Consider the following 143,672-nt stretch of genomic DNA (forward strand, 5'->3'; position numbering starts at 1 on the left):
ACTGTTTAGACTTACTCTTTCTTATTTTAATGGCAAACTGTAGAAATATCAGAAAGGCAGAGCAGGTCAAGGACAATAAGAGCTTGGACTCATGGCTGTTTTCTGCAGCCAAGGCCCTAAAAGCCATTTTTAAACCAATTCATCATGATAAAAAATATAGTAAATAAATGAAGTTGTTTATTGCTGTACATGCATAAAAATATTAGCATATTGTTTATGGATTAATCAAGTCAGTGGACAAAAGTCACATCCTGCATTTTTGTGTTTGAAAAGGCAAAGGTCACAACGAAGCTCAGGTAAGAAAAAAACCCTCTCTGCTGCTTCATCAAATCCAACTTGACATGAGTCAGCTCTAACCACAGAATGACCTACTATGTTAGACATTCAGTCAATGTAAAAGTGTTAAAACTCCTATCAGGGTCGTTTTCCTGCCCATGCTCACTTTAGCACTCTCGTCCAGATTTACAGTTAGGGGGTCAGAAGACTTGTTATTCTCAGTCTGCACAGATTTATGGACTTTGGGTGAGTCTCTCTGGTCAGCCAGTGCTGAGATAATTAACACATTACTGAGAATACACACACGGACACACACACACACACACACACACACACACACACACACACACACACACACACACACACACACACACACACACACACACACACACACACACACACGCACACACATTGACAGTTATCACAATAAATTATACTTATGTTTATAATAGGAATAAAGCCCTCAACTTTACTGTCTTGGCTCACTCTCACTGCTCACATAGCGACACTTTCGGCTGCAGCAGACAGCTGTTTTTAATGAAAAAGTTGAAAAATCCCCCTGTTCACTAGCTGCTGAGCACCAAATGACAGTCAGACACATAGTGGAGCATTTATTAGCTAAAAGAGCCAAACACTAGTTCCCTCAGGAGTTGGAAGAGACAAAGCAGAGTGAATAATGGACAGGAATACGTTTCAAATTTGAATCCCTTACACTACTTGTTACTGAAAAAAATAAACACCCTATTGTGAATTACTAAGTAGTTTGTATTACATCCCAATATGATTCAACAATACACAGGTTTGTTGATCAAACTGTGTGGCCAATCCCACTCATTTTTTATTTGGATTGTATTTTATCTCTGCATTTACCAATCGTTCTTTCAAAGTCTGAATAGTTAAAATATATCATTATATTTGACATTCCACAATCCAGTGGGCATGGATAACATTTTCTGAATGCTTCATACCATCATTGGCTAAAAGATGCTAAACTGTGAACCCACCTTGTTCACCCCATAATGTCCAGTTGTCTCTCCATAATAGCCATGATATAGTTTGATTGGTGGATTAAACACTTATCCCTCCCCTCAGTCCGCCTTATTGATTTTCCCCCGTCCCTCTTTCCCCCCGGCCCCCTTTCTCAACCCCCCCTCTTAAAGGTGAGGTGGATGCATGGCCTGATAAATGGCAGAGGATTGATTCGTATTTAATTAACAATTTGCTGGAGACTCTCTCTCCCTCCTCGCTCCATACCCCGGTCCCCACCCCTCTCCTCTCCTCTCTATAAGGTCTCAGACGGCTTGTGAGACACGCAATGAGGAGAGGAGAGGAGAGGTGATGCATGGGTAATTTATAGTCTGATCGATAAGTCCCGGCCTAACATCTACACTGCCTGGATATGAGGGCCGGGAGGAGTGTCAGGGTCCACAAACGGTGAAGAAGGTGACTAAAAAACATAATGAAAATGACAAGACGCGACGTGTTCAGATGCTGAAATAAAAGAGAGAAAAGTATGGAAGTGGAGTTTGAGACTGAAGAATGACGGTCAAGAGCATTAAGAGAACTAAAGGATGAACGAAACCATGAATAAGTGAGTGAAGGTACGACAGAGGTGAGATTAGTTTTGCCCTAATCTTGATGCATTTACTGCAGAAAGTCAGTCTTTGAACAACTCTGATTCTCTTTACTTGATATAAAACTATTGAAGTAAAAACATGAATAGGAAATATGATTAATTCCTGTAGTGTAGCAGCTTTTGTCCTGGTCAATTTGAACGAATGCATTTAAAGCAAACTGCTATGTTAAAACAATGTCTTTTCTTTTCTTTTTTGTACAAATAACAACTAATCTCTTTCAATTTATTGATTAGTTAATTGATAGATCTTTTTTTTTTTACAATCATATAATTAATTAATTAATCATTCAAGTTCTTTTTGAAGCAAAAAACAAAACTAATAGTATCTTGTTCCAGCTCCTTAGTTGTGAAGATTTGCTGCTATTCTTTTTATGCGACTGTAAAACGAATGTCTGCCATTTTATGGACCAAGCAATTAATATCCTAATAAAGAACATGATAAGAAGATTATGAGTATGAAATTATAAAATAATGCAAATAATGATTATTGTTACCCTGTTTTAGTAATCTAACACACAAACACATACACACACAAATATATATATATATATACTGTTATTTATATCTGCTGTTATTCAATGATCTATCCATCAGGGGGCAATGCTGAGTGTGAGTCCATAGTCTCTGAGCTCCTCGATCAGCCCACACACACAGAGCAGAAAATAAAAACATGAAAAACACCTCTTCAAACCAACTTGAGAAACCCGATATATGCTCCATCTCTCTATGCAGCGAAATTAAGCCCAATTTTTTGTGTTTGCATGACTTTCCAGAGGCAAACAAATGAATTTACCCAGAATGAACCTGGACCAAGGTGAGAACAAAGACAATTAGTCAGTGCTCCCCCCCACCTCCCTACCTCCCTTTAGGATCACTGGATCTGGACACTGGACACCAACACCCCCACACACACCCCACACACACACACACACACACACACACACACACACACACACACACACACACACACACACACACACACACAAAGACAAAATGGGCCGCTTAGTGGGCACAATGTGGGATGAGACCGCAGCATTTACAGCCCTCCCCATAAAAGTGTTTTATCACGTATCTTGTAATGCAACACATTAAGGGTTGCTGTTATTATTTCCAGCAAGGTCATTTTTACCCCCTTCCCCTGCATCTTACGGTCTACATCACTGTCTCACTCCCTCTCTCTCTCTCTCCATCTCAGCCTCTCCTCGTTGCTGTTCTTAACACGCCATGACACCGAGGCATGATGGTATTATTATGCCCATAAAGGTGTGAACACTGGGAAAATATACACATGCAGGAGGACTGCATCGTGACAAGGTTATCTGTAGCATCGAGGCATCTGCCCCACATTCCCAAGCAGTGGTTTATCTGCGTGTCTGTGTTTGTGTGCTGTCTGTGAATACTTTTTTTTTTTTTCTTTGGTTCAGCCGCTATGCACATTTCTTTGTTAGGGAGCTTATGTGAGATGTGTGCGCACTAAGTTTCCGCTCCCTGTGTGTAATCAAGTGTGTTTGCACAATCTTCTGTGTCACTGTTGAACTGGTTTTGAGCTTATCGTTGGATTATTATTCAGTCAGACCTACTTTTACCTTTTATCTGTATTTTTTTTTTTGCCCTTCTTTTATTCAGATTTTTCATCCGGTCATCATCTTAATGAACACATAAATGTATTTTTTTTTTATTATTCTTCTTCCCTTCACATTTAAGTCCACAGGCTTTTCTGTTAATCCTATCAGTTCGGCCTTACCCCCCTAACCCCACAACTCTCCTCCAGATCCAGCAGTAATAAAAGAAAAGCATAATCCAGTGTTTAGAAATATCAGATGTGCTTGTTGGAATCCAGCAAGCCATGTTGGATTAAGGGTGGCCTAGGCTGGCCCACAAGCGGTGTCTCTGAGCCCCCTGGTGATCATGGCTCTGGATGGATGGAGAGACAGGGAGGGAAGTGTGAAAAGCACAAGTTTGGATAGTGTATGAAAAAAAAATGAAAAGGTGTCTTAATCTTTAACGCTGACTACAATCCTGGCAAAAATAAATGCATTAATTAACAAAATAACACTTATTCAAGCAGTTTGGTTCAGAAATAAAAATATATATTTCTGTATTGCATGTAAAAAATTTGACAATTACCATTTGCACACAGTATGTGTCTTTGATTTTGTGTTTGTGTTTGTGTGTGATCAAGAGAGAACATACGTGTGTGTTCATGTTATTTATGGCTGCCAGGATTTGAGATGATAGAACAGGAATTGGCCCGCTTTTTCATTTTTTCCCCTTCCTATTTTACTGCACCCCACTCATTTCTTTAATACCCTCTAAAATCTAAATCCGTATGCACACATGCATCCTGGACAATGCCCCCGATGTGAATTTTATGTAAAACGCACCCATAACTCTAGTCGACGGAGTAACATATGACTCTATGTAATTTCATTACGTAAAAGGGTCTTGTGTTTGTTAGAGAGCGGGAGGTATGTGTGTGTGTGTGTGTGTGTGTTTGTGTGTGTGTGTGTATGTGTGTTAGTGTGGGCATGTGTACTGTTTGTGGTTGGGGGTTTAAGAAGATAGAAGAAGTGATTATAAGTAAAGCTTTATGTTTGTGTCATGCCTGTGCGTATTGTGTAGGGTCGAGGGTGAGTGTGTGTCAGCATCAAGATCACAGAAATGCAAAGTGGGCCGAGGCATTAAATAAAGAGGAGAGCCTTTCATTGACATTAGAATAATCCAAGCAGTTTTTGTTTGGAGATTTGACCATACACTTATGGAGGTAGGCAATCTACATATGGGACTAAATCGAAAAGGTCATATACCAATAATTTGTAATATTCTAAGTAATGTTAAACTGAGGCTGATCTCAACCTCAATAAACCTCAGGAGAAATATAAATGAAGATTAGAAATATTCTTTTTTTTGGTTAAGTATATTTTATTATGTTGTTTGAAAACACCACTTACATATACCAGTAATCCCATACAATCATGGATATTATAACTGTGCCATTTTATGAATGCGTTTTTTAAAACCATGTGTTTTATATGTTAGTTTCTTATGACATTTCCTGTACTGTATGTCATAGCAAAACAAACATGCTACGTATATTTACATGGTACTAAAACAGCAAAAATAAATGCTATAAAAAAACCTGGTTTTAAGTCAAAATTAGGCCATGATTATGTCAGACAAAATGAAATCATATCATTAATGTAATTTAATTAAATTAATTCAAGTTCATTCCCAACCTTCCATCAATTAAGATCAAAAACAAAAAACAACAGAATATTATTCATTCATTTTTATTTGTGATGCATAATGTATTTTGATCATTTTCTCTGTTTCTACTTTTTCAAATAAATACAAAATATACAAAAAAATGATTTACTTCTAAATATATAAATGCATGGCTTGCATGTGTGTATATATAATTATATAAATATATAATCCATGCATTTGTGTATAAACCTCTCAGTGTGTTGTTATCACTCTGCATGTCTGGGTTGGTGCATGCAGGTTAATATCTCTTCATGCTGCTCTGCTTATGCCATAATTCTTAAATGTGTCCTTGTGTGGATTTCATTCAATTAGTGTAATTAGAGGTTGAGTTGGATTTAGTATTGCATCATTTCCTGCATTGTTTTTTACCCATAACCTTTTTCTATCTATCTGTGTTTGGGTGTTACACTGAACAGTTTCAGGATTGTGAGAACAGATTGTTTTTTTTCCTTTTGCAAATCTTTTTAACTCAGTATCTATTATATTATCTCTCTACATAAACAAGTATACACTGCACACACACACACACTGCACACACATGTTAACAACAACGCACATACACAGATGCACACCTTTTCTTTTATTAAGGAACTGTCAATCTCTAAATGTGGAAATCATGCTCTGCTGATATTGATTGGGTTGGTGTGCTGTTCAGGAGCAATGGCAGCGAGACCATGAGTGTATTTGTACAAATATCTTTGTGTGGTGGGTCGGTGTGTTTTATGTGTGTGTGTGTGTGTGTGTGTATGTGTTTAAGCTGTACCAGACACTCCAGTCTATTGGATTGAGATTCATTCGCTATTTAAGGGTCAGGGTTCGGGCCACGTGTGCGCTGCATGCCTCACTGATCAATACCTCCGCCACACACCCTGCCTGACCCCAGCATTTTGTCACCGTAAATCCCCGAGCTCCCCTTTCTCCCGTTCAGCCAACCCCTCGTCCTCCTTTTTCCTTGCTTCTTAAGTCATTGAAAAAAAGTGATGGATTCAATGGGGAGCACTTTGTAAGATCTAAATACATTTAATGTAGCCGGGGATGGCTCTTTGATAGCTAATGCTCAGAGATTCAAGAGATGGTCTTGTCTCAGGAGGGATGTGTTGAGGGAGGTTGACTCAGTTTGTGGGAGGAGGAAGTTGGAAAAGGGTTTTGATGTTGAAATGAGTGTGAAAAGAGACTATTCTCAGTGGGAATTGTACTTGATCGTGCAAAAGGAAGTCCCATTTTTTCAGCTTATATATACAAAAATGTCAGCTTTTACACTAAACCATTACCCAAGTCACACTGTATAAGTTTGTTGCTAAGGGTAAGTAAGCTAAGGGTTATATGCTGCATTCTTAACCAGTAAAATTGCCCCAAATCCCAAAAACTGTAGCCTGTTAAGCCCCCCAGAAATTAACCAATAACTCCGTACAGATTTTTTTTCTTATGTAACAAACATTAGGACAGTATTATGTTTATAGGATATAGGATATGTCCTTTGTATGCGCCTGACATAAAGTTAATGGCAATTAGTCGACACATAGAATTTCAAGGCATCTTTTTATTGTATCTTGTAAAACCATCAATTGCATACACACACACACACACACACACACACACACACACACACACACACACACACACACACACACACACACACACACACACACACACACACACACACACACACACACACGCAGACACAAACAAACACGAACAGACACATTCATCCACATGCACAGGTACACACGCACATGCAAAAATAAAAACACACACACATTTGCCCTTCCTAAGTGTCCTTCACACACGCTCCTCATTCCATACAAAATGCAAACACGGTGCCCCTTCACCTCCCATCACTTCTGCTCTACATACCTCCCTCCCTCCACCTCTCCGTCCTTCCTTCCTTCCATTCTTCCCTCCATCTCTGGGCCGTCGGTGGCAGCCGTCACATCGCGCAGACTTGTCTGCCTGTCTGCTTTGATATAGTGGCATAAGGTTTGCCTGATCACCAAGGTCAGGGACGAACAATCTATTCAATCCACTCATTATTATTAGGGTTATAAATAAATTTGGATGGGGGACTGCACCTTGAACCTTGAACCTTTACCCCGAGCTGAAATTTATCTTTTTACCATTTTTTCCCCTGTTGCTTGGTGACATAAGGTGTCTCTTTCTCAACCTCTCTACAGCTCCCTCTCTTGTGGTCTGTGGTCCAAGTGTGCAACAAATCCATTAACTGAATGAGATGAATGATGCCACTCTACATATGCAATATTAGATGCATATCTAGAGATGCAGCGTCCACATAGAAAAATACCTTGTTCCACTGTAGAGTTAGACGGATGTATAAGTTTATTAATGTATGGCAGTAATATTGTTTTATTTGTATTATTGAAGCTGATGAATAATAATCTACATTTAAATGTATTCATTCTTGGTCAAATTTAAGAATTTTGACATGAAATGCTATGCCTGAAAATATTTATATAAATCTTTAAACTCCTTATACCTGCCCCTCAACATGAGGATGTTTCAGATAAAGACTTTTAATAATTATTTGTTGTCAGTTACGATTTACGGTAAAGCTTTTGTAAAATTATCAATTTATTTGTTTGGGTGGATGAAAATACTGTTAAATCCACAATCTGTGAAGTTGGTTTGTGTAACAGTACAAACACCGGATGTAAGGTGAGAGCATGATGCTGTCTTGCACGTTTAAGGTTTGGTTACAACTTCTTAAATAAGTAGCTGCTTTGATTTAATTAGAATTTGGGAGAGATTCCCTTCATTGCTGCTGAAACATGCAGTCTTTTGTATAGACTATACTACGGTGAGAAGAGATCAGCTCTGTGTGAATGTGTATCAACTGTGGATCTCCAAGTCGCATCATATAAAGTACATAAACCTTTTTCATATACAATATCTAATCTTTAAATCACCAGCACTGTACAGTATTCTGCTCCTGCGTTAACAATAGTTTGCCGTCTCCCTCCTGCTTTTGTCCCTGATTCCTCCCCCCCCCCCACCCCCTCCTACCCCCAAAAACCAAATTATAAAATCATCGAGCATGATGAGATTGCTGCTCAGTTATTAATCTTCAATAAATACATCTTGACCCGGGGATTAAGTGTGTGCCCTCTCCACCCCCTTGTCCTCTCCACCCCCTTGTCCTCTCCACCCCCTCCCTCCTACCCCAACACACCACCCTCACTCATCTCTCCGGAGATGCTTTGACATGAATTATGAAAAAAAAAAAAAAAAAAAATAGGAAAGAAAACAACAGCCAAGGGTTCAGGAGAGAGAGAGAGAGAGAGAGAGGGGCTGGAACAAATGTTCCAACCTGGATTGACTGTTGGCGACTGATGGCGGCGACCTTGGGGGGGCGCTCGGGCTGAAGCAGGATTACTTCTTCTCCCTGGGAAAGACAAATAGCAGAGCTGGAAATGGTCAAATGGAAACTTGGGCACTCATGTTCAAGATAGGCGCAATGAATTTATTTACAGACGTGCTATTTTTCAGAAGGTAACAACACGCTCGCCACTCAGGAATGTAGACAAATCATATAAACCTTTAAATTACAGCATCAGAACATCTCATTATACCATCACCATATTCAAAATAAAACAATACTCTATATAAAGCTATATATCATAAATAATTCATTGGATATAATGTGGAAAGCATTCTGAATTTGTGTGTGATCACAAAAAGGAACTCACTATAGACTTAAAAACGGTTAAAACCAGGACAAACAGACAGATAAATCCATAAGCTCTAGTCGGTATAACAGCACAGGTAAACTGTGGTCCTGTTGTTGCTTTATATTGTGACAGATGTCTTCCTGTTGTGTCAGGCCTAATGAGAGAAGACCTGGCTCCTGCCACATGTTTTCTGGCCTCATTGATTTTCCTTTGCAGACGCTGCACCCAACAAGAATAAGCAGGGGAAGGGATAAGGTGAGCGCCAATTGGTGGAGACAGTTGGAAAATGTAAAAAGAAAAGCCCAAATTGACTTTCTAATTTGGAAAATGTCAATAAACATGCCCTTGGTTTACTCTGCCGGTGTAAACATTAAGAAAATGATACACAATATGGGATGCATATTTCATCAGATGGAGTGCATTATTGCTAATTTAACATAGCTTCATTATTACACTTTTAGGTCGTTTTTGAGAAAGCTATGACACAAAAGGCTTAAAGGAATGCTTTAGGACATTTTGGGAAATGATTGGCTTTTTTGCAGAGATAGATGTGAAGATCGACACAACTCTCATTTATATCTGTTAGATATGAAGCTACAGCTTATTTTACAGTTTTTTTTTTTTAAATGATTAAACATTAGACATTAGGCTCAACTAATGTTCAAGATATTTTTGATCAGTTTCCAGTCATAATCTCTCTTTTTCTCCAATGAGTAACTAGGAAGGGCTCTGAATAGCTGTTGCCTTGTTGTAGAAGAACTGGCTCGACATTATTCCCATTAAGTTAACTCTCTGATGACAGGTTGCTAGATTACAGGTATGAAAAAGAAAATATGGTGAAGAGATACATATTGCGATCCAATATACGTGAGTCTGTCTGAAAACAGACACCTGGAACCAACATTCAAAACCCTCAATATCCTGTTCTCTTTTCCCCACTATGAAGCGATATTCAAATGAGAACTAGCAAACATTCAGGGCTTGCCCTCCTCGTCTCCCTTTCCTCCATTTCATGCAGCCAACAAAAGTGAGCCATGTGTCCCTCAGCTACCTTCTCCTTTGTTTGCCACTTCAACTGCTGGCTTCAAAAACAACAATTATACTAAGTGATTTATCACCTCCTTCAGCCCAGAGATCAGAGCAGACCCTGTACCAGTAAGACCCTCTTTGATGATCACCGTCAAGCAGTGCATTGCTAGTTGGATTTCGGTTTGAAGCAATGATCATGTGCGTTCCCTAAAAATACTTATCTGTTCTTTGGGGTTTTCCAACTTTTGGATGCAGGAATTCTCAATCTCCCATGTCTCCCTGGCTCCTCCCCGACCCGCTGTGGCTCTGAGCGGTGACAGCTGAGCAATGGCCTTTTCCCGGGCGTAGCGATAATTGAAAAGCACGATGGCTGCTTGTATAGCGGCCATCTGTGAGTCTGAGTGGTTTGGTGAGTGTTGCATTGGTGGGCGGGGAGGTCGAGGGTTATGTGAGAGCCAGACAGCCTCCCATGGGGAGCTGTTAACACCTCATAGATGCCGAAAGGCCCCAAGATGGCCCTTTGCTGAGCCAAGGCTCCTAATGAGAAAACGGGTGATTATCCCACTGTGAGGCAAATATAAACAAGGTCCGTTATGAATCCTGACAACAGTAATAAGAAGGCAAAATCCAGCAGAAATATGGTTAAAGAAACAGCATTTACATTTCTTTAATAAAATGGCTGCCAGTGCCTGCAAAAGCACACGTTTGTCCACAGCAAGTGGCTGAATCTTTTTGTTTTGTTAGAATTTGTTTGCGATAAATCAACAGAATTGTAGAAGGAAGATTTATCACCTATAAAAAAACAATTAATGCTGAAATGATTACTCAATTATTCAGCTGATCCACGGAAAATTAATTAAATCCAGATTGGATAATCATTTGTTTTAGTCATTTATCAAAACAGCGTCAAAATGCAAAGGAGCAGCTTTCTTTGCTTTTTTTTTTATAATAAAAATTGCCTTTTTATTTTCATTTTTATGTTTGTCATAGAAAGTAAAAAATGGCGTCATTAGAAACAAAAAAAAATGTCATTGTTTTTATTTCATCCATTCCATACTGTAATTGATGATATAGATTCACTTAAAAAAAATGAAAGTGAAATGCAATTTTGGTAAATATCACTTGGTTCACATACAGATCAAATGAAACTGTAAAGCAGCTGTTAATGATGATACTTGAACAAACAGGCTATCTGAAATCAGTATGCTTCTCATAGCCACCTCCAGGTAAATGCCCGGATAAAGTGCTATGAAGATTGCAAAAAAAAATGACAAACATCTAAATGCCAGCAGGGAGAAGAAGCACTTAGTGATACATTAGCCGATACATTTCTAATATGAATGTCCCTGGATGCATTTCAGTCAACCATTGCAGACAGATTACCAGATATTGCATTCCCGTCTAAGATTGAAATGAAGAGATAATTATGCGGCCGGCGGGTAATGGAGATGTGGAGCCGTGATAGATTTGATTAAAGTTGTCAGTAAAAACACACGCTAATGACCGTGTTGATTAGTTCGATTGCTTTAATGCTGCTGCTGCTGCTGCTGCCATTAATCCACAGCATAAACAAAAGTATCCCATTGGTCTGTGCTATTTTTGCAGTTTGTTGCTGTGTGCACCGTCATGGAGACACTCCGTTGTGTATTTTCAGTCTTTAACTCCACAGTCATTTATATTACAGACCATGTACCAGTAAGTAATGTAATGTAATGTAATGTAATATTAAGTTTAAAGCAGCTTTTAAGCTAAGTTTTTTTTGTGTTGTTATTCAGAAAATTCAACTTTTTTCTGATCCTTTCTTGGAAAAATAAAAACCCAAATCATATCTTCTATTGACGATCTCTCTTCGGTTTCCCAGCACCTTTCCCTTTCCCATATCTGCCTCCATATACAAACGCAAAGCCCCAACCACTGCAGGATCTTATTCATTAACACGTTGCCTAAACTGATTGATATCTGTACCGCAGATAATCCACTGGGCTCCTCGTCTTCTCTTCCCCCACATCCTTCCCCTCCTCCAGAGATCCAAAAATGAAACGCTGCTTCCGTGCATCCGTGCATACATTTGCACACACACACACACACATTCTTACAAATGCACGCACCAAGCGGCCTCCCCTCCTTTGCCGCTCCATTAGGTCTGAATTGTAGCTGTGATGTGTGGGACCCAAGGGAGGTGTTATTGTCAGCCCTGATTTACTCAGCACCATCTGACATGGACCTGGGGGGCCTGTGTGTGTGTGTGTGTGTGTGTGTGTGTGTGTGTGTGTGTGTGTGTGTGTGTGTGTGTGTGTGTGTGTGTGTGTGTGTGTGTGTGTGTGTGTGTGTGTGTGTGTGTGTGTGTGTAAGTGTGTGTGCATATGAGAGACACCAGGCGTGCTGCCAGGCTAAGAGTCCTTTACAGAAAGGACAGTCAAAAGCAACAGTTTAACAGTAGCTGCAAAGCAATAGGCAACTTTAACAGTCACTGGGTTTTGCATTCATATCTCATGATTTACACCTTGGCGTTTATATTGTGTAATTGTTACACTGTCAGCACTGGTGATTTTATGAGGAATCTGTTGTCATTTTTGTCTTGTAATTTAGAAACTTAAAAACAAGCCAACAACACTCGACCATGAAGCACTGTACTAAAATATGAGGAGAACGTTAAGGGGAGACCCTAAAGTTGATGAGATAAAAAATTATTTAAGTAATAGCCATGAAACGTCCACAGTTGGTTTCTTATATTAAGAGAATTATTATATATTTTTTTATTTATAGTTTTCTTAAATCTCATATTGAATATGCAAATTAGGCATTCTTTTATAAATGATGTGCCACGTTACAAAGATTTTCGGAACAAAAATATGACCATTGTATAAAGCCAGTTTCAAAATTCTTGCTTCATTTTGTTGACATCTTAGAGACAAAGGTTTTTATAGAGGGACCTTTTGATATCTCCAACTGCATTAATCCAAGAATATTGTCAATAGCCATAATCTCGCCATGTTTTTAGGAATAAACTGTTATATAAATCAGGCTGTGAATGATATATTAATAAACCACTCAGCAAAAACCCCTAGAATATAGATTGGAATTGGTAAATGTGAGGGCTACGGAAGTGGAGATTTCTGGCTCAGAAAAACCTAAACCAAAACCTAATTTAGAGAAATGGCCTTTAATAAATGCATTGTCACTAAATGTGAAGAGTGTGGACAATTTGACTAATAGATATCATGGAAGACCCCCAGTTGATAATTTACATTATGACAAATGTTTGTTTTGTATTACAAGTTTTCTGGAATTGTCTATTAACTTTTGACGGAATTAGGAGAAATCTGCAGACAAAACTGTAATAAAATAAACTGTTAATAAAAAAAAAATAATTCACTGTCTTAAAGAATACATGTTAAACAAAACAAAATAGCCCAAACTCTCAAAATTGACCAGTGCTTGGAAAAATGCTTTTGCCTGCAGGTCTCGCCTCAAGGACAAGGCTCCTATTCTTCTAATGACATGATGCACAGTGTAAATGTGAATATGATAGTAGTTTGTTTTGATATTCACAAATGCTACCTTTACTGTAATTCAATTCATATGTGCTCTAAAACTGCTTTAATAAGTTTACCATTAAATCTCATTTATTGTCTCCCACTGAAATGGAGGTTATGTCATTGTAAATAAAGGTAACACCTGAAAGGATCAGATGTGGATTAGTTATTTCATTCAGAGATATTCAGATAAACCTGTCCCTTTTTATTCCCTATTTATTAGCAAATTATAAATGTAGGATGTGAAGAAGTGAATGCTCAGTATCTCAAAGCTGTTGTGCTCCTCGTGGAGATCATGCCATACTTGAAGTCAGGAAGAATTTGTCCTTCAAATGTTTTTTAATTTAGACCACTTATCACATCCAGAACCAGGTACAGTTTTTGTTAACAGCATTTAGTTTTGTTTTTGTCTGTGCACATGTTATTTCTTTCAATAACCTTCGTCCATGCCATTATATTAGAGATATGATCACTCTTGTATTGTGTGTCTCTCAGCATCCTTATCTTCAGCAGCTTTACTCTTCACCACTATGAAGGAGAGCTTTTTTTTCTCACATAGTTTTCCCACCATTTACGTAATTATTGTGAAGCTCCCTACATTCATGTTGTCCTTTTCTCACCTTCTTCTTACACAACCCATCTGGCAAATTGCATACCCAACTTAATCTAATTATTTACTCAGAAAACGGTGGATTTCCAACTCAATCTGAAAGAGTGAGGCGGGTTAATCCCAGATGTTTGCTTAGAAGAGTTCATCCATTGGTCACCAAAATCTCACACCTGCTGTGTGACAGAGCTGTTTTTCAATTCCATGTGTTTAACAAATTCAAAGACTTCTAAAAAGCTCTATAAGTGCATGTAGCTTTGGCGTATATGTGCGCTGAGCCTGCAACAAATCAGCCTGTCTAACCCCAAATACAAACAGTTTTGTATACTGAACAAGGTGGGGTATCTAGGAGATTAACACAGCCTTTGACACTTCACTCTCACCCCCATGCTGTCTTTGCCAAACTCTCCTTGGGTCAAGTTACACACCTGTCGCTTTTGCGAGGCAACAATGATACCTGCCACTCAGCTGGGAGGATTCAGCTGGATATCCTGTCTGGTGTTCCTTTTCTTGTTCTGGGAACCTGAGGAGCAGAGCGGGCAGCCATTAACGGAGGAGGAAGTAGGAGGTTGCACTCCAAAACAAAAGGTTTGAGGACAGCTGGGTGTCATCTTCATGCATTTCATACTTTATAGAGCAGCACAAAAAAGCTGCACAATCATGCTGATGGACATTCATGCATAACGGAACACAATAAGCATGCAACAGTATATATTTGCTGGAAGCCTTGTCTAAAACTGTCAGAACATAAAGACATCAATTATTTTGTCCGCAATTGTCTGATTTTGCACTATTGTTATTTTGGGGTTTTATATTTCCTACATAAGTAAAAGTACAGAACAGGAATATTAGCAAATTTACTCAGACTAAACTATCAAAAGTATAAATTCTCATAATGAAAGAAATCCCCTTCAGAGTGATTATGATAGTTGATGCATTGATATGTAAACAGGATGTTGATGTTGCTGGACAATGCATTTTACATTTTTTTAATGCAATAGAGTAACATGAAAAATACTTACGGTGAGTAAAGTACTAGTACTTCAAAAGTGAACGTAAGTACAGTACTTGGGTAAATGTTCTCAGTTACTTTCCACTTTTGGTTGATCAAATAAATTCATTCGAAATTGATATTAATGATAATTCAGTTAAAATTGTAGTTCCACAAACAGTCTTTAGTGCTAGCTTAAGAGACACTCAATAAATGAGTAAATAAATAAATAAATAAATAAATAAATAAATAAATAAATAAATAAATACATTTTAAGGAAAGTAAAAGGTTTAAAATATATCGCTTAAAAATAACCTACAATCAGGCAAGGCATTCATAACACAAACCATTATAGACGCAAATAAATAAACATGCAATTGCACACACACACACACACACACACACACACACACACACACACACACACACACACACACACACACACACACACACACACACACACACACACACACACACACATTCACGCACTTACCTTCACGTATACTGTTTAATCTACTTAATTGAACCTGACTTTGAATAACTAAACAAATGAGGAAATTCACAAGGGGCACTTGATCCCTTCTCGGCTAATGGATTGGAGATTCCTTTCCCATAGGGGCATTTGGGCAAACAAGACCCAGTAATCTCTGAATTGATGAGTTGACTCTCTGTCTGCATCACATTTCTCCACTAAAGAGCTGTTGAACCCCTGATACAGTGTTGGTAGTTAGCCAGATACTCAATTTGCAGACACAGCAAGAACTGTTGGGCTGCTCTGGTTTCACTCTCAGGGCTGTGATATGCTATAGATTTGCAAGACAGATAAATGCCGTATGTAAGTTATAAGATAAATGTCAAGCATGACCTGGCTTAAGTTTCTTGACTTTGACAAACATTTTCTAATTGTATAAATGACTTTGAAACATATCATTCTTTAACCACTGTCCACAATTATATTTTAGACCACCAGTCCAACCAAAAAGGATAGAACTCCATTGTTGATTTGGGTGACAAATTTATTAAAGTCCTGTCATTTAATCAGGAATCATCATCATCGTCATCATTACCAGAGGGAATAAATAAGACATAAAACATTTTCCACAGAAACAAACACATACATAAGACCCCGGGTGCTACGGCAAGTTCATCCTTGGGGGTTGTTTTTCGATAGAACGAAACGAACAAGATACATCTGAGAACACACAAATGCATAGAAGTAATTGGACCCCTAGGTATCATTTAAGACAACATCTACATTTTCGCCTATATCCCTGTTTAAGAATGTACAAAGTCCTCATATCCAGGTTCTTATTTGTGTCCAGGAAGGGGTTTGTATAAAAATAAAGTCTCCACAATGATAAACCATTATATATATATATATATGTATATATATATATAGACATTTGGCAACAACCAGACATTTAAAGACTCTGAATGTAATTCTGCACCTGAACACAGTGTAAAAAAACAAAGAGATGAGAATAAAGAGGGGGAGTTGGTGAAAATCCAATTGATTGAGTGAGTTTCAATGTTTTAAAAAGCTTATAGTGGTATTTGGAAATTGAACATTTCTTGCTTTACATGTTTTTTACAACTGAAGGACAATTAAGCCAAGTGCTTTCAATGAAGGACCTTTTCCTCCCTCCTTCCATCCAGATCCCAGAAATGTTCAGTATATTTGCGAGATCCAAGGACAGCAGTCTATTCCTTTGCACAAACATTGTCATGTGTGACTAATTTCAAATTCCTAAAATCCAACAGGAGACACAGAACTCCCCCTCCCACCTAAAAAAAGAATGTCAAATGTCTTGTCAGTGACCAATCAGAACTGCCCGTGATCCACTTCATCTAACCAGGAAGCAGGACTGGCAGGAAAGTCTGGGTATCCTCCGCTGCTGCCAGTCGAGAGGTCCGAGCTGGGGCCGTTGGTGGCCCCCATGGAGCCCCTCACAGCAGGGTTGATCCCAGGCCCGCTGCCCTGGGTCATGATAGAAAGGCCGGAGTCGGGGTAGACCAAGCTGGAGATGAGAGGCTGGTGCCTGGGTAACGCCTGAAGCGACCCCGGCGACTGAGGAAGGCCGTAGGGACTGCTGGAGCGGATGTCGTGGAACTGGTCTTGAGAAGGAAGAACGCCGTGCTCCAGGGGGAAGGAGCTGTGGTTGTTGCCCCCTTGGCGGCCCCCCATGACTGGAGAGGACTCACTCAGGCTGCTGTAGATGCCATTAGTGAGGCCAAGCTCTGACATGGGTGGTTCATCTGTTCAACAAGGACAGGATGGACAAAGGGGATATTTGTTATTTAGATTGGACAGCATTCACTAAAACTGTAAAAGTCCACAATGGAAACATTCATTTATTGTACATTATTTTCTCTTCTCTATCAAATAATGCATTGTCTCTTTAGCGACTGAGCTAACATGCTTGCTTTGTTAGTTTGTATAGCTTTAGCCCCTCCTAAACATACCTTTTATTGAATGAAATAATAAATAAAGCCAGATACCGATAATAGTCATGGCTTACTGGGTCATTTGAATCGAACCTATGTTTCTGTTATTAAGTCCAATGTCTCCTGTGAAAAGTGCCCACTCTATTCATTCTGTGCTGTTGACCTTTACCTGTAAAAGACACCTCAGCATCACTGTCCATGCCCTCCTCCTGAATGCTGTCTTTGTCTGATTTGGAGCTTCCTCGTGACCTCTTCATGTTGCGGAAATACTGCCCCCACCTCTGACGCCCGGCATCCTTCTTCAGCCTTTTCTCTTTAGCTCGCCTGTTCTGAAACCAAACCTAGAGGGTAAAAAGACAAGATGGTTTTAGTCAATTATTAGAAATATATATTTGTAACCACAATGAGAAATATTAGGCTTGAATATCAATAAAAAAAACAACAACTGATAAATACACTTTTGAGACAGTTGCAGCAAAATTAAAGAAAGTGTTTTCTACATATTTCTCTCAGTTTTGAGGCCCGTAGCATACAGTGTTCTTTAGACATCATGCCTAAGTCTGCTCTTTTCTTGATGCACATATTATGCTTTAATTAAAGCATTAAAACAAAATGAATGTTCAAGGACTGTCTGGACGCGGCTTCCCACCTTGGTGACTCCAAGTGGAAGACTGAACCTGTGACACTGACCAGTAATCCTGGGAGCAGCATCCCCTACACTAGATTTATCAGACATTTAATTAACTTCACGCCAGCTACAAGTTGCCCTCACCCTGGGGGAGCAGACAGGTTGGAGTGTCACTGGTTTGAATTATTCAAAGTTTTCTATTTCAACTTGTATCTGATTTATACATTTAATATTGAAAAAACATAAACAGGAAGTCATAAACTTCCACTAAATATAACCTCAATGCTTGAAATCGGATACAAAATGAACAAATGCCCCATTTCTTATGAATCTTCATCTTATGCACAAAATTAATACATTTCAGTCAGAAGCACAAAAAGCGGTTTTACATTCTCCTTAATGATATTCCGCCCTGAGTGAGCCCTCTTCACCCCTTTCCCTTCCACTGAATAATGAGCAGCATTTTAGTGGCTTCCGTCCCTACTTTTGTCCTTGCAAATAAAACAATATATATGACCACCACCTAGCAACCGGCGTGAGGCTCCTCAGCAGCAGACAATATGCGAGGGGCCCTCTTAGCATTGTTAACGAGCCTGCACTTAAGCCATGCTGACTTTCACGTGGACTTCATTTCACTCCATCTAGCCGTAAATCCCCCCCCCAACACACACACTTATTCGTACAGTGGGCTTGTGCCAGTTCAGCCACAATTGTCCCTCGATAATGAAGTCAGGACACTAATGGAATGGCCCTTAATGGATAATAATACACTTTACCTGCACAACCCGCATATCCAGACCCGTCTCTGATGATAGCTGCTCCCGGACGTGGCGGGCAGGTTTGGGAGAGTTATTGTAAGCGTTCTTCAGTGTTTCTAGCTGTTTAGCAGTGATGGTGGTTCGTGGCCTTTTTGCAGTAGAGTCTGCTTCTGAAAAATGAATTAACATCACACAATGTAAGCCAGTGCTAGACAGTTATTCTTCATCAGAGCTGGTTGTTTTTTAAGGGTGCAGGTCTGAGGTCTAAAGAAAAATGGATACATTTTGCAATTCCTAAATTAACAATAAGACAAATTAGGGGATGAACCTTAAATGTAATAGTCAAACAATTTCATCTGGCTGCTGTTATACGTGTAGAGTTTTTCAATTCATTGCTGTCTCTAACACTATAACACAATAAAATATTTATGATGATGAAAATATTACTATCAACAAATTCTTTATGTGGATATATTTTGGGTCAGTATCATAAAAATCTTTGATAGAAACATATATCGTAAAATATACAACTTTCTAATTTACCATAAATGGATAAGATCTCCTCTGCCTATAAACCAAAACCTGGCATCCTGTGCATAATTGCATCATGTCTGCACATCTGTTGGCCAGCACAGCAAAATACAAAACCATCATCCAAATGGATGCTGCCCAAGTAATTGCGCCCTCTCATTAGTAAAATAAACGTGTGTGTTTTTAGTTAAAACTTGCGTTAAGTCCCTGTGTAAATCAACACTTGGTGTGGGGCAGTAAATTCAAACAAACAGATGGGGAGATAAAACTTGACCGTACCAGTTTGCCCTATCAGGAGCAGAGCATGCTGGGAAGTTAATGTGGCATTGGTTGATATGATTAGGGTATCTAAAGAAAACGTTTTGTGCATAAAACAGTATTGGAGGAAACTATATAAACTATCCCAACAACAACAACACATGTTAAAGTATCAAAAGTAAAGTAACTAAATATTACTATACTGTAGGTAGATCTATGAATTATGGGGTTTTTGTTAATAGTAATGATAATATGGCTTGATTTAACTTTTTTTTTCTTGTTAAAACATTATGGGTTATTTTTGGGTAAGTATAGGTAAAATATGATGTAAAGCATTACTGCTCTGATGCATTTTCAAAGATGTGACTTGAAATTGCTATAATGCTAATTTGTTTTTGAGCCATACATGACAATTCTCGTTTTTTCCAGACTTTGTTGCCGCTTTAGTACACATGAATACCAGCAGGAAACTAAAGACTGTAAATTTACTGCAAATTTAGAATTTAATGAAAATACAACATAAAACATACCTTTATGTATGCATTTAAACGTGTTAAGATATTTAAACAAGTTATAATGCCTGATCAGTGCTTGCAACTGTAAAATAATTACACATAATAACTAATTGGTTTTCTATTATATTTCTCTCTTACACCCACATACAGGGCCTCACACACACACACACACACACACACACACACACACACACACACACACACACACACACACACACACACACACACACACACACACACACACACACACACACACACACACACACACACACACACACACACACACACACACACACACACACACACTCACACACACACACACACACACACACACACACACACACACACACACACACACACACACACACACACACACACACACACACTTCTGTCTCTACTCAGGAAGGCACAGACGATAATAAGAGTTATGGAAAGCTGATTCATTCAAGCCGCAGAGTGCAAGTGGAAGCATCCAGGCCTCCTCCACTTTACGCAGTTTGCTATCGATTGGGTTGCGGGCAACGACGCAATTAGCACAGGTGGGTCAGAGTTTATGGGTGACCTCATTGTCACGTCAAAGGCACAACTCAAAGCAGGCCCTTAAAAAAACGTATCCGAGACCAACGTCTCACAGAACATCCACAGTTAGGTCCATTTTTTTTTTGGGCCAATAATAGAAATGTTGGAGGCAGTCCTTGCGCAGCTGCTCACCTCTCTGTTTGGCGGTCTCGTAGTCGGCCTTGCACACCAGCCTGCTGTCCTCCATCAGATAGTACTCGTCACCTGTGGCCAGTTGCCTTTTGCACACGATGCAGGCGAAACAGTGCAGGTGGTAGACGAAGTCCTGCGCTCTCCTCACCACCTGTGTGGGCGGGATGCCCTGCTGACAGGCTGCGCATTTGGTCCCGAATCTCCTTTTGGGAAATCAGACGGTTTCCATCAATGCATAATAACTTTATAAACACCATTAAAGTATATGAATCCACAGTACCAGTCAAAAGTTTGGACACACCTTCTCATTCAATGGTTTTTCTTTATTTTATTTTTTCAGTATATCTTTGCAGTATATCTACTACCATTAAAACGTTTCATTAGTCCCAGTCATTGGACCTCACATACATTGCAGGGTACTTTGGCTTTTACTTTCATATTTCAAGTAAACTCTTTAAACATATACAGTATCAGTCAAAAGTTTGGACACACCTTCTCATTCAATGGTTTTTCTTTATTTTATTTATTTTATTTTTTTCTACATTGTAGATTAATATTGAAGACATCCAAACTATGAAGGAACACATATGGAATTATGTGGTAAACAAACAAATGCTCAATAATAATAATCTATAATTTAGGTATAACTAAATATTGTTTTTAGAGCAGCAACAATAATGTTTTTGACAACAAAGTCACTATATAAAGTCATTAATATCTCACTGGAAACAATTCTACATTCCTGATTGAAGTTTATCAACATACAGTAGCAGTCAAAAGTTTGGACACACCTTCTCCTTCAATGGTTTTTCTACATTGTAGATTAATATTGAAGACATCCAAACTATGAAGGAACACATATGGAATGATGTGGTAAACAAACAAATGCTCAACAAACCAGAATATGTTTTATATTTTATATTCTTCAAAGTAGTTGAATAAGAAGGTGTGTCCAAACTTTTGACTGCTACTGTATGTTGATAAACTTCAATCAGGAATGTAGAATTGTTTCCAGTGAGATATTAATGACTTTATATAGTGACTTTGTTGTCAAAAACATTATTGTTGCTGCTCTAAAAACAATATTTAGTTATACCTAAATTATAGATAACATCTAATCCTGTTCTCAATTGATTTGTTTTAAAAAATCTATATATAGTACCAGTCAAAAGTTTGGACACACCTTCTCCTTCAATGGTTTTTCTACAGTGTAGATTAATATTGAAGACATCCAAACTATGAAGGAACACATATGGAATGATGTGGTAAACAAACAAATGCTCAACAAACCAGAATATGTTTTTATATTTTAGATTCTTCAAAGTAGTTGAATGAGAAGGTGTGTCCAAACTTGTGACTGGTACTGTATATTTATAATTAAAGAAATTACAAAGGAAAATATTTGAAATATATATATATTTTTTTAAAGCTACTCACTTGAAGAAATCCTCTTTGCAGTAGACGCTGTCGCCTCTGCTGAAGCACTTCTCCGACAGTTGCGCCTGACAGTCGCTGCATTTCAGGCACTTGCTGTGCCAGTGGCGATCCAGCACTTTGAGGATGAAGCGGTCCACGATGTGTTGATTGCAGCCGGCACACACTGGGATTTCTGCAGGAGACACGATGGAAACAGCAAAACATTTTAGTCAACCAGCTCTGAGAAATGGCGTGAGGGAAAGAGACACGCAGAGTGACGACTGTGCCACGCTTTACGTTAATGTGGGTACGTTCAATTCACTCAAAGAGACGCCACACTATAGCTGAAATAAAGATCAGCAGCGTGAATACATAATTATTCCCTTTTTTCTTTGTCTACATCCCTTGTTTCTTTTTTTCTTCTTTTTTTCTTTTAAATAGTTGACTTTTTGGTCGTATTTTCAATGATTTTAAATTAGCATATCATTTGTATTAGGATATCAAATTATATTGACTTGTGTTTCATAAATACAGAAATGTAAGACCTTTTCTACCTTTGTCATCTTTGCTCTTTTTGTTTCACAAACCTCAAAATACATTTATTTCCCCAAATGCAGTAAAATAACTAAAAACACTTTAAACATAATTGCATTGCAAAGTATAAACACACACACAACAAATAAAGAAATAGTAAAGAAATGACAATGGTGCATGAAAACGTGCACCTCCATGGGCCTGTTAAGGATAATCCCCCTCAAGTGTTTGTGCAGGGACTAAATATACCAATTAGGTTATCCATTTCTTTCTATTCTGCCAAAAAACACGAGGCCAATATCCAAACTCAGCCACCCAATCACCACATGCATGAAATATATAGATATTAAATAAATAGATTGTTTTTATATTACATTTTGTAGGCAGTCCTTCGTGGAAAAGAAGGTTAAATGTGCTCGAAGTCAGACTCGAATAGATGCTCTCTCATTAAGCCAATAAAACTTGACTGGAAACCACGAGTGCATTTAGCCTTAAATATATATCACTGATAAACAGATTATAAATAACACACATTTTAAAATGTAATTGCTGAATTGATAGATAAATTAGAATTATTTGAAATGAATTATGATATCAGAGCACACTGTATCGATAAACAGACAACCAAACTACATTTTAGATTACAATGAATGGTAATAGATTATACTGAATAAATTAAATGCCATTAAATCCTTAAATCCAATTGTGCAGACCGAAGTTTGCAGAATTCTTAAAATAAAATTAAAAAAATGGACCATAAATGACTTGTTAGCCAATGCATCATCTTGGTAATTAATAGCTCCTCAATCGAATAGTGGCTTCTTATTATTTTGTCACGTGTAATCACATTTAACAAGCAGCAGCCACTTTTATGCAAGGTCAATTTCAGACAGACAGGCCTACAGCACGTAATATCCCCAAACCTCATTTCACTTATGTTAACAACGTTCCCTCAAAGCAACAGCTACTGGAAGAAAAAAACAACAACAACGTTCTGAGACATTTAAAAACAAAAAGTATAAATAAGGACAACTGAAATGCCAAGTAAGACGTCATCAGGTCACTTTTATTATTACTTATTAATAGAGGTTCAACCACTTCATATTTCAACCGTGCAAGGAATCGCATTCCTATTGTTCTGTCGTGGACAATTCATGAAACATTAATGAACCATTTCTCCTGGCTTCACCAGAGAAGCCCTGCACAAGTGGTGGTGGTGGTGGAGGTGGAGGTGGTGGTGGTGGTGGTGGAGGTGGGAGCCACGTCAAGAACAGGTGTATCCAGGTCATCACTAATTCAATGTGCTCTGTAAAACTAGAAAGCTGCGGCCTACAGTCTCACGGTGCAAACCAATAAGGTGTCCGAGCAAATTGCTTGGAGTATTGAAAAACAAATGCAAATCCCAAATGGAAACCTCCTGCGTAAATGCACAACTTTGGAGCAGGTGAAGTTCAACGCATCAGTCCAACACCCTCCTCACAACTGTTCAAAATTGTTATATATATATATATATAATATAATTTAATATAATATATATACTAGTGAATAAAAAAACATGCAACCATTCAACAAAAGTTTAAATAAAAACATTTGTTTATATAGTTTACGCCTTAGCACGTGATTGAAACTGTCCAACCTTCCGAATCTTATAACAAAAGGTTATGTCAGACTCCAAAATACATAAAAACTCTTACCAAATTAAAACACTGCCAGACCTAGTTGCGTCTGATTTACCCTCCAAAATAATGCACTAAATATGAAACATAAGATATCTAGATTTGAACGACCATTCAGATAAATCAGCGGTGAAAAGCCTGATGCGTAAAGCAGCGGAAATGGAAAATTAAAACGTAGCATCCATCATCCATGTACCACTTATCATACACACCTATTCGACATGGAAACATTATCTACAGGCCCGTTTAAAGACACTCAGTCAAGCAGGCTGTGTGTGATCACATGATGCACAAATATGGTAATTATCATCAGTGCAAAAAAAAAAAGGAATAACTGTATTATATTTGGGCTCCCGATTACCTTTCCTTAGCTCCTCACTGTGCGACAGCAGAGCAAGGAGCATCTCCGTGTTATTTGCTGCCTCTTTTGGAGAGTTGCGCTCACCACGTCCATCCATCTCTCGTGAGATACATTTATGCAAATCTCGTTTGTGATCTAATCCACAATCATAAGCAACCAGGCAGGTGTTGTCAAAATGTGTGTATCGGGAGCGCCAATGGTGAAGTGTCCGGTGGAGTTGGCTTTTGTGCTCCACTGTGTTGAAGCCTGTGCGGGATTACTCTGCGCCGTTTCCTGGGCTACAGGGAGATAGATCAACATCACCCACCGAGAGTGAGTACACAGGAGGTTCAGTGTTGGGTGGTAACGTTACTCAGATACGCGTTACTATTAGCCTGTAACACCAAAACCATGTCAAAAAAGATGTATTTTTTCTTCACATCCTTAAAAGAATTTCTCTGAGTCTTCTCAAGATTATATTGAATGATATTTGCCATGTTGGGATGGATTTTTTTAAATTTAGTTTTTTTGCTGAATTATACACAAAAGGAAAAGGAAAAAGAGAGCATGTTTATGCTTTTAGTTTGGAAACAGGCAAACGAATTTCACTTTCGAAAACAAGTTATTGTAAACTATTCTGCAACTAATTCTGATAACACTTTTAATATTGCTTTGGGGAGTTAGTGCGTGATATTCTCTCAAGTGTTTTGAGTAAGAGGCCCCAGCATTTAGACAGAACATTGCTACATAAAATGTTAATGATTGCAGGGTGTACATTGGACTGATGCAATTCGTGCTTGAGAACAACAGAACGAACTAGATCTTCAGCCTCTAAAAATAAATATTAAAAAAAAAAAATCCAGAAAACTGGACACCATCATGCTGTTGATGTACCAAAGTGGTTTCTATCAAGGATTCGGATCCATTTTGAATTCAGATTCCAGTAGTGCCATGCGTAAAGGAGAATTTGGGCCCCGAGGGAACACAGTCTTGTTTAGACCCTTGCCTTGGTCTGCTTTTTAATTAATTAATTATTTTATTTTCTTTGGTGCCAAAAAATTAAATAGCAGTGGCCCTGAATTATTTTACTCACAAATATTGTAATTGCTCTACTTTACAGACACCTGCAAGTATGTTTACACTTTGAATAAGATACATTTCACTAGTATTATCAATCAGCATTTTTGTGGACAAAAGTTATTGTTTTACGAATCTACTATTCTTGCTTATGGATACATGTGTACAATATTGATTCTGATCAAAAGTACTTTTAAATATCTTACACACACATACACACACACACACACGCTCACACACATACAATCTCCATCTCGTGTGTGTTGAGTGCTCAAAGACAAGTGTTTATTTAGAGGAGAGATTGGCTGTTCAATAACATGTTGATCGGGCCAACACCCCAATGAATTTTATTGACACTGATCTTTGGCACAAAAGAGCGCCTGGGGAAATCACGGGTAGTGCCACAGCCCACCGGGCCGCTGATGAATCCAAAATCAATGTCCCATTTTGCCTGTATTTTAGAAGTATATGAAAGGCGTTTTGGAGAAAGGTGTGTGATTCCTGGATGTCCCTCTTACTTTTCGGCTTTGTAATATTTTTTTTTATGTCATATTGATCGCTGACTTTTGAGGGGTCGAGCCCGACAGTAATGTGACAACAAAGCGATAAAATGACCATCAGAACAATAGTCAGACAGATAGAGAAAGTTGCAAGGACGATCAAGCAAAAATCATTTATTTATTTTTGCTCTAATTAGAATTTGTAAATTCGGTTTAAATGAATTATACGACTTGATTCAAAACCATATTTTGTGAGTTTTATTCTTCATAATTCCATTTATTTAAAATAAAACGAAAATCTAGTGTTCTCTTGCCTTTGTCAAAATGCATAAAGCCTTAACAATAACACGAAACAGGCTCAACAAAACATGTTTTTTCCCCACATCTTTAGATGCCTCTCAATATTGATTAAAAACCCACTAATAATTGAGCTATAATGGGGGAGTCTTTGTAATCCCACCGTTATTACATCATCCACCTCCACTGGCGACCTCAGGTGTCCCACCTGTCGTGGTGGGAATGTCACCTGTTGAGCATTTCGTGTCGGTTGTCTGCGGGCTGGCAGTCTGTCCTCCGGCCGCAGAGGGGCTGCTGTCTCGCGGTGGTTGTCTCGCGGTGGTTGTCCGGCCTCTCCGTGTCCGCGTGGTGAGCCCGTGCGCTCTCGTTACAGCCGCAGGCGGCGGTGTGAGATGACAGCACGCGCATAACATCTGCTGGTGCGATGCTCCAACAATGAAAGGCTCATTACAGATTCATAACGTCTCCCACACGCAGTGCAGAAAAGAAAACCCAGCCTGTATACATCAACATGGTTCGATGAATAACAGGAGTTTTTCTGCAACTGTCACAGCTTTGTATGGCTTATTAGTGTCTGCAATGTGTCCCATTTGGGTGCATCGAACATTCCAATGACGAAAACATTCAATAGTAGGTAAAGTCAGTGTCCTTGCTTTTTTTTTTTCTTCTCCACATTAAAAGAAAAAGCAGGTTACAAGGCCCATTTCACGCTTGTCAGAGTTCACTCAGCCAAACAACAGCCTCATTCACTCCCGCTGTGCCGATTTTGCTCTATTATCCTCTATTTCACGCGTAATTGTTACTCATTCACTGACCCCAGGACGTCAATTAAAACTCATATGCACAGGGTAAAATTAGTTCAAATGGTTCTCTTACCTTGGCCTGAACTGTACCGGGAGAAATTCCCGGTGTTTTGACAGCTTGACCCCGGGTGCTCAAGCAACATTTTGAAGATGCTCCGATGTTCCAACGGATGAAAGCAGCGCCGAAACGCGTGTTAAAAAAAGAAATACTGAGTATAGACGATGGATTCCGAGATGTTTATCCTCTCGAGAGTGAGTCGAGCTCTCTCCGATGGCAGCTTGATATCTGGCAATTGTTAAAAAGGACGCCCGTCGATAGTTCTCCTTTCGTCAGCCACCGAGGACGTACACTTTGAATATTCATCAAGTTGCTCTTTGATTCCGCGTTGATAAGCTCGAGATGAGGTGTGGGTGGCGATGGAAAGGTGTCTGACCATCAGAGGCGTCAGCTGACCGGCAGCCTGCGACTTATCTCAAGGACTAAAGTGATCGGTCAGCGCTGCCTCTGTCCAGGGTGCTGAAAGGGGAGTTCCTATAAACAGACTGGAGGCGTGTGTGCTACCCCTATCCCCCGAGCCCGTCTTTAAGCACTCACACACACACACACACACACACACACACACACTCACACACACACACACACACACACACACACACACACACACACACACACACACACACACACACACACACACACACACACACACACACACACACACACACACACACACACTCACACACACACACACACACACACACACACACACACACACACACACACACACACACACACACACACACACACACACACACACACACACACACACACACACACACACACACACACACACACACACACACACACACACACACACACACACACACACACACACACACACACACACACACACACTCACTCACACACACACACACACACACACACACACACACACACACACACACACACACACACACACACACACACACTCACACACTCACACACACACACACACACACACACACACACACACACACACACACACACACACTCACACACACACACACACACACACACACACACACACACACACACACACACACACTCACTCACACACACACACACTCACACACACACACACACACTCACACACACACACACACACACACACACACACACACACACACACGCACACACACTTGCCCTCCCATCTTTCTCTTTAGCTATGTTGTGGTGCACGTGTCTGCCATTCAAGGCGCACAATGGGACACTGCTCGGGACATTGTTGTCATGCTTTTCAATCGCTGCGTCTCTCTTTTGTTGGTTAAAAATAGACCGCATCTCATTCATGATCCAAGTGGACGGATAGTACATACCGTTATGTTAGCTCATAGTGTTATGGTTGGGCTGTACGGAAATAAGACACGTTAATGTGCACACCTTTACTGCTGGGATTAGTTTTAAATGATTGACACGTTTTTAGTTTTAAACGCTGCTTTGTTTTAAAAATATTTTCGATTGAGAAATATGATCACAGTGCAGCAAGAGGTTAACGTATAGTTCATTAGAAACGCTTTTCTTTCTTTCTTTCTTTCTTTCTTGCTTACAAATATATTGTCCCTAATTTATGCTTTTTTGTAAGATTTCAATTCAAGCGCTTGCACAAAGCTGCGCGTCGATTTGGCTCGTTGCCATGCTTCCTGCCTTTGACACTGTGCCAATTACAACCACAACGCACGAAACTACTCTGACGTAGTCATACAGCTTTGATTCAATTTTGCTCGCCCAGCACGCCAGCCCACAAGTGCTGTAAGCCAATTAGACCTACGCTGTTCATTAGTCCATTCAGGGCAATTAGCCTCCCAAACAACCACCTTTTTTTCCCTTTCCTATTCCAACTCACCTACTTAACACCCTTTATCCATCCACCCATCAATCCAGCAATCCAGCAATTCCACTACATTCATATTATGTAGAGATTAAAAAAACAAAACAATAACTAGTGGATGTTTGTTTTGATGGATGAGGAGGACATTTTGGGATGTTTTCAAAGGGCAGTAATCTGTGGTCAACAGGTCAGTGTGGATCTTTATGCAGATTAAGGGAGAAGTGTTTGTAAATCTGGAAGGAGCTGTACACAGTAGCATAAAGCCAATGCAGCATCAAAGGAGCTTAGACCTCAAGCACAACAACAGGACTGCTTTGCTTTTCCTTTCATCCACAGTGAGAAGAGAGTCTCTGCTTTTTAATTTGTAACAAAGTGCATGATGGACATGCTTGATTTATGCACGTTTACTACCTTTTGAATTAGGATCTCAAATATGCAAGATAAATTGATAATCTACGATATGAATAATTTCCCTCTATTTATTGTTTTGGTAAACTTTAACGATATAATAATGATTGCTTACATCACGAGTTATGTTAAAGAAGGAATCTGAGGAATAAACTGAGCAAAAAACTATTTTTAAAGCAAACACAAACATTTAGTTTTCTGGCATAATCTGCTCACTCGCATGAATATCATGAAGAGCCAAACCCGAAAACATGCCAAGGCTTTTATCCTGTTTTGCTTGTCCTCTGTGAAACCCAAAGCATCATCACAGGAAATTGGTAAGAGTGTTAACACACCTGGGTCCTACTTGAGATAGCAGCTGCAATCAGCCATTAAGGGTCCTCCATAAAGACTCTGCCTTTTGCTCCTATTGAACTTGATTTCAACGTTGAATATGAGCAGGTTCAACAGGCTCACAAGTGGATTAGACAAGCCTCGGCCCTTAAGGATTACTTGAAAAGAACAAACGGTGTGCTACACATGGAATATCTGTTTTCAAAGGGGGACACTTAACCGAAAAGAGAATGGAATAGTTTATGGATACAAATCTTTTTTAAGATCTGTTGTGTTGCATATAATACAAAATGATCTTAACTTATATTTTATTTTTGCACAGAAAATATTTCAACTGGAGCAAAGAGGCCCCCTTCTCTCCACCCACCCCATTTTTTGTCTTGCAGGTGTAAACAAAAACAAGACCTTAGAGTTAACTTCATATGCACTGTACTGGCCGAAAAATTATAATTTAAAAAGAAAAAACATGATAACAATAAACACGAGGGGCAAAGCTTAGTCTTAAAAAATCTTTAACATACGTCTTGGCAAATTCTTTCTTCTAATAGCCATGCATTGGACAATTTTTAAATGCAGTATTTTTGGTAAATCATAAAAACATAAAACATGAGACGTTTTCTAGAATGGAAAGTGTTACCATTAGAGGCCTTAAATTAAAGACAGAACTATGGGAAGAACAATTAAACATTTTTAGAATAATCTCTAAATCTACTGTCTCAAGGGAGATTTTATCAGAACTGTTTTGAATTGATGTAGCCCTTCAATTTGCTGTCTTTTTTTTACATATACATGCATACACATAATGCACATGATCTTGCTTTGTTTGTACCTGTCATTTTACAGTACATGCCTTCATATGTCCACAATGCCCCTGTGTGCTGTGCTGTCCCAAACTGTCAACATATATGTTCATACATGCCGTGTATGTTTATAACTGATTTTGCACAGCTGAGCTGGGTGACTGAGTGTTACCGCGGGGGGTCCATGTGCACCCATGCCACCCCTCTGACACCAGTCTGCCATTGTGCTGCCGTCATGATCAATCATGTCCTCCAAAGACTGGCCTTGTTCAAGAGGGAGGGGACCAATCACACGCCTCATTACCCAGGCTTGGTTACTCCTAAGCGGAGTGGTCCCAGGACACCTCAGCCTGTTGCTGTCTGGAGAGAAGGAGCAAGAGAGCAAGTGTGTGTGAAAGAGTGAGAGAGAGAGGGAAAATGAGCTAAAGAAAGAAATAGTTCGCAAGAGGGCAGGAGAATGACTTCTGAATCGGAAAACCAAGCCTTGACAGTGAACGTGCAAAATAGAGAGAAAGATCTGATTCAGTGGCTGCAAGAGGGATAAGTCAACAAAGGTATAAGAACTGAAAAACGTTAAGGGAATAAGTTGCTGACCCAAAGAATATTTTTAGATATTGCAAACCCGACCGCCGGTTGTAGATACTGTAGATAAAGGCCCTCCCTCTGCGTCCCCTGAGCAACCAGCCTCTAGTTTTTCAACCATAGGAGCTCTCATTGTTATGAAATGGCTCCATCTGGCAAGGTTTCACTGACCAGGCCGGCCGTGGCTCGCTCCCCCAGCAGCTGGCTAAACTGCCCAACCGCTTTTCCGCTTGGCCCTCGGAGTAACCGACACTCTCTGGTGGCTTTGCCCCTCCAACACACTCAAACACACACAATAACACACAAGGTTAACTGTCCCCCCGGCCTGCCAGTCTTGGGGGTCAGCTGGCTTGAGTCGAGGAAGGGGGAGGGGGCATGGTGGGGTGGAGTGGGTGACACTATTTGGCCCTTTGTTATTCACCCAAGAGAACTGGACAAATGGTTCAAAAATGTTTCATGTGTATTGCAAGACATTTTGAAATGGACAAAATGGTCTCAGAATTTATTCAAAATCAGCTCCATAATTCATCACACTTCTTATCATTATAGGCTTAACTCAACAGCTGGCCTTTAAGAGTCAAATGCAGGTTTCATTATTTGTGCAGGAGGGTCTACTCTAGGCTAAAAAGGCTGCCACCTCTGCCCGGCATCAGCCCCTTTGAATATTGATATGCTAATGATGAACAACCCAGGACACAAAGCCTGACTGCTACCACTGGAAACCAATACAATGGCCCTTCAGTCAGGCCTTGACACTTTTACCACCCAACATGTGTCCCTGGTTTCATGCTCAGACAATAAAGGCCAACAACTGCCCATCCATTTATAGGGGGGATGCTGTTACTCAGTCCCGATGCACTGTCTGGGGACCCGACTGGTTACGCTGTGTTTTCACCATCTTTGTCCAGGCTGGGAAATATCAGCTTTTTAAAACAATGATAAGCCACCCCAGAGGCAGACATAATGCCTGGGAGGTCAGAGTTCAAACCTTTCAGGCAGAGCCAAGGCTTGACTTAGCTTGTCATTACAGATGTTGGCCTACTGTGGGGTCTATCTGGATTGCAGGTGGTATATTTTGGTTTGAATGCTTAATACAGAAAATAAATCTTTCTGAATAGCTTACCATTGATATGAGCTTTACCTCTATGGATTGGTTTAAAGGAAGTTATGTAGACCTCATCAGCTTTAAAAGGCTTGATGGGATATTTGTTGTTTTGTTGCAGAGGGGCATGTTTAGATCAAAAAGAGGCGACCACGCGGTCAAGAATGCTTGGCAAAGGGTTTGTGGTGGACAATTTAACAGAAACAAATTTAACACAAATTAATATTTCCACAAACTTACCTAGTTGTCTTAAAGCTAGGTGATTGTGCCATAGCTGCAATCAAAGACAATGAGGCTACATCCTCTGTATTTTATCTATGGATTTGGGTTTTTATTCTACAAAAGAAACTAAATAAGAATTTTTTATTGAGTATTTTCCTTAATGAATTGTTTTCCTGTCCAGTATGGATAAGTCAAGGAGTCTTTGAAAACAGATTTTGGGAAATATGATTTCAATAAATTGCAACAGGTAACTAAATGAATAAAATATGACTAAACTAAATAATTAAAACACATTACTTGTTTTATTATTAAAATTGTAGTTACAGCTCTAATGTCTGAATCTTAACCAGAATGTTTTATTTTACAGAAGAATTGTGCTGTCAGAACTAAGACATCCTGACAGTTGGTGTGCTCTTAATCCTAAAATAATTTTATGACATCATTTTATGTTCTTACAGCATCTTGGAAGAAGTTATTAGTCCACAGCTTAGGAGACCTTTCTTTGTCACATAATTGGAAAAGCACAGGTGTGAGTAGTAACACTGATGATGACCACTTAGCCAGCATGGACAGAACCAGGGATCTGCCATTCAAACACTTACATGGAATGAAGCTTATTAATGACATAAATATGTTTCACTGCTCAAAAAGCTAATTTGATGTTGATGTTTTCAGAAAGAATTGTCCTATACTATGAGAAATTTAAAGCAGGATACGTTTTTATATAAAATAGAAACACTTAACAGAAATATCTAAATTCTGAGCTTCATTATAACTGTTTTGCGCTGTGTAAAACCACTGATAGATTTAATAAGAGACAAGGAATTATTTAAGAAAAGCATTATTTTGTCAAACATATGTATATCATCTTGTACTATCCAGAGGGCCCTGGGATCATTTAATCCAAATGCCAGACAGAGAAAAAAGACAAAATATAAAATAAATTACTAACAAAATAATCTCTCTTTTAATAACTGTGTGGTAGCATGTCATGATGTATTTTGAAAAAATATATATTTTATTTATTTATGTTGACACCAATATAAGGCCTAACTAAAAACTGCTAATATTACTAAAAAATACTTGTTCATTTGAATGAGACACCATGGCTCAATTTAATGTAGTGTTTGGATTTTGAAGGAGGTCTTTGTTGCATTGAATGCTTATAATTGAGCTCTAATTGAAGTCTCTGTCCCGCCCCTGTCTCTCTCTCCCTCTAATTAACCCTCGGAGAGAGAGCTAGACCCCCAAGAGGAGCAGATGAATTGTAGTATCTTCTCTGCGACATGAAACAGTTAAAATCCCAACACAAAAAGTTATTGTTTTGTGTTACTCTTATCCTTTTTACTTTATTCTAAAACCCTCTCATTTACCAATACCTAAACCCCATCTCTCTTCTAAATCTTGCATTGTATCCACCATTTGAAGTCTCCTCAGGCCCTCATTGACTTTTTCTTTCGCAATCAGTAGGTGGAAAGTCGAGAGACGGACACTGATTAGCGACTGTACAAGGAAACAGTCACTTCGAATGACGGATGTAATCATACTGCTGCAAAATGAATGTATTTATTATTAGTAATTTATTTGCTGATTAATCATACTCCATGTCAGAGCACAGCAGACACCCAGCCTGCCATTAGTATCACAGGTTCCGCTGTTTAAAAGCTAGTATTTATCATGGTGTCGCTATTAGTTGTCATTATTGCTGAGCTGGTTGAAATCTGGTAAATTAGAAAACAGTTTATTGGGAACACTGTGCAGATCACCCCATCATCCTGGGGTGACACGCCAATGTTTTTTTTCTATTTGTTTACATTTTCAAGTACAAGTTACAAGTAACTAGCATGTTGTTATTGTCGTGAATGTGTTTTTCCATGACTTTTACGTAGTTTAGCAGTTGCAACACAATGCACCTTCCTATAGTACTCCATTAGTGATGGCCATGCTGCATCGGGAGTCATGTCAATTGTCTTGGGCTAACAGGCTTATGCCTAAAGATGAATGTTTGTGTATCAGCGGCTGGTGGAGGACATGTGTTTTTTTTTTTGCCTTTCTTTTCCACCAAACCGAGGGGGTGTGGGTGGGGGTCTAAACATTACGGATAAGAGGCGGCCCGGCACACGCCTGCCTGACTGTCGGTAATCCCACAGTCTCAGACTCATGACCCACTTTCTTGGAGGAGCATGATGGAGCAGCGGCTTCTTACCCAGGAGTAGCCTCCAGACGCAGGGTGGAGGGGTCGAGGGACCCCCCCTTACCCTGTCAAGACAAAGGAAAAGACAGACTCTTGTGAAGACTCCTGAAAGCCAAATAAGAGGTTCAGGAACACTAATACCTCAACCTGATGCTCTTATCATTCTAATAAATAATTCAGAGGGCGTGCCACTTTGCTCTCAGTGAAAATTATCTGTTAGTTGGAGGCTTCTTTTACTCCTTACTGCACCTGTTGTTATTGAAATTATTTAAAGATACTACACTATTTCAGTATTTGACTAACAAAGATGTCATTTTATGCAGATGATGTTAAATTTTACAAGAATATTCAAAATTAAGTCGGTGGAACAAATTGGTAAATAGGCCTACTTTGAAAGCTTGACCTTCATGTCAGATGGACTCTGATTCTTCTTGGGATGTTTCCTAACATTGGATACTCTCTCAAATGCAAGGACTCTGCTTTTGTTTCCTGAATCAGGGAAGTGGGAAACCAACAATATTAAGCAAAGACCCGAGCCATTTCCTAATTAAAGCGCTGAATTAAGCAGAGATCATCCACTAATACAAAGGATATGAAAAGAACAGCTTCTTCATTATTGTGTCTTATCCCTTAAAAACATACTGACCGACATCATGGCACGAGCCACAGGCATATAGGTCAACAAATGATGCCTTGATGTATTAGATCATATCAAGACCATACATCTTATTATTTTATTAATCGCCACCTGCCCCTCCTCTTCCATTTTTTGTTGTTGAAAACATCTCCCCAAGCACACCACAATGCACGCCGCTCTTACTTCTCTCTTTATCTTAATCCCTGGCAGACTTTAAGTGTCTGGCATCGGGGCAAAATCCCAAACTGGAGAGAAGCGTGTTTGGAGACCTAATCCCCTTACCCATAGACTCGAGTTGCCCTAAATTCACCTCTCCCAAAGTAGGCCAAGAACAAGGAGCCACAACAGAGAGGCAAGCGGCTTCACGAGGGCTCAGCGTTGTCACGCTGCCAGACAGACGGACAAGAGTGACACGCGTTGGCACACAGACATACAGAAGCATGGACAGATGACATATAAGCTGGTCTACCAGTACAGTATACACAAGCTGACACACAGAGACACCCATATGCTAACCTTAAAATAAGACACACTTCCATGCTTTTTCTCTTGCAACCCTTACATATTGCTGAATAACACACAGACTGTCCCCTGCAGTACTTGTCTTCAGCCACAGCCTCCTTTCCTATTCTTCAGCAGTCACCTTTCAGTGTTTGACTCGGCCACTGGAAGTGATAACAGATCAGCTCCCCTCCTGTATGTGTATATTCTCTGTTTCTCCTGGTTAGATGATAACTTTCTTTGAGTATACAGCGGCTTAATAGGAGATAATGCCCTGTTTTCAGCATGACAAGAGCAGCTGCTGAGTATAAGCTGTGAACACAAATCAATAATTTTCGAAATCACAACCCTATATGCTGTTTTCATCAACCTGTAAGCTTCTGCAGAAAATACCCTTGCTCAAAAATCTGTGGAGAAAAAACAAGAAACACGAAACTTTAAAAGGCGAAGGTGGAGAGTGTTGAAACACATTTATCGACAGGGACTGTCTCCTTGGGAACAGCGGTTGCCATGATGACAGGTGTAACTAAAGACATGCCTCAGTCATTCGTGATCTAAACATGTGTATTGTGGTTCCCTCAATTACAGAAATGCCCCATTGAAAGTTATCCTTCCCCTTGAAATCGAGTGGTCAATCAGTCGGACATGAACAAGAAGGCTGACAACTTTCTAAACATTCTAAGTTTCTTTGTCAATCAATCTATGAGACATAAAGACTTATACATTGACACATACGGCAATGGTTTAGCATGCAAAGCCCGTCAACTGAAAAGGTTTTCAAACCTGTCATAAAACAACACTCAAATGGTCATATGTAAACTTGTCCATACTGTCCCCTGAAGTTATCGTAACCAGATATGATTCCTTTGTACTGTAAGTCATGGGGGCCAACATTTACATCACATGTTCAGTGTAAAATTGCATTCCTTAGTTCAGAAATAGCTAATATGAGGTTTTAGCACTGAGCCCGACAAATAGTTGGTATTATCCAAAGTTACAGCCTTCTTAAGAGAACATTTTCTCTTTGTTTTTTTCCCTCCACAGTCAAAGAAACAAATTTCACATTACAGAGAATGTGGATTATGTCCCTCATCAATTACATTGTAATCATATTAGGTTTCTTGGGCCATTAAAAACAGGAAGAACATCTTTTTTAATGTACATACATGTAAGCATTGTTTTAAGATTTAATGATTAACAATTCAATTTCTACCATTTTCTTACTGTGTGTGCTTTTTATGTACTTCATAATCTTCAACTTAACAATTGTCCATCTTGAGTAAACCCATGACAGAGAGGAGTAAACAACACTGCCACCCTTTGGTCACTATAAGAACATCTACCCATACGTGTTGGGTTTACAGTAGGTGCTACAGGATTTGCTGAAAATCACACATGTCTGCATAACATTATGGAAAAACTGAGACAAACCTGAAAGCTGTGCTTCTATACTAAGGGGATTGTGGGAGGCCAAAGCATTGTCTTGGGGATTTCTGGAAGATAACGGGCATTCAAAGAGGTTTAAGGATTGAGCTGAGAGACTTGAGCTCCAGTTGGATTCTCAGATTTAAAGGCTCATCCACTGCTTTTCCTCCTTCCTGCCCTCCCTCCCTTCATCGTCTCTCCAAGCTCTCATGCAGTAGTTCTGGAGTAGATTAGGTCTGATTTTTCCATTATGCAAATTGTTTTTGCCCTCCCAGCCCCCCTCTCCTCACTTAGTTTTGTTGAGAGATTGCTTTATCATTAGTACCAGAACTGCACATAAAATAGCCAGGTTTTAGTGAAGTGAAGTGTATCATAATGAGTCAAACAGGCCTGTTGTCCTGCTTTCAGAAATAAAAAAGCTCAGATGTTGGATATTGTACTGCCAAGAGAAACAACACTGTAAGAAAACTGATGCTATATCAGGTGCTCACCTGGTAATATTGCGGTTACAGTTCATGAATTTGTGTTGCATATCTGAATGTTTTGACCACAAGGAATATGAACCATAAGCTCCACCAAAAAGTCATGGATTTCCATGAAATTTGATAAATGTGAATTAAGCGGATAATCCTTAAATAAACAGTAATTCAAACGCTCAAAGTAAATCTAAAGTACTATTTTATTTAATCCGCCATATTCACCAGAAATCGACTACATTGGTACATGGTATTAAATGTGTAGATCGCAAAACAAATACATCTATAATAACAAAAAATATTTATATAAAGTTAAAAGGTTCATATGTATGTCTTGAGAAGACTGTGAATCCCACCGATTAAATCAGTGAGGGCACAGATTGAAAGTAATCTTCAGACTGCCTCACATGAGAGGTCAAGTGGTTTTAAACAGGCTTAATCTATATATTTAAATACCATATGATAAACCAGAGTTTTAAATATTTTGCAGTCTGCAGAAGGTCAAACTTAACACCTTCTGTAAAATAAGCTGTATTTGGAACTCACTGGGGCAGAGACAAAAGCTATAAGTATGTATTGTTTTTTTCAGCAGGCATTCATAAATGCCTTATTCCTTGTTTACAACTTTAATCTTTTATCTTTATCTGTTTAACCCAGTCTTTATGTGGAAAACTTGTTTTCCGTTCATCTCAACATGTTTAAGACTTTCTTTTGTCTACAATAATTGCAGCCCCATTGTTTGATTCATATGTTTGTTGTCTTAAAAATGAAAAATCCTTTTCTGACTGGTCTGCCTCTCTTTATCTATTTAACATTTATGTTTACCTTAATTCAATTTAAAAATAAACTTTTTCAAAGTATGCTAATATTCGCATTTGACTCACTTCATGTTTGGACCTTGAATTCATTCTGGCATAAACATACTGTTGGCCTGTAATCCTCCTTATTTTTTTAAACACATTTGTTTTACTAGATACATTCTATGTCTCCTTTAGGGCCAATAATATAAGCATTGTAAATAGGCAGGGGACATTTCCCCACTGATGGTGCAACTGTTTCCGGTAAAAGCTATCTTTAATATCTTTTTCATTGGCAAAGGGTGTTCCGGCCATGATCAACAACAGCAGCATCTAAAACACAATAGTTTGTCCTCCTGGTTGTGTTGTTGCAGTGTTACTGGTATAACTACTGCTTGTGCAGTTGGAGCTGTGATAAGGATGGTTCCACATCCGGATTATCAGCACCACCACAGTGAGGATTGACTGGTCGCTCAAGGACACCAGCAAAAAAGTAGGCGAGAATCAGATGAGAATATGGCACAAACTAATCCCCAGCTTTTGAAGACCACCTATGGATCCTAATGGTAACAATCACACAACCATTCAGAAATGAGAAAAATATGTATTACTAATCTTTGATGTTTGTTAAAGGTGGGACTCTGGATCCAAGCCCAACTCTCAACCTGGGCAGGTTTGAAAACAACAGCAATTGTCTTAATGTGATGCTAAAAGAAGCCAATGCTTTAATCACTTTTTAAGGTGCTTTAGAAATAACCTATGTTTTGTTTTTCTCAAGATCGAAGTGTGTCAAAATGGTTCATCACAGAGAATAAAAATGTGACCATTGTAACACATGGTCAATTATGTACTTAAACCCCCTTGTGTCTGGTGTTTAGGGACATTGATGAAACAGTACTATGATGGAATTTGGAGTAATGAATAGATGGAGTAAGGAAAAGGAAGGTCCCTTTCATACGTACTGCCTGAAGTTACTATAACCCAGTGAAAAAGCAATACAACATTATCAAGAGTACCTAATAGATGCAGGCAGATGGTTTTGTTTTCGTAAAATGGCCCGCCTCACAAATGAGAAACAAATTTTGAGTTGCTCAGTTTAAATCTGAAATCAGCTTACCTCAATCTCATTTTGCTTTTGTTGCTCCTTGTTGTCTGTAATGAGCTGCTGCCACACACAAGATCCAAAAGAGCTATACAGCAGGAGGATTAAGGCAAAAACACAACAATACCTAGAGCAAGAGACCGAAAAACACTTTTTTTGGGGAGAAAACAACAGCATATAAGAGTAGGAAGTAGCTGATTTGAGGAGCTTATTATGTCAAACGTACAAGTGGGTTTTCATTAAAATAAGTGGTTTCCATTGCAATATTGTAAAAGCACACAACAACAAATACAGTATAAACATACAGTACTCTGAAGATTAGTGGCTGGGCGTTTATGCTCCAGGAAAAATTTTAATATAATCCTTGGTTTGTCAAAGCAGAAGCTCTGAATAATAAAGATATTTGATAAAACATGAAATTGACATTACAGTCATTTAGTAAATATACATACAAAATGATGAGTATCATTATACCATATTATCTATATTTTCTATATATAATCATAGATATAGCTTATGCCAGTAATATGATGGGAAGGATGGAAAAAATAAAATGATGGAAAAAAGGATAATAGAAAATCTATTCAGAACAGAGTTATACAAATTGTATAAAGACTTTTAGATTTAGGAGAATTACAGCTGTTATGTTTTCATACAGTTTCATACATTTTCTTGAAAACCTGCATTTATTGACAGGCGATGACCCTATGAGCATATTAAACATATTTAATATGTATTCTGTATTGTCGTCTATTTAGTGGCGTGAAGGAGGCTGGGAGGTGCATGGATGTGGGCCTCTACACATTAATATATGGATGTATAGAACCATGAATATCTATGAATCTCATTATACACATTTCCATGTTGCTACCAGAATATTGATGACATAGAATATATATATAAACACTGAAATAAGTCCAGTCATTAGCAAAAAGAGGAATACTTTGCACTGCAATTAAACAGCAAAAAAGACCAATGACAATGAACTTTCAAAGCTGATAACTAAGTGCCAAACATTAGGGAAAAGAATACAATAAAAGCAAAACTAAATATTTAAAAAAATGACAATTTGGCAGATGTTATATCTTATTTAAAAATGCCACATAAAGAGCTTTAACAAAATTGAGACTCAACACAAGCTTAACATTATAAGGATTGCAAATATTGCATTTTTGCTTAGCCATCAAATGATTTGCTATTTTACTGTTAAGTGTCCATGTTATTGTGTCCATCCGGTGTAGTTCCATTTATGAACTCCTGTGTCTCTGAGATGCTACACCATGGACAACTGATGTTGCTCTTTCAGTCTTGTTGTTCACTAGTGCAATGCTGCTCTCTTATGGTGGACCTCAGATACTGCAGAGACCTCTTCATTAGAAGATAATGATCCTTTATGGAAACTGGAACAGTCTACTTGATGTTCTGTAATATGTATATTTAGCATTTAATGTGCGAGTAAATAACACCACATGGTTATGTTATTAGGAAATATCTGAATAAATGGATGGATGAATAACCCTGTATTAATATTAAAGTAACTATGAGTTAATAAAATGTATTTAAGAAATAAAAATATTTATGAAATCAGTATATGCATTGATGCACGTCTAAGAGTTATAAACAAATGTATGAAACAGGACCATTCAATTGATTTTACTATATCAAGCTTCATATAGCAACATATATCTTGTGTCACAGGTGGCCATTTTCAGAAGGATCATTTTACGTGGGCAGCCATTGTTCAAAAAAGGTAGTGAGAGCCCCAGTGAACAGGCTTTATGTCAGCCTGGCACAAGTTGAATATACAGTACGATTTAACAACAGAAAAGCAACAAACTTTTTATTTCTGTTAAAGCACAGGTATAACTAATGGGACAGAAGGATGGACCTAAATGGAACGGATTCTAAACCTAGAGTAGGGGTCCCCAACCTTCGGGTCCAGAACCCGTATAGCTGACATTGTAGATGTCATAGATCTAGTAGTGTGGTGTGACACATGAAGCAACTCGATGAGATACAGTAGGAAGTTCAGCATCTTTTCTCATGGCTTTCCTCAATGGAAACAAGTTTTATGGACACAGCCTTATGTTGCTATCAGTCAATCCAATCTGATCAAACCACATATACACAGCCTTCAATAAGAAACATAAGCTGTGTTTTAAAAATATTGATTAAAGATATCAATTTCATAACTATTAGTGTTGCTTTTTCAGTCAGGAGTATTAATTGTCAGAGAAATAATTAAGAATTGAAAATAGGTCTTTCGGTGCTTTTGAAAGATGAGTCATGTCACAGGTACTCTGAAGGTTGTGGTAGAGAACAGACTTCAAACCGACACACATAGACAGTCAGAATTACAAAACAGCAGAGGTCAAAACCCAGGAGATCAATTGGGAAGGGCGAAGAATCACCAATCTGAGGAACAGGCAGGGGTTTAGGCAGGCAGGTTCAGACAAGGTAAATCAATAAATCAAGGATGGAGAGCCAGGGCGGATACAGACAACACAATTTGGAGGAGGTCTTATGGAAATGAACCTATACTGGGCTGATTAGGGGAAATGGGAAGACGGTGAGTAATTGGGTGGGGAACATCAGGTGGCAAAAAACATCAAGATAGGGGTCACTGAAGGACAGGAGTGGCAGAATCTGTAATCACATGACAGTAGGAGCACTGCAACAGAATAAATGTTATGATCCAACTGTTTTGACAGGTATTTTCTTCTGAAGAACCAAGGGTTTTTGGCAATCTATGGAGCTATTATTTCATGGACTCAATTTTAAGACTCAATATTTTAGACATTTCTGGTTTTTTCATGAGAAAATAATTGAATGGCAGTATGGAAAAAAAGCTTTGAACCAGCATTTAGATCTTCATGTTGGGATATAAAATGAACAGATATATATATACAGTACCAGTCAAAAGTTTGGACACACCTTCTCATTCAACTACTTTGAAGAATCTAAAATATAAAACATATTCTGGTTTGTTGAACATTTGTTTGTTTACCACATCATCCCATATGTGTTCCTTCATAGTTTGGATGTCTTCAATATTAATCTACAATGTAGAAAAAAATAAAAATAAAAATAAAGAAAAACCATTGAATGAGAAGGTGTGTCCAAACTTTTGACTGATACTGTATATGTTTAAAGAGTTTACTTGAAATATGAAAGTAAAAGCCAAAGTACCCTGCAATGTATGTGAGGTCGAATGACTGGGACTAATGAAACGTTTTAATGGTAGTAGATATACTGCATGAATGCCTGTAAATAAAGCCCTGAAATCCTCGTTTTTGCTGACCTTTGGTGGATTAAACTCCCACTTTACTGTGATGCTGAGACATAAACAACGGGCCCCAATGACGTCACTGCTCATGGTGGCCCCAGGTGAAACTTGTGATCACACCCCTCAACACCCATCTACTCTGTGGTGTTGTCATAGGAAAAAAAAAACAACAACAACAAAACATCTAAATACAATTACGTTCTTTGAATGTGTCTGTGCATGAAAATGTGTTTTCAAATGTGAAACACACACACACACACACACACACAGTTTGCTCCTTGCTCACCAGCCAGCACATTGTTTAAGGCTCTCACGCATAAGCCACGCCCCCAAACCTGTGACGCAATTTCGGTGGGGTGGGGGGCGGGGCCTTGTGTTTTTATGGTTTTATTTGCACAATGGGCTCACTTCCTCGGCAGCTGCCATTACTGTGGTGAGTGAGGGGGAGAGAGGAGAGAGAGAGAGAGAGAGAGAGAGAGGGGAGGGAGGAAGAAAGAAAGAAACGAAGAGGAGGGGGTGAGGAGGAGGAGGAGGGAGTGACAGAGAAGCGGAACGACAGAGAGCAGAGAAAAAAAAAAAGGGTTGCTGTCTCTGGAGGAAGTAATTGTGAGGGGGCCCTCATAGCGGGAGGAAGCGAGCGAGGAGGCGGGCAGGCAGGCAGGCAGGCAGGCAGGCAGCGGTTCTATGGCTCAGTCGGCTGCTAACGGTGTGGACCAGGACCTGGCCAGCAAGAGGCTGCACTCAAGGTAGGACCCCCGGGGGTAAACCTGCAAAACACCGGGGGGAGGGAGGGGGGGATCAGCTGTGTAGTCCTGTCCTTGCAGGAGAAAGAAGGAGGGAGCGGCTGAAGGGAGAGAGAGCTGGAAGAATAATAGGGGGCTGCCAGCTCAGGGCTTTGCTTGCTGAGGAGGAGTCAGGCAGGAAGGAACTTGACCAGCCAGCTTCCACTGATTTAAAGCCCCAAGACCCAGCCACAGCTCCCAACCCAGAGCCCCGGATCAGAGCCTCATTCCTGGCTCGGGTCATTGAGCTGCTTGTGGCTGGAATGTGCAGACTGAGGGGAGCCTCGATCAGATGTGTGTGTGTGTGTGTGTGTGTGTGTGTGTGTGTGTGTGTGTGTGTGTGTGTGTGTGTGTGTGTGTGTGTGTGTGTGTCCAGGTTGGCCACATATACGTGCCATGTGGATGCAGAACCATACCATATGTTCTACAGTCAGGAGATCACATGGAAGAAACCCTGGACACAGATGCGGGTAGAGGTATTGTGTGGGGAGATGGATTTGTGTAGCAGAATCTGTCAAAGTGTCACGTTACCCCCCCCTTATTTGCATATTTGGTGCATATGTCATAACCATGTTCCCACTAATTTGCAAAGTTTCTCTCTTTTTTTCTCGCCTCACTATTGTCTGTATTGTCTTAGAACAGCTTTAACTCTTTTAACTGTCTTTCGACGGCAGTCTCGATTTAAGGAGTATCAATAGTTCATTTTCATCATCATGTTTTTTTGATGAATTGATAGCTCGTCAGATAATGGTGAAAAATGTCCATTACCACATATTCAAAAGCATTAAATCCTCACTTTTGATAAGTTGAAAGCAAATGTATTTGGCATTTTTGCTCCAAAAATTGACCACCTGTCACAAAATTTGCAAATGATTAATTGCTAGATTGTTTCAGCCCTACTTATGACTGTTTTTTGACAGTTGCACCAACTAGCCCACGGGGCAGTTTATCTGTTTGCCTTTCTGGCAGATCTAAGACACCGCTGATCAGATTTGTTAAAACTTGTCAGAATGACGCATCTCTGTTTAATATTTTGAAAATTACTAATCACCACAACACTGGTGTGCCTCCACATCTTTATTAGTTAGTCAGTCAAGTAGGATAAATCAGATATAACACCCACGTATAAAGCCAAAATTGTAGGGAAATTATCCAATGTAATAATAACTGGATGGTAACATTTTCCAAAGGAATGGTTGGAGGGGAGTGCTGCGAGTCAAATAAAGGTAATATAGTAAGTGTGTAACTGTGTTACATACTTTGAGCAAGCACATATTTTCTGCAAAACTTTCTTACTAAAGTAACCAACATATCAAAGAGCAGATTTTCACTCATTACATCCCCTTTTATCTAAAGCCCAGTGTCTGAGACACAGGGTGTACTGGTGGAAACGTAAATAAAGGTTGAAAGTTTTGAAGTGACTTTCATACAACCTTAAAGGTCATCCATGTCCCAAACACACACATGCACACACACACAAGAGAAATACACAGTATGAGTCACAGTGCTGGTCATGTCCTACCGGCCGGTCTACCCTCAGTGTCTGCATACTCTCTGTTTTACAAACAGATAAAGTCAATAGATGATCCTACTGCAATGAGGGTTGGTTGTGGATACATTTGTGTGTGTGTGTGTGTTTGTATATGTTCTTTTTGTGTGTAGCTGCTAAGGAAACGCAGACAAGACACAAAAGGATATTATCTCCGTGGTCTTTGTTAACAAACATGTCCTGTAAAATGCTTCAGTTTTGTTAGGCCTTTGATTCCAGACATTAATTCAGTTGATTGGATTTAGCCATAAAACAGTGCCGGGCTATGGATAGAAGAAATTTATTCTGAAGCATCAGATAACTGATTCTGTAAATTAGATGGCAGTCTGTGGACTGAAACTTAATTTTGAATTGCTTCTTAATATAACCTTTGTCCTGGCCGAGAAGAGCAAAACAGCTGTATCTTCTTATATGTAAATAAGAAGATACAGCTGTTTTGCTCTTATACAACGTTTTCCAGTCTTAAATCAGCTACAGAATTGGCACAATTACAATCAACAAAAGAAGGTGTGATTATGTCACCTCATTGTTAAAAGGATAAATGCCTGACTCGGAAGATGGGCATGTCATTAGATGTCACGTTCTTCACATAGACCAATGATCATTGGAATTGCTCCTTATGATATAAAATTACAAATATTCTTCCCTAAATGTCATATTATGTTCTCTCAACGTTTTCTATTGTCAGGACCATGTGACATCATTCTGCACCGTTAATATTGCTTCAGACAAAACAGGGTTAAGAGAAACTGAATCACAGAAAATTAAAAAATGCAGTTTTACAAGCGAATCAGACAAAAGAAAAAAGTAGGAGACAGTTTTGCTATTAATGAAAGAGACATGCGCTGCAAGAGGAAAAAACATTCCTGGAGAGTTTCTCTTTGGTTTCCTTGACAACTGGCCGTGGCACTCTGTAATTATGGCTGGATTACTACTCCGAGCACAGAGTTTCTAAGCTAAGCCAAGAATAATGGGGAGTGTAGTGTTGAACCCTGAATAAAAATGGAAATAAGGATCCATTAATAACAGAGCTCCAAGCTAAAGAATTTAATACAAAAATTGCTTAATTTTCAGAGGAAATACATTTCATCGAAAATGACATGATCAGGATTTCATTGGGGGATATCTCATATTCAGGTTGTGGCTGCATATTGAAACTATTCCAAATCTATTGCCACTTGGATTTTCATTCATATAGAATATAATGGAAGAGGTAGTGTACAGTAGCAGCTGTATATTGCAGAATTTCAATTACTGTGTCAACTATTTCATTTTTGTTAAAAATAGTAATAAAATATGTAAAGGTTATTTTCATGTTCAATTAATCTGCTGTTCGGTTTATTGATTTATTGTTTGGTCTCTAACACATTTTTGTAAAATTGCCCTTCACTACTTCCCATAGCTTAAGTGCCAGTTTCAAATTTCTTATTCATCTGACTAAACAGTCTAAACCAAAGAGAATACGTTTACAATGATGTAAAACACAATGGGGCTGCAACTCAATCATTTCCATGACCGATAAGCTAATTATGGCACACAATAATGTTCTTCATTCATTTATTTATGGATTTGCCTGCAGCCCAAGGTGAGATCATGTATTTTGATAGCTTTTTCCACCAACAGCCCCGAACCCCAAATAAACTCTGTTTGCTATACAACAGAGAAAACCCATGCAGTTTCACACTGAGGACAAACCTCAACCATGTCACAGTTCAGCTATCACACAACCTCACTTCCACCTCCCTGACTTTCTCCCTGAAACCTGTCCAATGTACTCTGTGCTGTCATGGGAACAACACTGAGAAAACTGTGTCTCTTAGACCACAGGCAGGCTATTATGGGATGATTGTCTCCCAAACAGACCAATTAGAGTGGTAATCAGAGGAGGGAATGGTACACTGCGCTGCTCAGATCCATTCTTACTCCGACCACAAAGATGACAAGAATTAGAGACACTGTGAAAAACCTCTCTCGGAGAATAATCCTCGTTTTGTCTCTGTCTCCGTCTTGCCGTCCCTTTGCTTTGCCTTTCTTTACATGCCCATAAATGTCTTGCTCTCAGTGTCGGTCTCTCTTTCTTTTGTCTTTCTCTCCGTCTTCCAGTTGGCACTCAAGCTAGCTCTCACGCAGTACTTTTAGTTCACCGACTTTGATCAAGATGAGTGATGATATATTGGCCTTTAACTTAAAACTGCACAACTGAGGTTATTTAACAATGTCGCCAGGCGCTCTTAAGCCTACACCCTTTTTCCACAATCTGTTTTACAATTCAGGCTTTTACAATTTGGTCGTGGTTTACAGAGGCCCCTGCACCATCTGCTGCTGGACTCTGTGTCCTTATGTCTTTGTCCTCATCTTCGTTTTTCCTAGGTAACAGAAGGATGGAAATGGAAACAGTTGTGTCCATCCTGTACTCCTTCCATCAGACGGGGTCCTTGACTATCATGGACGTTCAATTCATGCCCAGTGTTTATATCCTCCTTTCTGTGAGAAGCAAAGGAGATAAAAGAAACAAACATCCCCCCCTTGCCTTAAGTATATTCTGTGAGCCTCTTGAGGACATGGTGTAACCCTGTGTGCAGCTTCAGACACAATTGAGGCTTGCTCAGTGCCATAACACTGGGGCAAGTTGAAGGGACAGAGCCTTTAGCTGATTGGTTAACTGCATTTGCTGTCTTCTACCATAGAGAGGATTGCTTAATCATATACATGTTTCCTCTTTGATCTCGTAATTGCATTGACCCTGTACCTTTCATCCCCCGGCCTACTATTATCAGTGCCTGCTCCACTTTCCTGTTTGCACTGAAGAGTAGCCGCGCCTCAATCTACAACTTCGTGGGCCCAACGTTTAAGTCCTTTTTTCCCCACTGAACGATTTCAAAGCTGGAGGGTTTCCCCCCTACTGCTGCAGAAGTAGTTGCTGTTGATATTTTTCTGTTGTAGCCGAAGGTATGACCTTGCACATTTGAAGGAAGGGCTGTTATCTACAGTGGCAACCAGTTCCATCCACTTTTTGTCGTGATTACGTTATTGCCAGCCCACTCAAAAGATGTTATGAGCGAGGAAGACAGTTTGGTCAGAGGATTGAATGGTTCCGACGGCCAAAATATTCATTATTGCCCCATTTAAAAATGTCCACTTGTTAAAATGCATTTGGAAGTAGATTTTATTTCACTATATATATATTTTTAATGTTTGCATTTGTTAGTTCATAAATCCTTGCTGTCTAAACAAGACTGGGACAGTTAGTTTAGGAAGTATGACAACAGACGGCATATTGTGAGACACATTTGTCTAGCATCAGGGATTTTGTTTAGCAATTCAGTGGCCTGGACAGCTTTATGTCATATTTAATTTTTATACTATTTTTCGCATCAATGTTTGGTTACGTCATTCATCTGCAAATTGTATAAATTACAATATATATGAGCGCAACATCAGAGAATTTTAAGATTTTTTTCTCCACATTCTCCACTGCTAGAGAGATATGAGTAACGAGGGAATAGAATACAAAGGACCAACTGGTGCACACTGCCAAGGACTTACTTTTTTTTTGTTATCAGATCAAAGAGGATATGTGTCTCTCCAGTTATGATCTCAGCCTGCGGTATCAGCATCTGTTTTGGAGAGGTCACTCATAAGCCTTTTTCACAAAAGACATTGTAATACGTCACAGTTACAAAAGCACAGGTGTAAATAATACAATGATTGACGACTGAATTCCGTGTAGCTGCTTTGGTTGCAGGGTCCTGGTTTTGTGCTGCTGGCTCACTGTTACAACTGGGATGCATGAATAGATCAGAGCCACAGTCAATGTTCTAAGTAACACCTGTGCTTTGACAAGTCAACATGCTGTGAGAAAGGCGAGGAGTCCTTTAAGGGAAAGTCTAACACTGTGTAACTGACACAAATTGTATGTCTAATGGCAGGCAAAATAGTGGGTTTGCCTAATAGTAATAAAATACTAATTTTCATGTCATAGCAGGAAACAAACAGTTGAAGTTAATAAAATGATTAGTGGTTACAGGGATAGAGTTTTTTTTTTTTTTAATTAGTGGAAGGACTCAGATATTGTGCCTGCAGCGTACTGACGCACCTGAATGGAATTTAGTTCATGTCATTAGTTACATTTCTGGCAAGCTCGTATGGCGAGACATGGCCTTGCCCTGTGTCGGCACAGGAGGGGTAGCATTAGCAGCACATTAGCAGAGCAGGCACACGATGCGTTCAGGTACAGTGACCCTGTTTTAGCAGCTTAAAAATACCCTTTGGGGCGTGTTAAACTGGTTTAGGTTGATTGAAAGATACCAATTTACCCATTTACTGAATGAAGAATCTGAGCTTTTGGAAATTTTCATTATTTGGAAGTGAAAAACTGGTAAATACTTTTAAACAGTATGTATGTAGTTGCTACATTATTTGTTTTAAGCATTTACAAATTTTTCACAATAGATGACAATAGATAAATGAACAAAACAAAAAAAAGGACATGGACATAACACCTCAGTAATACATCTTTTTATTTGGAGTGACAATAGTCACTCCAAATAAATGTAATGCACCCATTCTTTATACTTATAGGTCTCTAACCTCCTCTTCACTCACAGTCTTAATTGTCTTTGTCGGTGACCTGATAAATGTGTCAGTGTCAGCAGAGTTGGATTAGTCTGGGCCAATCAGTTCACTGCGTTGTCACTACCAAGGAGGTGGAGGTCACTGGATTAGCAATTGTCTCTCTCTCTCTCTCTCTCTCTCTCTCTCTCTCTCTCTCTCTCTCTCTCTCTCTCTCTCTCTCTCTCATCCGTCTTCTCTGTCTCTCATTGGAGCGATGGTCAAGCTTAGAAGTGTCTCACTGGCTTTGTCGTGCCTGACTGTAGCCCTGCTCTCACCCAAATTGTTCCCCTGCAGTACACACTCCCTCTTTCAAAGTGTGGCTTGTTATGGCGAGTCAGAACAATGGATCTTGCTGTCAGAGCTGAGAGGATGAAAAAGGAGGACAAATTTCTGTTGGGGACAGTGAGAACTGAATGACATTACAGCAACGGACAACTTCTTGATTAAATTCAGTTGGATTAGTAAAACATGCCCGTAAACTGTTGAATCAACATGTTTTTGCTAATAAACACAACTGTGGCTGGAACTGCTCTTTCGTGGGATTTTCTACCATTCCCACTTAACTGTGGGAGTGGAAGGTTCATCGTAAAGTTTTTAGAACATTCTCGAAGACTTGAGAAGCAGATGTGATATTTGGCTGCTGTGGGACCGTGTCTACAATTCCAGTTTGGTTGGGTCCAGGTTTTCTGCAACATTGCTGAAGTTATCCAATGGACAACATGGACTTTCAAACTGAAAAAAAATCATCTCAATTAGCTGTATCAGCTGATATCACTTAACGTCTCAGCACTGCACTATCAATGACAAGTGTACTGCTGGAATGCACTGTAGCTCTCACTGTTTTTTTGACCGTAGCTTGTCTTGTTAACCCTTGCCCTCATGGCATCTCAGCCTTGCCCTCTGACCGGAGCAGAGAGAGCTATGTGCAGACTGGTCTACTGTGGACCCCGACCACAAGCTATGATCAGGCCGTTACACTTGGAGCTACAGGTGTATGTGGACAAAACACGAACCAAGCAAAAACAAAGGTACCGCTTCAACACTGCGTAGGACCGGTTATGTGATGCTTTTGTTGCTTGCCAATCAAGGTTTTTACAAACCAACTGACATTGGTGCACACTGATTCCAGATCAGGACAAGTTGAGATCATTTTACCAGAATATCATGTTGGTAATGTAAATAACTGTTAAGTACCTGCTGCAATACATCCCTTTTGGTGTTGGGCAAACAGTAAGACAGAGGAGACATTTGCATTTACAATTTACTTTGACTACAAAAGGGCAAACAGGCTACAAAATACATAAGGGCTTGTTCTGAATGAATTGTGCTTTATTACATTTAAGGAATCAAAATATTAGTTTGGCTGCAACTGAAATGATGTAAACATTCCTGTGTCCCTGAACATAATCATGGATGATGAGGTATTGCAATGTGGCAATATAAAGAAAAGGGGAACAGGTAGATCAATACAGGGATAGAGTTTTTTTTTTTTTTAATTAGTGGAAGGACTCAGATATTGTGCCTGCAGCGTACTGACGCACCTGAATGGAATTTAGTTCATGTCGTTAGTTACATTTCTGGCAAGCTCGTATGGCGAGACATGGCCTTGCCCTGTGTCGGCACAGGAGGGGTAGCATTAGCAGCACATTAGCAGAGCAGGCACACGATGCGTTCAGGTACAGTGACCCTGTTTTAGCAGCTTAAAAATACCCTTTGGGGCGTGTTAAACTGGTTTAGGTTGATTGAAAGATACCAATTTACCCATTTACTGAATGAAGAATCTGAGCTTTTGGAAATTTTCATTATTTGGAAGTGAAAAACTGGTAAATACTTTTAAACAGTATGTATGTAGTTGCTACATTATTTGTTTTAAGCATTTACAAATTTTTCACAATAGATAACAATAGATAAATGAACAAAACAAAAAAAAGGACATGGACATAACACCTCAGTAATACATCTTTTTATTTGGAGTGACAATAGTCACTCCAAATAAATGTAATGCACCCATTCTTTATACTTATAGGTCTCTAACCTCCTCTTCACTCACAGTCTTAATTGTCTTTGTCGGTGACCTAAAATATTAGTTTGGCTGCAACTGAAATGATGTAAACATTCCTGTGTCCCTGAACATAATCATGGATGATGAGGTATTGCAATGTGGCAATATAAAGAAAAGGGGAACAGGTAGATCAATAAAAAAATAGATACAAAAATAAGATGGGTCACTGACCAGTGTACATGGAGAATAAATAACAGCGATTTATACTTCATGGGAGATAAGGAGTGTAAAAAGATGGAGGTTTCTCTAATGTACCTATGAAACAATTGGACGCTTTGTGTTTTCTACTAAAGCTGCAGGTGAAACTACATATGGCACTGAGTATCTCCATGCTATACTTTTCAATGGTGCCATGTGTAAAACAGATTAGATTTGAGGATAATCCTTGCTTAACTCTACATTCTAGTACCGTATCTGGAATTTAGAGCTAGAGCCAAATCGGATGGCCTTTAGTTTATCTTGGATTATACAAAGAGTCTGGGGTGTATACTTTCTGGATGCAACTCTCTGACCAGGCCTTGTTATGCATATTGTGAGTTTGTATGGAAATTCTCTCCATGTACTGTGTGGTAGTACACACAGGTACATGTTTTATGGTCACACACACACACACTTTTGGTTTGATATATCAATACTTTGGTGCATGATGATATTTTCTTTTGAAATTCCTCTCACATTACGCCTGGTTTCTGATTTATTTTGAAAAAACATGTCAAAAAAAGTTTGTGTTTTTTTTTGTGCACAGCATCTCTATAGGCCTAGCTCTATGATTCTTTCTTTTCATATTTTTGAAATAGGTTCCATCAGATACTTGTGATTGAATTGTACCTTTATCGATAGACAGTAAGTTAACATTTCTTTTACACTCCCTGAGTCAGCTTCATTGAGCCAGCAGTTGCCATGGTGACAAAGGCATTGTAGAGTTGGTAGGAAGACTCCTCTCGACTTAGCCTTTTAATATATCTCTGGAAACGTGTTGCTTCTATTATATTTCATCTTAGCAATGTAGGAGAGCAGAGATACACTTGGATGGTCACGTTTTGACACAGGAATTCATTTTATTCACAGTCACATGGACGATGAACAATATCAGTTAATGATTTACTCTAATATCTTTTCATAGAAAGAATTCAAGGTTTCCTTTAATCTCTGTTAGCAATCAACTTGATATATGTCAGCCAATAATGCAAATCAACTTTGTCTTTTTAAATCCGACATAATGAGTGAAAAGTGCAACACCTTTTCAAGGTGCTCATCCCTCATCCTTAGACTCAGTTGCTAAGGCAACAGTCCACAGATTTAACTACAGACCTTGTTGTCATGGTGATACTTCACCCTGAGAAGATATTACACTGCCACAATAATAATTGTCAATATCATTATCCAATTCTTATTTAATTGATATGTCTGTTTTCCCCACACGTAAGACTGCATCAAATCCAGATGATTAAAAAATAAGGGAAAAGTCAGGAGAGGTCGAGAAACCACAGGCTTTTACAACGGACCGCCGCACAGCTTAAGGAGAAACAATGTTGATAATGTTTTCCTTCTTTCCCTGTATGTATGTGTTTGCGTCTCTACACCATTTAAGGATGGAGGCCTCTTGCTTGGAGTTGGCCTTGGAAGGAGAGCGGCTGTGCAAGGCGGGGGACTTTAAAGGGGGGACAGCGTTTTTTGAGGCGGCCGTGCAAGTCGGCACAGAAGACCTGAAGACCCTCAGTGCCATCTACAGCCAGCTGGGCAATGCCTACTTCTACCTTAAAGAGTACGGCAAAGCCCTGGAATACCACAAACATGACCTTACTTTGGCCAGGTGAGCATTGGTCTTTTTAATAGCTGCTATAATACTGCATAGTTAAAGTTGGCACTACTTGTTTTGAGCTGATCAAAGTATTAGTTACTGTATTTCTTTTTGCATATAAAATAATAAAAAATGACTAATTTAGCCTATAATATTTACCTTGTAATCATGTACGAGTCCTCTCTTTCATCTTTGACATCTTCTCTATTTGATGTTAACTGCTCACTTGTTAAAAAAAAATGGCTTTAATAGGGTCTTGATAATTGCCCTGAGGAATGTGATATTATTAGGGGTTCATGTTTTTTTATTTATCCAGACAATGCAAAATGTGCATGCTGTTTTTTAGCACCAACCTGCATTTATGGAGCGATACACAATCCAACTAGTGAGTTGGATTTAGAGACTGGAACAAACGTATGACCTTCACCAAACGTTACTTTTAGAAAAAGTGAACTGTGCAATTTACTAACCACTGTGTGAATAATAAATGGGAATGGACTTGTACTTGTACAGCGCTTTTCTAGTCTTCCGACCACTCAAAGCGCTTTAACACTACATGTCATCATTCACCCATTCACACCCATTCATACACTGATGGCAGGGGCTACCATGCAAAAGGTACCACCTGCCCATCAGGACTCTCATTAACATCAATACCTATTCATACACCGCCGGCACAGACTCGGGGAATATCAAACCGCCGATCCTCTGATTGAAGGACCGCCCTGCTGTACTACTGAGCCACAGTCGCCCCATAAATTAGTTTTTGGCTCCCGCCGCTTGTAACACGTAGGACAGCCAGACATAGTTCACTTGCACAAACCAACCATGGTGCAACGATGCAAAGCTGGTTGAAAATCTGCAAAATTTCCCTTTTTAATTTGAACTTTAGTATTGGTAGTACTGGTATTTTCATCCAGTCAGATATTAGGTGTTGGAAATCTTGCCTGAATGTTGCTTGTAATTTGACTCTACATGATCAACAGTAAACATCAATATTTTGTTTTTACAAATCACCCTCTCCAGTCTTGAAGAAAGGCCTGTATGTGTTTATCCCAGCATTCAAAACCAAATGAGCCCCGGACAGAAAGGGAAGTTTATGAGGCACTGAATGCATATTTGTTGGTGCTTGTTTGCAGTGGGGGCTTGAAGCACTTAACAGGCACTAAAATAGATTGGCTAGCTCTGTGGCCTGATTGCAGTTTAATTAGAAAACATGAATCATTTTAGTAGTGGCCTGATAATAGCTTAATGATTTTGTCTAATAAAGAAAACTTTGAAGCTGGGTTATAGTTATTCACAACACAAGTCAGCTCATTTATGCACTCAGAGCTCTCTAAAAGAGGAATGATATAATAATGATTCTTCCATTGTATATCCAGACCAGATGCATAAAGAGCTTTAATAATTTTAGCATATTGACATTGAGTTAGACAATGAAAATTCCAAGAAAAAGTGAGGGGACTTTCTAATAGCAACAGTCAACAAAACCAGCTGGATATTTAGCTTATGTGAGTAATGTGGACCCCTGCAGTGAGTGCAGCTGGTTCTTCAGCGGGGAACTGATCAAAGACCCCCAGGAGGATTTACATTGTTACATTACAGACTCACCAGGGCCTCTGGGACCTGGACATATATGTAAGCAGCCAATTAAAAATGTGCTGTACTGCGTCTCCTAATTAAATCTTCTTAGAGAACCTTAATGGATATTGTTTCACTAGGTGACATTTGCATTAGAAAAAAAACAACAAAAAAAACTGTTGCTCCCACCACTGAATATCAAAAATGTGTGTTTTTGCTTTCTCAGAACGATAGGAGACAGAATTGGAGAAGGAAAGGCCAGTGGTAACCTTGGTAACACATTAAAAGTGTTGGGGCGCTTTGATGAGGCTGTGGTGTGCTGTCAAAGACACCTGGACATTTCTCAGGAGCAAGGAGACAAGGTAATATGCATGTTTTCTAATTCATAGTCTAAAATTGTTTATTTGCTAATTTACCCCATCAAACTTTAATCACATTTGAGACATTTACATTTTACATGTACGGTATATGCAGTATTTTTATACCGTGCAGTTTACTTCCGAGCATTATAAAATTAAACACATCATCGATACTAATCATTTTCAAAAAATGATTAGTATCGAGGAAATGACACAGAAAGACAATTATCATCTTGATATCGAGAGCTAGATCTTTATGCAGCCTTTCTCAGTTTGTTTCACCTTTCTCATTTGTGTTGTGTTGTTTGCGTTGTGTTGTCTGATTGCAGGTCGGAGAGGCCAGAGCGCTGTATAACATAGGCAACGTGTTTCATGCAAAGGGCAAACAACAGTTATGGGGCTGCACACAGGAACCAGGGGATCTGCCTCCGGATGTCAGAGACACTCTGCAAAGGGCTACTGGCTTTTATGAGTACGTATTGATGAGTAGTGAACTCGTACACAGATGGATGTTTAATACAGAAAATCAAATTTACAGTGGTAGCCTGGACAAGTGAGCTTAACTGCATGTCATGGTGTCAAAATGGATTTAATGCAAAAAAATCCACAAAATTGATGGATTTAGAATATTTTGCTTTTCAAAAAAATCCATACAGACATCTTGTCACTCATTTGATCCCTACTTTGACTCACCTCTGGCAGTTACTAACCCTTACATTATTATTGAATACATGTGTTGCTGCAGGGCACATCTTGATGTGTTTTTAAATTTCACAATTCTTGTCAAGAAGCAGTCCAGACTTGATTTTTCCTATGTAGCCAGTTTGTTTGCTCAAAGCTACCTCTCCTGAGATCTAGCTCACTTATATACAGAATAACATTTATTTGAATTTGCTACTATCCATTATTCCATTTATTTTCACAATACTCTTAAGTCCCTGATGCTAAAAAGCAACCCCACAGAATGCTGCCACTGTCAAACTTTACAGCTGGGCTGCTGTGAGAATTGATGATTAGTTGGTTCAGTATTCAACAGAAAGTGAATCTACATTTTTGCTGAAGATTTCAGTTTATTTTCATCAGAACTACAGAATAATTTACTCCATGCTCTCAGTGTTACAAATGCCTTCTGGCAAACCCCGGGCTCATGTCTGTGTAAAGCGGTTCCTTCAGGCCAATCTGCCTCATAGCCCAGTTTTGTGAAACACTACACACTGCTGTTCTTTTGACAAGATCTTCCCTTCACAGCTAAAAAGTACTACAGTTTGTCAGAAATGTGTCATTGGGTTGCTCAGTCTTGGCTAGACAAAAGCGTTTTTTCATCCTTAACACTTAAAAAAATCCATCTGTTAAAAAACCATACCTAATAAATTATGTAATTAAATAAAGCAACAAATATAGTACACTTCAATTTTGTGGATCATGTGGAGATCAGTGTTAAGATACAAATGTTGATGATATTATATTAAAGCAGCAAAATTCAGAAAACATGTGTTTAAATACTTTCTGATGGTTCACTCGGAAAATCCAACTCCATAAAAATCATAAATCACTCCAGAAATGTAAAGCAGGACGGTTCTTAAAACAGCAGACATATTTGGCATTGCCTGGATAAATGAAACATTATAAACCCATAATAATATCTCATCCCACAGAGCAATTATCAAGGCCTTACTAAAGCCATTTTTTAACAATGGAGCAGTTACCATGAAATAGAGAAACTGTCAAGGTAAAAGAGAGGACTCATACATAGATACATCGTACATATTACAGGCCAAGTTAGTCCTTTTTTATTTCATATGCAAAAAGAAATACGATTAGCATGTATTGTGTTTCATAACTAATCACAGTAAACATCTACCATTGTTTACACATATTTATGAGAGTATTATAGACTTATATTTTGATATTGTGTAATGTTAACACGTTTACTTTAACATCATTTACATACTGCTACTAAATTGGTGTTCACTTCTGTCTGTAGGATGAACTTGTGTTTGGTCAAAGAACTTGGAGACCGAGCTGCTCAGGGGAGGGCCTATGGGAACCTGGGCAACACCCACTACCTGCTGGGAAACTTTGTCGAAGCTATCAAGTTCCACCGTCAGGTGAGAAAAACAAGATGTTTACATCGTATTAATAGCACTAGATACGAGTTATCGGCCTTGTTGTGGTGCCAGAACAGAGCAGTGACCTCGCGTCGCCATGTCAACAGCCTTACGTTTCTTTTGACACAAGGTCATTATCCTTCCAGCTATTCAGGAACTGGATCTCACTTAATGGGAGTAGAAATACAGATTAAGAGACACAAGTGCAGTTTTGATATAGATTTTTTTAAATATTTTTTCATCTCCCCCTTAATTAGATCAGGTTTCACAAATACTGTGAACATTAACACATCTTCCTGTTTTATGTACACATGTTTGGTTTGCCTTGTCCAAACCATTAACACGCACAATAAAATGTGGTTTGCTGATGTTTTTCAGTGGCTTGTGCACATCCTGTGTGACATCCTAGCCAGGGATTGCCCTCCCTGAAGCGATAGTCCCACACAATAAATCTGCAGACCATTGTCGTGTTCACCATCTTTTGTGTGCTTCTGACGTGCAGCCCATAAGCAAACAAGTGGCTATTTACCTGGTGAAGAAGCAGGCTATTGTGCATTTGCCTCTTGTTGAGAAAAGATCTTACCCAGTTTGCTTTGTAGTCTGACTGAAATTTACATGCTAAATAGCAGACTCTCCAATGCACAGACAGTTTGAGAGTAAAGGAGGGACTTCCTTTTGTCAATGTATTGTACCTTTTACCTTCTGAATTAGTACAAATAGCAGAGTTGTGGATATTGCATGGGTGGCAGTGAGTGCAACGACAGGGATGGAGGCTAAAGACAATAAAGTGTTTCATTGAAATCTGTGTCTTGCGAGTAAATAACATCTTGGTGAGTTTTTCAGTGGATCACTATACAGCTCACCCTGAAGCAAGCCTGTGTACAGAGATTGATAACCTCTCATTGAAAAAAAATGGAGGAAATTGGTTTCCTGGAGAATCAGTCACAGGCATGGCTTCATGCTCTCTCTCCCGATCTTTTCTGTCACTCTTCATTGTTAACCACTTGTTTCCTCATGGGAGAAGCCGGCCTCTCATCTCTTCCCCATTACAAATCTACAAGTGTGCCACAGAGGACAGCACACTTCTGTTAAAGGGATTCGGATCAAATGATTTGATGCTCTTCTGCTGCAGCAGCACATCTTTTCATGGAATCGTGTGCCCAACAGAGCTTTCAACATGAACTTGTGTAATTGCATCTGCTTGTACAAAAAAAAAAACATAGGGCAAAGTAAGGTGAAATTACTCGAGAAGTTAACATTTCACAATTAGCTGCTATAATTAAGAGAGATCTTTAAGATGTTGTGCTAATTTAGTTTGACTTGACCTTTGCACTCTGTCATTCACAGCGATTATCCATAGCCAAAGAATTTGGGGACAAAGCGGCAGAACGGCGAGCCTACAGTAACCTCGGCAATGCCCTGATATTCCTGGGCCAGTTCAACACGGCCACTGAATACTACAGGTGAGGAAAGAGGAGAGTCTGACATCTAGTGGAGGGAAGGTGAACTGAACCAATTTCAGAAAAATAAAAAATATGACTGAAGTAGCAATTAAAAGATGACAAACATTCTGATACATGACAAGAAAACCCTTTAAAACACAAAGTTCTGTAAGAATATTTTTTCATATTTTTCTCCCTTTCCCTTTCACTTCCCATACTCACTTATGTTTCCTTCACTCAATTTATTCCTCTGTTTATTTTTCTATAGGAAAACTTTGCAGCTGTCCAGGCAGCTGAGGGACCAGGTGATGGAGGCTCAGGCCTGTTACAGTCTTGGAAACACCTACACTCTTTTGCAGCAGTATGAAAGGGCCATAGATTACCACCTGAAACACCTGTACATAGCCCAGGAGCTTACTGACAGGTAGACTGAGCAATATCTCTATCTATGCATGCACACAGTCATGCATGAGCAAAGGAATAGTTATTTTTTTTAAACATTTGTCTGTATGTTCATGTCTCATTAGAGTTGGAGAGGGCCGTGCCTGCTGGAGTCTGGGAAATGCATACGTGTCTTTACAGAACCACAAACAAGCTCTCCACTATGCCCGAAAGCACCTGGACATATCTAAAGAAGTGAGACTATTTTTACATCTTTTTACAAATGTAGTTCATTCTTTTATACTAAAAAAAAATCTATCTTTGGTAAATTCAAACCTTCTTGCATTCAACCTATTCGACTCATCTGTTTTCGCTTGTCTCTTTGTCCCTGCCTCTTAATTTCTTCCTCAGATTGGAGACAGAAATGGGGAACTGACAGCCAGAATGAATGTGGAGCAGCTGATGGAGGCGCTGGGGGTCAATGAGAGCGACCTTTCGCCTTCCAGTTCAGAATTTGAGATGCAAGGTGACACTACAAGTTATTTTTACCTTTATATACAAACTTAAATGTGTTTAATGGAGAGTTTTAGAGGTGCTGGTAGGCAGATTTATTAACCTTCAAACTGTTTCAAGCAAGCTGTTTCCCTATGTTTTCAGTCTTTATGCTAAGCTAAGCTAACTAGCTACCGCTTCAAATTTAACAGACTTGAGAGTGCTATCAATCTCTCTAAGCAAGAAAGCAAATAAGTGTTTTTCCCAGACTTGGTTGAACTTTTCCTTTAAACAAAAGTGCACACACATACAAATCCACTGAGTGTGAGAGTCTGAATTAAGAGAACCCAGCATTTACTGTATGTTCATAAACCCTCTATTGAATGATAGTAATAGAATTATACTTGAAAACTCCTCTTGTGAAAGTGTCGGTAAACGTTACATTATCTTTGTTCCCACAAATTGTAGTTTCTCAGATAATGAGACAATGTTGGTTTTACACAGACCAAGCTAAATGTCAGAGGATTTATGGTCATTTAAAAACAACGAGAGTAGTTTGTACATAACACATAAGCTTGTGTCAAAGGTCCATTGCTTTTAGGGTTACTGTAAATTGAATTAAGTATTTACATTAATCTTTGCTTCTCTCTTTATGATTTGTTATGCAAAATATTTGGATAATGTAGAATATTTAAATTCATACAATTATATGTTTTGTAAAACAAACAAAAAAATACATATTAAAAGAAGAAATAGTGACTCAATGAACTGAAAACTTACGTAACCTGCTTTCTTTAACACTGTGTAAGCAAGTTACTCAGTGTCCCTAGCCATAGCACAGAAGAGGGCACGGGAGATTAAGATAGTGTGTGTGTGTGTGTGTGTGTGTGTGTGTGTGTGTGTGTGTGTGTGTGTGTGTGTGTGTGTGTGTGTGTGTGTGTGTGTGTGTGTGTGTGTGTGTGTGTGTGTCTGTGTCCCTCCCATCTCACTTAAATAGTAAGAAAATAAAATCCATCTGCTCGAGGACATTTTTGATATTAGGAATGTGTGAGGGTTAAGCATTAACAAATCACCATAAAACTGCAGCCAGCAGACTATTTAGTTTCTGCACTTTTAACCATGTTGACAAAAATAACGTGTGTGCTAGAGCAAGCTAATTGGAATGTGTGTGTGTGTGTGTGTGTACACAAGGTGGCCATTTAAATCTAAAACCAACTTAAGGTGAGGCAGACATAACAGACTGACTGTGTCTGTGTTATGTCTGAACTGAGGCTAAATGTGACACAAAGCAATGAGTGTGTACATTTTTGGACACGATGGAAATTTTTGACTTTGCCCGCAGTTTAAAGCACAGTTTTTAGTCAACATTGTCTTCAACTAATAAAATGTATTATTATCATTATAGATTCACCCCAATTGATAGGTAGCATTTGATACATATAAAAAGAAGCGTGTAGAAACTGTACAGTCTTTATCTGTACAGTCAGTCTGGCTTTTGTGTTCTGTGTTCTCCGGGCAGAAGCTCACACCCATGTCCTACATTTCACTCTCTGGTGCGTAGCTGGCAAACAGACTCCTATTCAGATTGTTTGGTTGTCTGCCTAAACCTCATATCCACAGCGAACATCATGGGACCAATGTTGACATGAGAACCGACAAAGAGCACCCCGCATGGTTGATTTAATTCCCTGCTAAACTGCTTGAAGGATTTTTCAGTTGTGAGATAAGTTGTTTTAATTGTTATGTAATAAGCTTTTTTTATTTTTGTATGGTTTTTTTGTTTTTTTTTGCTGTAGGCGCAAGACCCAAATTCACCAAGCGAAACAGCATGGACAGTGTAGAGCTTTGGAAGTACTCTTCGGATAAGGTGAACTATCTCCCTCACATTTCACTTCAGGAAACATGTGCCTGTAAATGTGGCCCAAAGAATTCTCTCCCCAAAGAATTATAAATCCCGCTCTAACAATGTGTTCTTTTACTGCAGAATGGAGAGAACCAAGACTTGGAACCCGGGAGATCCAAGAGTCAGCTGTCCCAGCCAGGCAAAAGAAAAGGCTATCCTGACAGTCAGTCCTCAGATGAAAGGCCATGGTTGGACTCTCCTGTAGACACCGATGACATCACCGTGCAAGTCCCGCCTCCAGTGCCAGTGAGTAGCTGCAGTTCATTTTCTCTTTAGCTTCCTACTCTGAACAAAGTTTGCTCCTTAGGCTGTGCCAGATATAAGCCTACCTACGGACAGCTACCTGTTTCAAGTCTTATTGCTAAGCTAACCGACTGGTAGCAGTCCCTGCATATTTACCATAAAAATAAAAAATATAAAAGTGCATTCTAATGTCAAACTATTCCTGCAAAGATGTTTGTAACATCTATTTTTGGCTTCAGCCTTATAATCATTTCTTCTTCAGCCCCCTGAAGTATGTCATAGTATTCTGAAAAGATATTTCCCATATTGTTTAATAATTTGGAACTGATGTTTAATTGAAACTGTGATTCTAAATATGTAAATTTGGCACATTCTGACACCACACATAGCTTCAGTCATAACACTGTCAAGTTTCTAGAATTATTAAAATGAAAGTAGTGGAAAGTTTTGAGACTTAGTTAAACAGCCTGTGGATGGGGCAATTCAAAAATGCATTTTTCTTTTATATTTTGCTGACAACAGAAAAGAAAGACTGCTGAAGCTCTACAATTTTATTTTTAAGCAGCCCACCAAAATGTGTGATAACGGGCCCTAGTTCACATTTGCCCTAAATTAAAGCCTCTTAATTCAATCACTATGAGCCCACCTTAGAAAAGATAGTTTTATTTTTTTCTCCTAGAAAGCATCACAGGGACCTGAAACGCTGACTGCTGAATTCAGCTAACTACCTTTTTTTCCCCTTCTTGTCTGTTAATTCCCTGTCCAAAATGTCTTCAGGGCTTCTGCTTTAAAGAGAAAATGATATAAATTACAGAGCTTAAATTGAGAACACCTCCCTTAATTTCCCATGAGGTTATACAGCATTATGTTAGAAGTCAGATACAGTGTGAAAGGTGTCTTCTCGTTAAAAGCCAACAGTGCTCCATTTGCTGTGAGCCAGATTCTTAATGAATATGCCGTTTCACAGATGTTGTATCCCCACAATGCTTTGCCCCCACAGCACCTCATCATGTGTTGCTTCTGTGACAATGATAATTGTTGTAATCAGCCAGCTGACACACTGGAAAAGCGTGAAGATTACTGGGATGCGTGATGGTAGTTCATCACAAGGGCCCGGAGAGCTAAATGTTGGTAATCCTGGTGACTTTGAAGCATGCCCCCTTTTTCAATCTCTTCAAAGCCAGCTGTGTGTCTGTGAACACTCTTTCCTAAAGTTAGAATTTGTGATTATTTCTTTTTTAGGATGTATCATTAGGAGCAGTTAAAAAATAAATGGTGTTCTAACTTTCTGGAACTATCGAATGATTAGTTTAGTTATCAGAATAAAGTTCCCATTCTCGCATTGCTATGTCTTAAGAACCCGTTGTAAATCACGTCAGGGTGCAACAACCAACAAAAATCTAATTGGACAACTACAATATTGATGCCAATATTGGTTGCCAATCGATCGGTGACGCATTTTAAAGGAAGGGATTCAATCTTTAGCTTTTTATAGATTGACTGAAACATGATATTGAATGAACTGTCAACTCGAGATCAACTATCTCTCTTGTTTTGTAGCTTTTGGCCGTGTCACATGGTCTTCCCATCAATGCTGGCCTAAAACTTGACAATTCAACAGCATTTGATAAAACAATCTTGTACTTCCCTGCTCAATCTGGAGCTTTCTACCCGTATCACATGGTCTTTTTTTTTTAATTTTAGGTTAAGTTTTCCTTTATACTTCCTCTGTAATAAATTAAGATTTGAACACAACAGGTTATAAAGTGCAATATTGATATATTCTAAATGTCCTACATTCAGCCCCCCCTCCCTCCCTTTCACACACAACTTAATTTCCCACCTACTCTCACTCGTGTCCTACCTTTATTTCCTCTCTCTCTCTCTCTCTCTCTCTCTCTCTCTCTCTCTCTCTCATCTTCATCACATGTTTCTTTCTCTCTTGTTCTGTCCCTTTGGCCTACTTGATTAATTGGACAACACAGAGAGGGAAGTGAAGAGATCCACACAGAGATCATTGGGCCAAGGACAGAAACCGCTATAAGTCACAGCTGATTAGTGGGTCAATAGCAAGTAGATAACAATCCCATGGGAGATTTTTTTTTTTTTTTTGTCGGAAGATATCCCCTTGTTATGAGAATACATTATAGAAGGTTTTTTGACAGAGTTGAGTGCCGACATTGGTGGTTCTTGTCAATTTAGTTTTTGATCTCTGCTGGCTGCAAACGTTGGCATGCAATTTTCTCATGACTGTACCCCTGCTCCCATCTCTTCAACCCCCTTTCGCCCTTCCTCCCATTTGTTCCCCCCCAGCTCACCCCTATGCTGCTAATGTGACCTTCATCACAGAGCTGCTACCCTCCCCACAGGGTCAACCCCCCCCCTCCCCCCCCCTCCTAGCTTCCCATAATGAGTTGTTTTCCCACAGTGGATGAACAGCACAGAAATGGCCTGCAGGAGAGGGAGGGAGAGAGGGAGAGAGAGGGGGAGAGGGAGAGAGAGAGAGGATGGTCGAGATAAAGAGAAGGCTGGAACAGAGGGATAAAACAGGAGAGGGAGTCTAGCACAGCCAGGGAGCAAAGCGAGAGAGAGAGAGAGAGAGAAAGAGAGAGAGAGAAGTGGTGGGTGAAAGTAGGGGAGACAGAGGTGTGAGGACAGAGCAAGAGGGAAAGAGAGCTCAGAGAGGAATAAGAGAGAGAGAGGGATAGATTGAGACAAAGAAAAAGTGCTGCTGGTAAGATATTTCATTTATGTTTTACAGCTTGAAAAACAGAGGTTATTAACTTTGTTTTCTTTTAGATCTTTAGGACATGTTACTGTGTATGTATTTGTGTATCTTTATTTTACTCACTTTCAGGGAGTTGATGCAGTGTAAATGAAGAGCTTTTTATGATAATCAGTAAAAGCTCAGTTTTGTTTGAAGCTTGGTTTGATTTCCATCAGAAAAAGAGTTCTAGGGGAGAAAATGTGAGTGAAATCAGCTGTCTGCTGACGCTGACCTACTTCTCATCTTGCTGTGAGGCGAAATGATTTCAACTTCATCCAGGAGTTGGTGTTAGAGATGTTAGAGATACATTTTTCTGGCTTGTGGTATATATTGTTGAACTTGTTCATTGTGAATGTTAATGGGGGAAGTTTGTTAAGACGGAGGAGAGAAGGATCGTCAAAGAGCTGTTAGATCTGTGATGCTTACAGTTACCTCGTCTCCCGTTAACCCGCTGTTAAAAACTGATTCTGCAATGTAGTGATTGTTGCTCATCTTCACTAAAGTGTGTGTTGTCTTGTCAAGTATGACTAGTTCAATTGAGTCCTGATCCATGGTTAGTATAGTTAATTAACGTTAAGTCAGTTTAAGAAAAAAACTTGATTAATTGCAGAATGATATGATACTGTATCTATGATATTTAGCTATGAACTGACCTGTATAATGTAGTTTAATATTTTGTTGGTCTTCAATTATGACTACTTTAAGTCTTTCTTTAATTATATTTATCATATGAATATTCTATATAGTATATATAGAAACTCTTAAGTTGATGATGCTTAGATAATATGTTTTTTTTCTCACAATTTCAGTATATGTTGCTTTATTTTAATGAGTGGAAAATTACTGTTGAGATTTAATTGGTTCATTCTTTAGTTTTGCTCACAATCGAGATGCATGTTGTAGAAATGGTTAAGAAAGAAAACTCTTCCATTTCCCAATTCTAATTCCAAAAGGCAGTTTTAATTATTTATCTGTTTGACTTTGCTGAGTAAAACACTTTTCGGGGTTATCCAGGTTTATAGTAAACCTCTTCTTGGAACTGACCCCAGACATTTCTAAGTAGAGCCTTTTGAAATTGGGAGGAATTTCCGCCTATTGTAGAAGTTGAACTAATTTGCTTTTAGTTTATTTACTTCTTAAAATTAAATTATATTGATATTGCTTTGTCTGATATTTATAATAAATTGTTGGCAGTTTTATATGTTCTCCGATTTTTCAGTTGGTCAGCAGCTTATTCTTTGTTATTTTCGCTCAACGTTACAACTCAGCTCCTTTTATTGCTGCTGTCCTCATTTGGTATCATAACGTCGCAGACTGATTGCCAGAATATTTTAGTAGCTCTGTTCAAACAGAATACATTCCACATCTGCTTTGCTGGCTCAGTGGATTGGTAGCCAAAACATTTTTCATGCGTATGTTTTTAAACACATTAGCTACACTGTGACACTGAAGGAGGGAACATCGTTCAGTTTGATGTGACAGAGCACCTCTGGGTGTTAAAGCACGTCAGAGGCTGACTGGCTGTTAGGATGTAACAAATGAATAGCATTTAGTCAGTTAGTGATTTAATTATTGATCGGCGGATCATTGATTCGAGCTATATGCTAATTTCCTGCACTGCTCAAGTGTGAACGTTTAAACCAATGAAAATGTTTTGAATTACTTTTGTCTTATTATGCCAATACACTAAATAAATCAAAAATATAACAAAAACAGTACAACTATCACAACGTGGCACTACATACATTAATATTCAATCACATTCAAGTTATAAATGATCAACATGCTCTGTGGTGTATGGCGGATACTGCTATATCTGCTTTTACAGGGTGCCACTATGTGGGCCATTTTACTTAAATACATATGGGTTGTTTATTTTTACATGACATTTTATGATATTGTACCACCTTCACTATCTAGGCCAAGGCCAGCCCATGTGAGTTAATCGGATTATTTTTCTCATCCACAAGCTGGCCGCCTTGAAAATCCCCATCGTCGTCATGCAGATCTGCAGATCATATTTCTTGTGTCTAGGAATGGTTCAACATAATTAGGAAGTCCAGCAAAATCAGAGAGACTAGCTAACTAGAAAAGTGGCAGAATTTCTCCTGTACTATCCATGTTCAGTCTAGTGCTGACCAATAACGAGAGTGTTCTACCAACCTGTCATTTTTTTTATCAGAAGCTGGGCCGTGACCCGTCCGATGAAGACTGCTTCTTTGACCTCCTCAGCAAGTTCCAGAGCAGCCGCATGGATGACCAGCGCTGCCATCTTGATGAGCCACAGAACGGAGACAACGGAGAAGGTGGTGCCAACTCCGTGCCCTCCCTGAACGAAATAATAGGTTGGTTGAGAACAGTTTTCCAAAAACTATTGGGCCCTTTATTGACTATTCTAAAATATACATGCACTCCTTTTTTTTATTTTTTATAACCCGACTCCTCTCTTTTCTCCTAGATCCTGCTATTACCACTTCCCCCCAGACTGAGGAGCTGTTTGATTTGATCGCTAGCTCCCAGAGCCGCCGTCTAGATGACCAGCGGGTCAATGTTGGTAACCTTCCAGGACTGAGGATCACTCACAACAACCTGGGACACCTGGTGGGTGAGGGAGACCATCAAGAACCCAGCGATGACTTCTTCAACATGCTTATCAAGTGCCAGGTGAGGCTACAACTCACACGACACTCCTTAATCCTCTTAAATTCTTAATTAATAGTCTTATAATTGAGATTGTCGTGCAAGGAATAGAAGAAGTTGCCCAGGTAACACGCCACAATGCTGTGCCACGTTTGCTTCTACACTCGAAATGTATCCATCTCTCTGACTGTAGTCCTCTAGAATTGATGACCAGCGGTGCTCCCCACCAGAAGCAGGCCCCCACGCCCCCACAGTGCCTGATGAAGACTTCTTCAGTCTAATCCAGAGGGTGCAGGCCAAGCGCATGGACGAGCAGCGCGTCCATCTGCCCTCAGACGACCAGGACGACCCTGAGTCCCCCGATCCGGAGCCGCCCGGTGGCTTTTCCAGCTAGGACTCGGTGAATAACGCTGCATAACTTCATGTCAAAGAAAATAAAAAAAGCGCAAGAAATGAAAGAGGGATGAGCCAACATTTAAAGACGGCACTGAAGGGTGAACTAACAAGATTTTAAATAACAAGACAAATTCCATGTGCAATAGGTGGTGCCCTGTCAAATGTTGCTTGATGTGTTATGTTCTAAATGTGTGTTAATATAAAGGGGAAAACAAGCAGAATTTTAAGCTCGATGGTGTGAGAAGGAAATACATTTGGGAGAACATGAAACAAACATGAAATAATGTACTCAATCGAATGCCTTAATTAGCATTTTTTTTTTCCAGACTCAAGATTGTATTCCGTGCTGTCAGATGTGTTCTGTAGAGGCACAGGATGGGCATACGGTGTAATATGGACGATTAATGAGCAGACCTACAGCATGAGTCGTGGGAATCACAAAGAGATAATGATAGTAACAGTCTTGATGAAAACATCAGAGAAATTTGCACTGAAATCTTAACCAGTTTTTTAAAGATATGAAATAGGATGTTTATACCAACTGTCTTTATCAAACAAGTAAAAAATCTGATCAATGGTGCTTTATCATTACATGTTTGTGGTTCCCTCTGCTCATAAAGAACTGGTGTAACAGTATTAAGGATCATCAGCCAGTGACACTGCTTTGGTCAGTTTAAACTTTCTACTGGTTGATAACAACGCTTCATTTTTTTTCTGACAAAGTAATATAATTCCTTCAAATTGACAGTGAGTGAAATAGGACTTCCCACATAAATGTTATTTATGTGCATTTCTGCATTTGCATAAATGCATCTCCTCACACGGTGTGCGGTAACCAAGGTTACCGAGCAAACGGTATGAAATAGCTGCTTCTTTTATCGGTCCAAGAGTAGAGTTGTGCGAGGATTCAAGCTCCAGTTATGTGTTTCTGCTTAGCTTTGAAAGTAATGCAATCTGCTGCCCATAATGTTGTCAACATCTGATAACAGACTACCGCTTACTGCCATTATTATCATCACTTAACATAGATGTAGAAGCAGATGGATAAGATGGATGTGTCATATTTTGATGAATCTAATACCATGAACAATATTGAAGCACTAATTCTAGGTCGTGCTGCAAGTGTGCTGCCTCCCTGTGGTCAGAACCTTGTATTACCTCTGTGGAATACAGAGTACAGTCGATTGGGGTTGAAAGGCATTTCCTACTCTTGAATATTTGTAGGACAACATTATAATAGTAATATTGCCACACAGTACAAGATAGATGAGTGAATGAAAACTTTCCTCTGGTTTCAGCAACAGTGTTTTGTAAACTTGCACCATAAATGCAATGAGATTTTTGCAAATCCTCTCCTAAAGGTCATAGTGTATCATTTCAGTTCCATGTACATTTCTATATTTCCTTTGTCATAAAAGTTCCCAAATCAGCAAGAGAGGTACAAACTGCAGAAATACATTTTAATCAGCTAAGAGTTTGAAACCTTTAGCTGTGAAGAACATCTGTATAATGGTACTGTACAAAAAGAAGTTGACCTTGTCTGTGTGCTTGGTTTGGATTCTTAAGTAGTGCATACCTAATTTTTGTACCTCAAAGTTAACGAACTGAGATGTTGAGTTCTGAACCCGAATGGATCATGTACCAAGTTCACAGTGGTTGTGTTTGATTCATCTACCTTTGATAAACAACACGTTGGGAGCTAAAGTAAATATTCTCTTTTTCTGTTTTTTTTGTGAATTAACATTTTTTAGAAAGTTCTTGGTACGCTTCTATCTGTCTTTGCCATAATTTGTACATATAAATATATTTTGTATTTATGTTCCATATGAGGACATGAATATGTCCCATCATGCTTTTAATAAAATGTTTCAGATGTTTATTTGGGCTCTATTTTCTTTTTTTTTTTAGTTTTGGCAAAATAATGAATAGTATCATTACAGTATCGGTACACTTACTACTTATACGTTTTAAGCTTGACCACTGACCTCTATAGCACAGAAATATCTTCACATTCAGTACTTTGGAAAATAAATGGATTTCCCTGAAACACTAATCCTTAGAACAAAGCACGAGGGGCTGAACAAACATGTTGGTTTACTTCCAGTTTGATTGCATCACCTTGATTAAAACTCAAAGATATTTATTCAGCCTTTTCATTGTTATATTGACACTTTACTTTTTCTGCCTGAAGATGCAGTCCCTCATATTAAGTCTAACTTATCTCAACTCTCTCATCATTTTAATAATACATTCTGAAATCACAGTAACTAATGACACCTGGAATAATTATTACGACAACAAAATACGTGCCATGTTGTATATAATATTTCCCCTTTACAATATTCTGCTGGGCCCGAATAATAAAGTGTTTGGAAGCATGAAATGTTAAATATAAAATAATGTGCACAAAATAGTCTAATTTAATATCTTACAGTGATGCATTCCTCCACAGCTCTCCACTCTGCCTCTAATTTCACTCCTGCCTCCTCTTGTCCATCATCCTTTCCCTCCCTCCCTTCCTCTCTCACATCCACTCTCCTTTGGTCTGCGCTTCCTCCCTCTTACCCAGAATGCAACGCCCGCTGATCAGGCTCAGCTGAGCTATAAAAAGGCATAGCAAGGGGAGGGAGGGCTGCCGTGCAGTAGGAACTGTGCAGACACACACACACACACACCCCCACACACACACTGGGATCCAGGGACGGCAGCCCTTTGCACTGGGATCTAGAGCCACAGCGCGACAGAGAGGTCAGTACAGAGGACAAAGGCTCCATAGAGGAAGCATGGAATGACAGGGAGTGGTTCTGACTGTCAGAGGGAGTGACAAATATGGAGATGTCAGAGATAAATAGTGTGGGCAGGTCGGTTTGATGGCATGGAAATTGAAAAAAATAACAGACTGAAATGGTGAACTGTCATCTGGTTTCTCGAGAATCTTTGGTTAGCCATGCTGGTTTGAATGGTTGACATTGTCTGAATATCAGGCATGTCTGCATATAGTGCAAAGACATGAAGCTCCTCTGTGTCATTGACATTGATGGCATTCAATGCATGTCATAATTATTACCATCAATGAATCTTTCCTCCAGACATTTCATTGCAGATGGTTTGCCTTCACTCCAATAAAAATGCAACCGTTATCCTCCACCTACACCCATTTAAGGCTGTTTTCATGCACAGCCCGCCTTTTTAATTCCACTGCCAATGTTATAGCCCCCAGTAACGGTCATTAACAACTGATTAGGGGTCTGAGTGCTATTGATTCTTGTCAGTAGACGGCACACATTAAAGTGAGCCTAAGCTTGCAATTTGGAACACTTAACACATCCACAACAGCCACAGCTAACACTGACATTAGCTCGCTCCATCATTTCACAAACATAATGGAATATCTCCCACTGCACTGACGTCAAAGGGTCCCCTGTTCCCCCTTAAAGGAACAGCACTCTAAATGAATTTGTAGAGTGGCTTAGTAACGGCACACAGAGTGAATGCACTAATAGATCATGTGCTCTGTACTTTTGTTTCCACTCCTGTTGCTTCTACGGGCAGTCAGTGAAAGGTTCATCCCCATGTGCTTTTTGAGAATGGTCGACACGCTGTCCCTTAACAGCTGAGTCTTTTTTTAGCAGGGCCAAATGTTAAAAAACAGTAATAAGACATGAGGGTGGGACAGGTGACTAATAGGGGGGTGGGGGTTGTGGTGAGTCCAGGATCTCTACATTTCAATTCAAGGGAAGAATTACAAAAAGCACGTGTTCAGACGTCTCTCCATATATCAGCTTTCATTCTGCGTTAACAGCGCACTCAGTCACATGATACCACATTATTTATGCAGTTGTAAGAGATTCATAAATGTCAAGGGAAACAATATAGATCTAATCCTAAAGCACATTCACTTTGTCCACAAAATGATGAAGACACACACCGAGAGCCATGTAATACTGTTTGCACCCTATTAGAACCAGAACACTTCTCACTTGCCAAAGAAGCAGGGGACCCTCAAGATGGTACCATAATAGGCCAGGGTGGGATTCCCAAACAGGCTCTGTGCTGACTCAGATGCCAGCCTCCAAGTGACATTTACATGGACGACAGGGTTAAAGGCCACTTCCATAAATCTGGACACCTGAGAAGCAGCAGCAACGGTGCTGAGGGAATTTGCTGTAATCAGAGAGCAAGCTGGTAGCATTTGGTTTAATAATCGACTAGAGTACATCTTAATGGTGAACCAGGAAACCTGGGTCTGCTGCAGTCTAGCTGCAATAAAATAACTCACCTTTCTGATAACATACATTCCTTAAAGCTGGCATGTGACAGATTTGTTTAAATAGTGGGCATGTGGCAGTGAGCAAACAGCCACATTGTCAACAGGTCAAATGCAAGTCTTGTTTAATCTTATCTAATATCTTGCTCCAGATTCAAATCTATTGTAAAGTAGGGCTAAAAAGATTATGCAGGGTGTAGAATAACCCACCAAGGTTTAGAGAATAAAGTCTAAAATCCCACGATAATACTCAAAATGTTTAATGCTTCACCTATAAATATATATATTTGTAATAATAAATGTGTGCAGTATGTTCTTTCCTCCCGGGTCACCATGCCAGGATATTTAAATCCAAGCTGGACCACGTAACCTAAGAAGTCAGTCCTTTACCCCAACTGTCACAAATCTGGTTTCACAAAACTCAGACCAGCAACTTCTCAGCTTACTTGATGAACGTACTGCACATGTGTGTGTGAGTGTGTACGAAAAGTTGAATATTCCTGTAACATAATAATTGATACAGATAATATAGCTAGGCCTAGTATATAATCCATATGCTGCAAATTTACAGGTGGCATATTTTGACATTCAAACAGAATTAGCTGTACTGAAGATAAAAAAAAGAATTTCAATCAAGGCTTCAACAAATTTAGCCTTTAGAACTTCTCGATAGTCAGTGCAGGCAGCGGCTAAACTTGATGCTTCTTTTGGCATACAGGCACCACCTGTTGAGCCAAACATTTAAAGAGTTATTTAAAGTTGGTTCTTTCAAACACACTCATTATCTACCCGAGGCACATGACACAGGCAAGCATTTGGTGAAGTTATCTATTTACACATGCCAGCACCAGTGACTCCCTTGGTCTCCTCCTTCCTCATTTTTCTCTTTGAGTCAGCTAGAAGAGAAGCGTAAGCAGGAAACCACACGGCCGTTGTCTTCTTTAGATATATTCAGTACTGTTGGCATATAATTAATAGTAATTTCCTGTCTCAACCAAATGTTGAGGGACCACACCATATCAGCGATGAGATACATTGAAAAAGCTCCCTAGTATAACTGTGCTCTATATAAGTTAAGTGAGGCCCCGTCGTTAAGTCTCTATTAATAAAACCATTACTCACGACTCCAATTACTCATCTTTGAAGTATTTGGATAAATGCATAGGGGAACACCAAAAAAACCCATTACCAACACTTTTACCAGCTACTTCTGCAGATGTTTTTGTGAGTATGAAAGGTGGAAGCGGAGCACAGTGGGTTAAAACATTTGAAACTGAAAGTGGGTCTCTTTTGTTATTGTATGTATGACGTGGTACAACATATTCACAGTGAAAATAAAGAATGTTTTAAACATAGTATTGGGATTTACAATAGGAAGCAATTGATTTGGAGAGTCCAAAGTTGATATTTGATAAAGCATGAAATGATGAAAACATAATAAAGAAAGTGTCACTTGCCTTTCTGACTTTGTTACATAGACCCAAAGGTTTTCACAAATTACAGAATGTTTGTACATCCATACAGCAATGGACTCTCTAAATAAAGTATACATTCTATAAGTCTGTCTGTCTTTAAAACATATCTGCTGCTGTGAACTTATTTGCTTTTCTTTGTCCTTTTCTGTCTTTTAGTTGAAGAAAAAAATACTCATCTAACCCAACACAATGGCAGGTAATTAATATATCATGTAGGAGACTGATTGATGATGATTAATGTTGCACTGAGTGGAAATAATTCAGAAGCAGTCTTGTTGTGTTCTCTTAGACTCTACTGCCATCTTATGGTGGTTTATGAGATCACACTGGAGGTCTTGCATTTTTACATTTTGCATTTTATGACACTGTACTTATATGTGGTATTCCTTTTCATTTTAAAAATATTGTTATAATATTGCATTTAATTAATAACACTGTGTAATTACAATAATTATATAATGATATAGCTATATCCGTACACACACATATCATACAATAGAGTTAAGAACAAATCAAAAGTTTGTTGTTTCTTTTCATTTTATGCACTTTTGTTGATTTTATAACTCATACTTTCTCTGTTCCCTGTGAACAGTTATACCTGACTAAAAAAAAAAACATTATCAGGTGACAACAGTTGCCATAGCAACATTGTTTGAGTAATAGCACAAACCTAAACCACCTACCACCTAGCATAGTGATAACAGGCTAGTGGACCAGGAGACACTGTGTTTAAACTAAAAATGGGAAGTATGTGTTGTGCTGATTCAACTGAAGGCCGGTCTTCCACGCTTGACTGTCCAGATGGTTTGTTCCAAAAATCTTTTGTGAAGTTCACTTTTTTGTGTCTATTGTTTTTTTTTGAAAACTTTGCCATATCACATGTACGGACTTCATATTTTTTTTGTTTCTGCTCATTTCAGACAAAATTAAAGATGCAAAGATCATCTTTGTTGTGGGTGAGTACATTCATGCGGAATTTTGTCTAATTTAGCAACAAAACACACTTAAATACTGCTATAAAAAAACACAGCCGTCTCCTTTGTGCTATACCCATGCTTTTTGTCTGTCTTCTTCAGGTGGGCCTGGCTCTGGAAAGGGCACCCAGTGTGAAAAGGTAGTAGCAAAGTACGGCTACACCCACCTGTCGTCGGGGGATCTGCTCCGTGCTGAGGTGGCTTCTGGCTCTGAGAGGGGCAAGCAGCTCCAGGCCATCATGCAGAAGGGAGAGCTGGTGCCCCTGGTGAGAGAGTGGGAGATATGATCTCATACAACACTCCTGCATTACCTTAACAAAGTTCATAATGTAAAGTTTTTGTTGAAAGAAGTTATTAATCAACTTGATTTATGATAATTTTGGAGGATGTAAGTTGTGGTGCTGTTTAACTGTATTATACAGGGAGGTGCTGTTGTTATTTAGCCCACCCTCATTGATATTAATGGGGAGACTAGAATCTGTCAGTATAATAAACTAGCAACTGAGTGTATTTTCCTATCAGAAGAGCCATATTATTGCGAAGGTCGACCATAATGCATCGGGTCTGTTTTCAGGACACGGTCTTAGACATGATTAAGGACGCCATGATCGCCAAGGCTGATGTATCCAAGGGCTACCTTATTGATGGCTACCCCCGTGAAGTAAAGCAGGGCGAGGAGTTTGAGAAGAAGGTAGGTCCGGGAGAGGGCAGGAGGTTTAGTTCTATAATTCATCCCTGGCAGAACAATGAAAAAAAACTTAAACGAGCAAACTATCTTTGATCCCAGATTGGCAAACCCTGCCTGCTGCTGTACGTCGATGCAAAAGGCGAGACGATGGTCAAGAGGCTTATGAAGCGCGGTGAGACCAGCGGCCGCTCTGATGACAACGAGGAGACCATCAAGAAGCGCCTGGACCTGTATTACAAAGCAACTGAGCCCGTCATCACCTTCTACGAGAGCCGCGGCATTGTCAGGAAGGTGCGTGCAACTGTATGATAGGGAACATTTTATATAATAGTAAGTGAGTTGTTTGTGAAATCTAACATGTATTCTCTTTCTCCTAGGTGGACTCTGAGCTCCCAGTCGATGAGGTCTTCAGCCAAGTCTCCAAGGCTATTGATGCACTGAAGTAAAGCAACATAACTGGATGAGCTGTGTCTGGTTGTTGTTGTTTTATTTTTTTATTTTATCAGTAGAAGTTTCATATGGACATAACATGAACTAATTTAATACCCTAACCACTGTTCTTGGAAAAAAAAAAAAAAAAAAAACTGAAGGCCGTTAAAGATCAAAGATGCCTTAACTCTGCTTAGACTCTAGCAGTAGGAATCTACAAATTCTAAAAAGGAATCTGTTTAAAGCAGCATCGGAAAATTAATTTGTGTCTTTCTATAATTATTGATTCTGTTCTGTGCTAAATACGTATGTCGATGAATCCAAAAGTGTACTGTATACAGGAGGTGTGGACCATCTCCTAACCTTCAAAGCACCATGCTCACACTCTGGGGCGAACCTGCACTTCTTATCTCATCTTATTTCCAGAGTCCAGAGTTCTTGGGGAAATAATAGAGTCCTCTATGATTGTGCCATTAAACAATAGCAGAGATCACCCACTGTGGGCTGACTGGTGAAACTCTGTATACAAGTACATTCACATAACTTTTAAATTACTTTTCTCAACCACCATGGACATCATACATTATTTTCTATTAATCCATTTACAACTTTGTTTAAAGCACAGAAATATATATATTTTCATCAAGTTGCACACATGTAACATGGTAGTGTATAAAGTGGTATATGTAAAAAAGAAATAAAGAAAATTAAAGTATATGGAAAAACAATGATATTTGAATTAGTTTATTTGCTGCAACTGTGTTTTTAAAAGATGCAATTGACATGCAATCTATATTACTTCACCACTTGACTGTAAGCAGACTGATTGTAAGCGTAATCCTGGACTAACACGTACACACACGCATCATGGCTCAAAAGGAAAAAAGCTTTGCTAGTCAGACAACACGTCAAGGTGCCGGAGAATGTAGACACAGCAGGATGCAGGACACGCTGCTCCAGCCACAGTTCACTACTGTTAGTATAACTTTTTCTTTGAGCCCATGATGACCAACATGTCTTCCTCACACACTAACACACAAACATACACGCTTCCAGTTGGCCAGGCAAACACTGTAGCAGGTATCCGGAGAAACCTCCAAGGAGAGCTCTGATCATGACTGCGCTGTGGGGATGAGGAAGAGGAAGACGGCTTCTGAAGCGGGGACAGGATGTGTCCATCGGAAAGTCAATCAAGAAAAGGCGTCTGTGAGCACTTTCATAAAGCCATGGAGGATGCCGCTTGAATGCTAGGAATGCTGCATTTACCTCATAAAGGTACAAAACAAAGGGGAAGAAAGGAGATGGTGGTCACGTAGCAGACAGAGAAAGAAAGAGACACATGTCTGCCAATGTGGGGGAGAGCGGAAAAACCATGAGCGAACGTGTCACTGAGTGTGGACTGAACTAAGTCCTGCAGTTCAGGGATCACAACCTACAGTATGTTATCTTATACTGCATTTAGTTTTGAAGATGAGCTCTTGAACTGCAAAGTACAGAACATAGGAGCAATCAAGACAAGTGACAAGTTAGTTAAAGCTCCTACAGTATGTGTAAGATTTGTTGAGGTGGACAGCACTGGGCTACACCATTTTCAATTTGTTATACAATTCTCATCTCAAACCGTATACTCATCTAGGAATCATTAAATCAAAATAAAGCAGAAATGCAAAGGAATAATTCAGGAACAATAAAGGAACGAGACTCTTTCAAAAATAGTAGAAAATCAATGCATAAACCTTTTGTAAAGGAATAATCGACCAGATGTCTAACTCATAGGACCCATATGGTAACAAAGCCCACATTCAATCAACTTTTTCTTATTCATCACATGTAGATAGGTGTCAACAAAATCTTTTTTTTTCATCTACCTTCAGAGTTAATGGTTCAATCTTTAAAATATTTACCTTAGCAAATTTGCTAAGGTAAATATTTTTTCTGGTAGAGGCTTTCAATACAGATTTACAATTATTAATAATTACAAAGACAGTACTGTGCAGCCATGAATATCACAAACCAGCATAATATATAATAAAAAGGTTGGTATAATAGTAATGGAAAATGCACTGTGGCACGAGGCAGCTAAAAAAAAAAAAAGTTTTATGGTTACACAATATATGCATGCATACATGATTCTTTTTGTTTCTGCTGTAAAAGGAGCGTGCCTAAATAAAGCTAAATATTTATATGAGTAAGAAAGGCTGGTAGTCTAAATGTAGCCTTGTTATGCAGTCTCTCGTTTGATTCATCCGGGCTACCAGTGAGTTATCCATCCAAGGGGTGATGTGGGGACATTCACAGCTTGAAACATAACTGGCTTGCTGAGAAAATAATCCCTTTCTAGACTGTCACAGACAATTACATGCAGCGTCGCGGCTCCAATGTAAAATGAACCAGGACCTCTCACTTAACAGAATGCGAGCTGCTTTTAGTTACATGCGGGAAGGGCTGTTTCTGAGGCCCTGTCAATTAGCTGCCTTATAAAACTGTAGACATAAGTGACTTTGTCATGCTGACAGGCCTCTGTTCATCCAGGTTCAGTCTCGGATATTACCGCTGCAAGTTAATGCGTCAGATCACCCCCCTTGGAGGACGATAAGGAAACGAGTAAGCAGGGGCATACACTTTATTCTCTCCCCTCCCCCTATAGACTGAGGAGGGCTGGCTGGCTGGCACCACAGAGACCCAGTGGCACCGTGCGGGAACCAACGTCAACCTGCGATGAAAGACGATGGCCGATTGTTTCCTGTTATTGAAACACTACTCATGGGTGGGGGTGGGGTGGGGGGAGGAGGTGGAGAGTCGAGGGTAGGCTCTGATAAAAAGGGAAGCCAGTGAAGGAGAGTGCTACTGCAGAAGTGTCAGCCTCAGATGTGAAGAAGTACCTTGAATACCTTGAATGAATGCCAAATGTGACATATGCCTCCGCAACATAATACAAGTCATGTCGACCATTAGAGGACTGCATTCATTTAAGTAACAAGCAGTGCAATTTGTCTCTACTTAGCATAGTATCCCATGTGCATTTCTTTGTTCCTGCTGCCTGAAGGAATGAGGTCGAGGCAAGTTCACAGAGTCAATAAGCAGAATATCAAGTAGTCTCAGGAAACTCTCTCTCTATATATATATATAACTGTTGCATGCACCATGGGATTGTAGCGCTCTAACATGCAAATTAGTCCAATTAGTCCTTAAGCACTCATGATATGCGATCATGGATTAACTAGATGAGCCCTGTTAAGTGTCTACAGTTCGAGTGCCCATTAAGATCAATTTAAACTGATTGTGGCGGATATATTGTTTTTACAGTATCCTGTACATGTGAATTATTTGCTTAAATTAAAGCAGTTTAGTGCTTAATTAAAGTGGGTATTAAAACACTGGATATCTTTTTATATGTCTGCTACATAAAAAAAATATTGCTTTGTTTGTGAGGTTTCACATGTCCTGGTTGACGATACCAATAAAGAGTTTGAATCAGAGCCATGACACTAGCTGTGACAATGCTTTTGCCCCTTTCCTTATTTACCATATTTCACTAAATCTGTAACAAGCTCTTTTTCTTTTGTCCTGCATCTGCACGTTGTTCCTGTGATGTCCAGAGACAGCTTTTTCCTGAATTACAAATTCCATATATAGTAAAGGAGACTTCAAACACTCCTTTCAACTTGTTTTTCCCTTCAAATATCAGGATTAGGAACAAATGTAACTGAAATAACCTGACTTTCTTTTTTTACTCAACATAGAATGGAAGTTGATGGAGAGAGTGGGGTAACAGAGTTGCTGTTTGATACATTCGGTGTGCTACAGCAGTTTTGTTATTATTCTAAATGCTTCTGTGGCATTGTTGAAGTGTAGTCCATACGTTTGTTTTTTCTTCTCTGTCACTCCTTGGTTCTGCCAATAGACTTTGTGTGGAGAGTTGATTTGACGGGATGATGACTCCTCTGAGTCTGTTCAGTTCAGAAAGGATGTTATGTCTACTCTTTGTTCCACTCTATTTTTCCTCACAAAGTACTAGTGCCGTGCGGTACTGTATATAACATGCTGTTCCTTCAAGAGAAACTATAGCGTGTTCTCAAGTTTTATCAGGATAAATCAACCAATAATAAAGATCTAAATTTTTTGTTGTAATAAATGGATACAGGTCTAATCAGAATAACTGAAAACGTGTGTGAGTGTGATGGGTCTTATATGAAAGATTTGTTTACGGTTCCATAAGGACCTAATTGTTGCTCATTAAAATGCGACTCATTGTAAAATATAATGTATTTAACAACTTAATCTTTGTATCTGTGAGAACATCCCACTCACAGTGTGTATTCCCTTTTATATTGTATTTCTTTTAGCTGTTTTTGTTTTAACTATAGCCCAACCACAACTTTACACAATTTGGGCATTTCCTCTCACTTCAGGTAAGAGGAATAAAAAAACAAAACCCAAATGAGGCAACAATGTTAGGATATGACTAATAATGACTTATGTTCTGTTGGAACATGGATGCTAAATTAAAATGTTATGACTCATATTTCCCTTGAATGTCATGTCCTTTGTGGTCAAATTGTATCCACCCTAAAAATACTAACGTTGGTCCAGTTTGGCAAACAAACTATTTGCTTTGTGAAAATGTCTTCAGTGAAAACCAGTAAAAATATTATTTTAATCCATCATCATGATCATCATTCTGGGGCACAATTTTAGCTTTAAAGGGACAGTTGGGGTTTTTAAAAGTGGGTTGTATGACATACTCCATTGTCCTCACAGTTTCGTTGTGGAAGCATAATACCTGCCCTCCGATTACCCCTCAGGTAAAACAATGTTAGCTCCGTCAGCTCTGAATTTCAAATTGAGCACATTTCAAAGTAATAATCTCAAAGATCTTCATTTAAATAACTGTCTGTAAAGTCACCATCTATCGCAGAATGAGGTAACAGAGCCTATGGCCCACTGATGAAAGACTTTTTTTTTTTTTGCATTTTCACTATTGGACGTACTAGGAAAGATCACAAGCGGTGCACACTGTTTGGATCTCTGGGAAGTGTGACCCCAAAAGACATCTGCAATAAGGCAGCAGCTCATCACCATAGTTACTAGTCTTTGAGATTGATTTTGAAGCAGCACATTGTGTGTTGCCCAACAGGACACAAAGAGGTGTTAAAATGCATTTTGATAAGGGTAAATTAATGGGGTTTTTTTGCAGTTTTTTTTAGGTACATCACCTTGAGAGCTGAACATGGACAGTGTTTCTGTGAAAAGAAAAGGAAAAGCTGTCAGAAAAAAAAATGTGTTGTGAAAGTCTACACTGGCTTACCTAGATAAAGACTGTAGCTGAAGAGTGAAGGAACCTAAGTTAATATTAAATATCAAATTAAAATGCAGTGCTACAAAATCACAATAATCCCTTTTAGACCTTTTTAGACCAGAGATTTAGACCTATGTTTTACAGACTCTGCTTTGACCATATAACACAGTACTATGACAGGGGGGGCAGCAGCGCTAATGCTGGTAGGAACAAGAAAAGAAAAAAGGCCGGTGGTGGGAGGGGTACAAAAGTAAATCCGCACCGCCCAGGAGGCTCAAAGTTTGGAAAGTCCTGACATCGTTACATCGGCCACATCCTCGTCCGTGGATTACAAAGCATACTTTATTCAAGAAAGCCAACCTACCTGAAAAGTAAGTTTTGCGGTTTCATAACTTTGTTCTAACTTTCTTTTATTCCCACAGGGATGTGCGGTCTATTTTCTTTCCGCGGTAGCCTAGAAGGCAGCAATTAAGCCGTCCGTGTTCTGTCTGTTTGTTATGGAATAATTTGCCGATGCTTACGTTAAATAACAGTAGGAAGTGCTTAATGTTACATTTGTGAAAACAAGCAGTTTTGACCACAAAGGGTGGTCGTCGTATGTAAGGATCTACTTTCATAGGACTGTTTTGCCTCATTATTTCCATCCTTAGTAGTTTATCAGTGTATATTGGTGGTCTCAAACTTTGTTTCCCCAGTAAAAAGCCCATTTATGGTTCTGTAAAGGACACTTTTGATAATGATGTTGCTCGTTAAAGACAGTTTTTCTTGCAGTCAGAAGTGCAGGGAAATAACGCGACTGTTTTCCTTTGGAGGTGCATAAACAGTTTACACAGGCTCTTCCTTTCCCTCTATATGAATTATATAACAAGAGCAGTCTCCTTCTTATCTGATCCCGGCATTGTGATATTATTTAAAGAAAGCGATGCAGTAGTGCTTCCTGAAACAGTGGGCCAGAAGTTAGTGACCACCAGATAACCCTTGGGTTCAGACCCTCATTGTGCACCAGGAAGGGCAACAGAATTATTGTGGAATTGTCTCAGGGGGGGGAAATCCTGTCATCTCACTGAAGGAATTTAAAACATTTAAGCAACATTTCCTCCACTGTCAGTACTGAATAGGTTGTATAAATGACCAATGCCCCGTGTGTTCTCAATTATTTAGTTGCGTGAAACTAATAAAAATACTTTATTGATGGTAAACTGCACTTTTTATACTCATGTTCATTTATCAAAACGTCTCCCCACATGTGGGGCTGATCCGAATCAGGGAATATATGTGTGTTGGATAACAGAAGACAGATTTGCTTACACAACTTATCAACCCTCACATTTCCTCATCGATTCCCATCCTCTTTTTTTTGTCACCTGACCTTTCTGCCTGTTAAAGACTGGAATTGTCTGCTCTTCCCCCTGCCACAGTCACTGCTGCTCTGCATCCAGACGAGGACTCTTCAGCCTCTGCCCGAGTAGCTTCATACCCCAGAGACCCAGACTCCGCTTCTAGCAACACTTTCGACCATAAACTAAACAGAGATGGAAGGTCACATGGGGCGGTTTGCGCTTCTTCTATGCATCACTGTTGCAGCCTGTGGTAAGTGTACCATCTGATATTCAGTGTTTTCAGCATTTAGTTCTTATGTCAGTTTTTTTTTTATTTTTTAAACGTGGGTTTATTGAAAAGTGTATCACCTCAGGCAACAGACCACAGGCCACTGGATTTAGTGGCTTTTGAGCCTCCAGGGCATATTTCTGTGGACCCAAAGTTCAAAGGCAGATATTAATCTTGTCCTGTCCTCTGTTCTTACATAATTTAATACTGAAGAGTTTTATTTCGCTCTGTTTTTTTTTTCTTGCACGCTAAATCTGGATTTTACTACCGATCTGAGAGGTTATGCACAAAATAGTTGTTGTGAAGTCTTTTGGCTTGAATGATGGTTTGTCCTTATAACAGCTCAGAGATTATATAGTACACAATATCTTTTGATAGAGTAGGGAAATAAATCCAATGACACAGGCATAATTCAGAAACCACGCAACTCCAAATGATACTCAGACCGTTGAACCTCTGATTCATCTTGGGAAGCAATTGTTTTTATTGTTGTTGTTCAGGTTTTAGTAATGATGGAATATTTTATTCAAAGACGGCCCATGTAAGCCTCCTCTGATGGCCCCCTCTAACTCTCCCTCCACTGGTTGCCTGTGGCTGTCCATATCAAATTCTAATATGTAATCCCTATAAGGTGGCAAAGAGATCACAAACCACCCCTGTGCCCTCAGGCCATAATCCAGCCTCACACTCTGCTCTGCACTGTAGCTTCGGGGTGTTTGGGTCCCTGCAGTAATCTGGCATCTGGGGTGGTCACATGGCTTTAATAAAATAAAACAATGCTATTTGATTATTACCTTTTTATGCAAATATCTTCAATATAATGGTATATAAAAAATATATTTTATAGGTAAAATGTATTGTTTTAAATATATTGGAGACAAAATGGTCTTTTCAACCCTATGAATCTTATACTTTATCGTTTTAGAGAAACTGCACCATTGTTTGACAGTTCCAATTGTGATAAAAGCATAGAAAAATAATTTACACTCTCTGTTCTAAGCAGCTTTTTTAATTGTTGAGAGTATATATAAAAACAATCTAAATACCATAAAATAAGACATAATGCACACTGCTGTACACTACTTATGTAATATAGTCTTAACATGAGCTGTCAGTAAAATAGGGTTCGCCGCGTTCACTTTCCAATGATGCACTACAAGCTGGAACAAACACTTCAGTGCCAAATAAACCTTTTTCACACCCTGTGTCCATAAACATACACCAGAAAAATAAACTGGCATTTCCAACTTGCTTTTAAATGAAGCAAATTGGCCCTGTCAATCACCGTTAAGATCATGTGCCAGAAAAACACAACTGTTCACTCCATCTGATTTCAGCGCTAACCTACTGTATGTCAAATCACAATATTGCCACAAGTGTTAAACACCCCCTCAGCATGGGGTGCTGGTGACAGGGATACAGAGGCGTTTTTTGGCCAACTGGCAGACCTGCGGAGAGTTGACCTCATGAAGCTTCCACCGCGGGGGATTATTCTCACTGTCTGCTGGTGGAGTCATCAAGCAGTTGTTCAGCGTAGCCTTTTTTGCCTGAGACAAATAGTCATTTTATTTATTTCTTGAAAGAGGTTCCAAGGATATTCCTTTTCTTCTCTTCTCCTTCTTTGTCACTTATTTTTAGGAGAAAACCCAGAGGGAGCTTTGACACTGTTCTCAGACAGCAGGGTACTCTGACCCCGTGCACTGAAGGTTGAAACGTTAATCAAAACATTGCTGTGACAAATTTCTCTATCTCAGGAATAGTTATTTGTCATATTATAGTCCACTATTGTCACATTCATTTGTCTTTTTCTCTGACATTGTCTCTCGGGCTTAGTAATATTTTTGTTGTTGAACACATGATGCACAAACATCAGGTGTGACTCAGTATACTCCATACAAAATCTAATTTTAACGCTCCCATACAGGGTAAGGTACTGCAAAAAAAACTGAGATTTGAGGTCTGTTTGTTTAATAGCATCCCCGCCAGTTGGGAATCAGTGTGGGAGCAGACACAATGTGAACGTTTTTCTCAAAAGGAGAAGTAAACACAGAAAAAGTAAAAGTAAATCAAAATAGCCTGCAGCCTGCAACAAATCCCATGTCTCTCTTGGCCAGTTGCAGGCACTGGTGTAGTGTGTTATTTGAGCTTTAGCTTTGTTTCCTCTGTCAGCTCCTTGATATGAGGCTTATTAAATCCCTTTGTGATGTCTGAAGCACGGTTTGAATGATGCTCACAATTTAAGAAACCTGAACACTTATTGGCCATATATATTTGTAGATATTTTAGATACATAACTTATCCATTTATATACATATATAGTCTCGGTCTAGTCTTTGGTTTTAGTTAGGCAGATATATATATCTATGATAGATAAATACCTTACCAAGGGATCCAGTAAAGCCAAAGTATGATGGGTAAGTCTGAGACTCGTATACTTATTTATCCACTTTATTTCCTGAAACTGAAAACGTAGTTCTTCCTTAGAGCAGCCTCCTGGCCTGGTCATGCATTTATTTATTTTTGGACAAATGTAGTTTTGTAACCGGCTGATTAACGAAGGAGTTGATGTTGTGCAGTTTTAACACTATCAGATCACTTGGCAATAGTTTGTACGTGATAAAATACTTCTAGGGCTAAAGACCTTTTATGTAAATTGAAATCTTCCCTCTGGGGTACATTGTTGAGTTGGTCTAATGTCAGCCAATGGAAGTACTGTATCAGTACTGTTGCAGCAGCCCTATAAAAGGGAACTTCCAAAAACGTGACTAGTTTTGCAAAGTGTAATGACTCTATATTTGATGGAAACTGCTGGATGGTTCACAGCCTTCTGCAGCGATACAGAGTAAAACTCTTGTCATTCATTTTGTTGACTTCTTAAGTTCCAGCACTAATTTTCTGCCTGCCTATCTAAAACCACAGGCATAAAAACCTGGACACAGCTCTTAATTCTACCCTTGAATTTCACTTAAGATCCTATTTTTCATCAGCTCTGGATTATTTATAAAATCGCCCACTGCCTATCTCTTTCCAACCAAGAATAGCTCATCCTTGCTTTCACCTTACACCTTGATTATTAAAATCCCTGATGTTCTTGGATCAGTCAGGCCTCTCTTTCTTGTCTACAGCTCATCCATAATCTCTGGACAGGCTTCTGCCAGGCGCCAATAAAACAGACAACATCCCACCAGTCTTAGTTTCACTAGATCACCTCCCTGTGAGGTTAATTGTGTTTAAAATTTAGCTGTTTGTTATAAAGGCCCTACATGGTCCAGCCTACGGGTTTATCTCTGAGCGCCTATGGTACCACAATTCGTCTAAATCCCTTTAGTCATTTAAACTGTGGTATTTGTTTGTGCCAAGATCATACAGGTGGCGATGCCTTTGAAATAGTGGAATTAATTCTCCCTCCATGCTTGCTCCTTGCTTTATGATAAAACATGCTAAAGGTTTACCTTTTCTCCCAGGCTCCTGTTCCTTTCATTTTCATTTTCTGTTTGGACGTTAGTCTTTTGTTAATCTTGTTTATTTCAGTTTATTTGTGCACTGCTACTAGGCAGTTGCAACACTCTCTTGCAACTGTTTTGTTGAAAGCCATTTAAAGAACCTATTTAATTTGGCACCTTTCCGTATGGATTTGATAACATCTGCCTCAGACATGGCAATGCACATCCTTTGTATACACCTATCCTTAGATTTAGCATTTGTCATGCATAAAGTTGGGGGACAGATTAAAAAAAGGGGGGGAAGAGGCCAAGCTATTCCCGATTTATAGTTGGTTTTATGGTTCAAGCTCCAATACCGCTCCAAAAATGCCAGAATTTCCCATACAGCATTTTAAAAGTGTTTTTTATTATATCTTTTTTGACTAGTACCAGTCCTCACACACTCAGGTTGTGACACAAACTTCTGTTATAAATTGGTTGCCTCCAAGTCCAAGCTGAAAATAACCCTGACAATTTGTATTACAAGACAGAACAGGCCAGGGCTAGCTGGTCTGCATTCTAATTTCAGTAGCGAACTCTTCAACACATTAACTGTCTTTGACATAACATAAATACTCTTACCACTTCACATTCTGTTTTTTTTTTGTTGTTGTATTAAATATAAATTCTGGTCATATCTTACAGTACCCATTGCACCTTTTTTAAAGGGCATCAAGAAGTAGAAATTCTCGGTTTCTGTCTGCCTTAGTTGCTTATTACATGAGAGTTAGTTGTTCTCTTTGGGAGAACATTTTCAATTTCATATTCCAAGCCAATTTAGAATTGCAAGCACAATAACCGCTACCACTTAAGCTGCCTGTAGCGGTTGGACACAAACAATTATCTATGCATCTGACTGAAGTCTTTGTCTTTAGTGATTTTTATCCTCTGTGTGCCTGGTGTTTCCTGGTAGGGAAGCAGTGTTGAATATGCCCCTTTTATGCAACAACTTTCCCAGTGGGAAGCAGGCATCATGATCTTAACTACCAGACCTCCTGCTGCATTTCTGCCTACCCCAGAGTCTCCCTGCACGGGCTAAAGGAAAAGCACAAAAGTGATTAGCGAGCCGCTGGAGAGGGAGGGAGGGCCGTCTGAAAAATGAATCATAAAAAAAAGGAAAGAGAGCGAGACAGAGAGACAGACAGAGATAACAGAATTCATAAAGACTGATTCATGGAGACAGTAAGGGAGTGGGGGGTCAAATTTATGTGACTGTCAAAGAGCAGATAAGTGGCTCAGAGGAAAGATGTGGGGAAAGAGAAGTAAGTAGCTAGGGGATTAAAAAAAAACACAGATAGGAAAAAGGACAAGACAGAGATAAAGACTGGGAGATATGGAGACCCGGTTAAATGATAAGTAAGAAAAAGTGAAAATAAAAGACTAAGTTGTTAGACAAAAGATGTAGAAAATACTAAACAAGCAACGCATGAGTTAGTTAACGGAAACGAGGTGTGTTGGATTTAGAAAACGATGACAAATGTTTCTCGGAAGGCATGCAATGGTAGACTAAGCTCAAAGAGAAAAAATGAAAAAAAAGGTCATGTTAAATATGGCGTTGAAAGTCAAAACAGTCCACTTCCCCCGTTTTACTGTAGTGAGCCAGCTCAGCCTGCCGTCAGACTGGGTGGCAGGGAGACGCGACCACTTGTCGCTGCCCCAGACCGATTTCAATCTCCTCCAATGTTATGCCCCTCCCAAATAACAATCCATTTCTGACTGCCTCGCTTTTCCTCTGTTTGAAAATACAGTGTGAGAGAGCCTCACTAAGGCTAAGGTCCTCTCTCTATTTGTTTGTTTGTGCTTTTCACCCACATTTGACTTTTACTCAAGGCAGTTCTAGCATGCAATTTGGCATATAAGTAATGATATTTGTGGGATTAAAAAAACTAAACACAATGAATGAATGTAATGTAAAATAAGAGTGACGTTTTGCATGATACTCTTTCTGATTTGAATTATCTTTCTAAATTAGATTTGGAAGTAAATCCAGAGATTTTTTTCTAATTGGCACTCCAGCATTGCTTTAATAGTCATGTGTGTGTTTAAATAATTTAAGTATAGAAAGGGTTTAATATGTATAAAGATGTTCGGAATATATAATGCTCATCATCTTAGACCATTATGGCTTTTAGCTGTGTAACTGTGTGACTACAAGGTCTTGCACCCTCTGGCCGGACGCTTTTCCTTATGCAGCTGCATGAGCACTGAATGGCTCATTAGTGGTGGGCGAGATAAACGCCTCGTCAGCATGGCGACCCCTTGTTCCTATCAACATGCCTTCTGTCTGTCCAGATAAGGCATGGCATTATGTACTCTTATCTCTAGGTCTGTCTACCCATGGTCGACCCTGGGGTCTGCACAAACACAGGACAAATACCTGGATAGAAACCTCTTAGTGGCTCAGCTGCCTCACTTATGAATTAAAGTCGAAGTTCCACAAAGTTGGAAAGGCTTCCGGTGTCTAGAAATAAAAGATTGCATTTTACATCATATGTCTTCTTTCCACTAAAACTTTATTCACCAGTGACTAATTTATGATGGTACTGTTATGCTGGGCAGAAACAGCCCCTTAATCTGTTCCTGAATAGCTATGAACAAAATGTTTTCAGCTAAAATGTCATCTTAAATGCCTCATGTCATGTCACGCAGGGCCTTTGCTTTGAAACTTTTATTTTGTCCTAAAGGAAATTCTGAGCATGTTTATGCAATTTTGTTGTACTAAGTACAGGGCAATTGTTTTCGTTAGAGAACATACTATATTTTTGCATGGACATACCCTGATTTCTAAAGTGGTCAGCACTGTGCAGTGTGTTGTTTAATGGCAGAACTTCTTGATTCAAGTACTGGGTGGGTGGTTTTCCTGTTGATTCAGGTGCCACACCGGTCAATCTGTATTTAGAGAGCCAAAATCTGTGTGTGTGTGTGTGTGTGTGTGTGTGTGTGTGTGTGTGTGTGTGTGTGTGTGTGTGTGTGTGTGTGTGTGTGTGTGTGTGTGTGTGTGTGTGTGTGTGTGTGTGTGTGTGTGTGTGTGTGTGTGTGTGTGTGTGTGTGCATATGTTTGCTGTGATGGTAGAATCCACACTGGATTTGGAGACCGAATTTTGTGATTTGCTCATATTTCTGTTATATGTTAGAAAATAGACGATGTGACTCAAAGCAAAAGCCTCGAGACATCTGACAGATTATTTTAATCTGCTCATATACTATAACTACAACAAATCTTACAGTCAAACTCTGGATACTTAATCTTCTCACTGAAGCTGGAGGGAATAAAGTTACACTTGTTTAACAACTCTCCCTAGTCCAGACTCTTCCATAAATTATATATTGAAAATGATATCATAAACTTGAAGGCATCCCAGATCTCTCTTACATAATTCAAAACCTTTATGTTCTTTGAGGCCCTGTAGCAATTTTGTGAGCAAAATATAAAAAATACAAAATAAATGGGCTTTTACTGACAACAACAAACTTTAACATCAGAAAACAATTGTTGGTTATTATCTGGTGTTACAGTATTAATGTAAAAGAGCTGTCAATCAGTGATAGCCACTCTGGTCATGTATTTTGCATTTTCGAGGTTTGTCGTTCTTCTTCTTTTGTTTACCCTTGGATCACGGATTGTATTTTTAACTTCCCTCACTTTCAATATGTTTTAATAAATAACAGAGCCTTCATTACTATGCCACCCTCGTATCGGAAAGCATTAATATTTTCTGGCAAAAATCAGTCAAGAAAAACGAGCTAATCTCTGTTGGTTCTCCACGCAGCATATGTTGTGCAAAGCTACATCAATCTTGAATGATTGGGGGCAACCACTGTGCAATGAATCTCCAAAGCTTCAATCTGCTTTGGTTGCACGCAGTTAGCATGAAACTTGCTAAATTAGTCTGTCTATCCACCAATTAACACTCAGATGATTAATTGTGTTTTGCTAGTGCTCTTTCAGTGTATTGCGGGGGGGCTATATTAGTAAATTGAAAAGAAGACGTGCTCTACCCTGTAACTGATGGTGCCTGGAATATAACCGATCACCTGAGAGAATGTTGGAGAATCAGAATCTTCATCTGCTGCTTGCTTCCAAAGAACCACAATCCATACGATCAGATTTATCTGCATCAAAGAATAAGGAATGCCAAATTACTAGCAGCTGACGGGGCTTAAAGTGAGTGAGTGAACGAACAACAGAGGAAGTGAGCCGTAGACCGTCCATACGCCGTTGTTGGACTTGTTGTTCCGCTGGCTTCCGACAACGATGAGACAACGGACGAATGGCTCCCAGAGGTGTAAACAGAGCTAGTGTGAAGACAGGCTGTCTCCAGACCCGCCATCACATCCTCCTGCAAACATTGGACGCAGGCACTTGGCACACACAAAAAAGTATTTTGCCATTATACTGAAACGACTAATAAGCAAATTTTTGGGGGGGGATAGAATTTCATGATTTACGAGAGGGAGATGAGATGGTCAGGAAGCTTGTGTGCGGTATGGAGTGTAGAATGCAGGGGTGAGAGGCCAGGGGACAGTGCAGGCCCCTGCAGAGCACTGATAAGGGGTTGTTTACCTTCCTGTGGATGGTCAGGCCTCGATCTGCAGTTGCGGAAACGCCGGGACAATAGGTGTGTGTGTCTGTGTATGTGTGTGTGTGTGTGTGTGTGTGTGTGCGCTTGTGGCCTTGAAGCTCCCCTTTCCCTCTCTGACTAACTCCAATAGGACCGCTGACCCCCCCCCCCCCCCCCCCTTCCCCATCAAAACCGACCCCTGGACACAAACAGTTTACCCTACCCCCAGGGACCTAGGGAGACAGTTGGGTCTGACGTTGACTGCCGTCAGCCCCCTCCCCCCCCATCCATGCTCTGCAGCCTCAAGTACTATAAGTCCTCCTTTTGCATCTAAACTCTCAAGTAGCTGAGGCTCTTTTACACAGTGACTTACAATCAGGGAAGGCACGAGAGACAGGGCATGAAATCAAGTCTGTCTGCCTGCTTGCCCGAGGTAAGTGAAAAGCCAGCTTGTTATTGGGCCGCAGGTACTCAATCCCTTGAATCTAAATCAACATTTAGTTGTGATAGGAATTCTAGGCCTCGCCACTGCATGTCAGTTCTGTGCAATGTCGGCACAGCACGGATACTCAAAGTGGATCCAACAGTGTTACACACGGGCAGGCAGATCTTTTCATATACAGGCAGAAGTAGCTAGCGAACAGAAACAACACTGGCAGTAGCACTAACAACAAACCATGTCCACCATCTCCACCAAATCAACCATTTTCTTAACCTCAAACATAACCAAAAAAAGATCTTAGCAAAAATCTGCTAGTTTAACATTTATCTGAATCTATTACATTTTTTTATGAGGAGAAATTTTATTTTTCCAAAAAGAGACTTTTTCTTCTGTCCGGTTATTACCCCTTTTACCATAGTTCTGTAATTTCTATATTTAGATAAGCTCATTTTTATTTTTGCTGACCAATGAGATGCTGACAATATGTTCAAAACAAGAAGTGATGATCTAGTCAGATATACAGTTCCAGTGATAAATGAACTGTGCCTCATGTTGGTGCTTCTGCTTTTTTGACAGTCAGGAGCCACACTGAGCCATTTCCAAGAAATACAGTATGACCTCTCAATTATTTTTGTCGTATATAAGTTGCTTGTATGGTGAAATATTGTTCTTGTAAATGAGTGGAGCGACAACAATTTCATCTCCGCTCTTAAGGCGTTCTGTCATCACAAATGCCAGTCGTCCATTTACAATTTACCACTCCACTTTTAGCCACTCTAGATTTCTACTTGCTTCTCTCCACTTTCTCTCCACTCACAGTAAGAAAACACTCACACCAGTTTGGTTGAATGGGTTCAAACAGATTCATTTTTTTTCCTATTCACATTAATGTTACCATAGTGTGCAACAATGTGGTGAAAGCTACCCTAAAGTTGTATTATGGGCTGTTAGAAAAATGTAATGCTTGGGGGCTGGAGCCGTGAGTGCCCTGCTCACATACCCTGCCATGTCTTTTTTGACCTTGCTAATTCAATGAGCGCCCACATTATGACAACTTATTTCCCAGGGAGTTGTAGCAATAAAATGTAAATTGGTCAACCCAGCTCTTTTGAACATTCAAGAATGCTACTTAGCATTTGTAGCAAATGTTGTAATGATTGGACTTTCAGTGAATCATTGTGGTCCACAAAAGTGTTTTAAAGACATTTTGCATACTAGCAGAGTGGTGTATGCGCGCCATTAGCATGTCATGACAGTTGCTGTTGGAGACTTAAAGTTTTGGTGTTCGAACACTTCTGTGAAAAAGCAGACAAAGATGAAGAAACACTGCTGAGTGCTACTTTAGCACCGAATAATGATAAGTCAGCTCAAAGTCTCCAGTAACGCACAGCCACTGGCCTCTTTGCAGCTATGTTGAGCTCTGCATAATTATGTGGAAAGTGAAACTTTGGTTGTCATCCTGAATTAATCACCTTTTAAGGGGTGTTTTAATTAAATCTTGAAACAATGGAGATGGCACTTTAATGCACACATGGACATTCCTTAACTGTGATGTTGTTGGTCAGGCTAGCTGCAGGGATAGCTGCAATCTATAAATCTCTCTAGTTCACTCTGTCCAGCAAACTCAGGCAATGACCATAAATCATACAGCATTGATCAAATGTTACAGCCTTGTCATGCTCGACTTGTCAGGCGCCGCTCTAGACTGGACTCAACTTTATCTGTGTAAGCTCTACTTTGTGAGGCTTTGCTTCTCATCCATGACAGCGGGTTCACAATGGACGCGGGAAGCGCAGTGCCGAGTCAGTTGTAGGGCAAGCAGTAGCCTGGCTGTTGCCCTTCCCACCAGAAGGGCATTTCACCACACAAGTCAACAAGCGTTTCTGCTCCTCTGTTGTGTTCAATAGGGATAATCTCAATTTCACTCATTTACTCTTTGTCTGTCTGTCTGCTTGTGTGTGTATGTGTATCTGCTCATGTCGCTCGCTATCTGATTTGACACAACTGAAAAATATTTGGAGTTTTTTCCCAGATTCGCTCGAGACACCTATAGAAAATTTACAAAATGCCGAAACTATTGCTGAAAATATTGAAAATCTACTTCACCTAAAATGCCGGCACTTCCGCATTCAATGTGAACCTGGCGTAAGACTCAGCTGCACTTCAGATTCTACCGTGCACAGTTCACTCTTTACAACATATGAAGCACAAAGTTAACTCAAACTGGCTTACCTACAGCTAAAGCTGCTAGACTACATTTTAAACTGATAAAGTACAACTAAAACTGACAACGTACAGCAACCCGACGCACAAAGCTTGTTGAGCTAAATTTAAAGTCGGCCTTCAGACTGATTGAAACGGAACAAGTTAATGTCACGCTAACCCTGATGTCCCAAAATGGTCACAGTAGTGGTGCTGTCTTAATGATACTATGCACAATTGAACACATGGAAAACGGATGTCAGAGATTTGTTGAAGTAGTCTCCTATCTTTTTCTGGAATACCCTGGAGGATAGGGAACAGAGAGCAGACAGGCCCTGGACATGTGAAGCTTCTAGTATTTGTTGTCCTGCAAACTTTTAATCTATCTAACTTGTTAGTTGTGGCTCCAGGGTGCTTCAGAAAACCATGGGAACGCTGAGGGCATTTTAAAGTACATTGTATTGTAAGTACTTCATCGCTCCCAGATATTGGCACAGTTCACCAAAATGTGCTTTCTCCAAAAGCTGCTGCACTATAAGCAAAGTTGCCATCATCGATTTTGGCTGCACACTCGTTGGTCTTAATTTTATAAGCATTCGACCAGTTTGCTATGATAATGATTCCAGTTGAATGTGTTTAATTCACATTAAGTCTGTTAATTTGGCCACATAGTGTTGTCATTTTGGTAATTGGCAGCAGTCTATTCAGGCGGACAAATTCATTGATACGTATTTAATGGAATTTGCATTAAGAATTAAAGCAAACTTTGGGTCAAATGTGATTATAAGTACTTTTCATGAATTGAGGCCATTTCCTGTCCTCCCTAATGCTCCCTAATGGTTTTCCACTCACACCTCCCCCACATACCTAACATCTAAATGGAAATCATCAACATCCATAAACATGTCTTCTCATGAAATGGGAAACGGGGGGGACTGATATAAGTAGATGAAGAGGACAGGGAATCAAATGGTTCTTCTATACCTCATTTACCAGCAAACCGCTTAGCGAAGCCATTGGCATTTCCGGGGTCAAGAGGGCAAAATGAATGTTCTTCATATCCTATGGTGACTTTAAAAAAAAAAAGAGACCAATGTCACATGCATGTACGCACACACACACACTAACGCGCACAGCCTTATGCAGTCAGTGTGATTTATACCAAGACCGCTCGGGCGACAGTCATGGGCCGTTGACTCTGTCACAGCAGAACAAGAGAGAAATAACTTTATGGATGTGGATATTGAGCAACAGACATTAACACAGAGGGGCAGAATAACAGGAAACCAGCCTTGACCTCTGGGGTGAGGGAGGGAAAAAAGAGATGGCAAGGGAACATGTATGGCTCTCCATCTTGATTTGCTAAAAAAAAGCTGCAGTCCAAAGCTGTGAGGACTAAGAAACAGGAATGATGCAGGCCCCCTTCAATCCTTGATTAATGCCAAATGTGTACTTGATTTGACTGTAAAATAAAGAGCAGTGGTATGATGTATTACCCCCAGAAAATAGAAAAAAAACATACGATTTTAATGGGACACAAACAAAAGATGTATCATTTCCGAAATGTTCAACAATAAGAAGCATCCTAGATCAGCTAATTCTAAAAAATGACCTAATGTGATCAAATTAAATTGATATCTGGTTACCGGCTCTTTTTCCCTCTGTAGTATTATGGGTCAGAGATATTATGAACAAATGAATGGATTGAACAAATGACTAAGAGTCTATAATACCAACCCCATTTCAATGTGGGTACACCAAGAAACAGGACACAGAGCTGATTATGTGATATGTTCTATCTCCCTCTGTTCTTGCTGGTTTTCATTGCATTTATCACTTTCTATCCCATTTTATTTCTATCTCCGTTCATTCTCCTTCACTGCTGGTGATGACATTGCCTCAACCAGGGTCTTTGATTAGTGCTCCTTTCTAAATAAGGCACATCCTGTTGACCTTCCGAACGTTGCAGTTTCCTTTTCACCCTTTCCTCTCGATTGCCTTTTCTTTCTCATCTCATTTGCTTTTCTCCAAATCTCCTCTCTGAGGGATTGAGGCTTGCTGGGTTAACAGACCAAATACATCATAAAAGTCAGTGGAGCGCTATGTCATGCAGCATTTGCTTAATAAATGAGTTGTTTCTGTTATGATATCCGTCTCGCTCGCTTATATGCTTCAGCGCCAGCTGTTTTGGGGGTGATTGACGCATGCATTGCGGATGCTTGGACATATATTGCTTGTATTCATCTTACTGAAGATATGCTTATCTAATGCTTAGGCGCAGCACAGAGTAGTGCTGACTGATCCACTCTATCGTGAAGTTGGGTGGCTTCAAGGCCTTGTCCTGAGGATTAAATCCAGATTGGAGACTATGCCAGCCATTGTGGTTGCCACCAAAACTACAATGCCACAGGACTCCCATAATGCCCCAGCAAGACCATGCCGTCTCTAATCAGCAGAAGGCGGAAGATGGGCCAGTAAAGAGACCAGTTGTAAAAGACTCTTCTAGAAGAAAGAGGAAGTTTGCTGGAGATTATTTTGTACCTGTCTGCTTGGGACAAGTTAGAGTGAGCGTGTGCACATGCATACTCACTCTAGACACACAATAGAACACACACACACACACACACACACACACACACATAGGACAAGTCAAACACCAGACATTTATACCCACCCCCATGCATGACCGCACAGCCTCGGCTCGATTAATTCAGCCTCCAGACACACGGATGCCCAGGTTAAACAGCAAGCTCATAGCAGAGAGCAGAGAGAGCAGGCGTGATGAATGACTGTAGACCTGTAGCCTGACACGCCTGATAAACGTGAACCGCCAGATTTGTTCTTAAACAATGTAGTCCTACCCACACATTTAACATCAATACTCTGAGACCAGGGAAAGCTTTCAGAATGACTAATAACAAATTTAGCCTCTTTCCGACAAGGAATCTGTCACATTGCTCTGTTCGTCTATCTTTTAAATAATGGTCTTCACTCATGTGCTGTTCATGTCCAAATATGACAGGATTGTGTTGTGGATTGAGCCGTAATCTCGCACTACTTGGCATTTGACACACAGGACTGGATAACTCAGGAATTTGCGTATTAATGTTGGAGGCAAGAGATTATTTAGTGGAGCCTGATTATATGCTGCTGACACTGCTTAACCATTTGTATTTGATTTCTTTCAGCCTCAAGTCAGACGTGTGATCCAATGGAGGTTAATGACAACCCATGGGTCTACGTGAGAGAGATGCTAATTGGCTGCTGGAGCAGCTTCATCAGAGATGACAAGGCAGAGGTCCACATCCTTAAACTGAACTTTGGCGCCAACGTAAGCATGTCAAGGTTTTAGAAATGAGACGCTGAGTGCTGATTATGCAAATGTAAAGAAGTGAAAAATCTGCTTGGCTTTGAGTGGATGTTGAAAATTGCAGTATTATAATGGTAAACAAATACTCTGACCTCATTTGTATACCAGTAGTAAAATTCAACAGGCAAACAAAACCTGCTCTGAAGACCAGATGACAATTGAAAAAGAGAAAGTAAAAAATGTAAAAGGCTGCACAAATCAACACTATAGCTATATCTCAAGCGGACAACACAGCTGCCTTGTCATTGAAGCCCAATACCGTGGCCACTCCTGGGTATGTTATCATCTGCTAATTAATCATCCTTTAGAGTGGACAGTCCAATTTGTCAAGTCCAGTCACACCTAGTGGTAAAAGGAAGAAGCAGTCTACAGGTCCAAGCATTGCACACATACCCATGTGCATTTTCAGAGCATTAAAATGGGTCCGTCATTGTTACGACCCCAAGTAATCAATTAGAATTCACAGTGGTAAAGTAGAGGTTTTAATAGAAATATAATGGCTGATTTTTATTTTGCTTCTTTGGTCTCAGGATGATGGCATTTTGCATGCTGGTTCACTGTAAGACTTTCATGGTTAATGTTATTGTTGTACAAACTCTAACCCTTGGATAAATAAGCCCCGAAATTATAAATGTAAACGCACACACTCCATGTCCAAATTTATATCAGCCAAATAACTAACTAACCCTAAACAGATGTCAGACATGTCGGTCAGATGGGGTTTCCCAACATGCCACAGGTTTTTCTTTACGCTAAATAGACTTCCATGACAACCCGGCTGTGCGAGTTAAAGATTTTTTTCTTTTCAGTTAAACGATCACACAACGGTGTATTATGTCATTTTAAAACTTTTAGCTTTAGGGAATGTCACCAGAAAGAAACTCCTGCAAACTTCTAATCTATATGTTGTTATTGCTGTGCCAGACTCCATTTTTCACTGTCCAACATTGTCGGTCAGCTCACATTAGTCATTTCTTTATCAGTGTGCTCTGTTTGTTTGCTTCTTCTGTTGGTTCTCAGAGTTCTTTTATGTAGTTCTTTCACATAATTTGTGTTGAGCAACTACAGTTTATTTATTGTCTCTTTTTATTTTACACTCTGTTGGCCATGCTCTCTCAATTTGTGGTGATTATGAGAAGGGAAGCAGATGTGCTACTGTATGTGCAGGCAATACCATGCCTGGCTAAATCCATCACCTCTATAAAATTAATAAAAGCACCCAAGGTCCTTTCCATCAGTTGCTTCTAGCAAAGATTTAGAGAATCCTGTCATAATTCTTCTCTTAAGGGACACCTTCACCAGTAAGATAAGCTGATTTATTCAGTATTTTTTCGGAATTGATTCTTCTGGATCTTATGATTGAGAATACAAAGTTTAGTTTTTATGTTACACAAGGACCCTTTTGATATAAGTATCTTATGTAGGTAGCCTCACAGATGTAAGAGATATGTTTCCCTTCTTAGTTTTGTTTTAAGTAAGTGTGCTAACATTGTTCAAGAAAAAGATATTCTCTGACTCACTGACTGGGTTATTGGCATACATGTTGCTGAACTATTTTGCCAAGTATTAAGTGTCATTTCATGGACTGCTGTGTTGCAGCATATTCAACAGACTGGTAATCAGAATAAAAAGCAATTTGATGACAAAACAGAATTAAAGCATAATAGGAGGGAAATAGTTCTCTCAGACATCTCATTAGTCCTGAAGAGAAAAACCAGACACATCATGTTGTGTGGGAGAGTAAGAAAAGACAAATTGCATTGCAAAAAGTATGTTATTAAACAAATAATGGTGCAATTGTTCTTAAAATAGTATTAATTAAAGTAATTTGGCTCGGGATCTGTGTGATGCAATGGACGTTGTGCAGAGTTTGCATATCTCTTGTGGGACTACGAGTGGACGTTTTATCAAATGAAAGAAGAAAGTGGACATAAGATCTACTAACACAGACCCCTTATCTGCTCTCGACTGTCTGTTTAGAAAAGATTCTTCTTGTAAACACAGAGCATGGAGAACGTCTTCATCCCTTGCCAAACTGTCCAGTCAGATAGGAGTTTTGCTCTTGCCTCCAATTTCTTTGTCCTTTCAATATTCTTATCACCTCCTTCCCCATCTCTTTTGTGTTTCATACTGATTTACAACCTGCCATAGACAGTCGACTCTCACAGTTTGACCGCAAAGAGAATTATAGAAGGAGCATCAACGGGCTGCAAAGGCCAGGCCAATTCATAGGGAGGAGCTGCTTGCACAGGACCCATTGATGTCACACACTAGCTTGGGTAGTCAGGGCTTTGGCGCAAGGCCGAGACTACACCAACGGAGCCAATTCAAGTTAAGGGAGTGAGCCAAAAGAATAACTGGAAACTGCATCAGCAAAGGCCCCTTCAAAAAATGCTTTCGAGAAAAAAAAGAAAAGTCTCAAAAGGAAAACAATTGTATCTTGAAAGTGCAGGAAGAAAAGTAGAAAGGTGAGTGATCAGGGTCAGCAACAGTCATGATTCAGAGTTCAAAATAAAAGAATGAAAGTCACAAAAGGAAGAAGGGAGGGGGAAACTAGACAGAGACAGAATGAAGCTCATTAGAAAGGAGTATTTAAGGAAAGCACCGCTGAGTTATCTCTGTAAGAAGCACAATGAACTCCACAGGAAATGCCATTCATTCATTTCTCTATGTACGTGCCACGCGATTCAGGTAAAAGGGAAGTGTTTTTCTTCTGGGAAGACATTGTGTTACTGCAATTCAAAGTCTCTGACTCTGTCTTTGATAAGTGTTATAATACATGTCCCTATTATGTTCCTTCTGTCTTCAGTGCTATCAAGCTATGTTATTTTTGTGATAAGACTATCCATCTCCAGTGCCTTTTTTAATCACATTTTTAAAACAAAAATAACAACTCAACTTTTTTTACTCCTCCTCTTAAAAAACTCCCCCCTATTGCTCCTACACACTCTCCTACACACTTCACAACAGACTACCTTGCATTTTTTGCTAATACTCCCCCCACCGTAAGATCTAACTTTAGTTGATGTTGTTTGTTTTGCCCTGTTGTGTTAATCCTGCCATGTCACCCAATGTATTAAGTTCTTACTTGTCTAGTCTGATCTGTTATGTCACGCTTCACAAAAAAAAAAAGCAAGGTATCTTTTTACGGACGATTCTGACCTCTGTTCCATTTAGAAACAATTGTCAGCAGGTTTTCACCTGGGATTACAGTGCCCCATTGGGTCAATTAAAAAAAAAAAAGTAGAGACTGAACACATTTATCAGGTGCATTAGCCATTATGCAAAACTCAAAAGACATTGATGACGTGTGTGTATGTGTGTGTGAGATGACAGATCCCTCTATCCACTGCATCCATCTTTAAAATGTGTTCTGCTTATAGGCAATTTGTTGATTGTCTCCTCAGACCTAATTTGTTCTGTACGGCTCTGATACATTTCCATAGCTCAAGCCTGTTCTCATCACAATTCTATTGGATCAAGCTCTGGCAACATCAGGTAGCAAGTAAATTAATTTAATATTAGGGATTCACACTGTTTTCCCAGCATGCTCATTGTCTCCCCAGCAGGCCCAGCTCTGAAAACAATCCAGTTTCAAATAAACAGAATAAAAGATTTGGTGTCAAAAGGCATAACAGATGGAAGAAAGCAGACAATTGTATTTATGAATATTTAATTCCCACAAAAGCCTCACACCGGAGAGATCTTTTCCAATTTTTTTTTAAAGCTGTTGTTCATTTCTAACGCATTGAGTCATAACATTGCACTGATTTCAAATCCATGACTCTTTCACTTTTCTAAACCCAATTGTCTCGGGGCCATTGTAGAAGTAAAAGTAATTAGAACCAGGATTTATTGGAATTAAGTCAGTCTTGGGAAAAAAAACCCCCTCTAAACTCAGACTTATTATTCCATGGAGAAAAGGTTTACTCACCACCACTTACATCCATAAAACTCAGCAGTAACAGCTTTACCCTACGCACATGTGGAGCATGGTAATTAAGGCTGATTCATAGAGTGACTGTGGTGATGATTAGCGAATCACATTGCCACTGTGTTACCCTCAGCTGAAAATATGGGAAATGAGGTATTACATTATGTGTTCCATTATGTTAATGCAGTTTTATATACAGTATATAACTACTGCAGGATCAGCCACGTGTAGGAGGACATTGGGTTACAAGTTATAAGAAATATACAAATTGATAATAATACTACTGTACAATCATTTTGAGTGGCACAGTAGGTATTATTATAATTAATGTTATGCCATTACTTGTATTTTTATCATTACTCTAGAGTATCATGACACTCTTTTCCACTGTTTTAATGATACAAAGATATAGAGAATAAAAGAATTGAAAAAATGCAGCTCATTACACATTGGGTAAATAATTGATTTTAATAGCTTTTTTTCCCCCTTATGGACTTGCACTGCATGGAGATTTAAGAATAGAACCAAGCTGCATAACCTCATTAATGTCTGTCAACAGGGAGGCAGACAGCAAAGACAGCTTCCTGTCCTTCCTATCTACAAGCCGTGCTCAAATGACTGGCACTGCTTTTTCTGGAGAGATGCATGTGTTGACATTTAAAAGTTGCAAAAACAAGAATAATTGTCATATCCCCAACTGATTTTTGCAACAGGACAGCAATGGAATCAAACTTGTGTAGAATTAAACTGCAGCTGGAACTATTTTTAAACTTGGTGCCATAAGCAAAATGTCTCTCTACTCTGTCAACTTGAGGTCTGCTCATTTAGTGGCACAGCATGCCAGACAGAGAGGCTTGCAAATTGGGGAATATCTATATCCTCTTTTATTCAAAAAACAAATGAAAAACAAATGCTGGCTCAGAGTTCTTCAAAATTCTCATACACCAGGTCACACTTTATAATATGCTTAAAGGTTCAGCGTGTCGGAATTGTTGGCAACTTACTGAACAGCCATCGGCTCACTTCTCCCTGTCTAAGACTGCGCTAACGTAAGCCCCAAGACCGTGAGTGCAAAACCGGGGTAACACAGTTTGTCTCAATCAGAAGCCCCTGGACACTATGAAGAAAGACGAATGCTAGGGGTACCATTGTTTTGCAATCTGTGGCTCACGTTACCGCAGTTTCACAAGTGGGTTGGACTTATGAAACATGCATATTATATTAGTCCCTAAATCCTTTATTTTGTGCCTTAAATCACATAGTAATGATGTTTCTAAATCTTTACCTTGGCAGTAAAGTATCGTAAAAAAAAATAAACAAAGTGTTGACATGAGCCTGTCATGTGCTTGTTGTTTCCCAGACTGCACAGCTGAATTAAACCCAGCACTGTCCTGTATGATACAAAGTTAACAATTATGTAACCGGAGCAAGAGGCATTGTTTGAAGTACTTGAAACATTTCATAAAGTTTTTCTTTTGTTTTACTTCTCAGCAAATCATAAACTTTAAAGTCTTTGGCTTTTCCACCAAATTATAAGTAATTATCTTATTATTATTATTATGCTCAAGTAGCATTGGATTTACAACTAAATAAGTGTGGCTGTAAACATTTAACGTGTGAAGTGCATTGGGATTACTTTAAAAGTAAGTTGGAATATGTTGCTTTTGTTTTCTCTCAGGATCCCAAGATGTTCGACCTGAAGATGACCAATGCCAAGCCGATGCACCTTATCCTCTCCTCCCAAGAAATAGCCTGGGCTGTATGCAACATCAGCACCGATGTTAAAATTTATGTGAGTGACGTCTTTTTTGTTGCTCTCCATCATTGTTCAGGATGTGCTCACAGCTTGGTGGATGTGTGCTCTAGCAGAGGAGGGATAATAGAATGCTGATCGTGCAACATACCACTACATTTCATTCATGTGCTACTCTGTTGTATGTGATCCCATTACCCAAGCTTGCTATCGAAACAATACGATGTCAAACAAGTGCTAAGTAATCTTGAGAAATGCAGTGTTTGTCCAAATTTCTCCAGATGTACTTAGCTTCTGTCTTGTGCCAGCTGTTTTTACATGCAGTCAAACTGCCACAGCTGTGCAGTTCTTTGGAGAGTTCAGTTTAAGAGAGACAATGAACCATGTTGGTTTTCTATAGAGCTATTCCCCAGTTGCTGCTCTGCAAGATGCAGTTTGTGTTTTGAGTTTTTATTATCCACCCATTAATCAGCAGGACAAGTGGCCAGCAACAAGAGGGGCTGACGGCATCGGCTGTAAAATTAATGTTCCAGTGAAATTGGAGATTCCAACTTTTACACACTGTCCGCAGATGATATCTGTGAATTAAACCCAGGGAGGCCAGGAAACGACTTATTCAGCTGCTTGAGTATCTAATCAATTTGAGGAATAATACTGTTATGAGGAAAAGTGTTGCAGCGGTTGTCACAGTTTGGTCATTGAAGTGTGTTAAACTATTTTGGTATTTAAATTGGCATTGGTGATGAACCTAACGAGGTGAATCAAACATAATTTCTTTTGTTATTGAAACAAAGATTATTTCTAAGTATGTTACTGGTGAAAGACCTATTTTATCTGTCTTTTTGAAAAACATTGATTATATTCACTTGTAGTGGAGACATGGAACTACTGTTTCTGTAGATACAGAACCTTATTCCCATAGAGAGTTGTAATAACTTTGATTAAACCAGTATATAAACTATTTAGCATCTAGAGTTGTTAAAGAACCCAACTACAAATCATTTAGAGGTTCTATGTTGTACTCTGATTAATATGTGTGTCTTATTTTGGATGCAGTCGCTAATGTCAGTTCTCATTAGTACAGCGTGACAGATGAATCGAGATTTAAAACTTCCTTAAGAAGAATAATCACAATGGACATTTTCTCAGCTTTATTCTTTCCACAAACTGACATTGTAATTGTGTTATCTTGGATTGTTAAATTAACGTTGTCTTCGGAACACTGGAGATTTGAAAGGCGCCTGCCAAACGGTAACCTTTTTGAAAGATAAAAATGTCCTACATTCCCTTTCTTTCTATCATGACGTTGTAGCTCATTGTTTGTCTTCCATGTTTTCCACTTATCAGTGCTCATAAGCGCAAATAAGTTTGGCAGCTGCATATCAGAGCTTTCCTCCTGGACGTGAATGCATCATTTGTCAGAACCATCAATTTTTAACCATTTCAGCATACACAAATAATTTCACGCCGACAAAAAAGTAAAGAATTCATGTTTACTGTGTTCATTACCTTACCAGTATGTCAATGTACTTTCATACGTGCATGACATGAATAAAAACTACTGCACAGGCAAAATATAAAAAGCTATATTTTTGTAAAATGGCCAGCAGTATTGTATATTATTAACAAATATAAATAACGGGCGAACCCTTAAAATAAGCACATAAATAATTAAAATGAAAATCAGAGCTGACCAATCAGGGTGATGAAATATTTACAGGAATGTCACCATTTACTGATATGCTGACAGCCATTAGATACAAACACATCCTGTGTCATGTCCTGTCGAGAGCCTGGACAACGTTGCCTGTGACTGCAGGATGTTTTCGTGGGATGAGCAGTATCACTGGGGGATAATAGTGCTTTACTGCAGATTGCAGTGTCGGAGAACAAACATCTGTTGTGCTTCTGAGAAAGTACGTCACTAGCTTGACAGCTTGGCTCGGTGTCACAATCACAGCTCTGGTTGGCCTTCAAAAGCTTGCCTGAGTACACAGTTGTTATAAAAAGAAACAAGAAAGAAAACTGGAAGGCAAGATTTTTAACTATGAAGTCTTGTGAGTCTTCAAACAGAATTGTTGGTTTACTGCAATTCACACATTATGCAGTATAATATACGTACTTAAGAAATACTTACATCAATTAAATTCATCATCTTCTGATCTAAGATATTTGTTAGGCGAAAAGATAGAACCTGGCATCTAAACTCTTACATCCATCCCTAGGCTGACTGATGGGAAAGTAGAATCATTAGAACTTTATGTAACATCCTGAAGACAGAGATTCACTTTTCTGTCAAAACGTCTCTGAGTTCCTTGAACTTTACTGTGAGCCTGCAGAATATCAAACTGTTTTCACAGAGACTAATCTGAGTTAAATTTCACTGTAATCATTAACATGTTTACCATTGTTATTTCCCTACCCCAGCCTTGCTCTGTTGTGACTGTTTTTTCCCTCTTTTTTTTATTTCCGTAGTTTCCCTCCACGCTGTTTTTTGATCTTGCGTCAATCATATATTCATGTAGAAAGACCAATGACTCCCTCAGGCTCACTTGGTTTTCACCATTTTATTCCGTCTCGCTTCGTGGACATTCGTACACACACACACACACACACACAAGTAGTCATTCACACTAGACCGGCCGGGAGACGGATTTTCATTATTTAAACAAGCATACTCACATTTTAAAACATTAACAAGCTGATTTACAGAAAATACGGTTCTTTCTAAAACAGAGTGAGCATAAGTGTTTACAAATTCAAGAGGTACAGTGCACATACAGCTCTTTGTTTTCAACTTCAGCCTTTGGTCCTTTGAAGGAGAGGGGGGCAAAATCAGTTGACAAAATCTTATTTATTGAGAAGTTTATGCCTAATGTTTCTAGAAGCCTACTTTAGACAATCTCTACTCCTATATTTCCAACGCCCTCCTCTGCCTTATTATTCATGCAAAGCTTAATGTAAACTCCATTATTTCCCATTGGCCCCAGACGAGGAAACGGCAGTGTCTAGTCGCTGGGATGGATGTATATATTTATACCTTGTATGGAGCCAGATTCCAGCCGACTGTGGTGACGCACAAAGCTAAAAAAGGTCCCATTTCCTGGCCCCAGTCAGGAAGCAAAGGAAAGACCATGGCTCCAACAGGGTTGTGCAACTGGGCTCGTGGACACTTAACCATAATAAACATTTCTTTTTAACAGCACCCTGCTCAGAGAATAGACGGAGAGTTGGGTGGAGGGTAAGAAAGAAGTTTTAGAGGAGGGTGAGAGGGATTGGCAAACATGTTTGACATTACAAAATGTGAGAAGACATGATGTGAATATTATTAAATGTGAAGCTGACTCACTGAATGCTGTGTTGCTGTAGTAGACAGACTCGTCCTTTTAAGACTTTCTGGAAATTGTATTTTAATGAAACTAATTTGCATGACTTGGGCTCTCCTTTCCAGATTACCAATAACTCCACAATTTCCGTTTTTGGCAATAAGCATCCCATCCACAAGCAAGACTTCCCGACACAAGATGAGGAGCTGGTCAAGTGGGCAAGACTGAAGTTTGGGGGTGTGACTTCATTTACCACAGTCAGAAATCTGCGAACGGTGTCAACAACTGGAACAAAAGGTGAGGGTTGTTTGTTTGTATCCACAGCTCTCTGGATAAAATTAATCACTATTTTCTTATCGTAAGTGTGTGTGAGATCCCTTTTTAGTGTAAATCACACTGTGCTTTGATGAAGACTGGACTGCATTAAAAACACATATTTCAAAACTGGCATATTCCATATTCTCACTTTTCTTCTTCTTTTTACATTCTTTATTTCTTATTAGGGAGAAATGATATTACTGTACAGTTTGACATAAACACACTGATTTCCTACGCAAGTTGTAGGAACACAAGCCAGAGTACCGTAGGACACTTGTGCTTTGATTTTTGATAATTAAATGGACAACTACATATTGATAAATACATGAAAAATAAATCAAATATGTTGCTTTTCACATTTATTTTCTTACTAGAAAATATGTTACTCAGTATGGAGGATCAGATGATGGCTATGTACAAAGTCGAGCGAAAGAGTGACAACAATCATCCAGCAAAGATGAATTAGACACACAACCAGACGCCATGCTGTTTTAAAATAAAGTTTGAGGGCAAGGCTCCAGCTGCCATATGGCCATTCTCCTACAAAGGCTCCATAAACCAATAAGGGGATATGCAGTCTACTGAAATAAATTGCAGTCAAGTCAAGTCTATATACTTAAGATGCTGAATGCATTTCTAAAAAATCAAACATTGTCTGTCTTCTATTTTTTTTACATTTTATATGCACACACCTGACTGCCCATACTAATTTGGACAAGTCTCATGTGGGACCATTCTAGACATTTCCACAGGAGCGCTATGTATACCAACCAATCCTTTATCATATACAGCAGTGAGCTATAACTAGAGAATCCGTGTAGCCTGAAACAACCCTATTTATTTTACCATAAGCATATATTGAGCAGCAAGCATTTAGAGTTTTGTGTTTGCAGCCAAACTGAAAGGGCTTTATACTATATATTCCAAAATATGCAGCACTACTAAAGCTCACTTAACCTTTCACAATAAATGTTATACACCAATACCTGAACATTGACAAGCCACCGATGCTGCAGAGAGAGGCACAAAAACTCTAGGATTTAAAGTGTGCTTTCATATCCGAGCAAAGGCTGGACATAACGAATAACATGGGTTGCTTTTGCCAGCAGCAGTAGCAGCGGGATGCTCGATGCGAGCACAAATTATTCCTAATAAAGCCTCCTTAAGGCGGGTCTGGGCAAAAGCAGAGCTTTGACATGGGTTTAGGTAGAATACACCGTGGTGATGCTGCTTTTATGTCCAGTGTTTTTTCACAGTACTGTATTTTGGATGATTTAAGTTTGAATCACTCTCATTATAATTTCCAGTCCTTCTCCCGCCTATCAATTATAGGTTGTTACAGTCTGGCAATGGCACTGTGCTCTTTTCCCATTTCAAATCTATCATTTTCAACCAGTCTTAGTTTTAGCTTGTGTTTTTTTTCTGACTCATAAGCCACAAGAGCTTTAAAATTATTCAAGCAGTGCACCGCTTCACATCGTTATTTCGTAGTTCCCCTTGGCCCTTATGGAAGTGTGAACTTGCGTAGGCCTTGTTGTAGGCGTTTTAAAAGTCTGTGCAGTGACTACACAACAGTGCTTTGCCAAGTTAAAATCTTGCTCAGGAAAAGTATGTCAATTTCCCCTCGGGTTTCTTGAATGTCTCGATGTGATTTGAAATGTAATGCTAGTGCCAAAGAGCAGTGTTAAGGGAAGCTACTTTAAAATTCTTGTTGCACCGTTAAGGACCTGTTGTAGCTAAAAGCAGAGGGAAGTGATACCGCACTCGAAATAATTCTAGTCCCAAATAAAGTACTTGTCCTTCTGTGTCCAAGGATATTGTCAAAAGCTGCTAGTGTCCACTATGCAATGACAGTAGCGGTCACCTTGAATTCAAAACTCAATATACTCTAATGGTTATTCAATTTCATAATGGAAAAAACGCCTGTAGCATAATGCGGGGCATAATCCCAGTATGATCCAAGTAGTCATATTCTTGTCAACGTTTGGCTCAAATATCCTGATTGTGTTTTCCACACTGGTCAGCTATTAATGTAACGAGGTATACGAGGTGCTGTGGGATATTTCAGCCCCATTTCCAGCATAGTGTTTTGAAACAAAATGTGGGTAGCAATTTGAGTACTGTCCCAGGGTGCACCTGTAAACCATCAGTAACCATTATTTGGTCAAAGGCTGAGCATAGCGTACTCTCGTGAGACTGCTCCTGGAACATCTCCCATAGCGGGAAAGGCGAGGTACTAATGTGTCAGTCCCCAGCCGTTTGGTCTTCTGTTGCAGACTGGGCTATGGCTCCCCGGTGTTGGTTACAGTAAAACACTGTAAACTGCACAGAAATAATATCTACTGCCCTGCTGAATAAATGTCAAAAACAAAATGTAATTGCTTATTGCAGCCGCTACCCTAAATATTCAATTAACCATTTAAACAGAAGTGCTGGTAGTCCATTTTTTTAAAACACACTGATTTCCTACGCAAGTTGTAGGAACACAAGCCAGAGTACCGTAGGACACTTGTGCTTTGATTTTTGATAATTAAATGGACAACTACATATTGATAAATACATGAAAAATAAATCAAATATGTTGCTTTTCACATTTTTTTCTTACTAGAAAATATGTTACTCAGTATTTACTGGTTACAGTAAAACACTGTAAACTGCACAGAAATAATATCTACTGCCCTGCTGAATAAATGTCAAAAACAAAATGTAATTGCTTATTGCAGCCGCTACCCTAAATATTCAATTAACCATTTAAACAGAAGTGCTGGTAGTCCATTTTTTTAAACTATTGTCTTTTTTTAATAATGGGATTATGCATGCAGGAATCATTTTATTGCTCATCATTTTCACTTGAATGTCATTTTTTGTTGTGCCACCAATGAATGGACAATGATGCAAAATTAATAGTTGTGGTTTTACAGGAACCCAACCTGGCTCTCCTGACTGCATACTCAGAAATGAAGATGCATTAGAGAAGCACTTTATGAAGATTGAAACAGCACCCGGGGCTACTTTGTTCAAATCGTGCTCCCCAAAGGAACAGAACACCGGTGATGAGGCTGAGCTTCACATCATAAACATCCCGGAGAATTTAACCACCCGGTAAACCTTGGGATTCACAAGACATGGCATCTTATGTAATATATTTGGATCTTTGTTGGGAAAAAAATGCTCTTATAATTTTTTATTTCTTCATTTTGCAGCAATGTATCACTTCGCATTGACGGCAAGAAGACCAGCGTGTTCCTGAGAGGCCCTCAGGGCACCACATGGACCTTCATCAACCCACATCACACCCAGTTTGGTGTAAGTCACACATAGACACAGATATTTTGCATATTTATTGTCTCACAACCACTTGTGAAATATGATTTATTAAGAGGGCCAAGACTGAATCTGTCAATAGTGTAATATAGCTCACTTAATAACAGGGTTAGTTGATTTCTTACACACAGTAAGCTTTCCCATGCCTGTGAAAATGTGTCTGCTATTGAATGACTACATGTACAAGACGGTCTGTAAGTCATGCTGATTTATTTGAACTCATCTTCTCTTGCTACAGTCCAACAATGACATCCTGCTGCCCACCATCACAGCCAGAATCCCACCGTTATTTACACTGGACAGCGACAATGCAGAGGATGTGCAAAGGAAGGCTTTAGATCATTTCAAAGCCAGTACTTTCACCAGCTACACTGAACTCAGACCAGAGGACTCTGTGGTTTCACTGGTTCTTGGAAAAAAAGACAACCCTGCAGGTAAGACAATGAAAGGTAAAAAAAAAAGTTGTTTTCAATTTTGAGGCATTTTCTCCAAAGAGAGTAGATGAAGTACTGCAAAAATCCACAGCCCACGCATTGTGTGTGTTACATAATGCTAGCACTGAAATGGAACATTTTGAGGATAATGACTGCTGCAATCATTATTATAACACACAATGTGCTTTGCTGCAATTTAAATGACCCAGAGTTTTGTTTTTTTAAGTTTGCTAAATCCTAAAAAACGTTGTAGATTTTGTCTTGAGACGGGTATAGACCTCAGAAAGAATGGTATAATAGTGTCGTGTGCAGAAGAAAGGACAATTATCCCCATATTAAGTTTAATAAAAAGTGATAAAAATGGGTGTACATGGTTTATCTCTTGTAATAGCCAGTTTTCTCTCCGTTATAGAAGCAGCTCCAGCACCAGTCACTCCAGCTACGACTAATGCCTCTCATCAGATGCCTCTGCTGATGCAGCTGTACACCTCCCCAGACTACCGTTCTCCCCTGGACCCTAACACCAAGGTGCAGAGTGACAAGAGAATTTATGCCGAGGTAAGAAATCTTTCACTCTCTTAGCTGTTTTTCTCGTCTCTCAATTCAACTCTCAACTCCTCAACAAAAATAGCTAAATATATGGTGCATGATGTATAACAAAAAGACTTGGTTAGCACCTAATATATAATATTGGTTCAGTTTGTGCCAAACATTTCAAAATCACTTTAATGCGCTTATGTACAATACAGTTTTTCTTTCTGCAAGACAGCTATTAAGAAAGTGTAATACTGACTGCAATACATCACCACAATCAGCTGATGCCCATTCTTGTGCGTTTTTCCATTCTGTTAAAGTTTATTTGATCTTTTCTCTGTTTTCTGTAGATTTCAGGGCACACTTTTGGAGATATCGTCTTGACCATCAAGGTGATCAGCTGCTTTGTGAGCTCCATTGGCTCGTGCCCCGTAGTAAAAGAGCTGCCCTTCATGTCAGAGGCCTGCCCCTTAAACTCTTGTCCCAACAGCACCCGACTCAGCTTCTCCTTAGATCAGCTCCAAGAGCTCACGTCCACCACATGGGACCTGGAATGCTCTGTTAAACTTTGTCACAGTGAGGTAGGTGTTTATCAAGTAAAATCTGTGTTACAACTTTCTTGTGGTTGTCTAGAATATTTTGTATGAATGTCAGTTTAGATCTGTCATGTTGGGAGCGTTTTGATGGGACTTGGCTCCTATTCATATCTAGCAAGATCAAAAATACTGAGGCTTAAATGCAGTTTTTGACACACTTGTGAAAAAGTGACCATGTGGGTTTTCTTGATAAGTCTTTATCTTCCCCTACCTTCATAGAAATGTGGTGATGGAGGAAGAGTGAAGAGGAATCTGGAGATTACCCAGCCGTGTCCGCAAACACCAAGTGAGTTCAGTATAAACTCCAAAATATGGATCAGTTAACTTTTTTGATCTGAGTCCAGTTCAGATGCCTCTTCATCCCTCATCGGACCAGATTGGACCAAATACCAATGTATTATTAGGGACAGCTATTGATACAGAGGTTTTTTTTCTTCTCTCTTCTTTTCCTACAATAACTTTCTCATCAAAACTTACCTGAAATAATAAAAAAAACATATTACAAAGCATTTGAATACCACATGTGGCTGTGGTAGATTATTTGTAGATCATAGGTTTTTTTTAAATCATTGTTTTATTCCTGTAGTCATCTTGTTATATAAATATCTTTTAATGTATAAAGTAAATAGGCAGTTCAGTTTAACAAGGATGTTACTTTTTTCAGTTTGCTTCAACAACATAATCAACAAACGAACAAAAAATTATTCCAGTCTCCAAAATGATTGATTCTCTAAAAATCAACTCTCCCAACTCTCAGGTGAAAAACTTAAACTTTTGTATCACCTTTTTTGTTCTTGGGACTTAATTACTGGTCTCGTGCTTAGCCAGTGAATTTCCAGTGCTGGGCGGGCAGTGAACTCAGGATATGCAGTGAAGCCAGTAAGAGGTTGCCCGGCGGGTCCTCGTCCTTTAGGAAGGTCTGCAGGCTGACCTTGTGGCAACAATCAGAAGTAATGGCCCCCAGGGGACCGGGGGTGAATTCCTTTGTGTTTCCAAGGGGGTCTGACTGTGTTGCTGTCCAAACACAGCCCCTGGGCCTGGTGCTATTGTCGAACCATTCAACACCGTTGACTCAAAAAAGGAAAGATGTTTTTCTTCATGGAAAAACTAGTCTCCTAGACAGATGATTAATTTCTAGGAAAGTATCAAATAATTAAATGTCATAGTCACAAGGAAATAGACGTGATTAAATAGGGAAATCACCTGAAGTTTGTCAGAAATCTTTTGTTAGCCTGATAATAGATTTGTTTATTATCTAAGCTCCCTTCATCCTCCATTTCCTTCGAGAGGAGAAAGATAAAGTGTGGTATGTCTGAAGCAGATTACATTTCTCATCCTTCTTTCCTGTGTCCTGTTTGTCCTCCTCTTTGCTGTTTTTACTTTAACCCAGGCAATTAGAAAAAGTTTTTCCTGTAAACTGTGACCTGGAATACAATAATATAGTGCCAGTTGTTAAGGAACATGTTGGTTTGGTTGGTGTGTTTATGTGGGTTCCATTCATTAGCCAGTGTCAGAGATACAAGGGTTATATCAGCTGGACTGGCAGACTGCATTCTGTCACGAACCCTCTCTGCTCCATTCACCGGTCATTCCTGTTTGGTGTGTTTTCATACAGAGGGCTCCAGGGAGTCACAGCAGAGGCTTGCAATCTGCCTCGTCCTCTCCACCTGCACTGGAGCTTCTGCTTCCTGCTCTTGTTTATTCAGCTTTGCTGTCAAAGCCTCACTTGTACAAACTAGCAGAGGAACTGATTAGAGAAGAAAAAAGAAGTCTCAAGAGAAAGCCTGCTCGAGGTTGCTGTGATGTTTCTGGCTCATTCGAGGTCAAGGAATGCTCCTCGCTGACAGATCAACAAACTGGGTTGACTGTCTTGAGATGCAGTCAGGACAAATGCCCACAAGATGTCACTGTTTCAGTAATCTGGGTCCTGTTTAAGTCACTACTTATTTGTTATTGTTTAATCTAAATCAGAATGATAGCCTTTAATGTAGTTTTCCTCATTTTAATTATAAAGAAAGCAAGCAAATGAAACCTTAGGAATCACATGTAAAATAGCAGACAATGTGCTTTCATAATGTCCATGCAATTCATTTGAAATGTTATATGTTCTGATATCAGGATTAAGTTGATCTAAGATCATTACCATGGCACTTGCACGGCACATTGTTATACACATATTGAAATACACATGATCCGCAGAGTGGTGGCAGGTTTCTTCAAAACAAATCCACCGTCTTCTGTCCTTCATGTCCTCTCTGTAATGTACTTCAGGAAAGAGGAGCTGTATTGTATGAAGCCTAGTATTGTACTTAGCCTGGCACATTCCACCAGGAGGCAGGAGGCAGCAGAGGCAGGTGAGAGAAACTCGTGCAAAGGTGATGATTAGTTTCTTCCAAATCTTCTCGATAGTTGTGGGAGGATCTCTACAGGTAGCAGAAGCAAGGGAGAAGGAAAAGCAAGTGTTTTTACACTGTTTTTTCTTGATATGCAACACATAGCATGCACACATATGGTGATGTTGTTGGGGACATGGTTTTAGACAAAGAGGTGTGTTTGTGTATTTGTGTGTGTGTGTGTGTGTGTGTGTGTGTGTGTGTGTGTGTGTGTGTGTGTGTGTGTGTGTGTGTGTGTGTGTGTGTGTGTGTGTGTGTGTTGCCTTGCAGAGTCAAACTATATTATTTGGTACAAATTTAAGTCTGGCAACAATTAATAAGCCAAATACCAAATACTAAACACTTGAAACTGCTTTTTGTGTAAAGATTATTAAAAAATAGATTTTCTCTGCATTAAAATTGGCAGCAAATATCGGAAGATACTCAATGATGAGTTTAAGGTGATGTCTGAGTGAAGGGGAAAACTGTAAATGATCTATTGTGCAGCCTTTCTTGGAATGACGTCTATCTCAAGGTAATAAATTCACAGCTTTGCCAGACCACAATGAGCAAAGCAAAATTGGAATAGCGTTGCCGGCTAGTAACGGAGGTCTGTGCCACAGTGTCATGGACTTGAGCGAGTTTAAGTCTTTGCCTGTTCTCTTCCTCTTTCAAAGCTGATTTGAGGGAATATTGTTTTTGTCAGCTGCTGGCTCAGATTTGTATATTTGCCAGCAGTGAAGCACACTGTGCAGGTCAAGCCAGAACATCACCAATGTCAAACTTGATTTTCAATTAAAGTTTTTATTATTTCAATAATTCAAGATTTTGTTGCCTGAAAACTTATATTCACTAGACACAGCTGTACTATTTCTGTGTGGGTGTTCTGTTACACTGCAAGAAAATTTGGTGCTGGCAACTGATACATCTTGTTCGCTACGGTTCTCGGGAGAAATCAGCCATCTCACAAATTTGCTGAAATCCTTTAAATTTCCTTGCTGTTCCCAAGTGCAATGTGTTGTATAATATATCTCTGGATTTGTACATGTAGAGTAAAATCTCACCTCTGTTAAAGGAAAACTTATATCATCACATAAAATAATGTCACTGCGACAAAAAATAAAACAATATCAGAATGTTCACTGCGATTGACCACCTACTGGGTCATCTGCAAGTCTTATTACATTGTGTCGGCATAAACGGTAACCATCAGTTCTGCCTTGTGATTGTCCTGATTGCTGTTGTTTGACTGAAGCTTGCATACATTGTTTTTTCTTTTCTTTTTCATGTATATGTTTCAGCCCAACCATGCTTTGATTTTGGCTTACCTGGTGTTCTGGGCATTGCATTTGGAGGGTTCCTGATTGGAGTAGTACTTATTGGAGCACTGTGGTTTATCAAGATTAAAACAGGTAAATGTATGATTTACAATAAAGTGTTTTTGGATTAATAATAGAGCTGAGTTGATATTTGTCTGCATTTCAAATTGTCTTATTCTGCTTATTTCAGGGTACCCAACTGGACTGGACATTAGCTCAACAGCAGCAAATCTACCCGGTAAGGGATTTTTCTTTACTTTTTTCTTGGTTCTTTTCTCTCCCCTTCATCAGGTTCTTATTTGCTTCTTTCTAATCTCTCTTCAGGATGTCCCTGTTCAGGAGCAAAACGACAACCTGTCTCTACCAACCCTTCCCCCTCCGAGAACAGCAGCGCCAACGCAAGCATCGGAAGCACCCAAAGCACACCGACAAGCAGCATGGCATGAGATTATGGTAATCTCCACCACCAGCAGAGCCACCGTCTTCTTTCAAAGTCACCTATATGGGTTTTGTGCTTTTGTTTTCTTTAATAATGCTTATAAAGCATTTCTCCGTTCCCTGCCCCCCTTTCAAATTCTCATTTAAAAGCACAACCCACATCTTTGACTTACCAAGCCTCGAATGGATGTGATCTGGGAGTTTGTAATGGTGGATCGGAGGTGGGGGGGTGGGGGAGGCTGGGTGACGGATGACAGAAGTCTAATCAATGGCCTCTGACGCTCACTTCTGCGGCCTCTCTGTAAAGTCAAGCTCCTAGACAGGAAGTTAAAGAGGGCAAGAGAAAAAAAAATTGGCTCCCAGCAACAGGAAAAACAAACCATATCCCCCAAGAGCTAACAGGAAATTCCCTGCATTCCTTTCAATGAATTGTGCTTGTGTGATGGCAACACAATAATAGTTAGACAGGAGACAAACCAGTCAAAAGACCGACTTGTTTTGCATTCACATCTAAGCTATAAAAACATGAAGGGCCATTGGCTATGTCAGTCCAGAACGTTATCAACAACGTCTCTGAGACTGAAACGCTCAACATGTTAGGATCTCAAACCTGTCGATGAAATGCTCACTTAAAGGGGTATTCGTCTTAATTAGAGTGCAAGGTCAATAGTTAACAGCTACCTCCTATTATTTAGAAGTCTGGCGTTAAGTTTAAACTTAATGCTAGATTTCACTGGTGAATTGATCTTACTTTCTGCCTTTTTCAATTTTTGTTTTATTCTGTGTCACTTTAGGCTTATTTTGTAGTTGATCTCTGGGTCATTTGTAGCTCTCGACAACAAAGCCATGGTGCCATTTTCATTCTATCTGATAGCTGTATCAGAGCTTTCATATGAAAGTCAAGTTTTTTCCTTCCAGTGTTTAATCTATGTTTCTGAGAATATATACATGAATTTCTAATTACTCCACAGAACCAATCCTAAATTCTATTTACGGCCTGAAGGACACAATAAATAATGAACCATTAGGGAAAAGAAGTTCTTCTATTCATGTGAACTGAGGAATAATCACTCTTGTAATGTACAGTACAGCATGCAGAGATACATGGCTGTATCCAAAGCTGAGTAATGTGCCATTAATGAGGAGTTAGTACCAAAACTCCCATCAGTTCTCTTACAGCTACGCCCACAGGGTGGAGTTTCCCCAAAATAGTCTCTCTGGAGGTGGAATTCCAGTACTTTTCCTTTGCACAATGTGCATTTTCAGTCCGTCACAATTGCCTGGCAATTAGTTGTAACCATTTTACCATTCATGTTAGTCTGTAACATACATAATCATATACACATTTTACTGAATATATTGCATGAATGTATTTTCAGACAGATTGAATCATCCATCTGATGAACTAGATGCCAATTCTTATGGTGTAAAAAACGTAATACTCTTCCAATATTTGAAGATCAAGACTTTAAACAAGTATAAAGTTTCCAACCTGCCTGCTCATTTTCAATGATTTGTAATATGTAGCCAGCCTCTAAAGATGAGTGCACAAAAGGGAAATCCTTTTTAGACCTCTGATGGGTGTTATGGGTCGATGTAACCAAACTCCTAGTGACTTTTATTCCTCGTGGGTGGAAATTTTGGTACCAACAATAGGCTTATGACAATGAACGTAACATTTCATATGTTTCTTTCTTGCTCAGAATAAAATTAAATCTGTGGGTTTGAGGTGAATGTTTGTTTCAAACAAACTGGCTATAAAACCTGATATCTAGGTGAAAACTTGGCAAACTCAGACATGTGGGCTGTACAAAGGTAATTTTGGTATACATCTATCTAGTTCAGTTTGACTTTGAGTATCGAGTCTAACACCTGCAAGCCCACTTCTCCCTGAAATGTGCAGCTTTAAAAAGACTGCTTTAAAAATTAAATTCTAGCTTTATTTCCAGCTGTCACATGACGTGCCTAATGATATGGAAACTGTCATTTTAGAGGGATGAATTTCTAATTCAAATTATTATTAACTTCTGCTCTCTACATTTGATGGGCTGCATCAGCCGCTGCAGTGCTAATGCTAGACAGAAGCTGAATAGATGCATAATAAGGACTCATAAGGGCTACAACTGTAGAGTGACGGTTGATCCTTGAACCAATATTTGTTTCAATGTACAAATGTAAATGTAATTTCAAAATTTATCTCTTAAAATATTCCCATGACGCGGTTTGTGGTATAAGTAAGCAGTTTGTATCTACAGTACATAGCTTTGACACAAGCGCCACAATTGTGATGTTAAAACATTTCTTTATATACATTTGACATAATGACACTGATTACTCTTACATGCATATATATAAATATATATTCACACTCCCAATAGTAACTTGCCTTCTGATTTTGTTACAATAATTTATTCACCTTCAAACCCTAATCTCAAAAAATATTCAGCGTATTCCAGAACTACTGTTTGTAATCTGTCTCTTCATTCTATGTGAGCGATGTAGCCTCTTACCACGTCTCTATCTCAGTGTGTGCGCGCATGTACGTTCCTCTGTGCATGCCTGATTTTCTTTTTGTATTTTTGTATAGACAGAGAACAAAAAGGGCCAGTACAGATTGCCGCTTAAGTATTTGTGCAATATGATGAGGTAAACTTGTATGTCTACTTGTAGGTTTTTTTTTACCATGTATTTTTGTGCGAATGTTGTATGATGTTCTTAATTTGAACCCTTTTTCTTAACAGGCTTTGTTCTTTTACGTATTTGGAGAACTGGGACAATTCCTAATCAAGGCACTCATCAAATGCATACATTTATTTTCTATTGTTATCTTAGTTTTTGTTATTCTCATATAGATTTGAGTTTTGATTACAATGTAGTCACAGACAGAAAGATTGGTTCGTTGTTTTTTTACCCCTGTTTGACTTTTGTTCTAACCCTAAGATTCCCCTGCTGTCCAAAAACATGGCATATCTCTGCTGATACTGACATCCTGACATTGTATTTGTTCATTGTACTATCTTCAGTGGGTGTGATGGGGAAGTACATTCTGAAGGACAGAATGTCTCGCCAGAGGAGCATCTCAGCGAAATATTCAAAACTCCTCGAGTGCAAGGAACATTCAATCTTAAAACATTAAAAATGTGGTGGTTATTGAGAATTTTTTCATTTCATTTTCAGATATTTTTTTAAATGTCAGGTATTCCGTAGCTGTAATAAACCATCACGGTAACTGACAGATTGTGTCTGAGCACTGACAGTAAAATCAGACAGGCTGCCAGTTAATTCACTTGTTAACCCTGCAGATCCCTTCGTTACCTCTGACAACAGCTTCCTCCTCCACAGACGGTCTACACAGTTAACGAAATATGTGTGTGTCTCAGTGTGTGCACACATACACAGTATCTGTGTCTATGTGTAGGTGTATAATAGAAACTATGCCTACATTTATGTGAGCGGACCCTTGCTCCAGTCTCTTAACAATGTCCATATTCTGAATTTTTACCGAAGAAGCTGAAGCCATAACAACGTGTCCGAATGTCTGCTTTGATTTAATCAAGTATAAAATGCAGTGTTTCTTTCGTACCATTTCAAATGGGTCCATTTCTTGAGATAGTACTCATCTGATGTAATTCTATGTTGTCTCTGAAGAAATATATGTTTTATCTTAATAAAGTGAATATGACAAATTATCTTTGTGTTGTCTGGTCTTTTTTATTACAGCCTCATGGCGCTGTTGTGGGTAAACCTATAGCATTATTTAGTGTTGGAATACATGAACTCCCACAATCCCCAAGGACAAGTAATATCATTGAGTATTTATTCAACACACTTGGCAGAGCACTCACACAGAATAAAGAGCATGAAATATACACACTCTTAAACATATTATTAACAGCGACAAAAAGAACAATGAAGGATATTCTGTATTTAAGCTACATTCACCTTGGGGTTTAATTGAAACAACGTTGAAGATGCAGTATGCAGGTAGTAAAAATGTCTGGTCTTGTCTTGCTACATTTGCTGTGACATTTTCAGCTGATGACTTGATGCATCTACGGTATGTGTGAGCTTCTTCTGTTGACTTCTTCTGTTGACCTGATTTGATTACACTTCCACATAAGCACGGGCATGGGAAAGAAACTTCTCTTAAAATTGCCAACAAAGAGAAGTTACTTCCAAGCCAAGTAAAGGACACGTTTGGTTGTGGCGGCTGTGGCGTAGTGGAGAGCAAGGTAGTTCTCCAATCAGAGGGTCGGTGGTTCGATACCCAGTCGATGTGTCCTTGGGCAAGACACTTAACCCCAAGTTGCTCCCGAAGGCTTGCCATCGGTGTGGACTGGATGATGAATGTTAGTTAGAGTCTGATGGTGGCACCTTGCATGGTAGCATGGTAGCCTGTCATCAGTGTGTGAATGGTGATATGTAATATACTACTGACTGTAAGTCGCTTTGGATAAAAGCGTCTGCTAAATGACTGTAATGTAATGTAATGTTTAGCATAATGACTAATAACAGGGATCTCAGACATGCAATCCAGATGTTATGTCACAGTGTGTAAAGAAACCAATATTAAAACTTGGACCACAGAGATTTTTAGATCTTGAAAACAAGGACTCCAAAACAATCATTGCATATGAATCATAACCTCACCTAAATAGGAAATTGTAGATTGTAGCATTTCTTTCAAGTATTCAGATCCTTTACATAAGTAAAAGTACCAAGAGCAGAATGTATACTACTGTTAGTTATGTGTTAATGCTTAAGCAGCATTTTATTTTTGCAGCTGGTTAAGATGGAGCTAATTTTATGAAAATAAAATGCAACTGCTGTTGTCAAATTGATGTAAAAAGTACAATATTTCACTCTGTTTTGTAGTGGAATAGCAGTAGAAAGTAGGATTGAATGGAAATACTTAAATTTATACTTGCATAAACACAGAGTAAATATACTTTCTTTTTGAAATAGTGTTTTTCTTCAAATCACATGATAATGCAGAACATTCTATATGTATATGTTATTATTACATTCATCTGATTCAGCGGAGCTTGCCTTATGACTGACCTGAATCACTATCAGCTTAAAGAATGGAAGACATCATCCGATAATGATGTTATGAGGCATACACACTCTTTTTGATGTGCGAAATTATAAAACTAATGTTGTTTTCTTCCATCTATGGCCTTTCATGAGGTTTCAAGTTCACCTTCTTAAATACAATTTCAATCTTGTTTTCAGGACTGGAGCCATGGCACACAATACATGTTTATGGGCTGTCGTCATCTCCAAATATGGCCATGGAGCCATTTGGCCTTGCACAGGATGCATTATGTGACGTGTGTGTCTATGTGTGTGTGCAGCTATGTGTGTGTACTTGCATGCATGCCAATTCAGGTTGTTTATGTCTCAGGAAAAAAATATGTTCTGTTCTGAAAATGTTACATGCATCAATGACCTCTGGGCAAAACCAGCCTTTGCAGCTCTGTTCTATAAACATTAAGGTGTGAATCAGCAGAGAAAAGGATCGGTAGAGAAAAGGATTTTCAATATTTGAGTCTGGGGTGTAGTGGAATAGATGAATGATGCAGTATATAATGAACATATACAAATTCAATCTTGTTTTCAGGACTGATGACTTCATACAGTCTCTGTTTTTTATATGTGAATATAGAAACAGATGTCAGAATTGTATGGAGCTGTGATCTTTAAGGGTATATGTTCTATAAAAACATTCCGTCTTTGCAAATTGAATGCAAGAGATGTCATTTCATAAGAAAAGGGAACAATTGCACTGCGTTACTGTCAGGAAGTTGCTACCATATTCATCATAGTGTGTTACTCAGCTCTCATTACATCAGCACATTAGTATTACTGACTATGCTAATGTCCTGTGGATGGTAACTGTTAGCAGTGACGGTTAGCGCTTGGCCTTACCTGCTAATGAAAAATGTTAACTGAGGTAACTGAATAAGTTGCAATGTAGAAATCTTATCAAAGAAATGCATTTTTGTTGTCAAAAGATTTACAACCTTATGGCTTCTGGAGCTTTCTTATCATTTTTTTTCCAATCAGAATAGCTCTTTCATTTCCTAGGTGCATTGCTCAACAATCAAGCAAATTTTAATGCATAGATATTTAGATAGATAGATATTTTTTTTATTTCCGTGTCATGCACAAAAATGTGCCCAACCCTCATGGGTTTACAAGACACCAACAGTACAGCTGCAGTGGATCCACATCTCATCAGGTCACATTTGATTACAAAATAACATGTTATTTTCTGACATTGTTGAATGTACTATAATTTGTCACTTTTTCTATGTCAACCCAAAAAATGTGGTATAGAACTAGGATACAGCTGGTGGTGTTATGTCTTGTGAACACTAAAATAACAATAGCCAGAGCAACAACATCGCCTCTAGATGTTCTGCATTCATTTTTAGTAGGTTCAATATCATTTGATGATTTTTTGCCACTATAAAGGGCGACAACAGACATATGTTTACAGATTACAGTTTTAAGTACTGTAACCATACAGCAATGTATAAAATGGCCACTAGAAAAAGGTACACCAAGAGAAAAGAGAATAGAAAAAGGGGATCAGATTAAGAGAGATTGTGGATAGACAGATCTTTGGCAGGTGAATAGCAGCAAAGGCATTGTTATGGTTCTGTATCCTTTAAATAAAATAAACCCATATATATATATATAAAGAAGAAGGAAAATAATGCCTGATGTCTCTTTAGAGGATTTTCCTTTCTGGATTTATATTGATTTGGTGTTTCATTCCCACTTAAGAGATTGTATTAAATGCATTATATTATGATGTCCTGCGCAATGATATTCTTTATTTCTATAAGACACAAAAAAGTTTTAAATAGCTCTTTACAGACATCAAAAATAAAAATTAAGTGCAAATAAGAAATAAAATGAAAGTAAACAAAAAGTAAGAATATCCAAATGGGAGCAAATGTGAGTCTTACGTTTGATTTTAACAATGTTCAATTGTATGTCCCCGAGCACTACGTAAGTACTGGACAAACTGTTAATTGTGTAGAGTTGACCTGTGCCTATAATGAAATTAAAAAGATAAACTATCCTGGCATAGCTTTCATTATAGTGTGAGATTTGCCTATAACACTGTGTAATGAGTGGCTGCAGGGAAATGTCCCATTACATTTAATTACCCTGATGAATGGATTACCACTGACCACCACCAGATGGTACTATATTTTTTTTATTTTCTCTGACTACACAGACTGCATAGCCTATGAACTGAAGAAGACAATGAAACTCATTTGTAAAGCAAAACTACCATGCTACCAAAAATAATTGAAATGAAATCAACAATGACGTAATGAAGCCATGGAGTGTGGAAGCAATGAAAGCATTTGGGATCATGCCGCTGCCTTTGTAAAATACATTTAGACTGGCAAACGTAAACAGTGGCACGGAAATGATCTGATTTTGGCTGAACATTTCTATTTTTACGCCTTGTTTGCAGTTCAAATTACCGCGTATCTATATTTAAAACCCCTTCTTAGAATCAGGTTAACCAATCTGTGACTGGTTCTGACAAGAAGCCTATAAAGCCTCTAGGGCAGGTTGAATTCATGGAGCTACATGAGAGCATAACTGAAGCTACTCGGAGTAAGCCACCTCTCTGCCTCAGACTTTCACAGCCCGAGGCGATGTGCTGCACACAAGGTTGTTTACAGACACCGACACTGTGTCCAGGCTCTCTCTCTCTCTCTCGCTCCCTCTCTCTCACCCACACGCAGACATTCACTCTCTCACAAGCAGCCCATACACTTGCCCACACTTCACTGAGCATCCACAGCCTGGACCAGGGTAATCCTCTGTCTAACTTATAGGCAGTGCTGTGTGCTCCAAGCAAAAGCCCACCCCTTTCAAAATGCAGACACCTCTGGAGCTGTGAGGCCCAAACACCTCTGAGGTGATATAACATAGCTTTGTCTTCTTTTATGTGCGCTCCCTTTGCTCCAGTCCTTGCTCTACTACATGTAAATAACACTTGAACATAATTAATAGAAATATCCAGTCTGCAATGAGTTCTTATTATAATAATTGCAGGCTGGATTTGTGACTGTGGACTGTGATGTGGTAACAGCACACTGGCCGTACTATATAACCAACATTAATATATGGAAGGAGCAATTTAGTTTTTCAGTTTTTTCAGTACATTGACAAAAACCTTGACCACAATTACAGGTAATATATATCTGGAAAGTGATTTTAGTGGGCAGCAGGTGGATTGTTTTTCTTGCATGTTTCCTTTTTGTGGTTTGGGGCTAGTAGCACTTACTTACTTTGCCTCCTGGCTAAGGCCTAGCCTCAGTCTAAATGCAGGTATTTTTTATTAGATATTTATTTGTTGTTGTGGTTGGAGAAAAAATTATTACTCTCCGAAATCCAGAAGCTCAAACAGCTTCAACTGGAGTGGAGCGGACAACAGACTGCACTTCTGGAGCAGTTTTACCTCCACATACCCTTGCTTGTCTCCTCATCTTAAATAATCCGGTTGTCAGTGGTGCTCCTGCTTCATGTTCCAAGTCATTCTTTAAGGTGAGATACCAAAAAGTGGTGCTTGAAGCTATGCATTTTTAATGGAATAAAGGTAAGCAAGGTGAGCAAAGGAGGTGAGCATTTTCTCTCTGAGCTTCTTTCCTGGTGATCCAGCTGATGTGTAATCGGGCACAGCGAAATGTTTAACAGGTATTGTGTTTTTTCTTTTCTAGGTTGGCTCTTATTGCCACAACAGATTTGAGTTTTTTTCATTAAACTGCTAATGCCGGTCTCTCTGAGAGAAATTTTTAAGTTTACCACTTTCGCCGAAAAAGGGCTTGGCTAAGAACCGGACATACTGTAGATTAGGAGGCAGTAGTCTAGGCAGTGTTTCTGCTTGTCATGTTGTGTAACTTATCACACCCCAACACTACTGAAACTGGCCAGTCAAGTAACCCCTTGACTCTGCGCTGGGTTTTGTTGGGTTTAAGGAATGACGGATTGGTCGGCTCAGACTCATATCTCGGGCACTGGCAAAGTTACAAGGCCACAATGGCAACCCAATACACTTTAAAATATAAAGTTATTTCAGAACAATGGCTAGATAGCTTGTTTGCAGAGTGCTTGTTTTGCAAAAAGGACCAATTTAGCACAGTAAAGTGGAATATGGCATTTAAATAACACTAGTACCTGTATGTCCACGCATGGGACATATGAACTGTAAGCCACAGGTTCAAGCAATAAGATAGGACATCCCCAGAAATGTAGTAAAATGGGGGGTATACTTTTTTTGTCATATCTTACAGATGCTTTATTCTATCATTCATATTTGTCATGAATTGTAAATCAATTTAAGCCTAATACCTTCTTATAAATATTTTTTTTCTCTTTTTAGATTAGTGGTTTAAAAAAATAAATACATTTCCATTTCAAACAATTTGCATATCAACTGTAACCTTACTAAAATAATAATAATCTTGTCTTTTTTTTGATGACATTTATCACATAAATAATTATGTTTGTAGAATAAATAAATTAACATTTTGCTATGACAGTTGTTGTTATTGGTGACACCTGCTGGACTTCTGGTACAGCAAATTTTCCTGTTAGACAGGAAGTTGTCATGAACAAGGAAGTACACCTAAGAAAGGTAATCTTCATGGTGTTCACCCAATGTGACTCACCCTTGTTCAATCGGTTACCATCCTCCCTCAAAGTGTGTAAGACGCAATGTTTGTAAGTAATTATGTTTAATGACATCATCTTTATGTTTTGTGTTATTGAGCAGGATTATGATGATAATGAGAGTATGTATACAAACAAAACTCTTACTTACCTCCATTGTACTATATTTAAATGTGTACTTTTTTTTATTGAGGGTATGTACCCAGGCTTTACACTGGCTAATGATGTTTTGAAGCCAAGCATTCAAGTCTTGGCACAATTTCTAACCATAAATTAGGTGAAGACATTTTGTTTTTGACCGATTTGTTTGTGTCTGGTTTGTCAGATGAAATGATGTGAGATGATGATATCGTATTTTCACTCATCTCAATTCTCTATGTTTTCGTAACCCTTTGAAAAGTCCTCTCTCTACTCCATCAATGCAGGGTGGCACAGAATGCACTGAGCCGTGCTGGTGGGTGTTTGATCTCGTATCAACTATGTGAAGTCCTCAAACATATTTTCAGCATTTCATCTTGTCTTTGAATTTGTCCTGCAAGTTATTTTGCTTATTTTTTGTCAAGACCAAAATTCTTATTGACCTGGTCTGATGTCACTGCTTTCCATGCAGGTGATGATGTCATTGCATCATCCATCGATCTCTCAACAGTGTGTGTGCACCAATGCTTTTGTGGTGCCTGTGTTAGTTATACTTTAAATGTGATTGATAAATTCCCTCTGTGAAGGCAACCTAGCCCCATAGTGGCAGATATGGAAATAAGTGGAAAGGAAAACACAAATGTAAATTAGTGTAAGCAGTAAGTGTAGCTCTAGATAAACCCCTGACTGGCTGTAAAGACAAGTGCCTCCGTGCACAGAATGCTGAGCACAGCTAGCCCCTTGTAAACAAAGCTTCTGCTATTTAGTTTCAGTTGGCTTAATTAGAATGAATGAGGGGGGCTTGTGCAAAGAGGACAGTTTTTTTGTGGGTGGAGGGAGAGAGGGATTTGCCATGGTGGAGGGGAAAGCTGGACTGAGAGATAAAGTTACTAGCGGATGGCACAGACCAATTGGACAATGACAAACATCGCCTCCAGCCAAAAGTGCAATCGTAATGAATTTATGGGAACAGCATACATGTTAATGCCCGTCCAAATCAAATTATTACGATTATTCTCCATGTTTTATCTATACATCAAAAAGAGAATATGTGTGTGTTTGTGTTGGAGGGAGATAAAGCATTTGCAGTTGTGATTTGTTTTTGAAGATATTCACCATTTAAGTCGAGGCACTTCACCAGCAAGGGGAACAGATTATTGTTCATAATCATTTTTAATACCAGTGTAATGGAGATTACACTACAAAATGGAAATCGCCTACTGCATTACAGGGATGTTTCCAGGCAGTAAAACCTCTACAGATTTATACTATAAGCAATATTTTCAAACAATCTTGCATTGTAGCACCTGTACAGTGCCTTCTAGCCATACATTTCATAAGTTGACCGCATCATAAATACACTACTTTCTATATGTACTCCTTAGTAAAATAAGTTGTAGCTATTATTTCATTACATTTTTTTGTGCTTGGATGTGCTCTTTACTGTGTCCAGTTATTAATATGTTCTGATTATTCTTATGGCTCGTTTTTGAAGTGTGACTAGTGGTAGCAGTGAGCTTTTGTAAGTGGTCCCCAGACCTCCACACAGTAATTTAAATAAGGTAAGATCATTGAGCAGTAAAGAATATGCAATGAGTTGTGATTTCTATATGTACTCCTTAGTAAAATAAGTTGTAGCTATTATTTCATTACATTTTTTTGTGCTTGGATGTGCTCTTTACTGTGTCCAGTTATTAATATGTTCTGGTTGTGTTCCGAGCTGGGGTCAAAATAGGTTGTAAAGTGGGTGTAAAATGTCATCATCACAGCTCCAAATCTGTGCTGCTTAAGTGCAACACAACTTAATGGGATTTAATCACAGATAAAAGTATGAACAAAGCAAATGATGCATCACACCATGTGTTTTTTTTTCTCTCCTAAAGGCAGAGTTTATTTAGGGTAATGAATTTTTACCTGATGCGTTAACTTTGTTTGACCTCAGTAACTTTTATATGAAAGGGACTATTAAAACATTAACTTTATTTGTGGCAGGTTCACTAAACATGACTAGAGGTTTCTTTTCCAACATGTTCTGTTATATATATTCTTTTTTAACATCCTTGGATTCAATCAATCAATCTAAAAAGCTGAGGCATGCTATTTTTCTATATTTGTCAGTCCAGCAGTCGGTAACTGTACCTCTCACAAACCTTTGACATAGGTGGGCTGTCAAAACCTTGTTGGAGCTGTAGTCCGACCATAAATCTTCAAGAATAGAGAGGATAAGGAATGCATCAGTTCCATGTCCAACCAAAAACATGACATATTGAGGGTGACTGGTCACCTAGAGAACCCAATCAGGTATGTGTTACACCATGTCCTGTCAACCATATAGCACTGGTTGATGGAGCACCTATTGTTCAATGTAAATGAATAAAACAAAACCAAGAAACCGAAAGGCTGGAAATGCTAATTTTAAGTTATACGGGTATAGACCAAAAAAATCTGATAACCACAAAATATAGTACCTCAACATTTGACATGAATGAATACGGTGCATTTTTGTTAGAAATGCAACTGAACAATGGCGATAAATCAACATGTCCAATCTCAGATCGCATTCTCTCCACAATAAGTTTGGTATATAAACAAGAATAACACAGAGGTTACTGTGTGATGTGTTCAAACGCGAACAAGTTGCCCATATTGACTTTGTGTCACTCTACCACTTGGCCTTTTGTTTTGGTGGGGATGTCCTGTCACTGAGATGGCAGTAGAAGGAGGGAAGATTTCTCTGAGGGAAGATGGCGAGGGAAAGGTCATGGTGAATAAAAGGCTTTTAATCTGAGCACCCTGTGTCGTGTGCCTAGGGAATATCAAGTCATTCCAATTCTAGTGAGGTCAGACGAGGGCAGTCTCCGTTTGTCCACTGTTCCATTCTGTGTTTTTGATGCCTAAATACCCAGAGATGGAGAAGCTTTAAGGAAAGGTTAAAAAACAGTACTGTGTTTTGTCTCACTGTCTTTCTGCCTATGTCTGTGTCTCTATCTATGTGTTCGTTTTTGCTTCTGTAAAGCTCACTGCATGGAGATAAGATATGCAATGTTGCTGTGTTCGGAGCTTAACGTCTTGTGATGTTACCATTCTCGAAATAGAAGGAAGATACTGTATGTGCTTGTCATTTTGTTTGCACCCATTCTGGAGAATGGTTCTGTTGTTTTGCCTGATTCAGACTTAGAAGCTACCACATTTTTGCAGGGTTTATATAAATTCTAAAATATGTTCTAGATTTAAATTCTAAATGAAAACAATTCACATTTCAAGTAGTGTAGGCTTTATGCTTTTGTTGTACAATATGCTGAGAGTGTATGTCTGACTGAGATAGATAGTAAAGCTTATTTGATGTTGGCAGTGTTGTCAGCCTGGCAAAATGTCTGGGCCTTTATTTAGGAACTCTAGCAGTCTAGGGGATGGCTTGCCAGTCCATTAGGTGTGAAGTGGAATCACGTTTTCCACAACACTGGCCCAGAGCATCCATCATGTCACACATTCACAACTACTCAACTCCACGGCCGTGCACTCTGTGATCCAAACATAAACAAAGGTTTTAGACCCACTAAGAACCAAAAAACCACAATGGAGAAAGCAATCACTTTAAAACTGCCTGACAGCCACAAAAGAACAAACACATCAGATCAGGACTCGGGTCAGAACGGTGTAAGACACAGTTCAAAATGTCCTTAGACAGCTTAGACAAAGAGTTTATGTGTATGTGAAACTAGAGGAACCCTCGCTGAACATGAGAAGGGGACTAAAACATGAAATATTGTTGTGCATTAAGAAAGTCCATGTTCTGTGTGCCTGTGTAAGTTTTGTGTTCAGATACACATTTATAGGGGTCATTTAATTTGGCCACCTTACACTAAGCCAAATATATCAATCGGAAAATGCTGCAGCCAGGGAGAGATTGTATGGCGTATCACACACGTAGCACATTATGGATGGGTGAATAATTTATTGATTTAGAACCCACTGGTCACAGTGGAACCTTCAGATGATTGTGGTTTAGCAGACAGTGTTAGGTGGATTTCTCATGTCAGAAGGAACACGTTTAAAAGAAGAAAAAAAGTAGAATTGATTTTTTGGGGATATATAGGGATTACAGTGCATTACTTTTCGGAGGTATAGCTGCCAACAGGGCATGAGAACAGCCTGGGTGAGTATGGGAGATGGTGTCCAGCAAGATTGAGATTAAGTTGATTTTAAAATGTATGCCTTAATTTCATTAGTGCTATTATGAAGAATAATGGCTTGGCCATTGGGTTCACTGCCATGATGGCACAAATAAATGCACAGTAAGAAAATCAATGATAATGATATCTCCCTAGTGATTTGTATGTTTACAGTTTATATGTTGCACTTGTATATATTGTGTAATTCAATTAGAAAACACACCTAGTATATGTTCATGTACCTCTTGATTGAAAAGTATTTTTATAATCTTTCCAATTACATGAGAAACAGATGTCCTAGGCTAAGGTTCATGCAGCTATTTGTAGCCGAAAAATCAATGATTGGACATGTGGGATGTATTAATCCATGTGCATTTATATTAACCACAGCAACCGTTAATGGAGGGATTCAAGCAGCTTAACATCCTCCTGAGTAGCACTAAATGAGAGAAGTCAGGGATGACACGTAGGTCAGGACTAGTCAATGTCTGAGTGACTGTTCCATGACTATTCATCCTGACAACGTATTCCTCTCCTCATGGAGCAATTTCAGCCCTAGTCAGCATGCCAGATTGCTTTAGTCGAGACACAAACAGACTCAAACAAAGCAACCTTTACAAAAATGGTAGGGTCCTGGCAACAACTCGAAGAGTAACAACAATAACAGGAGTATTACATGTCCCACTTGGTTTGCACAACACCTGTTATAACAGCTTTTTCAAAAATGCTATTTATTTGTTTATTGTAGGGACAGGGCATGATAATCTACATCAGTATAAATATACAAGATGAAAACATACAGGCGGCAGCAAGAATGCTCTTTTAGATTCGTAGTCCGTGGGCCGTAGACTTGGATTAAGCTCCACATTGCCAGCCAGTAGTAATATTCAGCCCATCATCATGGCAGGTCGTGTAATAGTCACAAAATGAAATTGTTGTGTACATGGACACAAATTGTCTTTTCTTTTTTTTAAGTCTGGCTCAGGCTGACAATAATGCCAATGGAACTAATTGTCAATTAGGATCCTTTTTCATGGTGGACACAAATTAAATGCATTCAAATGACTAAGCAACAGTCAGAGGAAGAGACATAATATTTCATATACAAAAAGACCACCAATGGTAGGTGGGAGGGGAGGTGGATGGGTCCAACAAACGCAGGACTTTCAATCACGAGACACTTTGTTGTGGTTAACCTAACTTTCGTCTTCAATGTATTGTTGCCCTGAGAAAAAAGTTGTTCTAAGTCGGTCTTGTAATATTACGGAAAATTAAGCAAATCCTGGACACGGGTTGGATGGTAGTATTTCCTCAAGCACCTTTGGCGGGGCCTTGGTGTGGCCATTGTAAGGAGCTAGGAGAATAAAAGATGTGGGCTCCTCAGGGCCAGGAGAAAGTTAAGATTGCTGTTCTTTGTAATTAGCGTAAATAAACGCTGAACACCTGCCAGGCTGCGTGTGTGCACAGCACCTAGCACGTGTCTATTTCCCAATTCAAAAAGTCTGATACCACAAGAACTATACCACCTTCCCTAGCTTCCCTGTCACTACTTCCTCTCATCAGGTTTTTCCGTTATCCGTTATTTGACCTCTGTCAAAGCTGGTGGCTCAGGCTTTGCATCTTAAATGAGGATTCTGTTGATGTATTTTAAAAGGAGATTTAAACAATTTCTCCCATGCGCAATGGGTTCCCTTGATACTTTTTGAAACTTCCAAAGTCTTCGGATGTTAGCAGATCCAAGCTAAAAATTTCTGAAAATAGAAATTTCTCTATACACTCACCAGGGCTGGGTTATAAAAGAGAAGAATGCTTGTCTTTAATGAGATGGGGATAAGATGCGATTACGTTGAGGTCAGCAAGATGTATTGACAAGAGCTGAGGCGGCAGAGAAACTCACCGCGGAAAGGCCATTTTGCGTTAGAGTGTCTGATGTTGTGGATAAGATATCATGAAAATGCTAAAACAGAAAAGCAGCTTTGGGACATGAGCGGCAATTTTAAGATCAATGAAGGCGGATTGTTGTATATAATAATGTGTTGGAAGGGATGTGTGGTTGCCATGCTTCACCAGAACAAAATGTATCTTGGACAGGTTGACCTTTCTCATTGGGTTCAGGCAAGGCAAAGGCAAGACATTCACAGGAATTCCATTATACTTTTATGTCCTTCCTCCTCTTTAGAAAAAAATATGCATTCATCTTCCATAACTCTGTAGCTGCACAGGGGTGTTCTCGCAGAGGGCGGCTCGCTGAATGAATAGTTATTTTTGCTCTAATGCTAATGGAATTATGTTACTCTAAGTCCTGCCTTGAAGTAGCTTTCAACAGTAGCAAGGTTTATAGCAAGAAAAGAATGTTTGTTTTTGTGCCAGGGCATTGATTGCCATGCTTGACATTGATAGCCCGTAATATTAAAGGACCAACTTTTGAAATAATTTAACAGAAATTACATTGCATTTTCACATAGTAATTTCAATGGCAGAATGGAGGTTGGAGCAGCTGAGGGATAGAAGATAGAGCCGAGCCTGACCAAGGCTTTAGAGGATGTGTCTGCCATGCCCTGTTTGATTAATGGCCCCACAGGCCTGCTCATCAAGCAGTAATAATATGTGAGGGCATTAGTCAGGCCTCATCCTATGGTTCTGTAGGTGTGCAGGTCTTCAAGTGCAAGCTTCTTCAAGGTAACCCAAACCAGCAGATCTATCTCCATCCTCGTTTTCTGATGCGTTCAACTCTTCCATACCAAACTGTAATGTCAAATTGCAGAATTGTAAATAATTTCTGGCATGTCAAAATTTCAGTTGCTAGATGGCAGAAAAGGAAGGCTTTTCAACCTGTTTTCAGGTTGATAAGAAAGTGTGGCTCCAAACTCAATACTTTGTCTCGAATTCCTAAGTATTAGAAAGTATCTCCTGACGTTTTCGCCACAGCAACACACTGGCCAAGAAATATGCTGTCACAGTACGTCATGTTAGAAGATGGCAAATCCTTAAAGACAGTCTTAAAAAATCCAGTCAGTGGAAATGTCTCCGTGGCCCCAAAAAACGACTGCCTCCAAGAAACTTGATAGCAGAGTATATGTGACTGAAAAATAGAATGACGAATGCCACATGAGCTGCTTTTCAGCTGAAAGCTTTGGAAATCAAGAAATAGCTGAATCTCAAATTGTCTTTGCGATGGGCCACAGTTTTCCATGCCACTGTTTCTATTTATCAGTAAACAACTCAATATATACATGTTTTTACTTGATTTTTGTTTTCATTTAAATGTGACAATACATCCAAACTATTGTATATTTGTCTACATTGTGAGTCTTATAATGAAGGTTGGCTTATACAGTATTTGTATTCTGTAAGCACTTCCTGTTCTACTTTATGTTAGTCGACTTTGGTGCTGGTGGGTCCGGGCAAATATGTTAATTTGATGCATGCACAGGGAATGATCGCAACACAGATATGCAATACTGTCAAACACTGAAGAGATCAGCTAGTGGAGACTATGCTAATGTCTAATGAGACAGTATGAATAATATAAGAAAGAAGACAATCTACTGCTGATGTACCCCTTTTTGAAACACTCCGCACATTACTAGTTTAACTATGTTGGTTTGTTGGGGGTGTTTGCTTTACAAAAGTGTTTGTTTCCAAATGAATCTCTAGGCAGAGCAGATGCTGCAAGAAATATTATTCCCCCCTCCTTCAATACTTTATTCTATTACAGATGAAAGTGTGAAAAATTGATGTGACAATCAGACACTACAACTGTTACCAAAAATCCACCAAAATAGCGTCACGAAACAATCTTTGAGACTTGGATAGCAAATGGAAATTCTTTACACTTCACATTTAGGTAATTTGTTCACGCTTTTTCTCTCTCCACAAGGCCTGAACCAGAAACAGCAAACACTGCAACAATTCGCTCCACTGGTATTGAGTTGTGATTTCTATCACAGGCCATGGTTGTAGTCCCTTAAAATATTGCAATTGTCAGTATCTTCATATAGATATATCAGGTTTCATCCCCATACTGTTTTACATATGCATACATAAGGCAGATATTTTTGTAGGAACTATTACACATCTACATTTGTTCTGCAAAGCATGCAACACTACTGGAAATACCACAATGAATCATGTTTTAAATTTCCTGTTTACAGAGGGCTTGAGATGGTAAAAGTTGATACTGTGCTACTGAGAGATCATCCCATAAGATATTGGTCTGACTGACTCCTTTGCAGATTTCTCCCTTATACGACTCCCAGATCCTGATAATAATACATCTTTTTATTTTTCACCTTTAAAAGAATCACGTTGTTTATATGTTTTTTTGTTTTTTGTTTTTCACACTGAGACTCTTGAAGTGTTTGTTTTAGTTTGCCCCTTCAATATAGTTGATACATATTGACATTTCTGGCCTTTCTTTGAATCCAAGTCAATTTGGATAATTGTTTGTAGCATATAAAAGTGTCACTCATCTTTTTGAAGGGCAAAAGGAAGTCAGGCTATGTCTGCCAGATTGTACAGACCAAGCAGCAACAGCTTCAAACCCATAATATGTCAGCCAGATAGAAATGTGGGAAAATAATTACCATAGTCAGAAGCTGCAGTAATGCAAATTATTTAATATTTTGAACTATTTTATTTTAGTATATTTATACAGTTTCCAGGTAATAGTACACATAATGTACAATTACTACAAATACAAAGAATTAGGAATAGGTAAGCCACATTTTATGTAATAGGCATTGAGGCTCAAGACTGTATGGAAGTTATTTTACAGCATTCACTGACAAATAGTGCAAAGAGCTCCATTCAAAGTGAGAATATGTCACTAGAAACCTGTTTAAGGCCTAAAGGTTAATGTAAGGATGGAACGTGTGATTCCACAATTACCGGAAAGAAGCTTGCTTGAGGAAATTTAACTTTCCAGGCATTGTCACTGAAAACAGATTAATTTGGCACAGTTTACAGTGTAGGCACCTATTAGTCAACAGACCTTATAGCAGGCGAGCATATGAAGACAGCACTGCAATGTGTTCAAAGGCTGTTACAATACAAAATCACGACAGATAGGGAGATTGATTTGCCCTCTCTCATCCAGTAGACTGTAATGGGTTGCTGTCACAATGACTTCATGTCAGGCTGTCACTCCAGGCTTTGCTCAATCAAACTGATGCATCTGTGCTTAAACGGGGCACTTTTCTAGCCAGTAGAAGCAATTAAGTAAGAGTTAAATCTAAAAATAATAAAACTTTTCACAGATGGTGACCTGATTTAACTTAATTGGTGATGAGTTACAAGCACTACACTCCCAACCTGAAAAATTTGGCATATTGTTAAATTTAACAACAGCGATAATTAGTGTGCTTGCTACATTTTGTACCTAGATGGTTCCACATACTTTCACAGTGAAACCTTATTTAGAAATATTCAGCTTCTGGAAGACATTTTCCATGCTTTTATGGAAATGTTTTATAAACTGTTTTAATTGTTGAGATATTTAGCTCTTCCCTTTATCCTCTCTCTAATTTTACTCCAATTAAAGTCTGTAAGCCTAGGTGTAATATCATCAAACGGAGAAGCTATGGTATTTAAGACTTAAAATTAACATGCTCACAGTTTTCACACCTCACCCAAAAATGATACATCTAGATTTCCCCACAAGACTTTTCTCTCTCTAAATGTTAAACATGAACTCACTAAGCTACAATTTTGGATCTTTAATGCTTAATTGGTGATTAGAGGATTGAAAAGTCTCATATTTTCTCCTTTTTTTTCTTAATTCAAATTCTATATATAATTATATTCAGCTATACTCTTGTTCTGACACTAGATCTACAAATCATACAATTTGGGGATGTATTGTCTGAATTGAGGGCCTGCATTTTCTATGTATTTCGCTTTTGAAAGTCTTTCCATCCCACATTTGTTTTATTGAATTTGGCTGATCAACCTTCCCCTCAGGAATTCAGTGCCTGTCCAGGTTTTCACGTTAGCCTCACAGTTATAGCCTCACTATATAAAGGTCCCTGGTCGGTCCTTAGTCCCTAGTATGGCCAACTGTTCTGTTGGTGGTGAATGCTTCTGAAATGACCACTTGCTAAATTGCTGTCCTGATAGTTGAACTTGGTTGATTTGATGGAACATTGTAGTTTTAGAAGTCTATCCGGCACACACAGGTGTCTGGCTAAAAAATATATCCTCAGGAAACCTTAAGCTTTTGAAAAGCAGTTTCCCTGAGAGAAGCTCAAACTCAGCTGTTAGAGTCTTGCTTCAGGCCACCTGATAAATGTATGTCTTATGTTTAAGACAGCTTTAAGACAGCTGTTTTTAGCTCTGTATTTGGTCTCCACCAGCTTCCAAGAGAAATATTTGTCTCTTTATCTGCTAAATGCTCCTCTTTGTCCAGCAGCTAGTCGCTAATTTATACTGTCTGTTGTGTGGTGCAACAGTCAGTGTATTGTGGGCTTTTATAGTTTTTTCTCTGAAAACAGCTGCCTACTGACAACAACACAATAAGAGCGGTGAGAGTGAAACTGTAAAGTTGCATGCCCGGCAGCTAAACAATGAGCTGAATATCACTATAAAGTTCTGTAAAGCCAAGGGGAGCTTGAGCACCCCTTTTACATTGTCACATTGTTCTTATATTGACATTTGATACATTGTTATTATGAAAATATTGATTATAGCTGCATTAAGCTCATGATGTTCTGACAGTTGAACCTATCTGTCTGTATCTGCCAGTGGCCCCTAGCAAACATGAGGCAGGAAAGGGTTTGCTTAGGAGCTGAAACAGAATGTGCTTACTGCTGCAAAAATGAATGCAAACAATCTCCCAGTTGTAATGCATCTCAGTGCCTGCTCCCCGAAAGACCTCCTAAATGATGGAGCCTTTTAGCGAAATCAGATTAGGTCCAAATTGGATGACAGGCTTAGTGTGGACTCCCTCAGGACACTGGTGCACATACATGGGTTGGATCAAATAATAGGAGCACATTACAGTATATTGTAATAACACTAATAAATACAACTGTTGTGAAACTTTGTCAGGGAGATGCTGATTCTATAATGGTGAATTCTGTGGCCATAGTATGTGGTGTTATTAACGGTAAGTGTCCTTCAGTCAGTTAGTGTGGGTCTATTTGTCAGCACTGTTTATCTTTGCCAGTGCAGTATCCTTGTGTTTTGCACTTGACACATTACATAATTTTGTAGTGGTTGCGACCAATGATCCAACAATATTCGAGAAAAAAACAACAACCTCTCTGGCTTTTCACACATTAAGTAACTTATTATTGTTCTCAGACTTGCATATCAAAGTAACAATTGTCTGACTTGTATCAAATCTGACGCACTCAACTTTATTTGTCTCTTTTTAAAGCATGCTTTTTACTAAAAAAAAAATGTCTGCAACTAAGTGACTTCCAAAACATTACAAGTAAGAATATGAGAAATCCTTTTTCATTTTAGGCACATATCCCTTTTCCATAGCAGACATTTGGACTCTCATAGCAGGATAAGAACAGATTAAGCTAATAACATTAGCAATGCTTCCATTTGAGTGTGCTGGGCCACTAAACAATCTTGCACAGAAGAAGCGCTTTGAAACTGAAAACCCTATATGGCATGCCACCAAAGTACAAACTTCAACATTCGCTTTTCTTACTATTTCACGTAAAAAAGCCTACCTAAAAGGCCTATTTGATAACTATAGCAGACTTCAAATTACATTACTTTTTTTCCATAATTTATTTTGGATGCATTGAGTATTTAAGGTAGAAATTTGACAATGCATAAATCAGATCAGGTATAGATGTTTACCCAGTTAGTAAGACGAGAATCATACTTTTTCAGTCAGAAGTGGGAAAGCCTTCTTAATAACCCTCAGCTCAGATGGACTTTAAATGAAATGGAAACGCTTATTGGAGCTCCTAGTTCCTCAAAGGCACACATCTTTGTTAATGAAGACTACTCAGAAGACATTTGACAGAAACACAAGAATTGATCCCAGCAATAAAGGAGGCCAAGAGGGGACATTGTTTATTAGGAATAAGATAAACTGATTACTCACCGTGTTGTCTTGAACACCTAAGGAATAGGGAAATTATTCCCACACAGTTTAGGTTGACTTTAACTACTATTTCTACATGCTTTTTGTTTTATAGAGGTATCTAACAATACTACATGAGTCAGAAAAATCATTCAATCCGGATGAAGAAAAGATATGTGATCATAAAGTCTTGCCGGAGTCTTTGGCGCTTGGATTCTACAGGGAGATTTGTAATCAATGGGTGTGTTACCTGAGCAGCAGCAAGATTAATCCCCCCGTGGAGTCTAGACACTGGTGTTGGTGGTGGCTGATGAGGCTGATAGAATGATGAGTTGATGAAGCTGAAAAAGCTGATGAAGCTGACGAATCTGCGAAGACTGGGCGGAGATGGGGAGGTGGAGAGCGTGCGAAACAGCAACATGAACGTACTGAAGGTAGAGAGACTATAATATTTAAAAGAGACAGCAGCAAGATGATAGGCTAACGATATATTTAGTCGTTTTGCTATTGGATAGAGGAGACCAGCTGTTTTATACAGCTGATATCATGATTGACAGCCCCGAGCAATGACAGCAATGAAATTATGAGTGAGCATGCGAACAAAGTCAATGAATGTCGACAAGAAATAAACTAGGGGCTTAAGCATGCAAGAGTATAGTCTTCCCTGACGGAACTTAGGCTAGAGCTTAATTTGCTGAAAAAGCCAAAAGTCAATATCATTGAAATTTTGTCTGACAAAATGAACAATAGGCAATCTTGCGAGGGGATCACACCCGCGACGCAAATTTGACCAGGGACGTAAAGTGTGGAAGGTGGTATTAATCCATCACCAGACACTGGCATTACTTTAGGAAGTCTCAGACACACTTTGGAGCTTATAATGAGGAAAGCAAAATACGGCATACTCTCGGGGACTCAAATATTAACCTCTTTAAAAGTGAATCTCTTTCTCCAACAGAAGATTTCTCAAACAAATTATATGGAAGATATTTTATCCTACTATTTCCAAACATACAAGGGTAATCTGCCACTCTAATTGATAATGTATAATATGTATAATACTTTTAACTTTGTAACTAAGTCAGGAATTTTTTTCAGATACGTATCAGATAATTTTCCAGTGTAACAAATGGTTTCATCAGATGCACATGAAGTAAAAACCACAAACTCTGTAGTGAATTTCAATAAATCAAAGTAATAAATCCCAATTTATAGAAATGTTGGAGAAAGTTTCCTTTGAAAATATATATAGGGAAAGCTATGGAAACTCAGTTTATCAAGAAGTTAGAGAAGTATTTTATTCAATTTTCACAGAATGCTTTCCACTGGCTATGTGCTCTGTTTATACTGGGAAATATATAAAATCCTGGGTTTTCTGCTGGATTGAAGATCTACATATAAATATATTTCAACTTTTAAATCTTACAAAAACAATGACCAGTTTACAAAATCTGAAAGCAATATGAAGGTTTCATGAAAAAAATGTATCAGCTATATCAAAGAAAAAATAAAACCTCCTCACAATTTTCTTTTACCTTTACAGAGGAAAAATCCACCTTCACTGACCCTCTTGTAATATATAGTAAGTGCAATGATTTCTTTTCAAGTGTAGGCCCGTCCCTTGCAAAAAAGATAGTCGATACAAAAGTTAGCTCATTAAAAAGGGTTCTTTTCCATCTTCTAGTAATTTTGATCTGTTTGACGATAAGGATCACCTCCAATGAATTGCCACCTTAAGGTGGTGGAGGTTTTTTTTTGTGCCCCATTGACCCTGGGAGCTGTTTTGTCAGGGGCAATAGCTCCTGGAAGGGTCTCTCAAAGCAGTCTCATAAAGTGATTTCAGGGGCGGAGCCAGACCAAGAGCGATTCGCTGACCCAAAATGAATCGTTCAGAAAAGAGTTGTGGCACCTCGCCCAGAAAAGGGAAACAGGGCCTCCCTTCTGGAGCTAGACCTGAGCGGGGAGTCCGCCAGCAAGCTTCTGGTGTTTGGGCCGAGGCCCAAGCTCAGTGCTGCTTTGTTGGAGTTTTCTATGCCACTGGGAGTCGCTGGGAGGAAGTCTCTGACTGTTGTTTTTGCTCTTTCTCGTCAAAAGGGCCAGCTGAGGTGGTTTGGGCATCTTATTGTGATGCCTCCTGGACGCCTCCCTTCAGAGGTTTTCCCTGCACGTCCAACTGGTAGAAGGCTCCCAGATAAGAAAAAACGATTATGGATGGCTGTGATGGATAACTTTATGTTGGAATTTCAGAAAATCGGCTCTGGGTCATCAAGGAATATCCACCTCTCTTATCAAAGAAGTCAGGACTCCTATAGTGAGTGATTTTTTGCATTATCCGTGGAAACTGGCATCATACTTTCTGACCTGAAAATGACTAAAGTCTAACTATTATAAAAAAGTTACAAACTATCATTTTCAATACGTCATGTTTTTCAAAGCTTTTGTAAAGAATAGTGTATAAAAGGACCCAGAACATTTAAATAAATACAATATTCTCTATAATCATCTAAATGGATTCTGTATAAAACATAAAACTAATATGGCACTTTCAGAACTTACTGATTGCAATGGATAACAATGAGTACGCAATAGGTATATTTTTAAACCTTTAAAAACAATTTGACCCTATTTTGCTGTCAAAGGGTATGGATATGACTTTCAAGGTAATGTTAAAAGTGGCTCAGAAACAATGGTCTAAACAGAAATCAATATAATTTAACAAACGTCCATGAGTCAAAAAGAATGAATGAAATAAGTTCCTTAAGGATCCATACTAGAACCTTTATTATTTCTTGTTTTTTATATATATAAATATATTACAGGTTTCTACCACAATCTCACACGTACATAGTTTATTTCCTGCAATTGCAAAGAGCTATATCTAACATTCTAAACATTAATTTAGTAATAAACAACTATTATCTATATAAATATATTGTGGAGTAATGTCTACCTGAGCAAAGAATGAAGTCAATCTCCCTCTTTGTGTGTTGTTATCCAAGCTTCTCCTTGCTTTGTTGTCATAGTCGCGCCAGCCACGCATGCTTTAAGTGTACGTCTGTGCATTTGAGCCCAACTGGTAAGCTAACCGTCTCTGCCCTGCACTGCTTAGAACTTTGGCCGCAATTTACCCTGTTAGCCCTGTTAACCATTTGTTAGTCGCTAACTTGACATTGACATGTTGAGATCCGTTGAGAGGCAATCTAAATCTCCCAATCTCAGACCTTGCACCTTTTAATGTTTAGACGTGTGGGAAACAAATGACACAAAAGACAAACAAAACAGAATAGGAGCCTCTGCTCTCACTCAGAGCCAAACCACCGGGACACTTTAAAGGATGTCTATCTGAGGAATGCCCTGCTGGTTTCCAAGAATAGAGATTCAGGCTATGGCCTGTCAGGAGCTTCAAACAGGAGCAAAGACAGAAACAGTACGGCTAGTGGCACCCATGATATCTCTTCTGAACACACGGCAGAAGTACAAAATATTAGATACTCTTGGGCTAATGCTTTGCTCTTCAATGGGGAGCTGGGGTGTTAGATAACACTTCAGTTTTCCACAGGTACAAAACAGATGAGCCATCGTTATGACCTGTCACTAATTTGTTTTTGTCAGCAGAAAAAAAAGGTGATGTGGGGATAGCTAACCCATTTGACTGTCTTAAAATATGAAGGGTGAATTTATTCATTCTCCTTTAAGCACTGCCTGGGGATTAGGCAATATTTGATAATGGCATAGCTGGAGTGCTTATCAAAATACGTAAACAATTATTTTATCCTCGGGATCTGTTGACCCATATTTGTGCATAATTGTTTGGCATATAGCAGAATGCAGCTTTTAGAAAATTCCCCTCATCAGGGAGGGAGAAGAAAAGGGATGTAGATGATACAGATTTAATAAAGAAACAAAAGCATGAACTCAGACTGAATTATAGCTTTAACAATAAGCTTTTTACAGACAGTAAGGATGCATTTCCAGAAATGGAGAAAGGACAGTCACCTTTAAAGCCCCCTAGTAAAATGAAGGCTTTAAAAGAATCACTGATTTCCTTCCTAGCCTTCAGCCTGCTTGGCCTCCTCACATGGTTGACGGGGCATAAGGCAGAGGAGGAGAAGGAAGGGCATCTGACTGGGCGCTGTTGCAGTCCATCGACTGTTTTCTTCAGAGAGAAAGGTCAGGGGATACAGTACGGTGGGACACCTGCTGAAAGTAATCATTAATAAGCCTGCTGTCCTGTCAGCAGCCCCTGGCTTTACCAGATGTGTACTACTGAATAGAGGCAAATGTGGCGGGAGGGTCCGTCCACACATCATTATGATACTTGCTGTCCCAAGCATACATGCAGCAATGCTGATGTTTGATTTAGGACACAACAAACAAGACTGAATGTGCTAACTGGAATATTCCAACTGCTGTTGGATACATGTGTGACCTGTCTGACTCAGAAACTGGATGCCACAGAGCTTCTATCAGCCCAGTCATGTCTCCAAATTGAAGGTTACCAAGACAACCCTCTCTCATACAGTAAATGACTACCAAGGACAACGCTAATGTTTGAAACCAGCTTCTGTTGCTGTTGTAGCAGTATGACAGGTAGCTGCAATTATTAAGCAGTAACTACTTTCATGCTCTGTGGATTATTATTTGTTCACAGTTTGTACCTCATAAAATTTGAAACACAAATGAGCTTTTTTCTGTTTGATGTATTTTTGATATATGTGTGTGTGTGAATAGAAATGCAGATTGTAAGGAATAGATCCACAATCCAGTTTCTGGCTTTGTGGTCCCAACGTCTTCTCCCTTCTTCATGCAAATAAGTCTCCTGTCCTGCAGAGGAGAAAAGGTGGGAAACCAAATTGGATCGAATGTAATTCAGTTCACCAAGCAGGGAATGAATCGATAATGCTGAGGAATGACTTTCGAAGGACTGAGTGCCCACCTTAGTGGTAAGAGGTTTCTTCTGTTTACAGCACAACCTGGGCCTGCATGTTCATGTATTTTACGACAGGTTAATCAAGGATCAAAGTATCCACTGCTTATTTCCTGACGTCTCTTCTTGTGATGTTCACCATGCAGCACTTCAGAAAATTGTCCTGCCCGTTTGCATTCTCAATGTGATAGGTCTGCTTGAATGGTTTTCCATCTGACTGTAGATTTGCATTCTCATCTTTTTGTAATGTATGGTATTTACAAAAATATAGCTTAGCAGACAAATTGGTATGGTTGGAATTTGCTCTCTGGTCCATCAAGCAACTGTCAAGATGTAGTGTTTGTATACACATACATACATACCTTACACAGTATCCAGAAAATGCACTTAAAATGAAAATTTTCAGCAGTTGCTTTCTTTCTATCTTCCTTTTTGCCAGTCTGACACACACACACACACACACACACACACACACACTTACAAATGGCATCAAGACCACTATGAATACAAATTATAACCCTCATATACTGAATTACTTTATCCTTTTTTCCTTTCTTTGTATTTGCTGGCATTTGGACACTGACAAATAACTGGGTAATGCTTCATTTTCACATTTCCAGATAATTAGGAATACATATTTATGCTGTCTAATCATAATAGAATTTTAAGAAATAATATATTTTAAGATTTAGTTGTAATTATGCATTATTTTGAGTGCAAAAATGTAATTACCCATGTTGCGACAATGAACGGCACTCTAGGACGCCAGTGATCTGGAGGGACCTTGGAGTCAAGTGATTGCTGAGCCAGAAGAGGTTGTTTGGGTACCCGATGCGGATACAGTTTTTCACACAAGAATTCCTGGTTCTATGAAGTGTGAGGACACCACGGCAAAACAACACTTAGAGCACTTAAAGATTGCATTGTAGGGGTTGAAAAAAGGACATACCGAAAACGCATGAAGCACCTAATGCTTTATTAAGGTGGTATCATAGTAAAGATGTTTGGTGGCATCTTCGCCAGTAGAATCCCTAGGGATATGGTAAAGTATCTAAAAATTGTCTGTCTCTTTATTTATTACCTCACCTGAAAGAATATTCTAGACTAATGCTGGTGAGAAGTAAAAATGCTTAAAACAGCCATAGCAAA

At 39.1% G+C, this 143,672-nt stretch overlaps 4 protein-coding genes across 7 annotated transcripts; 3 read left to right on the plus strand and 1 right to left on the minus strand.

Annotated features, from left to right (window-relative positions):
* Positions 1–16,805: 16,805 nt before the first annotated feature.
* lhx3 (LIM homeobox 3) lies at positions 16,806–27,657 on the minus strand. Of its 2 annotated transcripts, none has more exons than XM_054612843.1 (6): positions 27,588–27,657; positions 22,309–22,480; positions 20,872–21,074; positions 18,875–19,026; positions 17,640–17,811; positions 16,806–17,281 (listed from the first exon to the last, which is right to left on the minus strand). In XM_054612843.1, the coding sequence occupies exons 1-6, from the start codon at positions 27,655–27,657 to the stop codon at positions 16,848–16,850; spliced, it is 1,203 nt and encodes a 400-aa protein (XP_054468818.1). In that variant the 3' UTR covers positions 16,806–16,847. The 2 variants fall into 2 exon arrangements, with proteins under 2 accessions (XP_054468818.1, XP_054468817.1); XM_054612842.1 differs by lacking the exon at positions 27,588–27,657 and adding an exon at positions 24,859–24,955.
* A 16,125-nt stretch (positions 27,658–43,782) lies between these two features.
* Positions 43,783–70,244, plus strand: gpsm1b (G protein signaling modulator 1b). Its single transcript, XM_054612257.1, has 14 exons — positions 43,783–44,011; positions 53,864–54,085; positions 55,881–56,016; positions 56,343–56,485; positions 57,998–58,121; positions 59,469–59,584; positions 59,832–59,987; positions 60,091–60,199; positions 60,356–60,470; positions 62,233–62,303; positions 62,421–62,585; positions 67,532–67,694; positions 67,808–68,013; positions 68,183–70,244. The coding sequence occupies exons 1-14, from the start codon at positions 43,950–43,952 to the stop codon at positions 68,381–68,383; spliced, it is 1,989 nt and encodes a 662-aa protein (XP_054468232.1). The 5' UTR covers positions 43,783–43,949; the 3' UTR covers positions 68,384–70,244.
* Positions 70,245–71,023: 779 nt separating this feature from the next.
* ak1 (adenylate kinase 1) lies at positions 71,024–76,925 on the plus strand. 2 transcript variants are annotated; one of them, XM_054612751.1, is made up of 7 exons: positions 71,024–71,133; positions 74,284–74,323; positions 75,048–75,083; positions 75,204–75,367; positions 75,676–75,792; positions 75,889–76,080; positions 76,167–76,925. In XM_054612751.1, exons 2-7 carry the CDS (start codon positions 74,317–74,319, stop codon positions 76,233–76,235), a joined length of 585 nt encoding a protein of 194 aa, XP_054468726.1. In that variant the 5' UTR covers positions 71,024–71,133; positions 74,284–74,316; the 3' UTR covers positions 76,236–76,925. The 2 variants fall into 2 exon arrangements, with proteins under 2 accessions (XP_054468726.1, XP_054468727.1); XM_054612752.1 differs by lacking the exon at positions 71,024–71,133 and adding an exon at positions 73,647–73,876.
* A 4,874-nt stretch (positions 76,926–81,799) lies between these two features.
* eng (endoglin) lies at positions 81,800–119,214 on the plus strand. Of its 2 annotated transcripts, XM_054612490.1 has the most exons (14): positions 81,800–81,888; positions 82,936–83,107; positions 97,002–97,144; positions 102,796–102,909; positions 106,322–106,493; positions 109,436–109,616; positions 109,718–109,820; positions 110,077–110,272; positions 110,685–110,830; positions 111,157–111,387; positions 111,622–111,688; positions 115,076–115,186; positions 115,284–115,331; positions 115,418–119,214. In XM_054612490.1, the coding sequence occupies exons 2-14, from the start codon at positions 83,050–83,052 to the stop codon at positions 115,537–115,539; spliced, it is 1,692 nt and encodes a 563-aa protein (XP_054468465.1). In that variant the 5' UTR covers positions 81,800–81,888; positions 82,936–83,049; the 3' UTR covers positions 115,540–119,214. The 2 variants fall into 2 exon arrangements, with proteins under 2 accessions (XP_054468465.1, XP_054468466.1); XM_054612491.1 differs by lacking the exons at positions 115,076–115,186; positions 115,284–115,331; positions 115,418–119,214 and adding an exon at positions 113,018–115,066.
* The last annotated feature ends 24,458 nt before the right edge of the window (positions 119,215–143,672 follow it).

This window comes from Anoplopoma fimbria, chromosome 14 (genome assembly GCF_027596085.1).
Source record: "Anoplopoma fimbria isolate UVic2021 breed Golden Eagle Sablefish chromosome 14, Afim_UVic_2022, whole genome shotgun sequence".
Taxonomy (NCBI): domain Eukaryota; kingdom Metazoa; phylum Chordata; class Actinopteri; order Perciformes; family Anoplopomatidae; genus Anoplopoma; species Anoplopoma fimbria.

Excerpts from the sequence above, each read along its gene's own strand:
- lhx3 (XM_054612842.1), bottom strand. The coding sequence starts at position 24,955 with ATGGATGGACGTGGTGAGCGCAACTCTCCAAAAGAGGCAGCAAATAAC. Across the intron at positions 21,075-22,308 it reads TGCAAAGAGGATTTCTTCAA|GAGATTCGGGACCAAATGCG; the intron begins GTGAGTAGCTTT and ends ATTTCCCAAAAG. Across the intron at positions 17,282-17,639 it reads TGCTGAGGTGTCTTTTACAG|ATGAACCACCCATGTCAGAG; the intron begins GTAAAGGTCAAC and ends CTTGTTGAACAG.
- eng (XM_054612490.1), top strand. The coding sequence starts at position 83,050 with ATGGAAGGTCACATGGGGCGGTTTGCGCTTCTTCTATGCATCACTGTT. Across the intron at positions 102,910-106,321 it reads GCACCGATGTTAAAATTTAT|ATTACCAATAACTCCACAAT; the intron begins GTGAGTGACGTC and ends TCTCCTTTCCAG. Across the intron at positions 109,617-109,717 it reads CCGGAGAATTTAACCACCCG|CAATGTATCACTTCGCATTG; the intron begins GTAAACCTTGGG and ends TTCATTTTGCAG.
- ak1 (XM_054612751.1), top strand. Across the intron at positions 75,368-75,675 it reads AGGGAGAGCTGGTGCCCCTG|GACACGGTCTTAGACATGAT; the intron begins GTGAGAGAGTGG and ends GTCTGTTTTCAG. Across the intron at positions 75,793-75,888 it reads GCGAGGAGTTTGAGAAGAAG|ATTGGCAAACCCTGCCTGCT; the intron begins GTAGGTCCGGGA and ends CTTTGATCCCAG.
- gpsm1b (XM_054612257.1), top strand. The coding sequence starts at position 43,950 with ATGGCTCAGTCGGCTGCTAACGGTGTGGACCAGGACCTGGCCAGCAAG. Across the intron at positions 56,017-56,342 it reads CTCAGGAGCAAGGAGACAAG|GTCGGAGAGGCCAGAGCGCT; the intron begins GTAATATGCATG and ends GTCTGATTGCAG. Across the intron at positions 60,200-60,355 it reads ACCTGGACATATCTAAAGAA|ATTGGAGACAGAAATGGGGA; the intron begins GTGAGACTATTT and ends TTTCTTCCTCAG.